Here is a 144,179-nt window from a genome sequence, read left to right as displayed (position 1 = left end):
ATGGAGTTTGGGCCTGTTTTCTTCAGGACAGCAACCTTCCGTGCTATGTTTTCCTCTCCAATGGGGTTGCTCCTTTGTAGAGGGGGACTTTGGTGTTGCACGCTTTGGTGGCACTCTTGGTACCTGTGGAGGACACTTCTACTTTAGAGATTGTGCATTTTCTTGAGGAGAGCCCAAGCTACTGTCCTTGTTGATGCCTTTCCCTCTTACACCCTCTTACATCATATTCCCAGGCCCTATGTGGCTGCCTTTCCTCTCTATATCAAATTTGCATTTTTTTGCTTCCCTCTTTTGGTGACCTCAAGGTCGGAGGTACAGTCAACAGAAGCTTTTGTGTTTTTTTTGCTACAGGAGGATTTTTTGGGTGCTGTCCAGCCTCTTAGGGTTGCGTTTTGGTGGGAGGAAAGACCCTATATCAACGTTTTCTGATTTGGATAGTTTTATCTTATGAGGGTTGGTTCTCTTGATTGGATCAATGATGACAACTTCAAATTTGGCTCCCGTACCACTCTCTTGTTATTTCTTTGATGAGGCAAACAAGTTGGATGGTGGTAACTTTCAGTCATGGAAGTTGCAGGTTACTTCTATTCTTAGGGAGTATGGTTTGATGGAGTTTCTCTCATACAAGAATCGGTGCTTGCCGGACCTTGCCTCTGCGCGGAGGATGTGGGTCAGTGGAGGAAGACTGACGAATAGATCTATGGCTTTCTCCTCCTGAATTGTCAGGATTTGGTTCTTCAACACTTCATCTATGCTCTTGATGATGCTTCTACTTTCTATGTGTGGCAGCTGCGTTGTGACTTGTACGGTGATGCCAGTGTGATCAGCAGATGCTTTCTGCTTCTGGGTGCTCTGTAGCCCGTGATCTTATGGATACTTCTTTTGGAGATGTTCCTATAGTGAAGGATAGTGGGCCAGTTTTGCTCATTGCATCTGAGGAGTTTGTTTCTCTTGTTGCCTTGCCTTCAGTTTTTGTGCATACTTCTCCCTGCCAGGATGATATCTCTTGTAATGTTTTTGAGAGATAGTGGGCTTTCTTTGCTCTCTCACAGCTTCTGAGGGGGATTTTTCTCCTATTGCTTTGCCTTCGATTCTTTCTTTATCAATATGTAGACCAAGCGAAGCCCTGAATTTGCGGAGCTTCTCTGTACCCAATGCTTTGGTGAAGATGTCAGTAACCTGATCCTGTGTGCTAACATAAACAAGGTCAAGGTCTCCTACCAAAACCTTCTCTCTGACAAAATGATAGTGGACCTCTATATGCTTCGTGCAAGCATGAAAAACTGGGTCCCTGGCCAACTGTATACTGCTAATGTTGTCACAGAAAATGACAACTTGTCTATCCATTGATAGACCCAAATCTGCAAGTAGCTTTCTCAACCAAGCTACCTCACATGTTGTCATAGCAGCACCTCTGTACTCGGCCTCTGTACTGGTTGGATAGAGCAACCGTAGCCTGCTTCTTGGTGCTCCAAGTCACAGTAGCACTCCCCAAAGAAAACATGAAGCCACTAGTAGATCTTCTATCTGAGATACTACCAACCCAATCAGCATCTGTGTACCCATGTACACATATCTCTGTCCAACCCAATCAGCATCTGTGTACCCATGTACACATATCTTTATCCAATCAGCATATGTGTACCCATGTACACATATCTTTGTCCCAGTTTCATAAAATAGTCCACAATGCAAAGTAGACCTCACATACCTCAGTATGCGTCTCAATGCATCCAAATGCGACTTCCGAGGAACCTGCATAAACTGACTCACCAACCCAACAGCATAGCTCAAATCTGGCCTGGTGATCGTCATGTAGATCAAGCTTCCTACTATACACCTATACATAGTAGGATCCTCCAGAATCTCTCCAGAATCTGTACTCAACTTGCCATTCTGATCCAATGGCACTAAGATAGGCTTACAGCCTATCATACCATACTTGGACAATATGTCCAAGCCATACTGTCTCTGCAGTAATCCAATACCATGTGGTGACCTAATCACCTCAATGCCCAAGAAATATCTGAGCTCCCCCAGATCCTTCATCTCAAACTTCTGTCTAAGCAAGATCTTTACATCAAAGATCTCTGCATCATGGTCCCCCGTAATGATCAGGTCATCTACATAGATGACAACAACCACAAGCAAATCCCCATGCAAGAATGCATTCTTTACATCTATCTGATGTAAAGACCATTGCTTTGACACAGCCACTGCTATAACAACTCTCACTGTTGCCATCTTGGCAACTGGGCTGAGAGTTTCCTCATAATCAATGCCATATGTCTGCGCATATCCTATGGCTACCAATCTAGCCTTATACCTGCTTATGCTTCCATCACTGTTATATTTTACTTTGTACACCCACTTGCATCCAATGGCTTTCTTGCCTTCAGGCAATTGCACTAAATCCCAAGTCTCATTTCCATATAGTGCATTCATCTCCTCATCCATAGCTTTCTCCCAACACACATTTCCAACAGCCTCATCAATGCATGTGGGCTCTACAACCTACACAACTTTTGCCATGTATGCATAGTGATGTGCCACATAACCATCATAGATAAACCTTTGCACAGGGTTCTTCACTCTCCCAGATCTTCATAGCTTTGCATTCATGGCTTCCATAGCCTTCTTTACACCAGGTGTTCTCATAGCCGGTATCCCAAGCTCCTCTCATCAAGGCTCATCTCTGAGCCACTAGACTCTCCATCAACATGAGAATGCCTTGCAGAAATGTCAGGCATACTAAGGGGCTCAACCACTTTCTCTTTGCCTTTATGTGATGTACTAATCACATTTGCAGGACTAGTATTATGATGCAGCTTGCCACTCCATGGTCTATTAACTGAACCACTAGATGAGGACTCTCCTAGTCCACTCAAAGACTGTGATTGCTAACTTGCATTCTGTGCAACCATATTTCCACTCACATCAGTCCCAATAGCTTCTTTTTTAGCAGCATACCAGCTGCTCATCTCATCAAAAACAACATCCCTGCTTACCCTCAACTCACGTGTAGCAGGGTTATAACACCTGTATCCCTTTTGCTCAAGGGAATCCCAATAAATAAACATTTTTCAGCTTTTGGATCCATCTTAGTTCTCAGCTCAGCTGGCACATGCACATATGCAATGCATCCAATAAACCTATCCTTTAGAGTTACATCATGTATGGCTGCAGTTGGAGTCCTATTCATGATGTAAAATGCTGTAGAAACAGTCTCAGCCCAATAGCTATGCGGCATATTCTTCTCTCCCATCAATGCTCGCGCAATCTCAGCAATGTGCCTGTTTTTCCGCTCAGCAACTCCATTTTGCTGCCTCCGAATACCATTCTTTTTCAAAAATTCAGAGAACTCATTGGAGAAGTACTCTCCCCCTCCATCTGACCTTAGGCACTTTACATATTTCCCTGTTTGCTTTTCAACCATAACTCTGAAATTCTGAAAATGAGTGAACACCTCACCCTTCTCCTTCATGAAGTATACCCACACTTTCCTTGTGTGTTCATCGATAAATGTCACATAATACCTGCAGCCTCCCATAGACATGGTCTTCGTAGGATCCCATACATCTGAATGCACAACATCTAGTGCATTTCTGCTCACATTTCTGTAATGTGGAAATACATGCTTTGTTTGCTTTCCAAATTGGCATGCTTCACATATTTTCTGCATACCTTCAACTTTAAACTTTGGCAGCCCTGTCACAATTCCTTTAGTCTACATAGACTTCATTCTCTGCACATTCACATGTCCAATTCTTTTATACCAAATGTCTGTGTCTGCAACAATTCCTGAACCATTTGCAAATATCGCAGCACTCACTTCAGGCATGTTTACATTCAATGATCTCCGATGCCTCTTCATGCTCACCTTCTATGTAGTCCCAATAACCCTTTCCCATCACGAAATTTGTCAACCTGAACCTCCAAGCATGGAAGTTGTTCTTATCAAGCTTTTCAGCAATAATCTGGTTTATGCCATCATTTGACATCTTGCCAGATACGCAAATTTACCAGAAATAGCACTTTGGTTTGTCCTGCACAAACTGCTGTATATTCTGCACTCAAATGTCACAACCAGTGACCTCAATGTGCATACATACACCCAATGGCAACTGTTGACCTCCTTGCAGCACACCCAATGTCTGCACAACCAATCTGTCTTCCTGCAGTTCTTAAAACAGAGTTCTATAGAGAATCGATGACTTACCCGCAGTGTTTGAAATTGCCTGCTTTCTGAAAAACGGAGGTCGTAACGCGCCCGAAACGCGTTTTTGGCACAAAAAATGTTGTCCAATAGAACTGTATAGTTGCTCTATAGCTTTACTCCCGCGAAGAAAGCTCCTCAATCAGAGATCGTTTTTGCCAGTGCCTCCCGTAGAACTCTCGACAAGGGTGTACTCACCAACACAAATAGGGAAGAGTAGATGAAGCTCTTACCCTCATACTGCTTCCTATGCTTCTCTTGCTTGCAGCTCAGCCCTTAGCATGAACCAGGCTCTGATACCATGAAAAGATGCAGGGGAGAAGAGAGCTTGAGCTCTTGCAAGCACACACACTCACGAAACCCTAAAAGAGAACACACAAGGTGAGAGGCTGAAAATCTTCTTCTTCTTCACACAACACTTAACACACATAGACAAAGATAAGAGTACACACAATGAAAAGGTACTCAACCAAATACATACTAGGGTTCTCTCTATAGTGTGAACCCAACTAAATGTGCTGGCACTATAACTATGCCAGCCTCTAGAATGGCTGTCACACACAGCCTGTCATCTCACTGGCCGCATATCACCCATGATCTCACCAAGCATGCCAGTGAGATGACAGGCTGTCACACACAACCTATCATCTCACTGGCCGCATATCACCCATGATCTCACCAACCATGCCAGTGGTGTGTGGGGCCTATCCCCCAAGCGGTCATCAGTGTGGGGCCTATCCCCCAGGCGGGTCATCAGTGTCCACCGCCTCACTAGATGAGCTCGATATCTCAACATAAAGGATATTGAAACTCTATAAATGTATTTACTACTTTGGAAGAGATCTTAAACAATATGCTTTTGAAATGGGAAATATGCTTGACTTGGCATGGTTTTAAAGGCTTGAATTTTTTAAGGCCACCTCCTAGTTTTTAAGGTCAAAGAACTCTTGCCTAGATTATTTGTCCTTAGAGTCTATAGCTATACAATGGAAGATAAAAAACTCCTTTACTTTAAGCTATTCCTTCCCTCTATACCAACAAAGGTGCTTGAGCTCCTCATACATTTGAATCACACCTAATTTCCCTAGGTTGTATCTCTAAGATAACTCTCCCACAACTGTGGCCACCACACCAACATTGAGTTTGTACTCATACTAATCACCCTAAGTTATCTAAAAAAACTCTCCCATAACCATGGCCACCACTCATACCAATCACCCCAGGTCGTCTCTATAAAAGAAATCTCCCATAACCATGCCCACCAACATTGGGAAACCTTTTGACTAGGTCTTGAGACATAATTCACTTTGGTGCTAGGAGGGAGACTCTCAACAAGAGAAGGTGTGGTGTTAGTATCGCCTTTTAGTTGGTGACTCAACTCATTGGACCTTAGTAGAGCCTTAGTAAATCGCTTCCTAGCCTAGGCATGTGCACAACCATTTAAATTTGTTTACTTCTACTCCAAATTTTTAAATTTGACTTTTATAGTTCCATATAAACACATCTTCCAAACTTGTATATGATTACTCGCGTTACTTAGTCAAAGATTCCCTGAAACATATCATAAAAATTACATTCATCAATCTATATAATAACTTTATTTATCCATTTTTTATATTTAAAGAAAAAGGCCATGAATGAAAAAGTGAAGTTAGGTAAGAATGAGATATTTTTTGACGAACTAAAGTTTGGACTTGAACCTCCTCATCTAATTGTACTTCATGTGATAGCATTGCCAGCAATGCACACCACAATGGAAGGTGATAGAGGTACGTCCATGTAGGCTATGTGCACGTACTACCTATATTGGAAATAGCTTTTACCTATTCGATAGAGGTATGTGCATGTGGACATGGATAAATGTGTTCATTATTTGTACCCAAAATGGAGTTTTTGAGCACAAGAATCGGAGTGCAAGTTGTTGTGAGCTAATTGTCAAGTATGAGTTGTGATGAGTTTCTATCACTAAATCCCATGCTCCTTCTTGAAATCATCAAATGCCTTTGATGCCTTTGATGTGTTAATGCATATCCTCAATTTGACCTTAACTTATTCACCTCTTCACACTTGTTTCTTCTTAAACCACCAATGTATGCAAGACATTCTCTAAAATTCCCAAATGCCTCTAATTTATCATTAAGAAAATATAACCAAATCTTTATATTAAAGTTAATGATCAAAGATAAGAAGTAGAAATAACCTTGGAGAGCCATTGTTTCCATTTTTCCAATATTAAATGTCAATGATGTGTAGAGGAGATGTTGAGTTCTTACTATTGGACTAAGGATTGTTTTTTGTTGCTTGCCCCATCATGCAAGCTTCACAGACTCGGGTATGTCAATAGTGGTGATAACCACCATCCTCTTTCTGTGAACTATGATTAGGTTTGAAGATCAACATTCTTAATGCGTTTATGCCAAAACCAACTTGCTCTCATAATGGCTTGGAATACAAGGATTTAAATCTCATACATATTATTTGTTGAGATATCGAGCTCGTCTAGTGAGGCGGTGGACACTGATGACCCGCCTGAGGGATAGGCCCCACACTTACACCACTGGCATGGTTGGTGAGATCTTGGGTGATATGCGGCCAGTGGGATGACAGGCTGTGTGACAGCCATTCTAGAGACTGGCATAGTTATAGCGCCAGATCATTTAGTCGGGTTCACACTATAGAGAACCCGTGTATGTATTTGGTTGAGTACCTTTCATATTATTGTGTACTCTTATTCTTGTATATGGTGTGTTGAGTGTTGAGTAGAGAAGAAGAAGATTTTCAGCCTCTCACCTTGTGTGTTCTCTATTAGGGTTTTGTGAGTGTGTGTGTGTGCTTGCAAGAGCTCAAGCTCTCTTCCCCCCTGCATCTTTTCATGGTATCAGAGCCTGGTTCGTGCTAAGGGCTGAGCTGCAAGCAAGAGAACCACAGGAAGCAGTACGAGGGTAAGAGCTTCAACTACTCTTCCCTATTTGTGTTGGTGACTACACCCTTGTCGGGAGCTCTACGGGAGGCACCAGCAACGATCTCTGATTGAGGAGCTTTCTTCGCGGGAGTAAAGCTATAGGGCAACTATGCTGTCCTATCGAACAGCATTTTCTGGGCCGAAAACGCGTTTCGGGCGCGTCTGGACCTCTATTTTTCAAAAAGCAGGCGATTTCGAGCACTGCGGGTAAGTCATCGATTCTCTACAGAACTCTGTTTTAAGAACTGCAGGAAGACAGATTGACTGTGCAGACACTGTGGGTGCTGCAAAGAGGTCTACAGTTGCCATTGGGTGTATGTATGCACATTGAAGTCACTGTTGGTGACATTTGAGAGTACTAGAGTACCGCTGTGCAGAAAATACAGCAGTTTGTGCAGAAAAACCAGAGTGCAGTTTCTGGTAAAATTGTGTGTTTCGCAAGATGTCTAATGATGGCATAACACAGATTGTGGCTGAGAAGCTGGATAAGAATAACTTCCATGCTTGGAGGTTCAGGTTGACGAATTTCCTGATGGGAAAAGGCTATTGGGACTACATAGAAGGTGAGCATGAAGAGGCACCGGAGATACCGGATATAAATCCGACTGCTGCAGATGTGAAAGAGTTTAAAGACTGGAACCAAGGAGCCAGGAAGGTTATGTATTGGCTATCCATTAGTATACAGGACACCATGATTGGGCACATTCAGGATGCCAAGTCCTCCAAGGAGGCGTGGGACACCTTGGTAAAGCTTTATGAAACAAATACCAAGGCACGTAAGATACAGTTGAAGAATGAACTTCATACTGTGGAGAAAAAGAGCATGTCTATGAATGACTATGCGTTGAAGATAAAGGGTATTGTGGAATCCCTTGCATCTATTGGTGTGTCAGTAGATGATGATGACAAGGTGGAAGTATGTCTACGTGGTCTCGGGCCACAATACAAGGCGTTCAAGACGTCTATTCAGACTCGGGAAAACATTCCCAACTTTACAGATTTGGTGTCTATGCTGATTATCGAAGAGAAGAACTTGGGTGAAGACCAACAGTCTTCACAAAGTAAAAACAGTTCAGAGCAACAGGCTTTCTACACGAGTTCAGGAAGAGGATGAGGTAGAGGAGGCCGTGGACGCGGTCAAGGAGGTGGCCGAATAGGTAATCAGAATTATGGTCAGCAGCAGCAGCAGCAACAACAACAACAGTCCCAGAATCAACAACAACAACAACACGCAGGTGGAAGAGGCAAATTTAGAGGTAGGGGGAGTCAAAGAGGCCGTGGAAATTGGCAAAGGCAATATAATGATGCACGTGAATGCTATTATTGTGGTAAGCCTGGACATGTGCAGGCAGAATGTTATAAGAAGCAGGCTGACATGCAAAATGGAAAAGTGCAGCAAAACAACTATGCAACCTCAAGCAGAAATAATGAGGATAATGAAAGGTTGTTTGTTATGCAGCATGTTGTGAATGCCATGTCTGAAAATGTTGATGCAGCACAAAAAGATAATGTATGGTATGTGGATTCAGGCGCTTCGAACCACATGACAAGTCATGGGGAGTGGTTCAAGGAGATGAAAAACCCAATATCCACAATAAAATATGTGGTATTTTTGTAAAAATTTCCATTAATGCTTATTTTAAACCATAAAAAATAGGAAAAAATAGCATTAAACTCACGAAATTTTCCCGCAATGTCGATTCATCCATTGAATTGTAGTAACACGCGTTCCAATTGCCATATCAATGATCCACATGCAAATCATCAACACAAATCAATAAAATAATATTTTTTATTAGTAAATATTAAAATTTACTTTTAAAAAAATCAACAACAATTAACTAGAGATTGTTCTAATACCATTGTTACAACCCTAAGATCTCTCTAGATAATTGTTATGCATAAACATGCATAAATCAGGCATAAACTCAACCACCTGACCACCCCTGAGCCCAAGGGATGCACACATGAATTATAAATGAAAAACATTATACCTCTACCTTGATGTCCCATACCATCAAGAGGTATAACTCCAATCCAATAGCATGTAGCTATAGTGTGAAATGGTAGGTGAGTAGATATGGACCTCTACAATCTGATTCATATGCTCTGTTAGTCCTAACCCATGCTCCACTAGAGCTTGTTCCCATGCTCCCATGCTCACAAGCCTAATGTGGGTTAGCCTCCTAGTATATGCACACATAATGTGCATATAACACTATTGGTAGCACTATTGGTAGACTCATTACTCGCTAAAGTGCCACTTTTAGCATCTTCATGAACTCTTTAACTATTTTCCGCTTCTTGTCATAATTTTCTTAAATTTAAAAGAGGATGTCAAGTCTTTACCTAAATTTCCTTTTTCCAAAAAAAGAAAAAATATCCACTATTGTGGTGAATGTTCATTCTCAAGTCATTCTTTAGGTTGAACTCCTAAAAAAGGTAAGAGGTGTGGTTTGTTGGATTTAAGGATGTCACCATTGTGATGAACATTCATCCTCAACTCCTCCTTTAAGTTAACCTCCTTAAAAGCACGAGGTGTGGATTATTAGATTTAGGGATGTCACCAAACTATCATGATTGGAAGCCAACACCCTAACATATGTTTTAGCCATGTCTTTGTTTCTACCAAATCTTTATTGGTGATAGGCATACCAATTTTGTTGGCATCTATCCCCAATATCTGTGACTCTTATCAATGACCGTTGTTGTTAAGAATTATTGAACACTCTCCTACTCTAAGTTTTTATGTTTGAAGTTAGTTCTCATATAGAAATTTTTGTTGGGTTAGTTATCTTGTATTGGTTCTACAAAGCATCACAAATTTCTAAAGCAAAGAAAAGGTATTTTGCCATGGTTAGCAAGGTGTTCTCATTAATGCCACTAATGATTGAGAGTGTATATAACACATACGCATGTCTACACTTTCAAGCCTCTAGAATAGTATGGTTTTACATGGCATCATTTGTTTGCATATCTTTTGCTACCAACTTTGTGTTTATCTCTGAAACTACTATCTGTAAAATAGGTCAAAATTTCACATGTTGTCGTGACGTGGGCGGTATCCCTGGGAAAGTGCGAGACTTCTGGCTGTGAGAGTAGCTTCCAATCCCTATTTCTTCAAAATGGCATGTGACATCTCAATTTCGGTTGACATGTACATGTGTATATTCACTTCAAAACATTCCCAAATTCAGCTTGATGATTGCACATGTCACGAACCAAGAGCTTGATTAACTCAAATCATAGATCACGTGTCCTTTTATCCAAGTGCCTCATACATAACACATGTAGGCATAACACAATCTTCAAAAAAAAAATTCCATATACATGTGACCATTCACATCACATATTTCATATATTGCCAGCATCACCATTTCAAGATGACTCTTGATCTCATGAAAACCTGCTTTCAGATTCCAACAACTCACAAATTCCAGAAAAACTCTCCAATTTCTAAGGCCATAAGTATTAAGGCTTTTACCAAGAGTTTTTATTTTTGAGGCTATTAAAGCCTTAAAACCCAAACCTTTACTAAAGAATTACGATTTTTTTTGAAATCGAATTCATATAAAAAAAAGCTTATCTTTATGTCACAAAAACCGAATTTCATGTCTTCTTCATGAGCTTCTATGTCGAAATTTCTCCTTGCATGAAATCGGGCAGCAGTTCGCTTCATTTTTGGAATTTTTTAGAAAGCGTATCATTCAATAAAGCTTCAATTACTCTTTAATTCAAACCCCTACAAGGCTTGAATAGAAACTATATTCCAAAAACAAGATATTCTGCAAAATCAAGCTCTGGTTTTTTTTTCCCTTCTCCCTTTTTCTCATACTTCTCTCTCATATCTGCGTTTTTCTGGTTCTTTCTGATTTTTTTTTCATGCAAGGGATTCGGGCCGAATTCCCTTTTGCAGCCAAAAACTCGGATTTCCCAAAATGAAAATACGCTGCGCCTCCTTTTTTTGCTTAAAATTCGGATATTCTCTTTTTAAAAAAAAGCCTTCGTATTTTTGCCACGCAAGCCACCACCTTCGAATCTTCGCGTTTGCAGCTGCTGCCTCTGCTAGGCGTCATGCGAATGACGCTTTTGCCTTTGTAAAAAGCATGTTCCACATAATCATTATCAAAGTGACGCATATCGTTTGGTAATCCTGGTGTGGCAACGTTGGAAGCTCCTGCTGTTGTAAAAGTTGATAAAGAGCCTTCCGACCATGTTCAGTGTAGTATCTTTTACACATGTGAGGGTCATGGTAAAATTCGCAGCCTTCATTAGCTCTCAATCCCATTAAGCTTCCCAATTCGGAGACAGAGAGAGCAAAAATCTGCTTCTTATTCCAATCATATTTCCGTGTTCCAATGGCAGGAGCAAATTTCAAAAACACACAACCCTGTTGCTTCAGTACGGTATCACCTATCTCCAAGATCACAAATGCTGGCCTGCTAGGTCTGTAAAGGTGAAAGGCAGTACAACAACACTTTCTGTACTACGTCAAATACTCTCTCAATGAAAAGCTCCACAACAAGCTGCAAATCCTCAATTACTCCTCTCATCTTCCTTTTAATCACCTCAATTTTTGGCCTTATTTCATAGCCTGAAGCAGTCGTTGCTGGAGACATTGGCAAATGTGTATATGCCCCCATCGGGGTATAAGACGAGAACGGCTCAGGAGCTCCATAAGATGCCACGATGGACAATTAGAGAGCTTATGATTAGAAAAGCACGAGAATCCGCTGCAGTTGTTGATGTTCTCAAAGCCTCTTTTTGTAGCTCTTCCTTTAAGCTCTTAATACTTAGAAGATCTGCCTCATACTGTGTAAGGACGAGCTCACAAGCCTTCAACTCTGCCTCAGCTGCCCTTAGTTCTTCTCCCATCAGCAATGTAAATGTTTCCTCTGGTGATGTAACCTTGGCATTCTCTGCATTGCTAGCATCTTTTAAAGCTTCTATCATCCTAGAAGAAACGTTCATAATGCCATTTTGCATGGATGCATCTTCAACCATATTATCTACTCCCTCTCTAGAAGTGATCAGTTTGCTGGTCCTTCAGTCTTTCTTATGCCTCCATCAAGATCAAAAACTGCAACTAATCCCTCTTTGTTGTTAGCCCCATAAGGAAGTGATGCTGCCTTTGGTTCATTGATAATTCGTGCTACCTCAAGGTTCACCATAAGCATAAAAACTCCATGATTCACACCACACTTATGTACAGAGGCTTCGAGACCTGGCTCAGTCTCAGCTCGTCTTATTGAACCTCATTTACAACATGAACATATGTACATAGGCATCATTAAATGACTCAAGTCATGGCACTTAATCCCATGCATCTAGATTTATATTTAATGGCCTCACATGCATGGTTTCACACCATAGATTTATATTTAATGGCCTCACATGCATGGTTTCACACCATAGACGTGCCATGGCACGACATCCGCCCCCTCTAAACCTGCACATCCTCTGGTATGTGCCAAATCATCATCAAGATCCACATATATCTAGATGTCGTCTTCATCTTCTACATTACCAGGAAGATCATCCTCTTCCTCTTCAACCATATCCATGCTATCACTATCAAGCCTCTCATCTTGAGTCTCCTGCGAATCAAAAGGATCACTGTCATGTCTTCTTTTAAACATCTTGATCCTTTTGCCTGCTTACAAGTTCTTTATCTCTGTCCCGTCAAGCTCACACAGGGTATACGTGGCATTTGCATGCACATGCTTGACAATGTAAGGGCCAAACCATCTTTTTGCAAACTTCCTTTGCATGGTGAACTGGTTGTCAAGGCTACTATCATACATTAGGATCCAATCACCTTCTTCAATGGGTTTTGGCCGGAGTCTGTGTCTTCTATCAAATCTTTCTTTATTTTTCAACCTTGCATCTTTCAAACGAGCTTTAGCGAGCTCTACATCTTCAGGCCTCCTCTCCAGCTGCCTTATTCGCAATGCAAGGAGGTCTTCCCTATTCAATTCTTCCACCCAGGGTAATACATTCCAAGTTGGAACTACTTCTTCAACTGGCATTACTGGCTTCTGACCATACATTAATTCTGCAGGCATGTATCCTGTCACTGAGCTATGAGTTGTACGGTCAGCCCACAAAGCATATGGTAGCAGCCTTGGCCACTCTCGCGTTCTTCCTCTGCATGTCTTAGCCAAAGCTTTAATGATTGGAGGATGTCCTCGCTCACTTTTACCATTGCCCTCAGGGTTGTAAGCACATGTTAGGGCCAATTTGATGCCAATTCTTGAGAAGAATTCCCTTGCTTCTTCAACATCTAACTCACCCCTGTCAGCTGTTATTTTCCCAACACAACCATATCGGCAAATCACATCTTCCAAGAGAAATTTGCATACTGTTTCCGTACTCTTTGTTCTAAGAGCACGCCCTTCCACCTGATTTGTCAAATCTTCTCTTGCAAGTGCTATGTACCGCATCTGCCAAATTCCCAAAGGCATTGTAACTAGATCCACTACCCATTTGTAGTGCATGGCAGGTGGGTAGGTTGGTTGCAAGCCATCACGATGTCGCACATTTGAGTACATTTGACATATCATGCATGTTTCCACATATTGGGAAACATCCTTGTACATTCCTTTCCACCAATATCTTTCCTTTATTTTGGTAAAGGTGGCCCACACACTTCGATGTCCAGCCCAGAGACTCTCATGGAATTCTTTCATGAGCTTCCTTTGAGTCTCTTTATCACATATGACTCTCTGTGGCATAGCATTCCTCTGCTTAGGATGCTTCCACAGGTACCCATCCTTTAGAAAATACCCATATGCTTTTCTGCGGATCCTCTTAAATTCTGAGTCAGACCAATTTTCCTGTCTTGTCAAAGTACTCAAGTATTGACCAATAAGCAACCAATCTCCTTCATACATTTCCTCAGTAAAAGACTCAAATGCATTTGATAAGCAAGTATGGTGCCCTTTTGCATATGCAGTAGTATAGAACTTTGTACCTACATCATTAATGTCACTAATCATCCCTTCTTCATCTTCATACCTGGCTCTTGATAGCATATCTGCAACTGGGTTATCTTTTCCTGCAATATGCTCAAAATCAAGATTTAGTGACTTGATATAGGCAATCCACCTAAGCATAGTGATATCTGGAGTGGTGCAGCTTGCAATCATCCCAAGGAGTGGCAAGCAATCAGTTTCCACAAGTACAGATGCCCCAATAAGATATTCTTTTTCACATTTTAGAGCAGTGACTATTTTCCATAACTCTCTCTTGATCTGCGGATAATTTTGCTGGCGAATGCTCAGTACCTTTGCTCCAAACTTGATTACATACCTGTGATCATCCTCATCATCTTGCCCTACTGCCCATCCTATCCCAGTAGGACTAGTATCAGCTGTTACAATCACAGGCCTGCCACACTCATAATCTACCTTCCTTAGGGTAGGTGATGATTGGAGCAGACATTTCAGCTTTCGCATAGCTTTAATATGTGTAGCATTCATAAAAATCTCTGATTTTTCCTCAAAAGTTGGTAGAGAGGATCTGCTACATGTGCATAATGTGGGATCCATATAACATAAAAGACACATGCACCAAGAAATCTCCTCACCTCTGTAACATTAATGCATATCTCTTTCATTCTTTGTATCACATCTATCTTGGCTGGACATGGTCTGCGCCCATTAGTACTACAAAGATGCCCCACGATTAGTACTTCACCAACCCCAAACACTGATTTCAATCTAGACAAAGTAAGATTCACCTCTTCAAGCCTGGATAGAATTTTATCACAATCCTTTATATGATTTGCCACAAACTTGCGGCACCCTTTTGAATCCAAATCCCCATCTTTATCTTTTTCATCACAGCCTTTTATGGGCACATCATCCAGAAAAGGCATAGTTATTTGTGGTATGAAGTCTCGTAAGACTTTATTCATTCCATTCATCATATGCGCCACTGAGTTGGTGGCTCCGTGTGGTAAGGTACACATCCTTACCAATCCCAAAGGAGTTTTCATTGTGGTCAAGTCCCTACTTTATATATCCAGCTGGAACTGATCATATCCCGAATACAGATCACCCATAGAGTATATAGCTTTCCCTGTAAATGCTTCTGCAAACTCGTACACAATCGGACCTGCTCCCACATTCCTGATTGTGACCTTGTTTACAAGTTGCATGTCTTGAATGAAGCGCAATGCTCCATTTTTCTTTGGCACGGTAAACCATCTGTTGGATTATGGAGCACATGATGGCTCCAAAATTCCCATCCTGATCTTTTCTTTTAGTAATTCCATCAGCTTTGGCAAGAGAGCCTTTGGTACTGGAATCGGCCACCGCCGCAGGTTCCACGGCACATGTGGAACAGTGAAGATCACCATTGGCGCTGTTACGCTTGGATCAACACAGCCTATCTCATACGGCTGAAAAGCAAAGGCCTTCCCATGTTTTACAAGCATCTCCTCAAAGCATTCCTTTTCAACTGGCAACAGAAAATCCTTTTCACCAATCTTCAGCTCTTTTAGGGTTTCCTGTGTAAACTTATGCCCAATTTTCTTTGGATCTCTGAGATTCGGTTGCATAGAGACTTCATCTATTTTCTCCTTGCTTCCTGGTGGCAAGGGCAAGGCAACTAGTTTCACCTTCTTTGCAACCGTTTTATACTTTGTATCAACACGAGCATCCATCTCACAATACATGTTTTTACATTCCATTCCTTCAAATTCCCAGATTATATCATACATCCCCACAGATGACACCTTTACCATCTCATTCCCACCCTGTAAGCATGCGCTTTCCATAGCAAAAAGCACACCCATAGTATCCACAAATGACACCTCATCAAGCACCCCTGAAATAAACTCATTCTTCTCCAAAAGACCACACTGCTCAAGATTTTTTTTGTTGATTTTGTACATGTCGACGCATGCCACGCTTCAAATCCTTGCTTTTTACAAAGACCAGTGACCCATAGCTAGAAAATCCCTAAAAATTTGCGAAAAAGTTATTTACATTGATTGAGTCTTGCGAGAACTCATTTTCCCTTGTACCATTGGAATCCCGCTTTACAATGGCACCTGGCCAAAATCCCTCATCTCCCTGTAGTTCATGAATTCTCTGTTTATCTTTGGGAGTGACTGTGCTCGAAGAGACTCACGGTTCCTTTCATGGTTAATGCAAACTGTCAAGAACTGAACAGCTTTCTTACCATCTTTACTCCTTATTCTTGCATATGCCGAGCCATCATCCAAAACTTTTGTTTCCATCCTCACAGCTGTAATGTAGGGTTGCCCAAGGATGAGGGGATACGATGACATCTCCTGGACAAAGAATTTCTGATCATCTTTCACATCCCCTATAGTTACCCTTACATTTGGAATAGAGCTCTCCAGATGAGTTATTAGCCGCTTTAATCATCCACCCATGATCTACATCCATTGGCCACTTACATTTGTTGTAGAGAATTTTAGCCAACCATAAGATTTATTTCAGACCCATGGTCGATTAGAACGACATACGGCTCTTCCAAGTTACTTATCTTGACAAGGGTTTCAGTGGTGGCGGCCTTTGCCCAATGGCTCCTGGAGTAATGACTCTTTGTAAGAACTTCTTTTTCATCATCCTCATCCACAAAGCGCACTTGTCGTGCCCCTTCAGCAGAGTGATTACATTCCACCACATTCTCTCTCTCTTTCTTTTGATGTACCTGTACTCCATGAGACTTGGAAGTGCTTGTCTCCCCCTGTGATGGAATAGATTCAATTATGGACTGCCTTTTCCTTCATATAATATCAATTATCTCATCATGGAATTCTTTCTTTGCAATCCCCAAGACTTCCCCTAGTGTAAATTCCACCCTACTATTTAGAATCCTCTCTTCAAGCACCTTTTTGAGGTCTGTTTGCGGCTTCAATATCAGATTGAAGCTTGTAGAGTGGACTTTTCCCTTTACCCTTCTCCTTCTCATGCTTCATTTTTGCTGGCACTTCTTCCATTGATACTTCTTGTGGAGGTTTGCCATGCGGCGGAGGCATATGTGTGATGACCCAGGATCCTTCTTTTCACTACCACGGGTGACCCTTTTTGATGGCCCTCCTTCCTCATTTTCCCTCTTACGCTTTTCCTCTACCTGTGCCTCATTATTCTCGCATTTTGCAATGTAGGCATGAACAGATAAAGAATCCACAGGCTCTTCCCAGCAGCCAATCTCAAGACGTATACAGTCACCTGCCTCATGCAAAGCTTATTTAGACACCTTCTTTGAAGCAATTAGCTCCATTGTTGATGGCCAAAAATCTTCATTCTCATAATCTTCATCATTCTCAGATTCCTGCTTCGATTGACCAACCTTTAATCCATAGGTTGCTGCCTCAACCATAGAGATGACATGTCCAGCTACCATGTCTTCAACCAGCTTTTTCATCCCTCCTTTTCCAAAGTTTGTGCTTAATGGAAGACTAGTCTCTGTAAGGTGGATTTTTCCATCTTTGAAAAACACAAGTTGATTTCTGAGGGCTTCCTTATAGCTAGCACAGTCTTTCTTTGCATGTTCTGGGTCATCACACCATATACATTTGAATGTAAACCCTTCTTTGCTTTGAGGCCTTTGCATAGAAGCCTGCCCTAATGGTAGCCCTTTTTCCTCAATTATGGACATCTTCAGTTTTAGGTCTCGCATGCCCTTAATAAGCTCATCCATCGGCCCTTCTCAGGGATAACTGTAGTTATAGTTGCCGACCTCATCACCATTTTATCCCTCCTTCGCTGCCGCTTTGCTAGCATGGTGACCGCATCCTCGACATCATTCCAATCATTCTTTAGCCCCTGCTCTGTATCCTTATCCTCAAGGAGAATTTTCAGTTTTTCTTGGAGATCTTTCCCAACTGCTTGTAAGAAGAGCTCTGTTTTTTCCCTCTCTAAGGTTGTGCGCTCAATCCTTGACAGCAGCTGGGCATAGCGCTTCTCAAACTCTCTTAGCAGCTCTGTTTTTTCCCTCTCTAAGGTTGTGCGCTCAATCCTTGACAGCTGGGCATAGCGCTTCTCAAACTCTCTTAGCAACTCTGTGGCAGAAATTCCAATTTTGGGTTTTGTAACCCACTCCAAGAAAGTTCGCTTGGTCACCCGCTCGGAATCCTCCATGAAATAATCATCCTTCAAAGCAAGCTTGAACTCCTCCCAATTTCTGCCACCATGTGCTGCCTGTAATCCTCTTATGCGCTCTCTTATTTCGGGAACACATACCAGCTCAAAGCTTCGAACCATATCCTCCTCAGTCACCCTATTTAGCTCCATTTCCTTTGTGTAATTGCACAGGTACTTTGTGATGTCTTTACCATCAAATTGATCCACCTTCTTCACGATTGACTGCAGTGCTTTAGTCCTGGAAATTTTCCCCCTTTCAGCAGCTTGCTGCTGTTGCATGTACATAGTAAACATCTGAAACATTTGCATAACCCCGGGGTCAAAATGAACCCCCTGTCCCTCAGGATTCTCAGCCATAGCTTGCACTGTGTATTTTACCTCTAACTCTCACCCCAGTAGTTTCACGTCGGGTTCACCGAAGCTGTCGTGACGTGGGCGGTATCGCTGGGAAAGTGCGAGACTTCTGCCTATGAGAGTAGCTTCCAATCCCTATTTCTTCAAAATGGCATGTGACATTTCAATTTTTTAGTTGACATGTACATGTACATATTCACTTCAAAACATTCCCAAATTCAGCTTGATGATTGCACACAAGTCACGAACCAAGAGCTTGATTAACTCAAATCATAGATCACCTGTCCTTTTATCCAAGTGCCTCATACATAACACATGTAGGCATAACACAATCTTCAAAAAAAAAATTCCATATACATGTGACCATTCACATCACATATTTCATATATTGCCAGCATCACCATTTCAAGATGACTCTTGATCTCATGAAAACCTGCTTTCAGATTCCAACAACTCACAAATTCTAGAAAAACTCTCCAATTTCTAAGGCCATAAACATTAAGGCTTTTACCAAGAGTTTTTATTTTTGAGGCTATTAAAGCCTTAAAACCCAAACCTTTACTAAAGAATTACGATTTTTTTTGAAATCGAATTCATATAAAAAAAAAGCTTATCTTTATGTCACAAAAACCGAATTTCATGTCTTCTTCATGAGCTTCTACGTCGAAATTTCTCCTTGCATGAAATCGGGCAGCAGTTCGCTTCCTTTTTGGAATTTTTTAGAAAGTGTATCATTCAATAAAGCTTCAATTACTCTTTAATTCGAACCCCTACAAGGCTTGAATAGAAACTATATTCCAAAAACAAGATATTCTGCAAAATCGAGCTCTGGTTTTTTTTTCCCTTCTCCCTTTTTCTCATACTTCTCTCTCATATCTGCGTTTTTCTGGTTCTTTCTGATTTTTTTTTCCCGCAAGGGATTCGGGCCGAATTCCCTTTTGCAGCCAAAAACTTGGATTTCCCAAAATGAAAATATGCTGCGCCTCCTTTTTTTTGGCTTAAAATTCAGATATTCTCTTTAAAAAAAAGCCTTCGTATTTTTGCCACGCAAGCCACCACCTTCGAATCTTCGCATTTGCAGTGCTGCCTCTGCTAGGCGTCATACGAATGACGCTTTTGCCTTTGTAAAAAGCATGTTCCACATAATCATTATCAAAGTGACGCATATCGTTTGGTAATCCTGGTGTGGCAATGTTGGAAGCTCCTGCTGTTGTAAAAGTTGATAAAGAGCCTTCCAGACCATGTTCAGTGCAGTATCTTTTACACATGTGAGGGTCATGGTAAAATTCGCAGCCTTCATTAGCCCTCAATCCCATTAAGCTTCCCAATTCAGAGACAGAGAGAGCAAAAATTTGCTTCTTATTCCAATCATATTTCCGTGTTCCAATGGCAGGAGCAAATTTCAAAAACACACAACCCTGTTGCTTCAGTACGGTATCACCTGTCTCCAAGATCACAAATGCTGGCCTGCTAGGTCTGTAAAGGTGAAAGGCAGTACAGCAACACTTTCTGTACTACGTCAAATACTCTCTCAATGAAAGGCTCCACAACAAGCTGCAAATCAATTACTCCTCGCCTCCTCTCATCTTCCTTTTAATCACCTCAATTTTTGGCCTTATTTCATAGCGTGAAGCAGTCGTTGCTGGAGACATTGGCAAATGTGTATATGCCCCCATCGGGGTATAAGATGAGAACGGCTCAGGAGCTCCATAAGATGCCACTATGGACAATTAGAGAGCTTATGATTAGAAAAGCACGAGAATCCGCTGCAGTTGTTGATGTTCTCAAAGCCTTTTTTTGTAGCTCTTCCTTTAAGCTCTTAATACTTAGAAGATCTGCCTCATACTGTGCAAGGACGAGCTCACAAGCCTTCAACTCTGCCTCAGCTGCCCTTAGTTCTTCTCCCATCAGCAATGTAAATGTTTCCTCTGGTGATGTAACCTTGGCATTCTCTGCATTGCTAGCATCTTTTAAAGCTTCTATCATCCCAGAAGAAACGTTCATAATGCCATTTTGCATGGATGCATCTTCAACCATATTATCTACTCCCTCTCTAGAAGTGATCAGTTGCTGGTCCTTCAGTCTTTCTTATGCCTCCATCAAGATCAAAAACTGCAACTAATCCCTCTTTGTTGTTAGCCCCATAAGGAAGTGATGCTGCCTTTGGTTCTTTGATAATTCGTGCTACCTCAAGGTTTACCATAAGCATAAAAACTCCATGATTCACACCACACTTATGTACAGAGGCTTCGAGACCTGGCTTAGTCTCAGCTCGTCTTATTGAACCTCATTTATAACATGAACATATGTACATAGGCATCATTAAATGACTCAAGTCATGGCACTTAATCCCATGCATCTAGATTTATATTTAATGGCCTCACATGCATGGTTTCACACCATAGACGTGCCATGGCACGACAACGTGAACATCCCTACTAGTTTCATTCATCCTTGCCTTTACTCATGAGTGTTAGGGACCCTCCTACCCCTTTTTAAAATCAAGGTTTAGACTCATCTTCAACATGTAGAGAGTGTAATTTATGCCCTCTACCTTAGTTTTCTCATGGATTTGTGGTGGGTTTGGTTTATTGGAAACCATTTCTCAAAAAAATTGTTTGTTAATAAAACGTGCAAAGAAGTTGTGTTTAGAACCCAATGTTGTTATACCATATGTAAGTAAATCTATAATAATGGTGTAAACACAAAACCCTCACAAAATGAAAGATCAGTTTTTTAACATAGGTTAAGCACCATAGAAGACAAAGAAAACAAGTGAAGAAGTGTATGTAAAAGCTAACATGATGGTTGTGATTAGAGAGATAAAATGATGGTTGTGTTTAGAGAGGGAGAGAGAGAGAGAGAGACGGGGAGCACGGGTGGCGGCAGTGAAATCAATAATCAACGAAATGACCTTACTTGAATATTTATTTATTCGTCGCCTATACACCACTTTACAAAAAAGAAAACCCTGGATTACTGCATTGTTCTCCTCAACCATATATCTGAATTAGGGCCTATGCCATCCTAGAGACAGAACTCAACACACCTCTTTTGTGGGCAGCAGGCCTACACATCAAAACTTGTGCAAGGTGAACTCTAAAAGGTTTTATCCCCCCCAAAAAAAGAATGGTTCTCCCTTCCCATATTGCACCACAAGAAGCTCCTAATAACTGTGCTCAGTGTCCAGCCCCTAATTCCTTTGTTAACTAACAGCTTAGAGCTAAGCATTCCGGTTGCAGGCTGTTGCCCGCGTTTATAGTTGGACTTGTACTCTGGGTATGATGCTGTTGCACATGATCTTGTAGCCAAGGGTCAGCCAGCTGCTGCAGGTCCCTGAGTCTCATCCGTCTGTAGGGGTTCCGCTGCAGCATTCCCTTGATAAGCTCCTTGGCTGGGGCTGAGATGGACGGCCAGGGCTCCCTCTTCAGATCCAGCCTCCCTCGCTTCACGGCCTCGAAGATGTCCGCGGTGGTATCCCCGTCGAAGGGCGGATAGCCGCACAGCAACATGTGGAGTAGCACGCCCAAGCTCCACACGTCCACCTTCTGGTCGTGGGTGCCGGTGAGCAGGATCTCGGGAGCGAGGTAGCATGGCGTGCCCTCCACGTCGTCGAAGACTCGACGGTGGGAGAAGTCAGCAGAGGCGCCGAAGTCCGCGAGCTTGAGGTGGGAGTAACTTCTTCCTCGATCAGCGAAGAGCACGTTCTCTAGCTTGAGGTCCCTGTGCATGACACCTTGGTCGTGGCAGAAGGACACCCCTCTCACGATGGCCGCGAAAGCCTCAGCTGCCTGGGACTCCGGCAGGCGCCCATTGCTGGTGTTGTCCCTGAGATGCTCGAGCAGGTCTCCTCCCTCGCACAGCTCCATCACCACGTGAACGCACTCCTCGTCCTCGAAGCTCTCCTCCAGCCCGAACCACGTTGGGATGACCCTTGAGCCTTTCCAGCGTCGCAACTTCCGTGCGCACATGGCGAAGGGCGCTCCCTGATTTGCGCACGGACTTGCAGGCGTACTGCTGGCCCGTGCGCTTGTGCGTGCACAGCCTCACAATGCCATCCACGCCCTCGCCCAACTGGCGGCCCAGCGCATAGGAGGAGCAGCTGCTGCTGCTGTTACTTTCCATGTACGTACCTAAACTGTGCAAGATGATGAGAGAGAGCGTATCAGAAAGTAGTACACGATTATAGAAGGCAAAGAAAGGTGAAGAATCGCAAAGGATAAGATGGCAGAGACACAGTCGAGGTACTTTATATGCAGACAGACAGCAGTCGGACTTTCGTCAAGCGGCCCGCATGGGCGACTCGGCGGCCGACAACATCCCTCCATGATGGGTGGACCTCGTCAACGTTCAAAAATTACACACGTTCTCCAAGGCCTTGTAAATTGTAACCAAACTAACAAACCTTCGACTCCAAACTCGAGAGAAGTGCTTGTAAATTGTAAACAAACTAATAAAGCTTCGACCCCAAACAAAAGTTCAAACACAAACTCTCGAGAAGTAGTAAGAGAGGGACCCCTCTCCGCCGTGAGGACTTTGTATTTCTCAAAACCACCCAAAAAGCCAAGTGGTTTTCCCCTAAATCTAACCCTCTTCCTCATCCATCACTACCCTGATGATGCAATTCTCTCATCTTCGAAGCCCCAAAACCACCTTTGTTTTACTCCTCTGCTTTGCTTCACCTCTCTTCCTGCGTTGGGCGCACAAAACTCATCCTTGATTACTTTTTCGTAGCTGCGCAATTTGGCCACCTAACGCTCTTTATTGAAGCTTTAGTATATAAACCTTTCAAGGCTTTAAAAACCTTAAAGCTTTTAAGCTTTTCTAAAGGCTTTCAAGCCCTTACAAATTCTCGTTGCCTTCAACCCTTCTCATAAATTTTTGAGAAATTCCAAATTGCTTTTAGCTTTCCAAAAATACTTCTTTTTGCCTAAAATTCCTTTTTTAGCCTAAAAATTACACAAAAATAACCATTAAAATTTTCCCATAGCTTTTACGACAAAGCGACCATGTTATCGACCACTTATGCATGCTCCCGGGATTAAATCAAGGTAACATTATTTATTATTTCTTTTCAAGCCTAACATATTTGAAAATTTTGTCGTCATAATATTTAGTACACAATCACAAAATGACTATTCCATCCCCTCACAATCCACATCAACCATTCGAACTTCTACAACTCATGGTAGAATGTATGCGACTCACTTATATATCCACACGCAACGCACACTTACTTGAGGCATTGTTACACATCTTTAACGACAAACCTAGAGACGAATGGTCAAAGATCTCAACGAACGATCATGATGCATGTTTTGTCGGGTGATCCCCATTAGCAACACTCAATATTTCCTCCCAATATTTAGTTTTGTCAACTCATGGAGCAACACGAAATCATATTTGGATAGAGAATCAAAGACGACATCGCCATAGCCCATGAACACTTTTTATCTCACTTACATTTCCTTCAATCACACTTTACCCCTGAAAAAGATATTTATCACGATGCATACACATGTCTTTCGAGGATTATAGAATCACACTTTTATTTTGTAGCACATCAACCACACATTGGAGATGACAACTCTTTTACTCCAATTTTCTATTCACATATCATTATAGCATCAAACTAATTCATAATACTTAGACATCCTTTTCTTGAATATATTTTTGAATTATTAACCTTTTTTGTTAAAATGTTAGACAATAATAACAAGCAAAGGTAATATTTATCGTAGATATTTAATCAAGTATATGATGGCCACCCCATCGAAGATTCTCGATGGCTACCAGACCATAGATTGCATCTTATGTTCATACTAGCTCATGATAATTATTTATGATTTTATGAGCAATTGAGAACAATTACTTGTTGTTACCCCCGAGGCATGTTATAGGGAGTTAATTCATGGAATATATATTCTCACATTTATCATTATTTATATATTGGAGTTAATCTATGAAATATGTATTCTCACGTTTTCCATTTTTATAAATTCTCTTGGGGATGTCGTTCTAAATCTACGATGATCGTAGTTTACTTGACGCATACGCAGGTGAATTTGTACGTGTGGGTGTATTGCTTACATTGTCTTGATATTATAAGTGTAACCACTATGTGGATGCCATTATTTTGCTTTGGGATATTTTATTTTGGATGCGCCTTTTTATATCATCTACCAGGATTAATGTGCTTGATCAAGCTATGTGCACTAGTACAATGTCTACCAGGATTAATGTGTTTAATTAGCTGTGTGCACTGGTATGATATAATCAAAATTAATGTGCTTAATAAGCTGTGTGCAGTGGGGATGACTAATATTATTTTGGATGAAGGTAATGATTGAGTGATTGATTATATGTTAATGGTGAAACATGTGTTGGACCACTATGAGATATTTTGGAAGACATGTGAACACCTTTTACAGTTTCATATTTTGTTATCAATATTTTTGTAAGGCTAAGGCCTCATACCTTTGTACATACAAAATAGTATTTTATGCCCAAGACTTTATATCATTGCTTGCTATATATTTTGTAGAGCTTGCATGCTCATAAACTCAAAAAAGCACTTGTGCTTCCAATAGGCCTAAAATTACATAAAAATAACCAACAAAAGTTCTAAAAATTTTCCATAGCTTTTGCGACAAATTGGCCATGTTATAGACCACTTATGCATGTTGGGTTAAATCAAGGTAACAATTTTTCATTATTTCTTTTTAAGCCTTACATATTTGTAACTTTATTTTTTCCAGAATATTTAGTACATAATCGCAATGACTCTTCCATCACCTCACAATCTATGACAACCATCCAAACTTCTACAACTCATGGCAAAATGTATGTGACTCACTTATATGTCCGCATGCAATGCACACTTATTCAAGGCATTGTTACACATCTTTAATGGCGAACTTGAAGACAAATGGTCAAAGATCTGGACGAACGATCATGAAGCATGTTTTGTCATAATCACCATTAGCAACACTCACATATTTCCTCCTAATATTCAATTTTGTCAAGTCATGGAGCAACACAGAATCATTCACGGATACAGAATCAAAGACGACACCACCATAGCCCATGAACTCTTTTTTTCTCACTTACATTTCCTTCAATCTCACTTACCCCCCCACCCCCTAAAGAGATATTTATCGCGATGCATACACATGTCTTTCGAAGATTATAGAATCACACTTTATTTTGTAGCACATCAACCACACATTTGAGATTACTCCAATTTTCTTTTTACATATCATTATAGCATCAAACTAATACTTATACATTCTTTTCTTGAATACATTTTTGAATTATTAACCCTTTTTTAGAACTTTAAACAACAATAATAAGCAAAGGTAATATTTACCATTAGATATTTAATCAAGTATAAAGGCCACCCATTGAAGATTCTTAATGGCTACCTGATCATGCCCTCGCCACCTATCCATCCTTGATTGCATCTGATGTTCATACTAGCCCATGATGATTAGTTATACTACTACAAGATGACTCATTTTCGACACTTGGTATTGACGGTTTATGCATCATCGATATGTGCATCGATATAAACATCCAAATGAGCGTCAAAATGTGCATCGAAATGAATGTTGGAATAAGCGTCAAAATAGGTATCAAAATTTAAATTTTTCTTAATTTTAATGTTAAAATTCTTAAAAAATTAATTGTGCAAAGAAAGAAAACATTGAAAAAAACCAAGTATTTCTTAGTAAATAAAATTGAGATAAAATGTTATAGCTCATCATCGACTCTCTCATCCTCAGCTAGATCCATGGCTCCAAATAAGTAAATGCTTCAATGGAGTTTAGACGAGCTGCTTCCAACGTATTTCTTCTAATCTCCTTCTTTGATATCCACCGTACCACTGCACTAATCTTGTATATTATCACTCTTATGTCTTCACCAAGGCAATCCTTAGCACAAACTGTAAGATTTTGTGCTAGTGTATCATGAGACTTCAAGCCACTAAGCTCTTCATCCTTTGTGAATGATCCCTTCAAGCAATGCATACAACCAGTGGGAGTACGAAACTCACTTATGCACTTCTTTACATGTTGCTGCTCTTCTTTACATGTTGCTGCTCTTCTTTAGTTAAGACCCAAGGTGCTCTAGGGAGAATCACCTTCCCATCAGGTCTGCTCCGTGCCCATAAGTGTTGCATGCGATCCACCTCTTGTAGATCATCCCTTTGTGCCTTGCTCTCTTTAGCACCTGTGATGGTTTTCCAAAGCATACCGACTATGCATAGGGTCAAGAAGATGATTAACTAAAAGATCAGTCCAATATGGGAGTAGATGCAAGATGGATAGCCGCTTCATTCTGGGGGTGAACAACTTGGATCCACTTCCCATTCCCTCATCCAATCACTTGGCTTTAGCACACGAGGAGGCCTCCCTAGAAATCTATCGCTCGCAACTCATGGTTGTCGGGGAGATACTTTTTTTGGCCCTCGTACAACCTTCTTCAATGCTGTTGATGAGTACCAAGCCTCTAATCTAGGCCCACATATAGGGCATGCATTATAACCAGATATTGAAAGCCCTGCCAAACATGCTAAATCATTATGATGAGATATGTAGAATCACATATGAATCACACATAACCTACTTCTCTCCGTAAAGAATGTCACAAAGAGCTCTCCCACAAAAGACATGTGGTGCTACCACAGTTCTACACATCCATAAATTGGTTAAATTGAAACATGGATATACCCTCCAATATGGACTCATGATGCATGTCCTCATGTCCATGTGACATAGCATCATCACTCCCAACATAGGAAGTAAAGCCATGCACGTTTGTATCTGGACCATCCGCCAAACCTTGGGAACCAACTATTACAAAGGGAGAGACATCCGAGAACTCCTCTTCCCTCTTGGTTCTCCCATGCACCCTCAACCTCCATCGTATTCATACCAACCATATGGTAAGCAAGGTCAACATCATTGTCTAACTTTGAGTCACTCTCATAAGTCTCGTCTAGTTCCTGTATAGCTAGTTGCAATATAGCTAGTAATATAGCTATCCTCTTGAAATAGCTAGAATATGATTTGTGTCTACCCCCCTCATAATAGTCATAGGCATCATCTGGGGTATCTCAAAAATCCACCAATTTCTCTCTAGCTTTCTCCAATTTCTTGGATGATGAGGCTCTCTTTAGGGATTTGATAATGCTAATAAATCCACCATGCAAAAAATACTCACACTTGTCACCCTTTTGACAAGGTTCACACAAATATGAGCACACTTTCGTTTTATGATCCCTCTCTAAGAAGATGTCACACCTCCTTTTCTTCTTCTTTCCCATCACACAAGACATTGAGATGCAAGGCTATCACATGCACCATGCTAACAAAAGACCAAGCATGCACATGACAAGGAGAGCTTGGTGCTATGCTAAGATCAATGCCATGCGCAGATATCCAAGAATTAAAATGAAGTAGCATGCTTATACACATCACTCCCATCTCTCCTCCCTTTAAAAAATTTAGCACTTGTCTATCTCCAACACATTAACCGAATCACCCTCTCTTTTTCATGTAAACTTTAGAAATTGAAGTATAAATTTGAAAGAACCTAGAGAGCTCGTGCCGCTGGATGATCTGCTTGGCAAAGATGTTCAAGGCACTCTACATCTAGCTAATCAAGTAGGAGATGCTGCTATAAATGATACTTCTACATTAGATAGTCCAAACCCCTTTCTCTATAGTCCTTCTAGCTATGGATGGATCCGGACAGCAAAATCATGCCACCACCACCTTTTATTTTTGTTTCTTTGCTTTTTTTTTTTGCTGCTGCGTGGCAATTTCTTGCTTCTACAAGCAGGCATGCTCCATAATCTTTAGGGAAATTATGCAGCATCTTCATCAACCATATAGTGCCAAGCCAAAACCATCGTGCTGGGAATCGATGAAGCACGATCGTCGTGTTGACATAGAATTGTCAACACGAAGGATACATATACACACGATCGTCGTGTTGACATAGAATTGTCAACATGAAGGATGCATATACCGCACATGATTGCTCAAAAATTTGTCAACGTGAAGGATGCATATACACACACAATTGCTCCGAAAATTGTCATAGCTTGTATTACATGAGATATAAAGATTACATTACTTACCTCATCGTGAGAAGATGAGAGGTAGCTTAGAGGTACACAGAGGTACCTGTGCTCTAAAAAGACACAATCAAAGGGTACATCTTCCTAAGGCTAAAACACCATACAAATGTGAATAGAATAAGATTAATGATGTCTTTAATAATATCTATGCTAATGTGCATGTGCATCCACTAACATTTGGGTATTCTACAACAACGACTTCCATTTTCCATGTTCAAGGCTTTTATCTTACTCCTGTGTTGGCTATCTACCGATGGCATTTCTAATGAGTGTTCTTTATAACTTCTTCTACATGTGGAGCACAGCAATGACTCTTACTAAGCCCCAAGAATTGGTGTTTTAAACTTCATTTATGGTGGTAGACTAGAGCGAGGTTATTCTAGAGGTGAAGCACAACAATGACTCTTATTAAGCCAATGATTGGTGTTTTAAACTTCCTTTATGGTAGACTGAGAGCGAGGTTATAACACTCACTAGGGGCATTGATATCATGCCACACTGGCAAATGACTCACGTTGGGAGCCATGTTTAGAGAATTTGTGGGAGGATGAGCTCATGAAAGAGGAATATCAAGGTGCTAAAGAAGAATATGAACCAGAAGAAGAGGAGGATGAGCTCGTAGAAGATAAGTCAGTGAGCATACCGAGGATGACTACTTGCAGTCAGAGCCACCTTTAATTTCCTCGAAAGAAACTAGGAATATCTTGTTTTTAGCCTTCTAATTTTTGGATTAGGTTCATAACTTCCTTTGCCACATCATCTAGTGGTTTCTGGCTTAGCCGGTCATGCGGCGGCGATGCTCATCTACTAGCATCTTCAAGTCCAGTTGGCCTTACGAGTGCATCATTACCTCAATAGTTATTGATCGTATCCCTCAAGTACCCAAAGTTTCATGGTAAAAAGGAGGATCCAGATACACATGTCACAAATTTTGAAAACATCTGGCTAGAAAATGGCATGTGTTAGCTACCCTTTAAGTTATATTTTTAGGCAAATTCACATTAATGAACCATGGGAGATGTTATAAGACATACGGTATACATGTGCAAGGAACTCATATTGTAATAGAATATAACTACAGTTCTATAGTAATACAAACTATTTCTAGAATTAAGCAACTATATCTCGGTTTTATAGTTCTACAGAGCTAGAATCAAACAACTATATCTTGATGTTCTTTTGTGTAATGAGCTTTATCTTTGTTTTATGTGCAAACCTTAGTATAAGTGTTGGCTGACCCCCAACACTTTTGGTGATCTTGTTGTTACTTTCATTCTTCATAGTGGGCAATAATGTGGCTGCCCTCCTTATGATACAATGTTTCTCTTTTCGGCTAATGGTAGTCATATCCCTGACACCCGCATCAATGCACCTTGATGAGGGAGGCACATGCCTCCATACATGTTTCCTGTCTCCACTTTGCAAATCCCCAAGGTCACGTGGGGTGTGATGATGTAAACAATCATTTTACCAATCTCACCACTCACTAATAACTATAAAGAAAAGGAAGAGGAGGAGATGAAAAGGGAGTTGGGGTTCTCTCTAGGAAGTATAAATGCTCACACTCACTATACCTAGAATTACAAGCCTTTTGTTCACACTATCTATTGAGCTATTTGACTACCTTTCACTACATAAGTCTTCAAGTCAGCCACACTCACTTCACACCATAATACTCCAACAACTCATTGTAAAAACATAAACAAGATGCGAGCCAACCATATTTTCATTCATCAATGAGATTCTACAATACATAAATTATCGTCCTCCTAGCTCGAAGAGGAGATTCTACAATACATAAACTATCATCCTCCTAGCTCAAAGAGCAGATTCTACAATACATAAACGATCATCCTCCTAGCTCAAAGAGGAGATATAAACCACACAATATGCTAGGCCTATCTCTAGGGGTGGAGTCATTTGATAATACACACGTTGTGCACTATATAGCTACAACCTCCTGGTAACACCTCCTTGTGCCAAAGGCTACCTTGATATTATCCACACCGTAATGATGTCGTCTCCATAATACACATGTTGTGCACTATATATCTACAACCTCTTATAGCACCTCCTTGCCAGAGGCTACCTTATCGACACCCGCAACAATGATGTCTATTTACAAGAAATATCCTCCAAGCTAGATTCCATTAAGGAAGCAGAGATAGTGATCAACAGAGATCTCTCCTCACCATGGGAAAGGGAGGGATCAATAGCCTAAGCCATGAGTATCCTAGCCCAAAGTGGCCATGTGTGTCATGAGTGGACTAGATATTGGTGGAATTGGCAATCAAAGAGCTAGGAGAGCATTGAAAATAACAACTGGTGATGTTGGAGAGCTTGGAGAGCAGTGGTGATGATGGCATCTGGTGAGAGGTCAAATAGCTCAGAGAGGAACAACGATGAGCTGCTCAGAGAGGACCAACGATGTGATGTTGGAGAGCTTGGAGATCACTAGTGATGATGGCATCCGGTGAGCTAAGAGAGGACCAACGATAACGATGGGGCCATGGAGGTGGGAGAGCCTAGAGAGCACTGAGAATGACGACGTTGTTAGTGAGGTTGGAGAGCTCAGAGAGCACCAAGATGGTTGGTGAGGTTAGAGAGCTCAGAGAGCACCGAGATGCTCAAGAGGTTAGAGAGCTGGGAGAGCACTAGGGATGACATTGGTTGGTCCGGTCAAAGATCTTTGGGGATTTGGAGCCCTTGCATTATTATTTGGGGATTGAGTTTATGCAACGCAATGATGGCATTGTTATGCTGCAGTCTAAATATATACAAAAGCTATTGAAGAGGTTTAATCTTGAAGACTGTAAACTTGTGTCTACACCTATGGAGATAGGTACTCGACTTAGTCTTCAAGATGCAGGAGACTCTTTTGATGCTAGTTTGTATCAGCAAGAGGTTTAATCTTGAAGACTGTAAACTTGTGTCTACACCTATGGAGATAGGTACTCGACTTAGTCTTCAAGATGCAGGAGACTCTTTTGATGCTAGTTTGTATCAGCAAGCTATTGGATCCCTTCTTTATGTATGCCACACGAGGCCAGATATACAGTATGCGGTCTCACATTTGAGAAAATTTATGCATAGCCCAGGTACGAAGCATTGGCAGGCTATCAAGCGGGTTTTTCGCTATTTGCAAGGCACTCAATATTTTGGATTGTTTTATCCAAAGGGGGGTGAGTCACAGCTGCATGCTTTTAGTGATTCAGATTGGGCTGGATGTTATGACACACAAGTGTCCACCACTAGTGGATTTTGCTTTTGCCTTGGTGATTCATGTATATCATGGCTCAGCAAAGAAGCAGCCTATAGTGGCCACTTCTAGCTGTGAAACTGAGTACATGGCAGCTTTTATAGCTACAGTTAAGTGTGTGTGGCTCAGACGTCTTATGGCTGATTTGGGTGTGTTCGTCTAGCACTACCATTTTCAATGATAGCCAGAGTGCATTAGCAGTTGCGAGGAACCCAGCGTTTCATGCTCGCACTAAGCACATTGAGGTGTATTACCACTATGTCAGGGAAAGACTCTCTGCAGGCAGAGATCAACTTGCTCTATGTGCCTACACATGACAACATGGTAGATTTATTCACGAAGGCTCTTCCTCGTGAAAAGTTTGAAGCTTTTCATAAAGCTTTGGACTTACAGCCTTTTCAGGATTGATCGGCCATACCCTATACATATTCACATCATAACTCCAGGGGAGATTTGTAGCATTATGTGGTAGTGATGTGTGTGAACACACTTAAAACCATTGGGATATTTTTTCCCTCACTAGGAGATTTTTTTCCCCGTGCATATGTACACCCTCTTATCTACTCATTTTGGGGTATGTACTTATTTTTTTTGTATTTGACACACATTTGTTCATATTCTAGTGAGTTTGTGTGCTCACAAGCTTCTCTATCTTGTGTGTGTGCATTGTTGAAACCCTAACCCTAATTCCAACAGAAAGCGCCCTGGAGCAGTTGGCCATGTTGGGCAGATCGATTAAAGCATCAAGCATGCATGCTTGTGATGAAAACATGAGGTCTTTGAAATAGGATTGGAAGATTGCATGGGCATGACAATGTGCCCCTGACTTTGATAGTTCTTTCCTATCCACAACATGGGCACCCAAAGGAGGGGGAGTGGGTTCTTGTGTGGAAGAGAAGGGAACTCAAGAAGGGTTGGTTCATGTGGATTATCTAAACTAAGGGATAGTGGGGGGAAAGAGGGCATAGGGAGAGGAAGTGAAAGAGGAGGGGCAAGGCTTAGATCATCCCAACGGAAGGTGTTGCTCGTTGATGTGCTCTCCACTCTCTCTTTCTCTCACGAGCTACCCTTTTCCTCTCCTCCCCTTGAACTTGGTGGACAGGGGGAAGTCCTATCATGTTTCCGACTCTTACAACTTTGAGAACCCATTCTCAAGGAAGCTAAGAGAAAAAAAATTATAAAGGCTCAATGATGGGATAGTACTAGAGATGTGTGTTTATATAGGAAAAACAGGTTATCTACTTCAAATCTCATTGGATTTCCTATATATGATTGATTGGATAATTAAGATAAACATAAAGATAAAAAGAAAACTATTATCCACTTAAAAATTAATATTTATAAATCTAAATATTTATCATTACTAAATATAAAAATATATCTTTTATTTTATAATTATATAACTGCATTTTCTTTCATAGTGTATTTTTTTCAAATTTTATTCAAAGGTTTTTCCTACACATAAAATATTTTCAAGAAATATTAAAATTTTTGAATTAAATAACATGAAATTTAAAAATAATATTATTTATCTAATCTTAAAAATATAATCCTTTAAAATTAGTGATTTTAATTTTTTTATATTAATAAGTTATATATTTTTCTTTAAAATTCTAGATTTTATTTCTCTTTTTTTGAAAAATATTAAAATTATACTAAATTATTTTTTTCAAAAATATGTTTTTGAAAAAAATGGAAAGGTGGGAAGGAGGTGCCACGTGTTACAGGTGTGCATGCCACGTGGCATTTTCTTGACATGTGGCACTATTATGGGGGCTGATGTGACAATTCCATGATGTGGCATGCCATGTTATCAAGTGCAAGGTGGCATGCAAAGGTGATAAGAAGATGTGGCATTAATGATGACTAGGATGATGAGGTGAAAAGTCAACTAGGTTGACCATGTTGACATGGAGGGTGTAGGTGGCAAGGTGCTTATGTGGATGGATCCTCTCAAAGCTGATGTTGATATAAAGTGGCATGCACATATAACATTTGTGCCTATCCCAGCCTCACACATGGCATGATATCTAGGCTTTGAAGATTACCAAGCCTAGATTTCCAAACCTAACTAGGATTGGTTTTAGACTTAAAAAGGTGAGAGTGGACACAATATGGAAACTTTCACTTGGGAGGATTGAAAATCGACCTTCCCATACTCAAATTGGGCCATTTTTTTATAAATAAATTCATGGTAACAAGTATATTGATCCCTAGAGTTTTTAGATCGAAAGATTCAATATTTGATTTTCTAGAATTAAATTACAATTGATTTAATGGGCCTCTAACAGTCATAACAAATTTTTTGAAGTAAATCTACAAAAATCCAATCGTTAGATTTTTTTTTTTCATGCCTAGGTGTCTTGAACCCATCTTACTATTTTTTTTTTCTAATTTCCTCTAGCTATTTTTAATTTATACCCCTCTTGTGACCCATTGACTTTTTCTTCTATTGGTGGATCTCGTACTTACTAGGATATGGGATCACTATTGCATAGACTTCTAATGACTTAAAGGGCTCTATAGCCACCATCTTAACTGGTGTATTGGCCCCTTCTGCTTATTAGGTAGGTTACACATAGCACGCCTAGCCCTTGCCCGTGCCTCATGGATAGTTTTGTCCCCATATTAATCATCAAGATAAACATCTTGGCCAGAATTTCTAGGGTTGCCAGCTACTACCTTTCTTGTCTTGAAGGGAGGACTCTCCCCCGTCCATCCTCATTTTCAACTGACATGCACTATAGAAGGGGATGAGTTTGTAACCAACCTTTTTTAGATTTCAATCTCCCATTAATGGGCACTTCGATCTTTGTGCCCCTCCTAATAATAACATAACTCCATTGGTATGCTCTATGAGTAGTTCCTTTGGTCCATTAACCTTTGAGGACTTCAATTACTTTTTGTACTTTTGTGCCCCTCCGAATAATAGCACAACTCCATTGGTATGATCTATCAATAGTTCCTTTGGTCCTCCAACCTTTGAGGACATGATTTACTTTTGTACTCCCATTAGTGCATTGATATCCCCCATGGTAATTGTAATTGCTACAATTGCTCAGACCTAGAGGCACATAATAGGGAGGCATTGTTGGGTTGCATATGCACATGACTGTGTAGTTGTAATTGCTATTGGGAAAGCTTGCAACAGCAGAGAAAAACGTGCCATCATCATTGCTGCACTGAGACCGCCTTGTAATCAGCTTGAAGTAGAGCTGTGTGGAGAAGATGGGTGTGCACGCCTAGACTGTTGAAGCAGAGAGAGAGATATTGTGAGCGGCAACTGCATCTGTTGAAGTCATGATCGTCAAGAAGAAGAGGGCACAGTCCCTTAAAAGCCTTGCTTTCTTCTTACTAGTGGGGGCAACTCATGCTTCGCAATCTTTGAGACTCCAAATTCAAATTCTACCCAAACCTCCTCGTCCCCTTCTCGAACCTCCAAATTCTTGCCACGTGGCAGCTTTGTGAAACTCTTCCTTAAGATAATATAGAGACATATGAAGTTGCTAGTTTGAATGGAATTAGGCTCTTGGCACAAGACCCCATATTAAGTAGGGCTCCCTTATTTTAAGAAATGATTTTTTCTTATAAAACCCGCATATAGTAGAGATTCGTAAACATAGATTTAATGGGTTCGATCCACTGCTGCCTACATTGCATGGTGCTACCTTGTACCTCGTGAACTTGTAGGTGTGTGTATGTTTGTAAAAAGGGTATGCGGGGACCCTCATGTACATAGATTTAATGGGTTCGATCCACTACTGGCTACATTGCATGGTGCTACCTTGTACCTCGTGAACCCATAGGTGTGTGTATGTTTGTAAAAAGGGTATGCAGGGACCCTCATGTAATAAAAATCGTTCAACTTTTTTATTTAAAAAAAAAGAGGGAAACATACATTTAAGAGTTGTCCTTATTTTGATTGGTTGAAAAATATACTTTTTTGAGCACTCAACCCAAGAACCATAAGAAGGTGACTTTAACTCCATGTTAACATTCATGGTGGATCAAAGCCTAATAAATCCATATAACGATAATGAAAAGAGTAAGATCATTGTAAACTTACTAAATAACAAAGAGAATCAAAGTCAAATCATTGACGAAGTACCAAGTGTAACCATTTATAGATCCAAAACATGATTTACACTCCATGATACACCTCATTTGACTATTACTCTCCATGTGAGAACTTTAACATCATCCATGACCTCACAGGTCTCTACACCTTTTCACCAAATTACATTGACCATGTACAAATAGCCTTTATCCCAAATGAACCATTCAACACACACAACTTAGCCAAGGAAGGCCTTTTCCACAATTACATTAAACATGTATAAATAGCCTTTGTCCCAAGTCAACTATTCAGCACAACACAACTAAACCAATGACCACATGGTTCATGCTCTTTTAAAGACACGACATGCTACATAAACACAAATGTTTTTATAGTGTTTACTCTTACCTTACTCAACCCTTTTGCTTTGCATGCACATCTTTGACACATCTCATAGTACTAGGTAGTGAGTCTTTCCTTCAATCTTCTCACATTATTGTATGGTTTGTCCAATCCCCAATTTCAATCCACTTTGCAAATAATCATAATATTTTTTTTACCAACAAATGGTGAAAGCAATAAAAAGAGATAGATATATAGATATATAGATAGCTAGATGGACACATACACAAACAGAGAGAGAGAGAGAGAGAGAGAGAGAGAGAGAGATCCTTATTATGTTGCAACAAAAGTTGTGATTTTTTTAATATAAAAGTAGATTTGGATATGTTTCATATATTTTGAAACTTTTGTATACGCTTTGGTGATTGGTTTCAAAATCTTTGCGAGCATTTTGTCTACACCTGGTTTTATGTATTTTGTGTTTTGTTGCATTTTATATAAACAAGACACAATTGTTCATTCTTTAAAATTTTAGTCTTTTAAAAACTAAAAGAGCATAGAATCAAGGATTTTTTAAAATGTTAGTCTTTAAAAACTAAAGAGCATAGAATCAAGGATTGGGTTAGTAATACACAATTGTTCATTTTCTAAAATGTTAAGTCTTTAAAATTAAAAGAGCATAGAATCAAGGATAGGGTTATTGATACATAAACGACAGCAATCATTATCTCTCACATAGGCAAGCCATTACCTTCAAGAAAAACTTTAGGTTTGAGAAGGACGAGAGAAGGTTTAAATGGAATTGTAAATTGAACAATTTCTTTTTGAAACTAAGTAGTCTTTGGAGCTTATGATTATGAATTGCTTTTCAATGTCAACATTTAGTCTATTCACTATTTAGACACACTACAACTTAGATGGAATTAGAATCTTGGTCTCAACATAGAGGTGAAAGCTCAAAACACAAAGCCCATGAGTAGAAGTTTTTAACCCCATTTAAAAAAAATGTAAGTTTTAAGAACAAACAAATTCAATTGTCAAATACAAAGTTTGTGCAATCTCTTATGTCAAACAAAATAGTATTTGGAACTTATGATTGTGACTTTTCCACAATATAGATGTTTAGTCTACTTTGAAAAACTATACTTTAGAATGGATTGGATTGTTGAGTTCAATGTAGCAAGCAAAAGATCATAAACTCATTGAGATGCTAAAATTGGGGCAAAGCCCATGGGTGCATGAGTTCTTAACCCCATAGAGGTCTCCAACAATTTAGATACGACTTTTCAACTCCTAAAAGTTTGGAATGTGCTTACTCTTATGTTATGCTCATTTATCATGCCCTTCCATTTAATTTTTTACATGTCTAATGAGCTCACCACACCACACCAAAACTTATATAAGGACAACGCAAGCAATTGTATCCACATATTATGTATTCACATGAGCAAGGATATCACTAGAGTTTGTGCTAATTCGGAGGCTCCACCCTTGTTCTAACCCACCACATCATCATGGCGCACACATGCAAAATATTATCCCCCTGAACACAATCTTGCCCATACATGGACTAGCTCCCTTTCCCATCATTTTTTAAGGCAATCGAAAACGATCGCCTCCCCCCCACACATAGCCAAAAAAATGAGTTTGCAGGGGCGCGAGTTCGAACCCTGTTGTACTACACCCCTAAGGTGTCTCCCAAAAAGACTTAGATCCTCGCCAAAAAAAAACCCACAAAATAATAATGAAGAGAACACCAAAAGGGTCACCACCCCAAATCCTCGCCCAAAAAAACCCAAGAATAAATAATAGGAACACCCACTCAACAAAATCCACGGAAAAAGCTTTGAAAGGATCACAGCCGTCGAAAGGCATTTCTGCCATGGTAGGGTAGTACGTGAAGGTGATCTTCAATTTCCCAACATATGCCTTTGTGGAGCCATGCAAAGAGCTCTCTCAATGTCAACAACAACAAGAAAAGAGAATCATGGCTTTCTCTTTGTTGGGGCGATCATGCAGAGCTTGATAAATTTTATCGGCAGTTGTCAGCAGAATCTGTTTACTCTCTTAAATTAATTAAACTCCTCTCTAAAGCTGTTTTCTCCAATGATTATATATACACAGTGATCTGAAAAGGGCCCTCTTTCGAGCTCTCGATTCGACACTCTTTTAAGTGGGGGGGTTTGGTGGCAAAGCGTTGCTTGCTTTTTATGAGACACAGACTCCTTTCCTTGCAATCCATACACACAGGGTTTTGGGTCTGTTTAATGCCACACACCTTGTGGGTTACCTTTGCATGATCTGCCCCAACTTGTTGAGGTCATAAACTCAAGATTTGTAACCAAACCCAAGCCCCCAACCCCCCTCAACCCACTGCCTCTTAGCTTGATTCAATTTGTGCAAGGTTTAGGCAGTCCTCAAGCAACCTTAGAATCTCCTTTCTTCTTCTTTGGATTATCTGAATTGTGCAAGGTCCTGAAGTGGTTGAGAATTGTTCATTTGAAGGACTTTAAAGCCCTAAACTTTGTTATTTTTTCTCAGATAATTATCCGCATGGAAGGTGCCCCAGTCTCAAATTTTAAGGTTGGGCTGAAGAAGCTTCGTGCAGCTTGATTTGTAAAAATATCAAGAGTGGGTTGGCTATATTGTCATGTTAGCCTGACAGTCATTGTATTGGGTGAGATTTTATTGTTGCCTCCATCATCATCGATTGAACACATGATGAAGACACTTAACATGTGCACTATGCTCTGCTTTAGCTGAAGAGCTTCCATGTGCTTTGCCATCCTATTCTAGATTTCTGCCAAGGCACAATGAGTATTCCCACGAAGACGTCGCTAACCCCTCTGACCATACCAGACGCTAATCCGGACAAAGAGTCAGTCCGTGAAGCCTCTTCTGGGGCATCCAAATCACTTCACCAGTGCGCCCCGTTGAAAGCAGATTGTCTCCCATCACCTGTGGATCCCGCAAGATGGAAAGGCGCATCTTCTCGTGCACGATTTGGGCTCGACATTGGTGGTACACTTTGCAAAGTAGTTTATTTTGAACCATTTGACAACTTTGACTCAGGTACACCCTTAAGCAGAGGTATTGACTCATCCACGTCAGACTTGTGCTCAAGAGTGATTGAAATTGATAAAGCACAGGGTAGGAAAGACATGCTTTTCAGTGAGCCAGAATGTGGACAAACCTTTCTAGAGAAGCCGTTTGGTTCAGAGGATTGTTGCCACCAAGCTGGACAAAATTTGCCGGACTTCCACGAGGTTAGTGAGGAGTTTGGAGAACAAACTTCTTGCATGACGTCATTTAATGGGTCATGGAATGGGGAAAGCAATGAGCAAGATTGTGCCAGTAACGGTAATGAAGAGAGAAGGTTTCTCAGTACCGGCCAGTGTAGTAAGCAACTTTCAGGAAGAGAGGAAGCTTACAACGGGAAGTTGGATGATAATGGAGATTATATTTCCAATGCCAAAAACTTCAATCAGGTTTGCAAGATATGGATTTCGAGCCATGATCCTGTTCTCCTGCCGGGTCGGGGCATGCTCTACTTCAAGTGTTTTGGTATGTCATTATAGTCATTCATAGATGGCTACTTTAAGCTTTTTATTTTTATCAGCTTCCTCAGACTTGGAACATAGTAATGTGATTGCCTGTCTCTGCGACTCTTGCAGAAACTTGGAGGATGGAGGAATTTTTATTTCTAACAAAAGAGCACTCTCTGGTCACGGGTAGAAGGGCCCTTGGAGCAATCGGGTATGAAGGCTATATTATTCATTTTATGCTTTTTTTTTTTCAAGTATTGTGTGTGTAGATACATTGAACCCCCTCCCCCCCCCCCCCCCCCCCCCGCGACCCCAGCCATGCGGCACCCTCCCCCCGCATGCGTGCACCATTTAGAATCTCAAGTTGCCATCAAGTATTGTGACTATGCAGGGGGGGTGCAAGAAAGTTTGGTCATCAATTTCTTGAGATCGCTGGTTTGCAGCTGAACCGTGCCGATGAGCTTAAAAGGTTGGTAGCTCTATGTAGTAGGAGAACATTTTGACATCCTAAGTGTGCAGTTTCTTCATTGCGTAGTTCTCAATACTGCAGTCTGATACCATTTTTCATATATTCATATAATTATGCTATTGGCTTATTGGAGTGTTTTTTTGGAAGCTTGGTACGAGGCATTGATTTTCTCATGAAACATGCTCAGCATGAAAGCTTCGAATATCCAAAAGGTCTCCAGTACAAGTTAATTTTGAGGTTTTCAAGAGACTGTGGATCCATTTCTGAGACTTTTTTTTTTTCTGAAAGTGGTTTTTCTAATTAAAAATTTAGCAGGTTCTTTCCAAGGAGGAGTGATTCAAAGACCTTTCAGATTGTCTGAAGACAGCAGTAATGATGGCGGTGAAAACCTTCCAAAGGTAGAGAGTTTACTTTCTGTTTATCAGCTTGATAAACACACACCTGCATCGGAACAGACTGGTAATACTATGCAAGAACTGGACAGATCAAATATGGGAGCGATAGTAGTGAAAGTGGTGGATGGCATGAAGGCAGGTCAGACATTGTACCCATATCTTGTTGTAAGTGAACATTGATATATATTGATAGCATGCAACTTGCTAACTTTTTTTGGTGATGCCCATGGTATGTGCATGTAATATGATATATTTAATTCAAGTGCAAAATTACTTTCACATTAGCCATACCTTATGAGTTGGAAGATAAACTTGTTTGTCAGAATCTAAATTCATCCTGTTAGTTGTATGTAAACTGTAGTTCCGTAATGCATATAAAATGTTCACAAAAAAGGGCATTTGGAAAATTTCCCCCAATTTTTTTGGTCATGGAGTTGACTGACCAGGCCCACCGGCAGTAAGGAGTGGGAAAGCTATAAATTTCCTTCCCAGGCTGTTAGAATTTTTCAAAGTACTCTTTAACACTTTGCAGGTACACAGTACAATTTATCCTAATTCTACTTGATTGATTCCATTGCATTATTCCCCAAATTCTCAAATCCAGAGGGCTTTCTGCTTTATTCACTTCCCATCCATGAACCAGCCTTGCACGACAGCTGATCCTCAAGACCCCCTTTTGGAATCCCCACTATTAGGGCTTCTATCATGTGCTTGACTGAGTCTCCCCTTGCCCAGTCGTTGCCATCTGGCCAATTTTCTTTCCAAGGTTAAACTCCTTTGGGCCTTCACCTATTAACACCTCAATTAATGCATTCCTCTTCACATTGACTAGATAAAACAGGATCCAGGGACACACATCGATCCAATCAGTGACAAATTCCAACAAAACCACTGGGACCACAACTTGATCACATCAGGGCAGCTGTGGGCACTGGTGGAACCTGAACAATTTATGGGCATTTTATGTATGTACATATATACATACATAAATACATACACGCGCGCGTGCACACACACACACACACACACACACACACACACTTTTTTATTGTAAAACGCGTTGAAATTGCATTTTATCATAAATGTACAAAAGGGTTTGACATCAAGAGGATGTCTGAACCCTAGAACTTAAAAACAGCAGTAAAAAAGTTCTATGCAAGATCAGGGCAGTGCTCAAGAAAAGAGCCTATGCCCTATCCATCAGAAACAGTAAAAGAAAAGCTGAACACAAGAAACATCCAAATCTTCCTCATGCACGGCATCATATAAGGACTGCCGCAATGAGGCTCCGAAGAACTCATAAGGGTGCTGAAGGGGTGAATTCAGATATGCATGATTTCGTTGTAGCCACAGGGTCCATAAGGCCCAGTATCTGATCCAATGGAAGAAAAGAGAATACTGTGACAAAGAAGCTGATAATGTGCCAAACATCCAGAAAAACTTGTAGAACCTGTGTGCAGGAAATCTGAGAGATAAAAAATAGGAGATCTTGTCCAGAAGGTCTCTGGAATATGAACAAGACCACAATAAATGCGGAACACTCTCAGTAGTATGATGACATCTTGGACAAAGAGGAGAGGCAATCCTTCTTTGAGCCAATTTCACTCCCACTGGAAAAATACCGACAATGCATCTCCAGAGAAAGAGTCTCTGTTTCAATGGCATTTTCAACTTCCATATCAATGTCAGTTTTGCTTTCCACCAAGCTAAAGACTTATCCAGATGCCAAAGAGAATTAGCATGGTGAGCAATCCATGGAGGAGGTAATATCAATCGATAAGCCTGTATAGAAGTCAATAGATGCAAAGGTTGAGAGGATAATCTTGAACTTGAAGACTGAAGATGCCAATCTTGAAGCCTGTCTCTTACATCCAATGTTGGAATCGGAATGAAAGGGTGTAAGAGATCTGCAATAGCTTTCCATATAGATCTATGATGCATCCCAAGATTGTATTGTTGGCATGCTGTCGGAAAAGAAAGAATTTGCCCTCTAGTATCCACTACGTCGTCAATGAACTGGATGCCCAATTTCATAAGATTGTAAGCTCTGATTGGTTGTTGTACAGCAAGGGGAGAGTAAAAAACAGCACTCCAATGTATGCTTTCCATTCGAAGCGAGGAAGCTATAGAAGCAGGATGGGGAGACCATTTGATGCGAGAGAGCACTTTCTTCCAATCCTGAATCAAGGAAGTAGAAAATGGACAACCAGGGATTTTACCTTGAAATTTGCCAAGTACTACTTCCGATGGATCAACCAACCAACGACCATAAGCATTTGTGCGCATCCGACCACACAAAATTGCCAACATGATAGACCAAGGCTGCTCTTGTTGAAAAAAGGTTTTGAGCATAGTGATCTTTCTTGCCAGCACATGAAATTTGATGTTTATAATATTTAAACCACCATGCATTTTTGGCGAGCAAAGCAGGTCCATTTTGAGCAACCTTAAAGCTTTTTTATGAAGCTTAGTTTTCCAAAAAATCTCCATGGCTTGAGACATAAAAGAAGAAAGATCTCGAGATGACCAATGTAAGAGAGGAAGGTAGAATTGGACATAAGCCAGAACAATGGACTGAACAATTCGAAGCCGTACATGTAATGGCCAAGTGGAGATCTTCCAATATTCTAATTTGTCCTTAATTTTGTTTAGCACCCAAGATATTTGTTGCTTATTTCTAATTTTCCAGCCAATGGGATAGCCCAAGTGTCTTACTATGCTTTCCGGATAAATAATCTGGCCGGGCCATAGGATAGCATGCCAGTCACAATGCTTGAGAGGTAAGAGTTTTGATTTCTGAAAATTAATTTTTAAACCAGCTGCCAACCCAAAATCTGAAAGAGTATCCATCAATAGACGAAGCTCCAAAGGACTGTTCTTTGGCATGAAGAATGAATCATCTGCATAAGCCTGTGCAATGAAAGGCCGTGAACCAGAAATCTGAAGCTCCTCTAATTGTCTAGTATCAACCAGATGATCCATGTAAAGAAGCAAAGGATGCGAAGCAATAGCATAGAACAGAGCACTGAGAGGGCATCACTGTCGAACTGATCGTTCTAGAGTCCAAGACTCAGACAAATGTTTCCCTATAAAGCATTGAGCAGTGGAATCTGAGTAAAGCCAATATATGACATTAACTAGCTTTGGCCCAAAACCAAGTTTAGACATGATTTGAGAAACATAATCCCACTGCACCGTATCAAATGCCTTTGCCACATCCACCTGCATGACCAAGACATCTTGAGCAGAGTATTTTGCATATTCCATTGCAATGAGAGTATTGGAGATATTATCATGTATATGCCTTCTTGGAACAAAACCATATTGCCTGGGATGAAGTCCATCATGAAGGATATCCTTTATCCGGTGTACCAACATTTTAGCAATAAGTTTATATATAACAGGCATCAAAGTGATAGGCCTCCAGTCATCCATTGTCTCACACAGAGGTTTTTTGGGCAGAAGTTTAACCAGACCATGCTTCCAAGCTGAGGGAAGATGTTGATGCTGCCAGGCTACATTAATGAGCTTCAAGATTGGACCCTTCAATTCAGCCCAGAAGGCTACAAAAAATTCAACCGTCAAACCATCCCAACCTGGGGATTTATGTTTACCCAAATGCTTGAGGGCTTCATCCAATTCAGTATCTGAAAAGGACATTTCCAGCATTGAAGCTTTTTGCAAAGAAACAATAGGAGAAACAAGCTCAATAAATCTGCTCCGAGCCAATGCAGCCTGAGATGTAGAAGAAGATGGTAGAGAAAAAAGAAGCCGAAAATGATCCAGACATTGTTTTTCTAGCTGCGATAAAGTCTGGGTCCAAAGACCATCCGGTTTCTTGACTCTCATGATAGATTGACTTTGTCTGTACGTGTGTAAGTTTCGAAAGAAAGATTTCGAGGAGCAGCCCTTATCTAGCATAGGTTTAACTCTAGCCCTTGTCTGCCATTTGGAAAGCTTGCGTTTATCATTAGCATCAATTATGGAAGAAGCACAAGACAATGAATTCTGTTCAGAAGCAGAAAGAGACCTTTGATGGCTAATCTGTACCAAGGACTGCTTGTATGATTTTGCCCACTGGATATGCTGTCTGGTTTCTGCCATGTACCATCTTCCATATTCCTTAATGACATTTTGAATACGATGTACAAAAGAGTTCCAAGCAAAATCCAGATCCTCCTGAGCATGAGATAACAATGTCTTACAAGCCAATCTGATCATTTGCTGGAATTTTTCATGAGAAAGATATAATTGATTAACCTGCAAATGTCTGACTAAAGAGAGCTGAATATCATCCAGAGGCATACCAAAAGAAAGGTTGAGCCAGAGTGGAGTATGATCAGATAGTTGTTGAGAATAATCAGTCCACATTTGACATGTATAATCATCATATTGCTGAGCATGAATAAGATACCATCTATCAAGCCTGGCCCAATATTCTGTAAAAGCATTATGATGATATGTGAATCCCAAAACCGAAGGGTGAGTTGCTGTCCATAAATTTGCAGTATGAAGAGATGAAGTCATATGTTCCCATCGCTGGATTTCAGAGGGAAGCATATGGGATTTATGTGTGGTATTGTCCTTCCAGTGAGGAGAATTATTAAAATCACCACAAAGTAGAGCATTTGAAGACCAAGGATATTGGTTTATGGAGTCCCACATTTGAGCTCTGGAAGCTGAAATTTGAGAGGCATACAAGGAGCCTATTTCAAAAATCTCTCCGTTGATCATGCATTTGATAATCATCCATCGGCCACAAAGATCATTATATGCTACACAGGGCTGCAGATCATGTCTGGCTAAAATGCACAGCCCAGAGAATTGTCCAGATCCTGCATAAAATATATCATAGCCTGAAAAGAACCCATGCTGGCCAGCAAAAGAATGCTGATTATGCTCTTGCAGACACACAACATCTGGATGAGTATTATTTATATAATGCCATAGGAGCCTCCATTTATGCTGATTGCAGAGGCCCTGTATATTATAAGAAAAACATTTAAGAGAAGTACGCATGAAAATATGTACAAGAGATGAGCAGTCCTCAAAGAGAAAGGGAGGCATCAAGCCTCTGCCATTGCCACAGGGTCTTGCTGACCCTCAGAATCCAATTCCTTGACTAAATCATCTTCTTCACAAAGTGGAATACCCTTCTTAACTGCATTGACCCATGCCTTTGAGATGGGGCTGTCCGAAGAGGTAGAAGGTTGACCAGGAGATGGAGCAGAAGCATCCCAATTGGGAGATTGGAGAGGTCTTTGTTTGAGAGGCACCGTCTTCTTTGCATTCTGCCAACCCTCGTGAGAAGATGAATTATTTTCCACTAGCTTGCTTTTTCCTTTATCCTTGTTTTGAGCTAAATTGGCTTGGTTCCCTGTATGAACTGAAGGCTTTGCTCCTTTAGCTTCAGCCTTTTCCACATAAGTCTTTTGACCTCCTTTATTAGATGGCGGAGGAATGGCAGCTGGAGGAGGCGGATGAAGGATTGAGGGACACTCAGAAGCTAGATGCCCGAACTTGTGACAAGAGAAACAAGCTCCAGCAAAAATGCCCCATTTCAAAGTGAAATATTTCTTTCCCAAATTAACACCCTCAATCTCAACTGCAATAGAAGAGGGGGTTGGTCTATCAGTATTTCATAAGATGCAAAAACGATTTTTGTTACCTGTGGGACGAGGGGGATAGATCACTTGTCCCAATGTCATCGCTAAGCCTGGAAGCTCTGTTCTCATGTAATATGGGAAATCAACGACTTCAACCCATACAGGGCAGTGATGTTTGATGAGATTCTGATAATCCTTATTAGGAGACCAAGGCATGATGTGCACCATTTGACGACCAAAAAATAAAGGGGACATTTCCAGCATCTTTTGTTTTGTCAATGCATCCAAGAGATGAACTTCATAAAATCCTCTGGAGGCAAAATAGACTCCTTCTACATAGCATCCACCTAGAAGAGAATTCACCCATTGTCCCACATCATTAGCCGAGGGTATTTTACCTGGAAAAAAGATGATGACTGCAGTTTGAGAGAGCTTCTTCAGAGGATGCACAAGAGAAGGCAACTTCATCTTTTAGGTGAGTTCCGTTTGCAGGTAGTATCCATTCTCTTCTACTTTGTTGAAAATCCTCATTCAACATATCAAACACATAGGAAGCATCTTCAGATGAAGGAGCTGTGGGGGGCAGAGTTTCCCTTAATTGTCTTTTAGGTTTAGGGGAAAGAGCTCTCTTGACATAAAACTTGCTTGATTCTGCCATCGAGATTATTCGATTCAGTAGAAAGACACAGATCAGAAAAAAGGGGACAGCTCTATGGAAAACTATCTTACACAGAAGGGAAAAAACAGTGACCTGTTGGAGGTGCGCACACACACACACACACACACAGACAGTCCTATACACGTACACAGGTCACAGAAGACAGGAAGAAGAGCAAATTGACGATGAGAAAACAGCACAACTGGGAACAAGAGAAGGGAGCGAAGAGAGCTGCAAGGCCGACACAGTCCAGGAAGGAGCCCGACACAGTCCAGGAACAGGCGCCTCACCACACGTGCTCACCCAGAGGGAGCGACCGGATCGTCTAGGGAGTAGGCGAGCAAGTCGAGGGAGCAGGCGAGCAGGTCTCCTCTCTCTCACACACACCAAGCGACACCACTCCACACACACACACTCATTATAGCACCACACACACACACACACATACACACATATATATGCATGTATGTATGTCTATGTATATATACATATACATATATATTATATATATGTACATATGTATCTGTATGTATTTATGTATTTATGTATGCATACATACATACATACATACATACATACATACATACATACATATATATATATATATATATATATATATATATATATATATATCTGTGCAATTGAGTGTCTCTACATTCTTTGTCAATGCATTCCAAAATGAACTTGTAAAACCAATTAGACATTCTATGTACACACACACACACACACACACACTTTTTTTTTTTTGGGTAAATCCATGAACAGTATATTATCAAAGAAATTTACATGAGAGTCTCCAAAACGGAGAGCCTCAACGGGAAATCAGAAGCAAAGAGAAACTATTTCCAGGCATGACTGATGAAGATCTCCTTGGTGGCAAGCATCATAAACAGATTGCCGTAAGGAGCTTCTAATATACTCATAAGATTGCAAAAACGGTTTTCCAAAATATCTCATGTTGTGATCCTGCCATATGGTCCAGAAAGCCCAATATCTGACCCAGTACAAAAGTAAAGAGTAATGGACCGTGGTTGTAGGGAGTATGCCAAAAAGCCAAAAGTGTTTCCCAGAAAAAGAGTTAGGGAAACGAAGGCGAAGTAACATGGAAATTTTGCGGATGAAGGCCTTAGTGTTGGAGCACGTCCAAAACAAATGAGGCACTGTTTCAGAAGGGGCCATGCATCGAAGACAAGAAGCAGATGCAATCCTTCGTTTAGCAAGAGTGACCCCCACAGATAAGGAACCTGTAAGACAACGACATAGGAAAAGCTTTTGCTTGAGAGGCAATTTACTCCTCCATAAATTGCGAAGATTCTTTCGCCACCAAGCAAGTGATTTTGTCATATGCCAAAGAGAATTAGCATGTGAATGAATCCATGGTGATGGCTGGAGGAAAGAGTATGTCGTCCTAACCGTTAGGTCAGAAAGAATAACAGGACGAGAATTTGAGCCCACCGGGTGTAACTGCCAATCCTGTAATGTGTCCGTGTTAGATAAAGGAGGGATGGGAAGAAAAGGCTGCAACAAGTCAGTAATTTTCCCCCAAATGAACCTGTGATGCATGGCTAGTGGATAGGAAGCCATAGCCTGAGGGAAGGAAAGCATTTGACCAGTAGCATCAACAACATCATTTATGCACCTAATCCCCAATTTGTTGAGATTGTATGCCCGAATCGGCTCTTGCAGGGCCAATGGAGAATCAAAAACAGCACTCCAGTAAATGCTTTCCTGCCGAAGGGAATTGGCATGAGACAAAAGGAAGGGTGCCCAATGAGCATGCGAAAGGACCGGTTTCCAATCGCAAATAAGTGAAGTGGCAAAAGGGCAGCGCGGGATAGAACCTACAAATCTGCCCAAAATGACCTCCCAGTGATCAGTGATCCATGCACCATGTGCAGAAGTGCGTAAGGCCGTGCACATGGTTGCAAGCATATGAGTCTATGGCTGCGTCTGATCAAAAAAGGTGAGTAGGAGAGGAATTTTCCTTGCCAAGACATGATGCGCAATATTCAGCACATTCAATCCGCCCTGCATCCTCGGGGAACAAACTTTTGCCATCCGCATAAGTCTTAAAGCTTTAGCAGAAGACTTTGTTTTCCATAACAGCTCCATAGCCTGAGACATGAAAGTAGAAGTGTCCTGAGAGGTCCAATGTATCAAAGGCAAATAGTATTGAACATAGGCCATGATAATCAACTGGACAATCCGGAGCCTAACATGGAGTGGCCAGGTGGAGAGCTTCCAGTAGTGGAGCTTGGCATGAAGTTTGTCAAAAATCCACTTTAACTATTGTTTCCTAGTGATGTACCAGCCAATAGGGTAACCAAGATGGCGGACCACATCATAGGGCTGCATAATGTGTCCGGGCCATAAAAGAACATGCCAATCATATAGATGCAGAGGTATGAGGCTGGATTTGTCAAAATTGACATGCAGGCCAGCAGCCATGCCATATATAGAGAGAGTGTCCATAAGAGTCTTCAACTGCTGTGGAGAATTATGCTGCATAAAGGAGTCATCTGCATATGCCTGAGCCATAAAGGGAGGGGCTCCAGGAATCTGAAGACCAATGAGAAGGTCCTGCGCGGTAAGATGATCCAAGTATCTGAGAAGTGGGTGAGTGGCAATGGCATATAAGAGGGCACTGAGTGGACACCCTTGTCTGACCGAACGACCCAAGGACCAAGATTGAGAAAGATGATTGCCAAGGACGCATTGGGCTTTAGAGTCAGCATACAAGCAGTAGATGACATTAGCCATTTTTGGCCCGAATCCCATCTGAGCCATTGTCTGTGAGATAAAATCCCAGTTGACCGTATCAAAAGCTTTAGCAAAGTCCACTTGCATAATAAAAACATCCTGGTCAGAATATTTTGCATATTCAATAGCCATGAGAGCATTGCCAATATTATCATGGATCTGCCGCCTAGGAACAAAGCCATATTGCAAGGGATGCAGACCCTCATAAAGCACTTGGTGAAGACGGTGCACCAGCATTTTAGCAAAGAGTTTGTAAACAACAGGCATCAATGTGATGGGCCTCCAATCCATGAGATGCTCACACAAATTCTGCTTGGGGATGAGTTTAACTATGCCATGCTTCCATGATTGGGGGAGTACTCCTGTATGCCAAGCCTCATTAATCATTTGCAGGATAACACCTTTAAGGTCTTCCCAAAAGTGTAAGAAAAATTCCACCGTGAGGCCATCATACCTTGGTGCCTTACCAATGCTGAGATGGGACAAGGCATCATCAAGCTCCACATCAGTGAAAGGCATATCAAGTTTGAGAGCTTCCTGTGGGTTGAGAATGGGAAGAACATGCTGTAAAAGAGTATCCCGAGCTTGTAATTCTTGCAAAGAAGTGGTAGCAGGGGGTGCAAACAGTTTTTGAAAATAAGAAAAGCATTCATGTTGGAGCTCTGAGAAAGACCGAGTCCATTCACCATCCAGTTTACGGACTCTGAGGCAAGAGGTCTTCCTCCTGGAAGCATGTAATCCTTGAAAGAAGGATTTTGAAGAGCAGCCTTTATCCATGAATTGAGTCATCCTTGCCCGAACCTGCCACTTGGCCAATTTCCGTCGGTCATTAGCTTGCAAGAGAGCTGTTGACTGAGAGAGAGTGTCCATTTGTTGAGAGGAGAGGGGCTGCAATTGGGAATGTGCAGTCAAGGACGGAACTACTGCTTTGGCATGCTGAACTTTAGCTCTCCAGTCAGGCATGAAATTACTCCCATATTCATGAATAGCATGCTGAAGCCTGTCCACAAGGCGTTGCCATGCAAAATTCCAGTCATAATGGGCATGGGCTGCAAGAGGAATTATGGCATATCGGATTAATTGTTGAAATTGTGCATGCTGCAGGTATCCTTTATTGATATGTTTCATCCGAATGGAATGTAAAGGCATGTCATCCCAGGGCTGACCAAACTGAATATTCAGCCATTAAGGAGCATGGTCAGAGAGACCAAGAGAGTGATCAACCTCAATATGAAGAGTGAAATCTGTATATTGTTGAGCATGCAGTAAATACCATCTATCCAAGCGAGCCCAGTAGTTAGTAAAGGCATTATGATGATAGGTGTAGCCCACTATTCCAGTGTGCATGGCTGTCCATAAATCTTGTGCATGTGTCGTGGTAAGTAACTCCTCCCATGATCGCTTTTCAGAAGGGATCATATGAGATCTATGAGTAGTGTTGTTTGATGGCATGGGAGAGTTATTAAAGTCTCCGCCAAGAAGAGCACAAGATCGCCATGGGTAAGAAGCAATAGCATGCCACATGGAAGCTCTGGAAGCAGAAGTTTGCGAGGCATAAACAGAGGTAAATTCCCAAATATCACCATTGACATCACATTGAATCACCATCCATCTGCCATCACAATCATTGAAGGTAAGCTGGGGCTGCAGTTCATGTCTGACCAATATGCAAAGACTTGAGAAATGCTTAGTACCTGCATAGTGGATATCATAGCTCCCAAAATAGCCAGCCTGGCCAGCCATAGAATGTTGGTTATGTTCTTGCAAACAGAGAATGTCCGGCTGCCTGGTTAAAACATAATTCCACACTAGCCTCCACTTAGAAGGATTGCAGAGGCCTTGTACATTAAGAGTGACACAATGGAGTTTGTCAAGCATGAGGATATATACAAAGGAGGAGACCAAGAATATACAACCAAAGAGTGCTTAAGCATCAGCCATCATGGGCTGCAGCCCTTCCTTCCCTGGGTCAAAGGATAGCCCTTCCTCAGACTCACAAATAGGAATGTGTTTTTTGAGAACTCCAACCCAATTGAGAAGAACCGGGGGAGTGGCTGAGGTAGAGGCTTGGCCTGGAGTAGGAGTAGATGCATCCTAGTGGCGAGATTGAAGGGGTCTTTGCCTCAACACCCTCTTGGGTTGTAAAAACCCATCATTATCAGGGGCCTTCTCTTTCTCTTTACCTTTGTCCTTGCCTTTAGCTGTGGGTAGCATTTGCGAAGCCACTTTCCCAACTTTGGAGGCATTTTTATCCAAATTCTTGGACCCAATAGTCTCTTGCTTATGAGTGGGCTGAACCAGGGGAGAAGGTATAGCAGTGGCTGGAGGGGGATGCAAGACAGTAGGGCATTCAGAGGCCAGATGCCCGTACTTATGGCATGAAAAACAAGCACCTGCAAAAATTCCCCATTTCAATTCAAAGTACTTTTGGCCCATTGGCAAACCTTCAACCTCGACTGCAATGGAGGGGAGGGTAGGGGTATCTGTGTCCCACAAAATACAGAATCTATTACGATTCCCAGTAGGGCGAGGGGGGCAGATAACTTGGCCCAGTGCAGCGGCCAATCCTGGCAGTTCTTCTCGCATATAGTCTAGGAAATTAACCACCTCCACCCAGACAGGACAATGATGTCGTATGAGACTTTGATAGTCCTTATTGGGGGACCATGGCATAGCATGTATCATTTTCCTGCCATAAAATAAAGGAGAAAATTCAAGCACACGCTGCTTCTGCAAGGCATCGGTGAGGTGAACTTCATAAAACCCACGGGAGGCAAAGTACACCCCCTCCACAAAAGAGCCACCAAGGATAGACTGAATCCATTGCGCAACATCATTGGTAGATGGTATCTTTCCTGGAAAGAAGATAATGACCGCAGTTTGTGCGAGCTTCTTAAGCGGTTGTACCAGAGATGGTAGCTGCAATTTATAAGTAACCTGAGGAACAGGCTTGCTCCAATCCTGGCGAGATTGATGGAAGTCTTTCAGAGTATCAAAAACATATTGAGCCTCTGCATCCATACTTGCATCTGAAATCAAATCAGCACATCGTCTTTTGACCTCCTGAGTGCGCTCCTTGCGCACATAAGTGGTTAACAAGGTTGCATCTGAAGCCATGATGAGGGAGAAGAGAACAAGAAAAGGAAGGCAAGGGGTATAAAACAGGAAATAACACTGGCAACACACACACAGATCAACGGGCAAAGGACTAGCAGGGGATGAACAAGGAAAGGGCAAAATATTTATGAGCAGTCGGCAGGGAGCAAAAAGACAACAAACGGGCAGGGAGGGGCGAGCTACAGGCGGACAAGCAGCAGGCTGTGGAGCAGAAAAAAACAGCAGCAAGAAGGGGGCAGGCGACCAGCGATGGGGAAAAAAAGGAAAGAGCTAAAGGAGGGGACACGCAGGGCAGGCGGAGAGCACTGGGGAAGACAGAAGCGGGCAGCCAGAAGGGCACAGGCAGGGCGCACAGGCAGGGCGCGGGCAGCAGCAGCTCCAACTCTCGCACCGACACCACACACACCACACACACCGACACACACACACACACACACACACACACACACACATACATACATACATACATTGTTACATGCATTGAGGTTGACCACGGTAACACGCAATAAAGCCTTCTTTAAACCTTTACTTTGGTGAGATCTTTAGCATCCATTCATTGAGTAGAGAGAGAGAGAGAGAGAGAGAGAGAGAGAGAGAGAAGAGAATGAAGATGACACAGTATTGGGTCCCAAATACCCACTGACGGGCTCCCCTGCGACGAGCAGGAACATTTGCTTATATCGCTTCTTTGGAGAACTTATGTACAATGCTTAAGAACAAGAGCTATGACTGCCCAATGCAAGGACAATGAAGACCGTGTGTCGACTGAGAATCCACCAATCCAAGGGCACTATAGGAGACTCTTTTGGGGAACTTATGCAAGTCCAAGATTGATGGCTGAATGCTGAAGAGGAGCTTTAGGGTTTACCTGGAGAGGATGAAGACTGAATTCTGCTCTGATGCTTGATGATTTTGGCTGAGAAGTAAGCACATGCTTTTATACGGCACTAGGCTGCTGATCGGCCAGTATAAACCCTGTCGGCCTGTTTTATATGGACATTAAATACTAATAATAGCATTTAATGCTTGCACAAGTTTGTGTTGCTGCACCATATATTGCTGTAGGCCAGTGCTGATGCCCATAACTGCTGTAGGCCTGTCCTTCATACCCACTAGGGGCTGCTGACTATGCTTCACAGCCTGGGTGGGCTGTTGTATGGGCCGCCCAAGAGGTGCCCATGAGGCATGGGCTGCCCATGGCATAATGTAGGGCTGCAAGTGTAATACACCCCTCAATATGTAAGCTCGTATTGGGCACGGTATTGTGGTTTAGCAACACTTAAGACACTTAAGATCTTTATGACAGCTCAAGACAGACAAAACTGAAAAAAGAAATGCTTAGTAACACCACACTGGGGCCGGAATCCTGGGCCGACCCCCACCTCAATATCTAGTATATTATTGGAGTATTTTATTGGTACAATGTTCCACGGGCTTTTAAGCCACATTTGCCATAATGAAATATGAAAACATAATCATCAACCAGAGTTTGTCGGAGATGGTTTTTGTAGTCGTAGCTGCCTTCCAACAGACCTCGTCAGTTCTTGGAGTGATGCAAGCCTTTCCCTGGTGTTCCGGGTCCACACATTGGTCTGGTGTGCCCGTACTAGCACAACCTACAGTTCCCTTTGATGAAGAACATGCGTAGTAGTGCTGTACAACCGCACCAGAAAGGTCTTCCCAGGCAATAAATGATGCTTTGGCCTCTCTAACAGCTCTTGTCCAGCCCTACAGCAAGTCAACCAGCATCATAGCCAAGTAAATGTCCACGTGTGATACGAAAACTGTACAGTCGGTATAGAAGATGCCTTGTGTGAATATATGCTCGTGTGTGTGTGTGTGTGTGGAGTGCGTGTGTGAGAGCATATCTTGATACAGAGTGCGTGTGTGTGTGGAGTGTGTGTGTGAGAGCATATCTTGATACAGAGTTCTACACCCACTATTGGGCATTGATGACGTTACTGGGGATGTCATAGTATCTAGTCCATACTATGCATAATGGAGTTGATAGTTATATGGATTTGTGGGTTGACTACTATGTGTATATAACATGCACGTTCCTAAAAGGTGAATTTGGGCATGTTCTTGGATTCATCTAGCCTTCTAGGTATATATATAGAAGATGCCTTGGTTGCTGTATGACTGTATGAGCAGTTGCAAACTGCCGTGGCTGCTGTATGACTGTATGAACAGCTCCAAACTGCCGACCAGCAGCCTGTAGAGGACATCCAGCAGGAGGTGATGCACGTGTAGTAAATGGTAATCAGCCGATGAGTAGCTTGTAGAAAAAACGATCAGCCGACCAGCAGCCTGTGTAGAGAATCAATCAGCAGTACATGTAGCACCAGTAGTAGAGATGCAGCAGTATCTAGTGTAGCAAAGGCAATCAACAGCACACATAGAGGTCGACCTGTGTATGGAGAGCTGGCTAAAACCCATCGCTTCTTTTCAGTTGCCTCCCTCCCCTTTCGAAAATTCCCTCGTGCATCCCTTCGTTGAGTATTTCCACAACCTCCCAACATGTGGATGGTCACCACGTATAGGTGAAATGCCCTCTCCACATGCCTTGGTGGTGTGGGTGCCCACCGGGTTGGCCCCCGGGCACATTTTATTAAATGCCCACTCAGTTACTCCAAATGTGAACCTGCAAACGTTATAACATTACAAAGAAATTTTAATAAAAATAACAAAGGTATTGAGCATACTTACCTCTTGTTCACAGGCCACAAAACATGTTAGAATACAAGGCACTCGCACAGTTCACAGGTAGGCGTCCCAGGCACGTGAACTCGACATTCATAGTAGGCAAACACACGTATACAGGTCACGTGAAAACAATGTCATGCATGCGAACATGTATGCATGTGCACTTGATTTTTGGATAAATCTCCCGGTCGTGGATGTAACGGTGCAGGCATCCAAAGGTACCGATCCTAGATTGAATACACTTGCAAACAAATGAGAAATCTCACTGAAGGTAAGATAGCCCCACTCAACACAACACTGGGGCCAGAACGGGTCGACCTGTCAGTATTTGGGCATTCTTTGCGCTTAAGGCTTATGAACGAGTTCCATAAGATGGACTGGCATGGTTGAGGACTTGTTGTCAACACCAAGAGCCAATAGTAGTAGGTTGGGGATATTGATCCGCGTCCATATCTAGAATATGGTACCATGGGTTACTAGCTAAATGAAATGGATAACTGTTCCATGGTGCATTCTTGCATTGCATCTATGCGTGTAAGGTTTTGAACCTGTTTTCGCATAAACTGTTTTGTTGCATGCGTGAATTGTGCATGTAATTCATGAGTTGGAGACGCCCTCTCATGAACCGTGCAAGTGAAACTGTCTTTTGTCATCGCTTGTGGGATGTAGATAGGTGGTAAGTATACTACTTTACTCTATGTTGCTCGTTTTATGAATAAATGGTAAATTTTTCTGCATTGCAGTTCCACACTTCATTAAAGTTCGGGTGAACAATTCATAAAGAGGTTGGACCAGTTTCCACTCCCGATCGGCCAAGCACATATTCAGGCGTCCTTTTCTGCATGTTATGAGCTTTGGGCGGCCTTGCACATGTCAAGAGGAGGGATAGTTTGGATGGGTGGCCCAATAGGCAACCTCCACTCATCCTCTACATCTTGGAAAAGCTTATCTTTCCTCTCTCTCCTCTCTCTAGAAGTAGGTGCCAACCATATGGAGGCTTCTCTTTTCTTTTTTGGACACACACTTATGGGAAAGCTGATTTTCTTCTTTTTCATGATTTCCATAGCCATGAAAGCTTGAGAAATTTTATCTTCTACTTATATAGTTTCCATAGGATCACCAATTTGCAAAATTCCTCTTCTATTCATGAATATGGGGCCTCCTAAGTATTCTATCGTCCCCAAATTTTCGGTAAACCCTAATTTACAGAAAACCTAATTCTGTCAAAAATCCTAATTTTGTGGCAACCATAGTACATCTATAGCCCTCTGGTTTGAGCATCTTTTGCACCCAAAAGCCTCAATTTTGGAGTCCAAATACCTGTTGAAAACCCTAATTTATAGAAATCCTAATTTCAGGCGGGAGTAGAAATGGACCCCTGGAAGCGTGGACATCAATCATACGATGATTGTACTCAAAGGCAAGAAGCAGAATTGCAATAAGAGCTCATTTAAGCTCTCTTTCACTTACTCAAGATCGGAATACTAGTCATTATGGTCCTATGTCTCGGTCTTGGCACACACAATGTTTGTGTATGGATGCCAATGGAGCATGGTTGCATTTGATTAGCTATGAGGGATCGAGGAGTGAGACTGTGAAATCAAATGGAAGCTATGGAACCATGTTTGCAATGTTGTTTTCATTTGCATGAATGCCTATGGACAGTTTGGCATGTGAATGCCAAACTGTGAATGCCCGTGAAGCTTGTAATAGGAACCTTGATAATAAAATCTATTACAAGGGGGGTTGCCCGTGAAGCTTGTAATAGGAACCTTGATAATAAAATCTATTACAAGGGGGGTTGGCCCTTTCCGGCCCTAATACAGTGTGCAAGCGATTTCAATTTTCAGCTTTTTTAAGCTTCATTTTGTGGTGCCATTTTCAACTTGTTTAATTGTGTTGATTGCTACTTGTAAGGCAAGATTGTGCTCAATCCTGAACAGGGGAGTCTCACGACCGTCCCTTAGGAAAAGCTTTATTCCACAAAGTATTTCTTTGGTACAAGTACGAGAGTGCCATGCACAAGATTTCCAACACATGCATGAAAACAATGACAAACAACAAGTGTTAGCTTATCCAAGCCACACTGCAAGGAAAAGCAACACTGATAAACTGTCCTTTGCTGGAGTGCCTTCAAGAAAAAGAAATCTTCTCTTCCTTTCTCTTGTGTAGCCTTTAACAACCCAAATCCCTTTCCCTTCTTGGAAAGTCCTCTATGGATATCCTGACCACTGTGCTTAACTTTAGAATCTCTCTGAATAAAGTTCGCCTTCAACTTGAATCTTGGACTAGCTTCTGGAGCAAGTCGGCTTGGCTTGAATGGCTGACCTAGTTGTATAGGCTCTAAGAACTGTTCAGCACAGAATTTGCTTGCAATTAATGTTTTGTCTAGATGGGGCCATATAGCTTCCAACCCTTATGTAGCCCATATATGTTGGAAAACATATCATCTCCAGATGGTCTATGTCACAAATAGGGGAGAACGCTTGGAACAACAATAATAGACCAGACCAACACTTCAAATACTAGAGATAGAGCATGATAACATAGCGGAAGAACCATAAATAATACAATAAGACCGCATTGAGCCGGAACTGCTGGTCCCCCATAGGAACTTCTTTATTCAGAGAGAAGCTTTTACAAGATACCAAGGTGCGGGTGCATACAGCACCGGATTTTCCACAAAGCATCAGCACAAATCTCTTGCCTAGATATCTATCCAAAACCAAGAGAAAACACTGCACCGAAGGCCATCCAAAAATTGTCTCAAAACAATCCCAAAAATCAGACCATAAACTGTCCATAAAACAGCCCGGTACGGAGCCCAATACAGCCCCGAGTTCCGTGCCAAATCAGCCCCAAAACAGAGCCATAAACCAGCCCTAGAAGATCTCGCAAAACTGTCCCAGATTCCTCCAAAACAGCCCCTGATTTTCACACATGTGAACCTGTACGGCTGCTGCACCAATATACAGCTGCTGTGCCAACTGTACAGCCAGCGTAGAGGCTACTGTGCCAACTGTACAGCCAGCGTAGAGAGAGAAGGAGAGTGCTGTATGGCTGTACGGCCAGTTTGCTGCGGAGAGAGAAGGTGATGTACGGCTGCTGACTAGCGTAGAAAGAGAGGGAGACTGCACAAGGCTGAAGGTGGATGCGCATACTCAAAAGAGGAGAGAATCTCCAAGAGGGATGCGCACGGCGAAAAGAGAAGCCCCCAACTCCTTTTAATGAAGTTGACTAGCTGAAACCAGCCTTTGGTAGAAACTAAAGTGCGGTAGGCTAGCAGTCACCCAAACACAGTTGTAATCCAGCAAATAAGACAGATAAACGGGAGCTAGAGTGCTCCTACACAAAAAGAACAGCACACCTGTTGGCCCCAAAGCTTGGCGCCCCTTTCGGTATTTCTTTATTCAAATTCAATGGAAGAGTTTAGCTGAATACATCATGGCCATTCATGGCTTATACATATGCATGTCCAACCTACCAGTCCTCTGGACCTCTTAGCATAGAGGTTTTACACAGCCCTGTGCCCCAAAACACCACACTGTTATTCACCTCTAATCAGCCAAGGAAATGCATCCACGAGGCCTTGATTATGCATCCAATTGGCCCATGCACATAGCCAAAATCACAGCCATACCTCAGCTCGTAGACTCTTCCAAATCAGTCCAAAAACTTGCCTTGTTTCCACCCTCCGAACTGCCAAACCCTTCCTCTCACAAAGGGCCAGAGGAGCACCTCCGAAACAGTCTCGAACTAGTGGAAAGAGGGACACGGTTGTGCACGTTCTGCATTCCCACTTGCTCGCAAAGAGAGAGAGAGAGAGAAACCTGCAGACCTTGTGTCACTTTCCCCCAAAGAAAGAGAACAGAGAAAAACAGAGATTGGTCGTCCCCACGTGTGCACCTCTACTTCTCGTATTGCCTGCTTCCTTCAAAGAGAAAAAGAGGGCGAGAGAAAACTCTGTTAAGTCCTGCATCTTCTGCCTTGCAATCGCCTTCTAGCTGCAGCCTGATTTCCCCCAAGAGTAAGCCTTCTCCAAAAAGGCCACCACTCTCTAAAAAGAGATTTATTTGTTTTAAAGGTTTTTAACCCTTTTTTCCCGCTTGTGATTTTAATAAAACCTTAGTCCCCTCCACACATGGGGTTGTTTTAATAAAACCCTTGTCCCTAGGATCACCTTGACCCTAAGTATGAACATTCAACATATGTCTTGCATACCGACCACCATGCCCACACATACGCTTGACAAATTCACAGGGTCGTGACATACCTCCCTGTTGAAAAATGGCAAGCGTCCTCGATTGCATTGTGGTGATACAACAAGACATCCAAAGCGGAACCACACTGATAACGAAGGCTGCCCAATACGGTAAGATAACAGCCATGTGAAAAGTACAATATGGCAAGATCAGCGTCCCAATCTCTCTGAGCCATGCACCGATCTTTTCCAATACCTGAAAAGGTCCATAGTAGCGTATGCTCAACTTAGGGAATAAGCGCTCTTTACCCTTCATCTTCTTGAGCCTAGCTTTCTCAAATCGCAAAAAACCCTAGTCACCCAATGCAAATTGTAATTGCTACTGCTCATATGACACCCCATCGAGATTGGTTCGAGGACTTCACTTTAAGATCAAGCGAGATCACTCTGGGTGATTCTTCTTCTGTGCCAGTGCATGGACATGGCACTATCCCCATCTTCCGTTCTGACGAGGACAAGAGGTACTTCTCTGACGTTCTGTATATTCCAGATTTGGCTTTTAACCTTTTGTCAGTGAGTGCTCTTACAGCTCAGGGTGCGGAGGTTATCTTTTCTCGTTATGAGATTACCATTCATGATAAGGCGACTGGTAGCATCTTGGCTCAGGGAGTCCAAGATAGTGGTCTCTACAAGTTGACCGCTGTGCTTTCTTTTGGTGCTTCTTTTGCTCTTTGGCATGCTCGGTTTGGCCATTTGAGCTATCAGCTTCTGCAAAGCGAGCTTCTAAGGATGGGTTGGTTGAGGGACTACCGACCATCAAGGCTCCGTGTACTGCTTGTTCCTCTTGTTTACAGGGGAAGCAACACCGAGCCGCCTTTCCGAAGGAGGCGACACAGATCTTCGACATCACTTGCTCTCATTCGTGCGGACTTATGTGGTCCTATGAGTATCGCGTCTTTGAGTAAGGCATTGTACATGCTCGTGATGGTGGATGATTTTTCCAGATATACTTGGGTTTTCTTTCTCAAGACCAAGGATGAGACTTTTCAACACTTCTATGATTGGAGAGCTAAGGTGGCAAAAGAGACCGGTCACTCGATCAAGGCTCGCAGGACCGACGGAGGGGGTGAGTTCACATCCCACGAGTTTAAGCAATATTGCAAGACATATGGCATTCGGAGACAGCTTACTACATCATATACTCCATCACAGAATGGAGTTGCCGAGAGGAAGAATAGGATCATTATGGAGATGGCCTGTGCTATGCATGAGCATTCTTCATTACCTCGACGTTTCTGGGATGAGGCGGTGTCTACTGCTGTCTACATTCAGAACAGGTCCCCTGCTGCTGCTCTTCCCGATAAAACTCCATATGAGGCTTTCCATGGTGAGAATCCCTCCGTTGTTCATTTCCGGATATTTGGGTGTACGGCGTATGTTCATGTGTCTAAGGAGCATCGCTCCAAGTTGGACTCGAAGTCTCAGCGCATGACTTTTCTCGGATACAGCACTGTGTCCAAGGCATATCGTCTTTATGATCCTCAGGCCGGCAAAGTTGTTGTGAGCCGTGATGTGGTGTTCGATGAGACTCCTAGATCTTCAGGGGGGGTGGTGAGCTTCTTCTTCCTCCACCTCCGTCTCTGCCTCCTTCTCCTACTCCTCCTCCCGCTGCTTCTGTTACACCTCCAGGTGTGGATTCTTAGTCAGATGATGATGACCCTGCTCCTCCTCCGACAAGTTCGAGCAGATCTGTACCTGGTTGGTATTATCAGACAGTTCGTGATTTTGGGTTACGTGAGCTTCCTTGTGCTTCTCCGCTTGGTTCTCTTTGGCGTTCTTCCAGAGTTACAGGGAAACAAATTCATGAGGGCAACATGTTTGTTAATTATGCTCTTATGTCTACTATCATTAATGGTCCTTCTGATCCCACTTCTGTAGACGAGGCTCTTTCACATGAGCCTTGGCGTTGTGCTATGCAGGTAGAGTTGGATGCTATCGAACGGAATGGCACTTGGATTTTGGTGCCTCTACCATTGTAGCGTAATGTGATTGGTGTGTGTTGGATCTTCAAATCAAAGTTCTGAGTTGATGGCAGCTTGGACAAGCACAAGGCGAGGTTGGTTGCCAAGGGTTATGCTCAGCGCCCTGGAGTCGACTTCGATGAGACCTTCGCTCCGACGGCCCGAATGACTACCATTCGCACCGTTCTTGCACTTGCAGGACATCATAGATGGCCTGTTTTCCAGATGGATGTCAAGTTGGCTTTCGTGAATGGAGAGCTTACACAAGAGGTTTCTATTGATTAGCCGCCAGGATTTGTTGTTCCGAGCAAACAGGATCATGTGTACCAGCTGAAGAAGGCTTTATATGGTCTGAAGCAGGTTCCGCGGGCTTGATACTAGCGGATTGATGAGTTCTTTCAGAAGCTTGGCCTGCGCCGTTCTCACGCAGATTCGAACCTTTATATCCTCCTTGAGAGGGGGTTGATTGTTATCATTGTGGTCTATGTTGATGACCTTATCTTTATAGGTTCTTATTCTGTGCGGATCCGTTCTGTTATGGATGCTTTGGAGATAGAGTTTGAGATGACGGATCTTGGCCTCTTGCATTATTTTCTTGGCTTTGAGATTTGGCAGACCTTGAAGGGCATTTTCTTCTCTCAGCAGAAGTACACTCGGGAGATTCTCGACAGATTTTAGATGACTGGGTGCAAACCAGTATCTTCTCCTATAGATATTGGTGAGAAGCTTTCTTCACTTGATGCTTCTCCAGGGACTGATCAGGGACAGTATCGAGTTCTCGTCGGTTGTTTGGTATGGTTGCCCTACTCCCGATTGGACATATGCTTCACAGTCAGTTTATTGAGTTCCTTCTCATCGAAACCCGGTCAGCAGCATTGGCGGTATGCTCTCAGAGTTCTTCGGTACTTGCGTGGCACTTTGGATTTTGGCATCTTTTATGGCCAAGGACGCACTCTTGTTGGATGGTTTGACTGAGACTGGGCTGGAGATCCAGATACACGGCGTTCGACCACTGGTTGTGTTTTTTCACTTGGGTCTGGAGCCATTTCTTGGAGCAGTAAAAAGCAGCCTACTTTTGCGCTTTCCTCTATCGAGGCGGAGTACTATGCAGTTTGTTATGTTGCATGTGAGGCGATATGGTTGCAGAGATTATTGGAGGAGCTCGGCTCATCATTAATGATATGTGAACACACCGACTTATAAATATTATAAGTCAATTTTATGAATAAAATCCCATGCTGCTCATGCTGTATGGCCATCTTTCAGTCCAAACCATGCCAGTAAAATGCTCTAGCTTTCTTTTGTGGAAAATCCTCGTTCACACCTTGGTTCCACTCAGTGTGTGAAACACTGGTCAAGACTTGTGAAGGGACCAAATGGTGATAGTCTACATGTACCCTAGCACGCTTGTACTGGTCATTTCTATGAGGCCTTGCATTGGCATATCTAGCAAACATCATTTAGGAATTTTCTATTTATGAGCCTTTTTGGCATATTTTTGCCTCATGACTGCTATCGGCCTGCTACAGCTGGCCATTGGCTCATATGGGAGATATATAAGGGTTCACACCCTTCTCATCATTTGCATATTTATTGGAGGTCATTGGCTGCTACAACAACAGTCTCTTATGCTTGTAAGCACCTACTTCCCTCATGCTCATTTTCAACAATAATGAACTGTCACAGCCTTCTACAGTTTGTGCTTTTCACAACCTGTGTTTGCTCTTTCTTTTATGGTATCAGAGCCAAACGATGATCTACAGGCAGGAAATCGCTGTGTTTTTTTGATTGGAGCAGAGGCTTTCTCAACTTTGTTGCGTTTTCTGCATCTGTACCTTGGGACTGCTGTATTTTTGCTGTTGGAGGCTGAAGCTCTCTTCTAGGTGCTGAGCATAGGGTTCCTTAGAGATTTGCTCTCTCTATATCTCTTTTCCCACCCCCTCTCCCTTTCTTCTCTCTCCTCTTGCTGTGCACAGCTTGAGAGGAGGTTATTTGCTGTTTTTTACAGCCCTGTTGATTCAGAGAAGGTTTCTTGTCAGAGGACATGGCTTGAGGAGATTTCTCTACTGTTGCTCCTTCTCTAGTTGATACCCCAGCACCTTCATTGCCTAGATCCCCTGCTCCTGCTCCCTAGGTGGTTCCTCTTTCCAATCTTTCTTCTCTGAGTTTCTCTCATCCAGGTCTTGCTCCTACCCCTACCCATATACCATCCTACAATCCTCCCCAAGTTAGTGACTCCATGAAGCTTACAACAACCCACCGCTTCGGGTGTGTCACTGACCTCTTCTAGAGAAGTCATCTTTGTAATCACTAGGAGGGAATCCTATGAAGAAGTGGATAAATCTGTGACTGCTATGCATGATACTTTGGCAGATCCCTCCTCTAAAACTTTGTCCTTGCCCTTGTCTTTGGTGTTGTCCTTGTCAGATGCTTTGGAAGCATCCTGGGCTTTAGACTTGGCTTTGGGTGCTCGAGAGCTATCTCGACGAGCAAAGCAGTGAGCCTCAGTATGACCTGTCTTGCCCACAGTAATCACATTCATTGCTTTTGTCCTTGGACTCCTTGAAATCTTGTTTACCCTTGCCGTTGCCTTTGTTGTTTTTTTTTTCCAACTGGCCTTTGGCCCAAGATCCTCCCATAGTTACCAAATTTCACCATCCGCAGACAGTCTCCCGTAGGCGCTTATTTATCCACCCGTAGGCGATGCCGCCGAGGAAGCACCAAGGGGCGTTTTGAACCCAGGACCTCTTGGTCCTAGGCAAACACCTTCACCACTTGAGCTATCACCTCATTGGCGATGTTGCCTTTGTTTTTGTTGTTGTTGTTGGAGTTCCCTTTTCCACCTTGGCCTTTGCCCTTGTCAGAGGCAACAAAAGCAGACACTGACTTGCCTTTTCCACGAAGCATGCACTTGTCGTGGAGATAACTCACGACTTCCTAGAAAAGGGGAAGAGGATCACGGAAGTAAATATGATTCTTAAAAGAATCAAAGGAGGCAAGCAATTTACCACGAAGTTTATGGATAGGATTGTTGATTGTTGCAGCTTGATACGGGTGAACTCTCCAATCTTCTCAAATCTTCACTGTCAAAACTCTCCCATACCTCCTTTGGATCTCCGTCCACATCTGATGAGAATTACTCCAAGTAGAGATAAATTGTGCCTGTATAGGCAGAGTCATGCAATGGATGATGATAAGACAGGCCCGAGCATCCAATATGCTTCTCAAAGCCGGGTCCACCAAGTGAGGTGTGGAGATGGACATCCACACACGTGCTGAGAGAGAGTGTGAGAGAGAGAAAAGAAAGAAAGAAAGAAAGCTGTATTAACGTCTACTAGAGGCCGAACTCGACCTATGAGACAAATCAATGTACAACTGTCAATGTCCTCTGGATGTCCAGAAAAAAAGGACAAAATAAACATGAAATAAACTATGAAAGTACTGAGCTAGTGGGGGGGTGTGATGGATGGAGCACTACTGCTAAAGGCTCAGTATGCAACCTATATGCGTAGGGTATACAAGAATGCAATGGAGATCTGTCTAGCTCCAACCAGTACCATAATGGGGGTGTAATATGCGATACATAGGCGATGGCGAGGCAAAAATCCCTTGGAGCATGATCTCTGGGTGTGAGTGTAAGCGTGCTAGCCGCTCCTAGATATGGTGCTGATGTCGAGCCCGTATCTTTGTAATCTCCCTCTGATGTAGTCTGGGAGTCTGATAGCCTGGTGGTCTCAGTCTCCGTCTGGCTCGGAGGTCCGCAGTGCGCTGAAGTGTAACCCCCTCCTGTGTCAGGGTAGGCACTGAGAGAGAGTGTGTGAGAGGGGCTGCCTTGAGAAGGTTTAAGCCTTAAGGAAGGGAGAGAGAGTGTTTGAGAGAGGGAGAGACTCGAGAGAGATCGTGTGTGAGTCTTGAGAGCTTAGAGGGGCCCTTATAGACCCCTGTCTAGAGACTCAAACAGACGAAAACGGGAAAATCCCAAATGGTCAGAAACGAGCAAAATCCCAAATGGTCAGAAACGAGCAGAATCCAGAAACGATTAAAAAAAAAATCAACTATGCCCAGACGCCTCGAACGAAGCCTCGAACGCCTGTGAAGACTCATATGCCTCGAACACCTCCAACAATTAGAGGCGCGCCTCGTAAACAACTACGGCTTCAGCCCACATGACCAATCAAGCCCATATCCTGGAGGACTACCAGACTCTCTCTTCTTCAGTTTGCATTGGCGACAACTCCTCGCTTCCTGTCACCGGTGTTGGTAATGTCTCTTTGGGTCCTCTGCCACCTTACATGATGTTTTATATGTACCACGGATTTCCAAAAGTCTGTTTTCAGTGTATAAAGCTTCTTAGCACAGGGACTTGGTGTGTACTTCGATGTGAGGTCATTGAAGTGATTGACAGGAAGACTCTCTCGGTTGTTGCCAATGGAATGCATGATGGGGGTCTCTACAAGATCACCAACTTTTCTTCCCAAATCCCTCACACTGACTCACATATTCATAAGCTTTTCTCCCTCTCTGTGGCATTCACGCTTTGGTCATGTACCCATTGCTGCCTTACAGAAGTTCCAGTCTCAGCAGGTTGTCAGCGGACTACCTCAGCTCAGGTCTCTTTCACACATTTGCTCATCGTGCCTGATGGGCAAGCATCATCGAGATGCATTTCCAGAGAAGGCCACTCATCGAGCAACTCGAACACTTGAGCTTATACATGCAAACTTGGTGGACCCATGGAGGTTGAGTCTCTTGGAGGCGCTCGATATTTTCTACTTCTTGTTCATGATTTCACTTGCAAAGTTTGGGTATGTTTTTTGGCTCGCAAGTCAGATGCTTTTGCCAGTTTCAAGACTTAGATCGCCATGGTGGAAAATCAGTCTGGGGATACAATTTCATTTCTCCGGACTGATAATGGTGGTACAGTTTGTACCGTTTGATGACTTCCTTGCGTCGAAGGGCATTCATTGATAGACCACAGTTCCTTACACTCCTCAACAGAATGGAGTTGTGGAACGGAAGAACCGGATTGTAAAAGAAATGGCTTGTGCTTTGTTGCATCACACAGGTCTCCCTGCTACTTTTTGGGATGACATTGTGGCTACCTCATTTTATCTCACTAACTGCTCTCTCACAAAAGTGATTGAGGAGATGACTGTGGAGGAGGCTTTTACAGGACACAAGCCTTCCGTATCTCACCTACGTGTTAACGGTTGTGTTACTTATGTACATGTCCCAGATTAGAAGAGGACCACTCTCGCACCGAAGTCAAAGAGGATGATCTTCACGGGCTATAGTCTAAGATCCAAAGGGTACTGCTTCTGGGATCCGGAGGTTGATGACATCATCATTTCTCGTGATGCTCGGTTTGATGAGAGCTTGTTTGACATCAACTCGTTTCCACCTGCGGATTTTTTTGGATGATCCATTTTCGATAGATGTTAGTGATCTTATACCTCTTCCACTTCCAGTTCTCCTCCTCCTCCTACAACTCCGGTGCCAGCTGCTACTTTACAGCCACCAATTCCTGTTGCACCAGCGTCTACAGCTCCCAGTCCCTCTACGAGTACTGCTTTGACTCTGGGATTTCTCCCACCGGTGCTTACTTCATCACCTCTCCCAGCAACATCGGATGAGTCCTCTACTACAACTGGATCTTCTTCTTCTTCACGCTTTGAGAGGGAGGTTGGCCTACCTCGGTGGGTTCAGCAACTCGTTAGTGATTCTGGTCTCATTGATGCACAGCTCCATAACTAGATCTCTACCACCATCCCTAGACCTCGCTGTTCATCTCGGGCTTCCACATCTCGTCACATAGTGAATTATGCTCTCATGAGTTCTCTCCAGGAAATCGATGAGCCTGAGAGTCCAGAGGAGGCTCTTTCACAGCCACAATGGCGGCAAGCCATGGAAGCAGAAATGTCCTTTGTTGAGAGGAATCACACTTGGTCTTTGGTGCCACGGCCTTTATATTGGTGTGAAATAGATTTTCAAATTCAAGTTTCATGCAGATGGTACTTTGGACAAGTACAAAGCTTGCCTTGTTGCTCGAGGATATGCTCAGAAGGTCGGTGAAGACTTTGATGAGACATTTGCTCCTACAGCCAGGTATACCACCATCAGGATTGTCTTGGCTCTAGCTGCACACTTCAGATGGCTTGTGTTCCAGATGGATGTCAAATCTGCTTTTCTAAATGGAGATTTAGAGGGGGAAGTTTATGTTGAGAAGCCTCCTGGTTTTGTGATTCAGGGACAGGACACACATGTGTATCTTCTGAAGAAGGCTCTCTGTGGTCTCAAACAGGCACCCCGTGCCTGGTATCAGAAGATTGTGTAATATGCGGAAGCTTCGGAGAAGAATCGCTAACTTCAATACTAGCACTCTTTTCGCGACGGAAATTAACGCACAAACTGAAAGGAGATGTGCAGAAAATAGAGAGAGAGAGGGAGAGATGGAGAGGACACAGTATTGGGTCCCAATTACCCTCTGTAGGGCCCCCACCACGGATGGTGTATTTGCTTTATTAGAATGATGTGAATCTGAAAGAAAATACAGGAATCTTGGACCTTTTCTTGGCTGGGAATTCCCTGCCCTTGACCTGAAATCCTTCACCCCTTTGCTTAGCACCCTCTTGGCTTTGTCTAGCCTCTTATGCTTGAGCTCTTGGTGGAGAATGAGATGAATGAATGGGATTGTGGGCTCTCCCTTTTATACTACCCAATCATGAGCAGTCGGCCAGTACTACAGCAGTCGGCCAGCTTTAAATGCTCCCACGACCAGAAATTCAGCATAAAATGCTGAATTAATTCACATTTAATGCTACGTTTTTTTTCCTAACAGCCTGAAAGTGATGGGTTTGATTCTAAAAGGCTGAACAAGGCTTTTGCAATCATTCCTAGGGCTGGGCAGCCTGTATGAGCTGCCCCATACTTGCCCTACAGCCATGCAAAGGCTGTAAACTCTTGGAATCTGCCTTTTGCTTGTCCTAGGGCTGTCCTACAGCCCCTTCATGGCTGGTGGGTTCAGCCTGGGCCTTCCTGGCCCTCATGGGGGTGGTTTCACACCATTCCCATGCCCACACTAAGATCTGGGGTAGCCCTATGGGCTGGCCCCTTGTCCTAAACACTAACTACTCAGTGATTTGCCTGAAACTTTGTGAGGAACTATCGTAGTCTTCGGCCTGAGCCATGCTTGAAACGGTGTAGAAGGATCTGTTCTGGAACCATAACTTCTGCTTCATCAACAATGTCGGGTTCCGTTTCGTCTTTGACCTCTGAAGGGTGTGGATCTGCGTATGGCTTTAACCAACTGACATGAAATACATCGTGCATAGTCCAACTCGGAGGTAGCTTTGACTGCATAGACACCTCATTAATCTTTTTCCTGATGGGAAAAGGTCCGAAGCTCCTGAAAGACAACTTTGGGCATCGCTTGCCCACCTACTTCAATCTTTGCTTCATAATCCGAAGATAAACCCAATCCCCTTATGAAAACTTCATATCCCTTCGGTCTTTATTGGCCTGTCGAGTGTAGGCCTCTTGCGCTTTAGCCAATCTATCTTTTACTGACTCTAAAATCTCCTGGTAAGACTCCGTCACTCTGTTCGCCTCCGGTACTGAAGACGAAGTCCTGGTTAACGACTGGAAAGGTCTTCCAAACACTGCCTCATATGGAGTCCTGCCAATAGCTGAAGGAAAAGAGTCATTCAAAACAGCTTGAACTAAAGGCAAATACGATTCCCACTTACCTTGCTTATCGTGGACATAACACTTCAGCACATCAAAGGCCAACTGGTTGTATATCTCTGTCTGGCCGTCTGTCTGTGGGTGGAATGCACTGGAAAAATTCAACTTAGTACCAAAATTATCAAACAATGCCCTCCAAAAATGACTGGTAAACTTGGCATCTCGGTCTGACACTATGGTTCTAGGAATCCCGCCAATCGGGTACCAATGCCAAATGAACAACTGGGCAACATCCTCGGCGGTCACATTGGCCCTGCAAGGAATAAGCATAACAAATTTGCTAAACCTATCAACAATAGTTAAGCACTGCGTATTACGCTTACTCAGACTGGGAGGTAGATTTGTGACAAAGTCCATCGGAATGTCCTGGGATACCAACAAGGTCAAGTCTAGTGGTCTGAATCGTAGACACTTGTCCCTTCCTGCTCAAAGCGTCGGCCATTGGATTGGCCTTTCCTGGGAAGGTACTCAATCATACCACCGAACTGCTGGAATATCTGACTCCAGCGGTGTTGTCGATCACTCCACTGTGCACTTGGCATTGTCTGAATCCAGCGTAATGCCTGATGGTCAGTGCGAACGTCGAAGTCACGGCCATACAAGAAATGTTTCCAATGTTTCAAGGCCTGTATCACTGCTAGGAGTTCACGATCATAAACTGAGTAGTTCTTCTCGGCGGGCAGTAACTTACGAGACATGTAAGCTACTGGATGACCATTCTGTTTTGCAATACACCTCCAATAGCGATGTTACTCGCATTGGTGATCACCTGAAATGGTTCGTCCCACGAGGCAAGTGCTAAACAAGGTGCTTCTGACAAAAGCCACCTTGAGGTTCTGGAATGCCTCCAACGCTCGTGGAGTCATTCGAATCTTTTGCCTTCTTGTCTTCACTCCCTTTAGCAGATCGGTGAGATCTACCGAGAGGTCAAAAAACTTGTCGATGTGAGTGGAGTATGCCTGGCATATACCCACAAAAGATCTAATGTCATAGGCTGTCTGAGGTACTTTCCAGTTGACAATCTCGGCCACTTTAGCCGGATCAAGTCGAATGGCTTCAGCACTAATTATATATCCCAAGTAATCCACCTGGAACAGATAAAATTCCGACTTCTTTTCATTGACGTAGAGCTCGTTGCTTTCCAACAACTTAAGGACTTTCTCCACATCAACGTCATGCTGCTCAACCGTAGCTAGAAATACCAGTATGTCGTCCAAAAATATGAACACACTTTTCAATCAAATCCCGGAAAACACGCATCATCATGCGGTTAAATGTAGCTGGGGCGTTTGTCAAGCCAAATGGCATAACCACAAATTCATAGTGGGCCCGTTCCATACGGAAGGCTGTCTTGGGGATGTCCCCCTCCACAATCCACACCTGGTGGTACCCACTCTTTAAATCGAGTTTCGAGAACACTTTGCTCCATTCAACCTCTCGAGAATATAGTCAATTCGAGGCGTTGGGAATATGCTCTTGATAGTCAGCACGTTGCACGATAATCGACACACTAACGGGAAGACCCATCTTTCTTCTTGACAAATAAGATCGGTGCTGCAAATGGCAACACGCTGGGGCGGATGAAGCCAGATTGCAACAATTCTTGGAGTTGGCGGTGTCAGGCAAAATTCTGTAAAGGTGTTTTGAGTCCGTGTACATATGGGATGCATGGTGTGCAATAAAACTTTGCCCTGAATGCCCTGGCAAGTGTACAGACTGAATGGCTTTGGAGTGAGTTAGTGCATGTATTATTCTTTGGAGCAGCTGCTGGAGATTTGAAGTTCTTATTATATGAGCTTTCTATTGTCAAGAGGGTGTTTTGGATGTGTGCAAGTAAGAGGTGGAAGAGCATGAGGATGTCAATGGTAGGGTTTGGATGAACTCATGGTAGAAATGGATGTACATATGCTGGTTATGTGGAAAGAGCCCAATTTAGACTGTAAATATTGAAATCTACAAGGGACGCCAGCAAAATATAAATTGCTCTTGTGCTTGAGTTTGGAGGGTCTTTCAGGTTTGGTATTGCAGAAGGTTTGGGAAGACGTAACTTTGAGCATTGGTGTGAAAGCATAAATGGTGGCCATTCTTTAGGCAAAATAGAAAAAAAATAATAATAATATGGATGTGGCTAAAAAAGCAAGGCTACGTGGAGGTTTTGTTGGGCCGCCAGCTCAACGTCTAGAAGCTGGCGAGGAGAGAAAGAGGAAGTCAACGCTGGTGTGAAAAAACGGGAGCGGCCTTGTGAAAGAAGAGGAGCCTGGCTGGTGAGACTCTGGAGATCTCAGTGTGGAAAGAGGAAAAAGAGAGAAGGTTAGCCGCCTCGAAGCACGAGAGGAAGCTGGTGATACTGCAGGAGCTGAGCAGAGAAAGAGATGTGGTAGCTGCCTTGTTTCGAGGCCTCTAGTGTGAGACCAAGAGAAAGTTTTGGGCAGTGTGTGTAAGTTGTTTGCTGCTGTGAGTGTGTGATAAAAGGAGAGTGCGAAGAAGAGTGGGTTGAAGCTTGTCAATTGATAAATTTATGTGTGATGGATGATCCCTTGTAAATGGACAATAGGGTTTGTGTTGATGATATGTGAGTGGCTTAGCCTTGCTGACAGATAAAAGGCTTTGATAATGAGATATGTGAGCTGTTGAAATTGTCTTTTCTTTGGTATCTCTGTGTGGTATTTAGAGAAATTTCTATTTCCAGCATTGTGCTGGTGGTGCCCCTTATGTTTGTTGTGTCTTCCAAGGCTGCTGGGTAGGTAGCTATAGAGGCATTTCTTCTTTTCCTAGCCTCCCGACAGTTTTTTGGTGCCCCCACTGAGGATAGCTCTGCTATTTTCTTCAGTTTACCAGGGTGTATGCCCTAGGAGTTGAGAGTTTCAGGGAAGGTGTTTTTCTTGGGTTTTGAGGTGAAGTTTGGGGATTAAAATGATGTCTTATCCAGAGTTTTATGGTGGTCCTAATGAGGATGTGACAGATTTCCTGGAAAGGATGGAGGTTGCATGCATAAGCAACCACATCAATGAGTCGGTACAGGTGTTGCGGCTACTGAGCATTTGCTTGAAAGGGGATGCAAGGACCTGGTACAGAGCTTATGAGGAGTCATTGAGGTTGTTGTTCCACGTATTGATATGACTGAGAATGGATTAAAGACAGCACTTAGCAACAGGTTGGTAATGAAGATAAAAAAGTGCATGAAGTGGGTGCTGAGGGAGAAGATACCTTGGGGTCGTATGAAGTGATCGAGGAATTACTGCAGCCAAAGATAGAAGTGAAGAAGAAGCAGGAGCTGATTGAAGGAATGCTGAGTTCGGATCTCTCGAGTGGAGAAAAGGTTAGATATGTTAATATGCTGTCTCATTTTCCAGAATTGTTCATCACCTCTTATAGGGAGATTCGAGGATTTAAAGGGCCAGATTTGAGGATTGAATTGAAAGAAGGTGTAAAAACAGTTAGGCAGAAGCTTCGCAGGATGGGACGAGAAAAAATGCAGGCCCTGAGAGAGGAAGTTGATAAGCTGTTGAGTGCAGGTTTCATTACACAAGTGGACACAGCTGAGTGGGTAAGTCCTACAGTGGTGAGTCCAAAGAAGGATGGCAGGTGGCGTATATGTGTGGATTTCAAGCCTTTGAATGCTGCTACAAAGAAGAATTCTTACCCCCTACCTTTTTTGGATGAGATCTTAGATACTGTAGCTGTGGGTTTTCAGGTTATTTCCAGTTAAAGATTGCAGAAGAAGATCAGCGCAAGACGACTTTCATTACACCTTGGGGATGTTTCTGCTACAAAGTCCTTCCTTTTGGATTGATGAATGGGCCAGCCTGCTATCAGAAAAGGGCAAATTGGGTATTATCTCCTTTTTTGAACAAGTTTGTCAAGGATTTTATTGATGATTTTTGTATATACAGCTCCAGGCAAGAGCATTGTGATAGGCTGGCTACAGTTTTTCAGCGTTATGATGGATGTGGTTAAATCCAAAAAAGTGTTTTTTGGCTCAACCGAGGGTGAAGCTCTTGGGCCATGTTGTTTCAGAGAATGGCATTGATCCAGATCCTGATAAAGTCAAGTCTCTTCTTCTTCTTCCTACACCAAAGAATACAAGGCAACTGGCTACTTTTGTGCAAAAGGTGAAGTATATGGCTCGATTCATCTCTCTATCTTCACAGTTGTTATATCCTTTGTAGCAAGCAGCAAAGCATGATCCTTTGCATTGGATGGAGGAGTGTGAGGTAGTTTTCCAAAAAGTGAAAGGGGTGTTGGGTGCTATTCCTACAATGCAGGCGCCTAATTGGGAACAGGTATTTTATGTCAACCCTTCAGTGGGTGAAGATGCAATTGGAGCTATGTTGTTACAAAAGGGAAAAGAATCACATTATATGCAACCAGTCTACTGTGCTAGCAGAGCAAAACTTGCTAGAGAAAGGTTGTTATCAGAGGTGGAACTTGTTATGGTTAGTGTGATGTATGCATGTAGGCGGTTCCGCCATTACTTGTTGCCTCGTCCCTTTGTGTTTTTGACGAGCTACACTTTTTTGCCTCAGTTGATAAATGGTACAAATTTATCTAAGGCTATGATGAAGTGGGTGGTTGAGTTGCAGGAGTTTACTTTCTCATTCTTGGTGGAAGAGAGTACCAGGGCTACCTTAGCTGATCTATTAACATATAAGGAGAGTCCTCTTCTTATAAAGGAGGAAACCATCAAGAAGCCAGTTGAGGATGCGGCTGAATTAGTGAATGCACACTTATTATATTTTGATGGTTCTTACAGGAAAAGCCATGATGCAGCCTCAGGAGGTTTGGTGCTTTATGATCCACAGGGTTGCCTTGTTTTTAAGAAGGGTGTTAAAGTGGATGCACATAGCAACAATGAAGCAGAGTATCTGACTTTGGAAGTTGGATTGCAAATATGTTTGAAGCATGGTGTACACAGGATTCGCATTCGAGGAGATGCATTGCTTGTGGTAAAACAGGTATTGGGAGTTTGGAAGTCAAAGAATATGTTACTCAAAGAAATGTGTTTCGAGATTAAAGGTTTGTTGAAGGAATTTGAAGCTTGTAGTCTTAAGCATGTGGATCGAGGCCATAATGAGGAGGCTCATGAAGCAGTCCAGGGCATGATTGGTGAAGTTTTTGTTCTCAAAGCTCATGCACCATTTTATTGTGGCAGGGAGAATTTACAGGATGTTGAGGAGTTTTTGTTAACAGGGATGATTCCTAATGGTATTGAAAGATCAAAAAAATATGGTTTCATCAGGAAAGCTGTAAGGTATGTGATGGTTGGTGATGCTTTGTATTTGAAGGGAATTGACTTGATAATGCGATGGGTACCTTGGAAGGAAGAAATCTACAAAATTCTTAAGGAAAACCATGAAGGAGCATGCGGTGGACATTTTGCCTCAAAGATTACCTTGCATAAGGTATTGCAAGAAGGTTATGTATGGCCAAGTGTACATAAGGATGTTAATCATTGGTGCAGGTCATGCAAACAATGCCAAGCTCACAGTAGGCGGATATTAAGGCCTGAAATAAGGAAGACAATTCTTGCTTATGATGTTTTTGAAAAATGAGGAATTGATGCTGTGGCCTATTACTAGCCGAGGGAAGTGCTACATCTTGACTGCAGTTGATTACCTTTCTAGATGGGCGGAAGCAAAGGCAGTGAAACAAATTACTGCTAAGGAAGTAGCAAAGTTTGTATATCAGGATATTTGTTGTAAATTTGGTGTGCCATTGGAATTGCTTTCTGATCAGGGTCCAGGTTTCAGAGCAGAGCTTATGGACTATTTGTGTACAAAGATGAAGATCAGTCTCGCAGTTTTACCACACCTTACTATCCACAGTGTAATGGCCTGAATGAGCGTTTCAATGGTGAATTGATCAAGATTTTATCTAAGGTGACAGAGCAACAAGGCAAGAATTGGGATCTGGAGTTACCTGCTGCTTTGTGGGCATACAGGACAGCAATTAAGACTGGTACGGGTTTCACTCCATTTCATCTTGTTTATGGGAAGGAAGCCTTATTGCCTATTGAGGTGGAGATACCAGCTGTTAAAATGTTGGAAAAGCTTTTGGAAGAACCTAAAGATGCCCTTAAAGAGCGGCTCTTATATTTACAAGAAGCACAGCTAAACAGGGATAATGCTTTGAAGCATTATGAAGATATGCAGGCAAGGACGTTGGAGAAGTTCAACAAGAAAATTAAAAGCAAAGGAATTATGAAGGATGACTTGGTATTACGTTATAATAGCAGGCTGGATAATTCCTTTCATAAGAAGTTCCAAATTAAGTGGGAAGGACCTTTTTTAGTGATGCAAGGATTTGCAAATGGTACCTATCAATTGGCAGATTTAGATGGGACTTTACATGCTTCCAGGGTAAATGGATACATGCTGAAGAAGTATTATGCACGTTTGTGATAAAATATAGAAGCAAGAGCTAGGAACTGAAAACTAGAAGTGAAATAAAACAAGACAGAAAGACAAAGAGTTACCTTGAGATGAGTGTAGACAAGACATAAGCTAGATACTTTCATTGATGTGACACCCACAATATATAGGTGAGAAGTACAAGATAGAGTAGACTGACTTATGGGACAATTATAGAGGTGCCACATGGCACACACTTAAGACTAGACAAATGTAGACTAGAGAAATAGTACACCTAGTGTGCACTTATTTTCAACACCCTCCTTAAGTGGACACTAGGAGGAGGACAGAAAGACAAGACTAGAAGACAGACATAAAGACCTATAGACTGAGAGACAAGACAGAAGACATGACAGACAAAGATCCTGAGACACCCCTCCTCAAGTGATATCCTCATATGGGTCCACAAGGGTAGGGACAAGATGGATCTAAAACAAGACACAGTCAGATTGATAGACAAATAGACAGACAGACAAGACTAGATAGACAGAAGACTGACTGTAGACCTGACTGTAGTCAAACAGATGGACCTTGAAGACATCCCCTCCTCAAGGGCAATCTCTGCCTCTTGGGTAGGGACAAGAGAGAGGTCAAAAAGCATAATGAGTAAGACACTAGAACCCCTTGACCTACATCATCGGTGGTCAAAGTGGTAGACAAGAAAGGTGAAGTAATCAGAACGCCCACTCCTCATCATGTGAGGAATGAACAGCAAGATCTGCTGATGGAGATGCTGCAGCAACATGGGCTGAGGTAGATGCAGGGGCTGATGTAGAGGTTTTAGAGTAGCAGTCCTTCTCCCGGTGATTATCACGGCCACAAATGGTGCATGGATGAGCCTTGAAGCAGTCCTTCTCCATATGATTAGTTTTTCCACAATGGGTGCAAGGCTTTCTTACCTTAGAACCTCCTTTCTTTGCTAAAAATGCAGTGTCAGTTACCTTTTGTTGTTTTGTTCTTTCCTCTTCTTGGAGAGCATTGATGATACCTTCAAGAGTAGGATTATTGTGATACTTGAAGGTAGTGACAAGAGTAGCATAGGTGTCAGGTAAGCTTTTGAGAAGCACAGCAATAGCAATATCTTCGGAGATGGGGGACTTCACTGAGGTAAGCTGAACCATAAGACTGCGAAAATAATTGACATGAGAGGCTATAGTAGCTCCCTCCTGCATATATAGATCAAAGAATGAGATTATAAGTGCAATCTTAGAGTTTTTAGAGCGGGGTCCAAAAAGGGTATCCAAAGTGATCCATGCTCGAGAAGCAGACTGTATGTCAGAGATGTGATGAATGTAATCATCTCCAAGACCGAGCAAGATGATAGCATAGGCTTTGTCATTCTTGGCAGTGGGAGCATAAGTGATAACTTGCTCAATGTCGGAATCTTCGGGAGCAGCATGGTGAACAACGTCCCAAAGACTTTCTTTCATAAGATGGCACTTGATTTTGATTTGCCAAGTATGAAAGTTGGACCCATTGAATTTGTCGATAGACATGAGAGAATGAGTAGAAGAGGCCATGTGGGAAGGTCTTACCTCTTGCTAAAATGCAAGGGCAGTGTCTATTCCCTTACAAGATTGCAGAAATGAAAGAAAAGATCCAAATTGTTTTTAGAAGCCGGCTCTCTCACCACTTGTCAAGGCTATAGCATGTGACAGCCCATCGAAGCATGAGGAACTAGCAGTTTGCAGATATGAGGATAAGAAAAGGACTGAACAGCAGGCTGGGGGTTGGGCAAAGTATGTCAGGCAAAATTCTGTAAAGGTGTTTTGAGTCCGTGTACATATGGGATGCATGGTGTGCAATAAAACTTTGCCCTGAATGCCCTGGCAAGTGTACAGACTGAATGGCTTTGGAGTGAGTTAGTGCATGTATTATTCTTTGGAGCAGCTGCTGCTGGAGATTTGAAGTTCTTATTATATGAGCTTTCTATTGTCAAGAGGATGTTTTGGATGTGTGCAAGTAAGAGGTGGAAGAGCATGAGGATGTCAATGGTAGGGTTTGGATGAACTCATGGTAGAAATGGATGTACATATGCTGGTTATGTGGAAAGAGCCCAATTTAGACTGTAAATATTGAAATCTACAAGGGACGCCAGCAAAATATAAATTGCTCTTGTGCTTGAGTTTGGAGGGTCTTTCAGGTTTGGTATTGCAGAAGGTTTGGGAAGACGTAGCTTTGAGCATTGGTGTGAAAGCATAAATGGTGGCCATTCTTTAGGCAAAATAGAAAAAAAATAATAATAATATGGATGTGGCTAAAAAAGCAAGGCTACGTGGAGGTTTTGTTGGGCCGCCAGCTCAACGTCTAGAAGCTGGCGAGGAGAGAAAGAGGAAGTCGACGCTGGTGTGAAAAAACGGGAGCGGCCTTGTGAAAGAAGAGGAGCCTGGTTGGTGAGACTCTGGAGATCTCAGTGTGGAAAGAGGAAAAAGAGAGAAGGTTGGCCGCCTCGAAGCACGAGAGGGAGCTGGTGATACTGCGGAAGCTGAGGCGCAGCGAGTACCTGGTGAGGCGCAGGCCTTGTGAGAGGGTAGCCTACGGAGCTGGAGGTCGCCTGGCCAAGAGCTGCAGAGAGCTTCGATGCTGGTGTGAGTAACGAAAGGGAAGAGCCGGGAGATGCGACCAAGAGAGAAGGTGGCCTATACAAATTCGCTGGTGGTTTTAAAGGCGCTGGGGAGCGTGGAGTGGAGCTGTCAAGGGTACGAGGGCAGGCTTTAGTGGTACTGCTGACAGCAGCTGGGGTCAAGGGCGCAGGAGAGCGCTGAAGTGGCTCGAGGAGAGGTGGTGAACGAGAAGTAGCCGCCTTGTATGTGGACAGGCTGACGATTGGTGAGGCGCCAGAAGCCTGGCTGGGGGACTTCTCGGGCACTTACAGGTTGGCTACGCAAGTAGGCAAAGGGCGTAGCTCTAGTGGTCGGGTTCATGTGGGTGAGCTGTAGGTCAAAGGTGTATTGGCCGCCTCGTTGACGGAAGGCAACTGGCGGGTAAGTTGCAGGCGCTAGGGAGCCATCTCAAAGAGTTGCCGTGTGGGCAAAGTGTGGAGAGTGAAGAGAATAAGGGTGGTCGCCTTGTGCAAAAAGACACTTAGGTGAAGGCAGTTAGTGGTGCAGATGAGATTGGCAGCTGTAGAGAAGCTGGACAACACCGAAACTGGGAGCAGGCGGTGACTGGGAGCAAAGAAAGAGATGTGGTAGCTGCCTTGTTTCGAGGCCTCTGGTGTGAGACCAAGAGAAAGTTTTGGGCAGTGTGTGTAAGTTGTTTGCTGTGAGTGTGTGATAAATAGGGTTTGTGTTGATGATATGTGAGTGGCTTAGCCTTGCTGACAGATAAAAGGCTTTGATAATGAGATATGTGAGCTGTTGAAACTGTCTTTTCTTTGGTATCTCTGTGTGGTATTTAGAGAAATTTCTGTTTCCAGCATTGTGCTGGTGGTGCCCCTTATGTTTGTTGTGTCTTCCAAGGCTGCTGGGTAGGTAGCTGTAGAGGCATTTCTTCTTTTCCCAGCCTCCCAACAGCGGTCCAACTCCGATTCCATTGCCTTGGAAAGGCGATACGAAAACTTGCTCGAGGGTTCCGAGCCTGGGAGGAGGTCTATCTTGTGGTCCTCTGGTCTGGACGGGGGAAGCTGGGGAGGGAGGCTGTCCCGCATAAAAATCTTTTGGAACTTTTCATGGAGAACCGAGTACTTCTCGGAAGCACTGGCCAGCGTCTGGGCTGTCTGGATGTAAATCATCGCACACTGTGCGCCTTTCCTGACTGCTCGCTTAGCCTGTAAGTGGCTTATGAGCGGAAAGTTTGGAATTCCCGGCTCACACTTAATGGTCACTGGGGCATTGACACATTCCGATCTGGAACGTGTGCTTGTCCCACTTGACATCAGGAAGAAACTTGTGAAACCACTGAATACCCAAAATTATGTCTGCCCCTCCTACAAGAGGGGGAACCATAAAATCACGCACAAACTCTATGCCCTGAATCACTAACTTAGCACCTAGAGCTTCATACTTGACGCTCGTTGTCATGCCTGTGCTAAAACCCTCAACATGTTTGTTCATCGAAGTCTGATCGAAACGGGCACGCCTAGCGGCCTGTTCCGTGACCACATTCTTCGTGCTGCCGCTGTCAAACAAGACAACTCCTCTTTGGCCACCTATGTAGCCAAAGGACTTGAGCAATTCGCTGCGCTCATACTTCTGGTCATGGGCGCCCTTCTGCTTATCTTCGAGCTCCCGGCTAATAATTGCTCCAACTGAAGCACCGGGGCTTGAAGAACTAGGGGTAGCCGCTGGGGTCTGTGTGGGAGCTGAGCTCACCACGGAAGCTGTGGAGGAGGCGGCGGCGACGGGCTTTGGAGGCTTCTTAGGACAATCCCAAGAAGTATGTCCTTTTGTATGACAAAAGAAACATCTACCCTCCTTGTACTGAGAAAGTTCCTCAGCACTTACTTGCCACCTGTCTTGCCTGCCTCCGCTTTCTGGTCTGGAGTAAGCTTAGACGCATTGTTCGAGTTCTTGGAGCCAGAGGCTCCTGGGCTCTGTCTTGGGGAAGACCCCGTTTGGTTCTGGCTTTTTCCCCCTGAGGCGGTAGCCCTGGGAGAAGCCAGCTGGGAAGTCTTGGGCTTGCCACCATTATGTTTCATTTCTGCACTTTGCGCAAGCGAGAGTGCGTCCTCAAAGGTGGCTGGCCTAAACATATGCACCTCCCATTGGATTTGCGTGTCCAGGCCATAGAAAAACTGCCCTTTCTTGTCCGTATCAAATAAGCCTAATTGCAGACATAAAGTCGAAATTCTATTGGCAAACTGAAGGACTGGTTGCGCGTTCTGACGCGCTCCCCTGAACTCGTCTTCGAGTTGCTCAAGGTAGTGGGGCGGTAGAAACCGCTGCTCAAGGTCGCGGACAAACTCGTCCCTTACATAAGCTGCCATACCTGCTCTGGTGTGGGTGGAAGTCTCAAAAGCAGAGGACTGTTACTACTTCTTCCACCGAGGTTGAGTACAAATGCTACCTTCTCTCCTCCATTGAGGCACTTTGGATTCATTAATTTTTGGAGCATTTGTGATGTGCCAACACTTCCCCGGTTACCATCTTCTCGGATTCTCAAAGTGCTAGCTGAGAATCCTGTGATACGGGGACGATCCAAACATATTGAGGTGCATTATCATTTTGTGCGCGATTGGATCGATCTTGGACTTCTTTGGCTGGCCTACTGCTCTACCAAGGATAATGTGGCTTCTCTCTTCACCAAACCGCTTTCGAGAGCTACTTTGGAGGTGTTACTTCAGCGTGTTGGTATTGGACCGCCCCTCTGGCACTGAAGAGGAGGTGTTGGAAAATATATCATCTCTAGATGGTCGATGGTCTGTGTGTACCCTAGCATACTTGTACTAGTCATTTCTATGAGGCCCTGCATTGGCATATCTAGTAGACATCATTTAGGATTTTTCTACCGTTTTTATAAGTCTTTTTAGGCTATTTATGGTTTATTTTTACCTCACGACTGTTGTCGGCCTGCTACAACTAGCTGACTGGCTCATATGGGAGATATATAAGGGTTCACATCCTTCTCATCATTTCCCATCTCATTCTTGCATATTTGTTGGAGGTCATTGGCTGTTGCAACAGTCTCTTATGCTTGTAAGCACCCACAGGCTTCCCTCATGCTCATTTTCAGCAATAATCAACTGTCCACAGCCTTTTACAGTTTGTGCTTTTGCCTACAACCTGTGTTTGCTCTTTCTTTCAAGATATACTACTGTACAGGTGGTCCAGCAAGGTGAAACAATTGGAAAAGAGTAGTAGAGTAGATACCTTGGAATCAGTTAGAGAAGGGCAGTACAACAACTGAGTGCAGCCGTACAATAGTCGGTTGTGATCAGTAATACAACAGATATTGCAATTAGGGAAAGAGCTGTACAGTAGATGATTGAGGATCAACCATACAGTAGGCGGATGAGAAGAGCCGTACAACAGGATGTTCGCAGAAGAGTATTGCATAGCAGTTACCTTCACTTGGGAAGATTCGTACCCATAGCCTCTATTTGAGCACATCGACTTGCCTTAAGGGTCTAGGTGGGTCAATTTTTGGAAAGCCCACGTAAATGGAAGGTTTCATTTTTAGTGGAGGCGGCTGGCAACTGTTAGCAGTCATCTCCTGACTATACCATATAGGGAGTGAGGGCCTTTGCTGTGGGTGTTCCCGCCCGTGTTAGGTTTCGCTCCATTTTTCCCATTTTCCTAGTTTTTTTTTTTCCGAGAAAAGATCCTTTCATTAGTTATGTAAAAAACGCCCGTAGGGCTACAAAAGAGATCTCTCCTGCTCCTAACAGAGAGAAGAGCAGTGAATACATCATGGCAGCCCGGGAGACTCTCCCTGCCATTTTCCTAGTTTTGCACCACGTGGGGAGCTATCTTCTTCTGCTGTTGGTTGTAGTTCTGCTGGCCGACTAGGAGTTACCCATTTTTTGCTGGCCGACTGGATTTGATCCAATTGTGGGGCTGTCCGCCTATTTTGTTGTGGCCGACCAGCAGCCTAGGGTGGTATATATACCACCCTTGCCCCCCACACCATTCTTGTACCGGATCTCTTGTGTATATTGCAACTACTCCCCATGGGAGACCAACCACAATTGGAAAAGAAATGCACAAACTTACATCACTTAACCTCGATAATAATGAACAACATAAGCATCCACAAATCTGAAAATGACAATGCACAACTTGACACCACCATTGGGGCCAGAAAGGGCCGACTCCCTACCCCCCCCCCCCCCCCCCTCAATACAATATGTATTTCTTGGAGTATTTGATAATTACAAGTTTGATGGGCTTGAGAGCCAGTTTGTCCAAAACATGGAGTGAATACAAATACCAAAATAGTGTAACGATGAAGAACTCCGTTGATGAAGACCAATCTCGGGCAATCCTCACCTTTCCCGGGTTAAGCACTTGCACGAAACTGGTGTTCCAAGACCGTGCACGAACAGGCACTTCCATACTAACGCCTGGCAAAGTGCTCAACCACGGTGATAGGATGGCCGGTTCTCCTAGAGAGAGACTCCCAGCTTCAATCCTGGTCTTTTGTCCTGACCTCTAGCGCCTTTGCTCTTGTTTTCTCAAGAGATCCACTAGGAGGAAGAGAGAAAAAGAACATTTGCAAGAAAACTCTGCAAAACAGAGTGGAGAGAATTTACATGCAGAGAAATCTTGCTAAACAAGAGAAGAAAAACATGGTGTTGCTGTATGAGTTGATTGCCATTCCACATGGAGTTGTAAGGTACAGCCTGCAGGCTGGTACAGATCAGATACAAGCTGTTTGGGGTCATGTACGGGATGTACAAGGCTGGTACGGCTGTGTAGTACAGGTTCGAACTGATATGGGGCAGGAACGTGCTGTACAGAGCAATAATCAGATTGCACAGGGCAGGTACAGGCTGTGCAAAACAGGTACACGATGTACGGAGCAGATACTAGCAGCGTATAAGGCCGGTACTGCTGTATCAGTCCGGAGAGGGGAGGAGACAACGAAGCCCTCTTTCAGTCTGCCGGGAGAGAGAGAGAGAGAATGTTTGGTGCTTCCGTTTCAGTCCACCGGGTGAGATGAGAAAGAGTTGCCGGGTGCTTCAATATGTTGGGTTAGAGAGGAGAGAGATTCGCTTCGATGCCAGAAGAGAGAGAGAAAGTTGTCGAAGGTTCTTTTCTCCATGCCTTTCTCTACGTGGCCCCCGTCCAATATATTTACGTGTGTGATCTTCATGGCGAGTACACGATTTTCTTCAAATGAATTTTGGGGGCACCCACACTTATTATTGCCCATGGCTAATAGTTGAATGAATGTGAACACATAGCCTTATAAATACAAGGGTTATCATAATTTAAAAATTATAACCTTAGAAAATGGGTTAAAAAGAATACTTACCACCTGTACACATGCCACACCAACGTGTCAACGGACAGGCACATCCACGGTACACTAGAGGCGTCCTAGTCCAGTGTAGTGGCAAGGAGTCACACGAAAACAAGTCACACGAAAACAAATCTAGCATACAAAGATGGATGCACATGCACATGTAATGGACTAAATCTCCCTTTCATGAAACTTGTACAAGACATTCTGGTCGGGCACAAATCTGGTGTGACAGAATGTGAAAACCTTGGCCTTCCTATGGAGTGACAATCCCATAGGCAAGACGCGATACAAACACGGGTCCTTCCATGGAGTGATAGTCCCATGGACAAGATACCGGCTTGGCCATACATAGGTGGCACGATACAGGCTCCCATCCATACGACACGATCCTGGTCACACACGGGTGTCACAAGATTGGCTCCCGTCCATGTGACACAAGGTAACTGGCCCTTTCACATGAGACACCGAATCTGGCCGCTCTATGGAGTGATAGTCCCATAGAAGTGGCATCAGAAATGGAGATAGACCAAATGGGCAACCAAGTGGTGACATTCCCTCCGGCTTCTAAACAGTTGATCTCAATTGAAAAGCCCTAAGATATGCCTACAAAAGTTGCGGGTAATGAACAAAGTAGTCCTTATCTACCCACTTTGCATCAATGGTAAATAATTCTTGCTTCACAAGGTATCGCTTGAAAAGTTTTCCAGCTAGTAGTCTTCTCTCCTTGTGAAACACAATCTGCTCTGGCTTGAGGATCTCCTCAAGCTCATTAACCTTTGGCGGATCTTCTATGACAGGCTCCTCAAGATCTGGCTCTACATACTTCCGCAAAAGACTCACATGAAAGGCATTGTGAATCCTCCAATGACTGGGTAAAGCAAGTCTGTAAGCCACCTCATTGATCTTCTCAATCACCTTGAAGGGTCCATAATACGGAGTAGAAAGCTTAGGGTATGATCCCCCCCGTCCTAGCCTCTTCCGAAGCCTAGCTTTTTCAAATTTCAGCAATACCCAATCACCTTCCTTGACTTGCATGTTCCTTCTATGCTTGTCGGCAGCCCTCTTATGCTTGTTTTGAGACCGTGCAATGGCTATCCGCACCTGAGCAAAGGTAACATCCAAATCACGCGTGCAAACCCAGTGAATGGTAAAGCGCGTAGCCTGCTGCCCCCTGCGCCTCCCCCATCGCTGTCGCCGCCAGCCTTCCCAGCCCCCCGCCTGTCCCCGCAGCCCCTCCCCTCCCCAGCTTTCTTCCCGCTTGCCCCCCTCAGCCCCCCGCCTGCGCCGCCAGCCTTCTCAGCCCCCCGCCTCCCTCTTCTGCGCCGCCCTCGTCTTCCCCCCCCCTTCGCCTTCCTTGCGCAGCTCCCCCTCGCCCTCCTGCCTCCGCCTCCCCCCCCGGTTTTTTGTTTTCCGCCTCCTTCCTTTCTTCCCCTCCTCGCCTGCCCCCCGTCCCTGCTTCTCCCCTTCTCCCCGCCTCAGCCCCCCGTTCCCCTTTTTTCGGCGATTTCCGCGTAGTGGAGAGGTTTTTTCTTGGTTTCGTCTCTTCGATTCAGCCTATACCTGGTCTTTTCCCTTAGGAGGACTCCATGGCAGCCTCTCCGTCAGCCCCGACCGATACAGGTCTTCGATTAGACTTCTCAGATGCAGAGCAGCAGCTTCTCGCGTCCTCCGTTTCTTCCTTGGAGGCCTCTTCCTTGGTTTGCAAGGTGGTGGGTAGCCGCCCAATGCGGAGAGAGCTACGCGACCTACTGCAGGGTAGCCTCATTGGCGAGACTGCAAGAATCGTCAGCGTGGATTTTTTAGGCCGCGGCTACTACCAGGTGGAGTTCGAGTCCCCTCCAGCAGCTCAGAGGGTGCTGGCTCGGAGCCCCATTGCCCTACGCTCCTCTCGGGCGTTCTTTGCACGGTGGACCCACGGTTTCGACCCATCGTCTGATCCACTGGCAGGCGCGACTGGATTCCCCATCACCGTCTGCTTTCCAGGTCTCCGAAGGGAGTACTTGCCCCTCTTGCCGTCCATAGGCAGGGCTTTCAGGCAAGTGGTGGAGGTGCCACAGACCGCGGCCTCAGTGGTTGCTCGGGCAGCAGGACTCCCGGCCATTCGTGTTGTGGTTCCGTCACCAGAGTCCCTCCCGAAGACGATCCTCCTCCCTTGTCTTTCTGGAGGACATCTGATACAGCGCGTGGAGTATTCGGGCCTCCCCGGCCAGTGTTTCATATGTCGGGAGATGGGCCATCTCGCACGCACATGCCCCCGCAAGGGGGTTCATCCTTCACGCTATGCGGCCTCTGGACCCACTGCAGGAGACCCGAGAGGTGGCCAGCCACCTCCGAGACCGGACATCCCTGGCTCGCCACAGCAGGCACCACCATCGGACGAGCAGGCTCCAGCGGAGAACGCCGCGCAGACCCAGGAGACTGGCGGCTGGTAGGAGGTTCGCCGGCGGAAACGCCCGGCCCGCAGGGACCGTCGCAGACGCCAGCAGGCAGCACAGGCTGGCGGACAGGCTGGTGGACAGGCGACTCCGGCTGGCGTACAGGCACCTACCCGCAGTTATGCTCCAGTCAGGGATAGGCGGCCTGCAGGTCCCACCCCGATGGACGAGGATTCAGACTCAGTGCCCGTTGTTGAGGCCGATGGTGGAGCCTCTCACGTGGAGACACCACTCCCGCCACCCCCCCGGGGGGCCCCGCCCCCTCCTTGGAGCAGTTTCCTGAGGATCCCCGGCCGCTCTCTGCGACCCCCGGTTCCCCTCCCCCCCACCCGGAGAGCACTCTTTCCTCCCCCCCCTCTCCCCCCCCCGCCCCCCCCCCCGCCCCCCCCCTCCCTCCTCCCCCTGCGGCCCCCCCTGACTCCTATCCTCTGGCAGATGCCTTTACATCCTCCACTCGCTCTCCCCCCTCCTCGCCGCGAGCCCCCATCCCCCCTTCGGCCTCTCCAGGATATTTCGCCAGACCACCCGCTGCCCCGGGGCAGCGCAGCGGGGTAGGCCAGAGTTCAGTCCAGCGGCTTTTTCACCGCCTCTCCGGGCCGGTGGAGATGGCGATCCTAGCTTCGCCCGCCACAGAGTTCTCTCCAGCCTCCCCGGGGGGGCCCCCACGAGTGATGGGGTTACCAGTGGATTACAGTTTTTTCAGGTGCCTCCAGCTGGATGCTGGCCCATTCGAGACACTGGTCGCGCCCTTGCGAGTTTGCGTGGTGTGCCATCCCTCTCGTTCTCCTTCAGTGGTGAGCAGCATGGTGGCCTTCTCCTTTCCTCTCAGCGTTGCCCCAGACACAGCATGGGACTGCAACTCTGTAGAGGAAGTTCTTCGTGACCAGATACTGGAGTTTTCTCACCACTTCAGTGACTTGGGGCTCACGGACTTATTTTGCAGACCCGACTACACTCAGCCCGCATGAGCCTGTTTGGTATAGGAGATTGGCGGGTGGATCCGGTCCACACATCAGTTGAGGCGGTGCTATTGATTCTCCTCCATGCCGCCCCGAGGGTGCAGCCTACCTTTCGAAATTTATATGCAGAGGAGTGGTCTCACGCCTATGCTCTGGACAGGGCGAAGGCGGAGTGGAGCTGGACACAGACTCAGGTCACCCTCTTTCTGGAGAGACTCCGCATCCGGACAGACAGTGACTACTCTCCTTCCAAGCCGGCGCCCAAGACTCACAGAGCGGAGGGCAGATCATCCGGACCGGCTGAGAGGGGTGAGCCAGTGGTGGCTGCTTCACTTGCCACAGCTCATCCATGAGGATCCTCTCATGGAACATCCAGGGTCTCGGTGGACGTCGCTGCTACATTGGTCGGGGCAGACTTCGCCAGGAGATCCAGAGGGCTCTCGTTGGAGGACCCATAGATATCCTCTTCATCCAGGAGCACCACCTTTCTGCCGGGCGTACCCGCACCTGCGGGAAGATCTTGCCAGGCAGGAGTCACACTTTTTGGTCCCCGGCATATGGCCCCCAGGGGAATCAGGGCGGAGTTTGCATTTCAGTCAGCGAGCAGCTTCTTTCCGAGGTTGTGGACTCTGGCACCCTGGTTCAGGGTCGCACGCAGTGGATCATCCTTCGGGTTGGGGAAGATCGCATTGGCTTCCTCAACTTCTACGCCCCTAACGGGGCATCCGGGAGAGCTGAGTTCTGGAGCACCATTAGGCAGTCCCTCCCCTTGGCAGACCACTGGTGCCTAGGAGGGGATTGCAACATGCTGGAGGATGCAGAGGACAGGCTGGGGGGCAGCCAGGAGACCATTCATGGGCCAGAGCTCGCTGCTTGGGAGGAGCTTGTGCTACAGGTGAGAGGCCAGGATCCGTGGACTCTCCCGGAGTTTGGCAGGTTGCAGGGGAGTCTCTCTTTCTCGCGCTCGGATAGACGGGCCACAGGAGTCAACCTCTCTCGCATCGATAGGTTCTACATTGATGAGTGGGCTTGTGATAGAGGTGGCACCGTGGGCATACTTGCAAGCTCCTCGCTTTCAGACCACTTCCCAGTGCTTCTCCAGATTGAGGACCCTACGAGAGGAGAGCGGGGCCAGAGCGTCCGGATTCCAGATTGCCTCATAGAGGAGCCTGAGATCGCGATCAGAGTTGAGCAGGTCTGGCAGGAGCTGCAGTTCAGGAGAGGCTCGGCAGCCAGTGATCTTGCCAGTGGCTTGCAGGAGATCAGTCGGATGCTCAGACTGGCTGCCTTGGACCGTCTGGAGGCCTTCAGAGAGCAGGAGAGGAGCTTACGGAGGAGTCTAGCGTCCCTTCAGAGACTCCAGGAGAGAGATCCTCTGAGCCCCTGGATCTCAGAGCAGATGGAGACAGCCCGCACTGAGATCAGATCCATCGAGGAGAGGCGGGTGGAGTTTCGATTCCATGCTCGGGCTTCTTTTTGGACTCAGGCTGGAGACAGAGTGACTCGGGATTTCTTTGAGGCGAATGGGCCTCGATTCAGACGAGAGGGTCTCAGGCGGCTTCGCCAGGCTGATGGCCAGGTTGTGGTGGATCCCCCCAGGGTTCGGGCGATAGCCACAGATTTTTACAGGGATCTTCTCTCTGCTGAGCCAGCAGACGACAGGGTGAGAGAGGCTAGGGAGGCGGTCTGGAGCTTCACGAGACCGGTTGTGCCGGTCCATTTGCAGCACTCCCTTCTCTCCCCTTTCTCGGATACGGAACTGGAGGAGGCTCTGCAGGCATTACCTCGGGGCAAATGCCGAGGAGAGGACGGTCTCTCAGTGGCTTTCTTCCAGAGATACTGGGGCCTCCTTCATAGGGGCTTCAGATTGGCACTCCAGGAGATTATGGAGACGGGAGTCATGCCGGACAGCATGGCAGAGGGGTTGATCCACTTGATCCCCAAAGAGGGAGGAGACAGATTGGAGATTAGACAGTGGAGACCGATCACCCTGCTAGGCACGGCCTACAAGGTCCTAGCTAAGGCGATCAGCAGAGGCGGCTGCAGCCTCACCTTCCGGACATCATCCACACCACGCAGACAGGCTTCATCCAGGATAGGAGCATTCTGGATAACATTTTCTCTTTCTGGGAGGCTACGGCTTTGGCTAGATTTCGACAGGAGGATCTGGCGGTGCTCCTTCTCGACTTTGAGAAGGCATATGATTGGGTGGACTGGGCCTTTCTGGAAGGCACTATGGAGAGGATGGGCTTCCCCCCTCAGTGGATTCGTGGGGTCTCTGCACTCTACACTTCGGCTCATAGCCAGGTGCTGATACAGGGCGTGTGCGGAGAGAGGTTCCAGCTCTCGCGCTCGGTGCGGCAGGGGTGCCCATTGGCGCCCTTTCTTTTTCTTTTTGTGGCGGAGGCCATGAGCACCTTCTTGACGGCACAGGATACAGGTTTGAGGGGCCTCCAGCTTCCCATCCGCACCTCGGAGGAGCTCCTAGACTCGGAGTTTGCGGACGACACTGCTGTCTATCTTCAGGGAGGTGAGGAGAACCTCCGCCGCTTCGCCTCAGCCATGGACAGGTTTTGCAGAGCTTCGGGCGCTTTGATCAACTGGCACAAGTCGTGTGGGCTGTGGGTCAGTGCTATGCCCCCCCCGACTTGGAGGCCAGTTGATGGTTTTCAGTGGCTGCCGCCCGGCACTACAGTGCGTTATTTGGGTTGCTATGTGGGCATTGATATATCTCCGGAGCAGCAGATAGCCCCCCTTCTTCTGAGTATTCGGAAGAAGCTTCTGTATTGGAGTACCGCTCGTTTATCTTTGGCTGGCCGAGTAGTTGTGGCCAACCAGGTTCTGCTCGCTACCATGTGGTACATCACTTCTTGCTGGGCCTTCTCTCGGGCGTGCATTGGCCAGGTGCAGAGGCTCATCAGGAACTTTCTTTGGTCCGGAGGCGACGGGCGACCCGCCAGGGCCAAGGTGGCATGGGCTGTGATCACTCAGCCGAGGGAGAGAGGCGGCCTGGGCATTGTAGATCCTATTTGCCAAAGTCGTGCTTTGCTTGGCAAGTTGGTAGTTGTGGTCTCCTGCCAGGCGCTGAGCCGTGGAAGGAGTTTCTTGTTTCCAGGATGCTCAGCCGCACTCCTTCTCTTAGCGGCCCCTGGACCCCCAGCATCAGGTGGATCTTTACGGAGCAGCGATCCAGAGGAGTGGGCCTTGGCTTCGAGGAGCGTTTTGCAACCAGCCTTCTGAGGGCCTGGGCGCATCTGAGGCCGTCCCTTTTCCAGACTCCCCCGGGCACCGATGAGGAACGCTTGCGGCAGCCATTGATATGGAACCCCTTGATTCGACTTCCCAGTGGCCATATGGTTGGCTCGCGGTCTCACGTGTCGTGGGGCCCGTTGAGCTCCGGCCCGGCCCAGTCCCTAGACGACTGGATATGTTTTCAGCAGTTGCCTCCAGAGGTTCAGGAGAGGAGGCTCAGTGGGATGAGGGGCAGAGAGTTGATGAGACAGGACATTGAGGCGGCCATCCCCCGGGAGTGGCGGACCCCAGTACAGGACCCTCCACCTCCACAGTGGATGGGTGTCTTTTCTCGGCATGAGATCCTTCTAGCGGTCTGCGGCACAGCGGAGAGCGTCTCCCCACTCACTTTCGAGGTGGGAGAGGGTGGCCAGCTCCATAGGACACGACTGGATTTGGATGGGCTCCAGGGTTGTATTCTTCAGAGGGTACGGGTGGTCGGCTTTCATCAGAGGCAGTGGTATGTAGACCCCTCACCGGCCTCGATAGGGGAGGACTGCTCTTGGAGATTATGGGCATGGGACAGCAGGCCTCTTATTCGCCTCCAGTGGGATCCAGGTGAGTGGTTTTGGCGAGATCCCTACTCGGCCCCTACCAGCCCTGCCATCCCCTTCTTTCAGTACACAGCGAGGCTGGGGCGGCGGATTCAGAGACACAGGATAGCGAGCACCCCGGCAGCGGCCGAGCATTGGCGGCGACAGGGGCTCTCTCCTGCCTTTCTTAGGGACTTCTGGCAGCGCCTTTGGGCCAGTTTCCAGCCCCGGAAGGTGACGCTTTTTCTCTGGCTCACAGCGCATAGAGGATTGGCTGTGGGGGCTTGGCTAGCTTTTGGCAGACACCCAGCGTCCTGCCCTCGGTGCGGCCATGCACAGGAGTCACAGCGGCACTGCTTATGGGATTGCCCAACCACAGGCACAGTAGGTCTGGCAGCGCACTCTCAGGATGGTTTTTGCAGGCTCACCAGGTGAGATGTTGGTGACGTGGGGTGCGGTGGCTTGGGCCACGGACAGCGGCCCTGCACTTGGATATGAGGACGTCCCTGGCAGTGTGACCATCCAGGTCTCTGACAGGGCGATGGCGGTGGTTCCGACACCAGACTTCTCTTCGGCAGCCTCTCAGGAGGGGGTCGGGCAGAGATGGGAGATGATCAGCAGCATGACGGCTTGGCACATATGGAGAGCCCGATGCAGGGAGGCCATTGACCACCAGGCGACCCCACCGGCGGAGGTCATACAGGCCCTCTGGGTGGACATCATTCACACCTTGAGAGGACACTGGGGGAAACTCCAGGGCGACTCGGATCGCATGAGAGGGCGCCGCAAGGCTTTCCTCCGCACTTGGCAGCCTGGTCCTTTCCTCACCGCCGCGAGGGACGAGGATGTCACTTGGCACTATAGACCGCCAGTTTGGCTTTTCTCACCTCCATCATGTATTACTAGGTAGCCCCCCCCCCAGAGAGCGGCCAGCCACGGGGGGGAGCTCAGGTGTTCATTGTGTTTTTTATCCCTCCTTGCGAGGTGAGCTTTGTAGCCATATGGCGTTTTCTCATTAACTAATAGAAGGATCGTTGTGCCAAAAAAAAAAAAAAAAAAACATCCAAATCACGCACATACTCGTCAGCTGCAAAAATTTCATCCTTTGTGCGAAGGATGGGTGGCAAGATCACTCTGCCATAAATAAATCTCAAACGGGGCCTTTCCTGTGGAGGTATGCACCGTGTTATTGTAGGCAAACTCTACAAATGGAAGATACTTCTCCCGTACACTCTTTTGATCTACCACATAACACTTTAACAAGCTGAATTTGCAGCCTCACTCTGACCATCCGTTTGCGGGTGATAGACAGATGAGGACTCCAGCTTAGTGTCCATGTTGTCAAATAGAGCCCTCCAAAAGAGGCTCATAGTCTTGGGATCTCTATCCCTAATGATGGACTTTGGCACACCATGATGCTTAAAATATCTGAGTAAGAAAAAGCTTAATGGTTTTCTTGACTGACAAGAAGTGAGCTTGCTTGCTAAACTTGTCCACAATGGTCCAAATAGCATCATTCCCTTGCGGGGCTCTAGGTAAGTCCATAATGAAGTCCATAGTAATGCTTTCCTATGGCTGCGAGGGAATAGGCGAAGGCTGAAGCAAACCTGGAAGCTTTTGCCTATCAAGTTTCAATACATGCGCGTACATAAGCCTCAATGTCTTTACGCATGCTTGGCCAAAAGACGTCTCTCTCTATCATGCGTGTCATAGGTAGAATACCTCTATGACTAGCATAAGGTGGAGCGTGACATTCCTCCATAACCTTTGGACGCATATCCTTCACCACACATAAGCAGTTATCCTTCATGAGATAACCCTCTTTGATCACATAAGAGGCATGTGTATGACCAACCATCAAATCAGCCCAAATATGGCAAAAATCAACATCCATATAGTACAAATCACGCATGGCAGTCAAGTCGCCATGTGAGGCCGCGGAAACAGCAGCCACATATGGTCTCTTGGACAAGGCATCTACCCCACTACATTCTTCTTTCCCGGAGTGTGTATAATCTGAAAATGAAACTTGGAAAGGAAATTCGCCATTCTCATATGTTTCTCCGAGAGCTTTGTTTGAGATAGAAAGTACCTCAAACTTTGGTGATTGGTTTGGACTATAAACTCAGCCCCAAGAAGATAATGTTTCCATATTTTAAAGGCATGAATAACACCCAAGAGCTCTTTTTCATAAATGTCCATATGGGTCTCTGCAACATGCAATCTACGGCTTTCATAGGCCACTGCATAACCCTCTTGATTTAGGACAGTCCCTATGCAATTCCCACCAGCATCAGATTCCACCGTGAATGGCTTTTGTAAGTCCGGAATGATCAATACAGGCCCACATGTGATAGCATCTTTGAGTTGGTAGAAAGCATCCTGCTCATCTTGGGTCCATTTGAAAGTGACTTTCTTCTTTTTAAGCTCATGTAATGACAAGGCAATCTTAGCAAATATGAGTATAATCCAAGAAAACTACGGACCTCATGCACAGTATGTAACTCTGGCGAATTCCGAATGGTTTCGACCTTAGCAGGATCCATTCTCACACCCTCCTTGGATACAATGTGTCCCAAATATTGTGTCTCTGAGAAAGAGAACTCACTCTTCTTGGCATTTATGAAGAGTTTATGCTTTTGCAACTCTTCAAACAATGTGGCCGAATGAATCCTATGCTCTTGCTCATTCTTGGAGAAAATCAAGATGTCATCAAAGAATACACATGTGAATTTACGATGGACATGGTTAAATGTTGCCGGGGCATTGGCAAGGCCAAAAGGCATCACCAAAAGCTCCAAGATCTGTCCTAAATGCGGTCTTACGGACATCTTGGGGCACCACACGAATCTAGTGATAACCACTCTTCAAATCAATGTGGCTAAAACAAGCCGAACCATCAAGTTTATCCAAGATGTCATGTATGCACGGAATCGGAGACCGATTCTTGATGGTGAGCTTGTTTAGAGCTCGGTAATCCACGCACATGCGGAATGATCCGTCTTTCTTTTGCACAAGAAACACAGGAGAGCAAAAAGGTGAGGAGCTGGGCTGGACCAAACTGTAAATGAAAGGGGCAACTGAACACGGAAAATCTAATCAATCATGAAATCTGAAAATACACATAAGCATGCCAGATAAAACAAGATGACAAATCTGCACAGCACACCACACTAGGTGCCAGAAGATGGGCTGATCCCCCCCCCCCCCCCCTTCATGGTTAGATTACCAAAAAGGAGTCTGCTTCCAATACAACTTTGCGGGTGGCCAGGGTTCACCACTGGCTGCACCTGTTACAATATGAAAACAAGAAAACATCACATGAACTGAATTTGCTGACAATTCTCAACACAAGTGAGTATTCCCGGCATCAAGCACATGCAGGACAACTATGGACAGCCCATAGCACTCCCACATCAGCCCGAGACAACTCAACATCATCATCTTCTTCTTGTCTGGCTCATAGAGCAAGTCGACCAGCCCTCAAAGGCTGTTTTCAGTAGTCAACCAGCCCTCAGTAGCCACAGAAGAAAGCGACCAGTAGTTGTACACAAGCCTGCTAACCTCCGGTCGGAAGGAAAACTGTCTAGAAGCCCACGACTAGCTCTTCCTCTCTGTTTTTAACCTCTGTCCAGCCTCTGTTCAAGCTGTAAACCAGCTGGCTGGTAGTGGAGAACATGCAGAAGGAGTCGTCCAGCTTCTCCCATGCATCTGATGAACTTCAGTCGCGATGGATGGTTGTAGAAACTTGCCAACAGGTTGAAAACCAGCCAACCAGCCCTCATGCACCCTGAAAAGCATGCGCCCCCCTCCAATCTGGAGCTTTTTCAATAATAGAGGCTTCCCCGCTGAAAATAGCCCACACATGTGCTTTTTTGGTCCAGAAAGGAGGCGCCTACATGAAGGAGGTCCAAATAATGTCCGTTGCCTAGTTTTTGGCTGCCACGTGTATTAAATAAGTGCTCAATGTGTACTCACTTATAAGTTGTCCGGTCACTTATAAGCGAGTGTGAACCTACACCAATAATTATTAACATGTGAACTCATAAAGCTATAAATTGAGTTTTTGGGAATACTTACCACCTGCAAAACACATGTAGACCACCTGTCAGTTCCAAACAGGTGTGCACATTCACGTCCATAGGGTGCCCAAGCGTCCCTGGTCCCATGGACAACACAGGCAAAAATCTCAGGCATTGTCCAGGTGAAACCGACCTTTGGTAGAAACCAAAGTGCGGTAGACTAGCAGTCACCGAATCCAATTGTAGTCCAGCCAATAAACAAATAAATAGGAGCTAGAGTGCTCCAACACAAGAAAGAGGTTTTAAATGATTACAACATGGCCATTCATGGCTCGTATGTTTGCAAGTCCAATCTGCCAATCCTCTGGACCTCTTAGCATAGAGGTTTCACACAGCTTTGTGTCCCAAGAACACCACACTGTTACCTCCTCTAATCTGCTAAGTCAGTACATCCATGAGGCCTTGAATATGCATCTGACTGAACCATGCACATAGCCACAAACTCAGCCATGAAAACAGTCCACAAAACTCTTCCAAATCAGTCCACAATCTTGTCCTGTTTCCACCCTTTGAATTGCCGAACCCTTCCTCTCACAAAGGGCTAGAGAGAACCACTTCGGAACAGTCACGAGCCAATGAAAAGAGAGACTCCATAAGACACCTCCTGCAGTCCCACTTGCTCACAAAGAGAGAGAGAAACTTACAGTCTTTATGTCGCTTTTCACAAGAGAGAAAAGACGCGAGGAAAAGCCCCGTACTGTCCTGCCCTCTTGTCTTACAGCTGGAGAGAGAACCTGTGAGGGAACCTGCTGTCCAGCCTTGTGTTCCCCTCTTACAGTCCACGCTTCTCAGCTGATGGTCAGCTTCTTGCCAAAAGCAAAGGAGAGAAAAGAGGAAGATCCTGTAGGCACTTGTATACTCAGCCACACAGCAGCCAACCAATCCTAAGCCAAAGAGAGAGAGAGAAGTAGGCATGTGTCTCTGCCCTGTAGTGCAGCACAACAGCCGACTTTAATCTCCTAAAAGCATGCGTAAATGAGTACTAGGCTGCCCCTGTAGCCTCAATCGCCTCAGTCGTACAACCCACCTGCAGCCCTTCCAAAAAGCCAGCTATATCCAGCAACGCAGACCCTTGTAGTTGTGTTTTCCAGGCCTGAAAGCAGCGCTGCCCGCCTTCAGTCCTTCCAAAATCAAGAGATAGAGAGAGAGAGGCATGTACTCCAAAAGTAGAGTAGCCCCCCCCATAAATAGCCTAGGGGCCACTTAAAGTTTTAAAACCTTCCCAAAGGTTATAAAACCTTTTAAGTTTTAATTCTTTTGTCCCCTTCACACTTGGGGTTGTCCACACATGTTTCCTTTTTGTCCCTATCGCGATAACGAGATAGTATTTGCTTTACTACTTTAGAGAGAATGACTGTGGACTGTAGATAAGCCAAATGCAAGATCTCGGAGAATCGAAAGCCTGGCTGAACTGTACACGGCTGTAGAAACACCTCAATGAATTGATCTCGAGCCTATGCACTCTTCCCAAGGGCATGAGGAAGGGCTGCACACCTAAGGCTGAGAAAGGACTGCAGCGGTGGACTGTCCTAAGCTATGTAACTATGCTGTAAATGCTTCTGAATGATATGTTACCTTCACCAGATGACTGTTGCATGTATGGATGATGAACAAAAGGCAGAATACTGTTGTAGAACTGATGCTGGACTGAAACGCAGATTGTAGGGCTGAAACGCACTGCTGTATGGCTGTAGATCTGCAAACGCAGGACTGGAGGGGACTGAACAGCTGCTGAACTGTTGTGTAAGATTGTTGAGTGAAGCAAACTCTTGTTCTCAAAGGCTGGAGAAGCAAACGCAGAAGCTTCAAGAGGGATGGATTAGTCTAGGCTGAAGGCGGGAATGCTCCTAGTGCTGAGGAGGAAGGTGCCTAGCTCACTGAAGACTGAATGCTGAACTAAGCCCTATGCAAGCCTATTTATACTAACTAGGGGCTGGTCAAGTTGGTTGGTCATTTATTTAATAAAGTTTATATTTATAAATGACATTAAATGCTAAATAAATACCATAAAATATGGAAAAAAGAAGAAAATTGAGCCTATCTTGAGTCAATACATCCACATTCACATTACTTTGTTCAATGTTATCACGAACAAAAACCAAGTACGCGGAAAGACTCTTTTTCATTGCCTTATTAATCTGGATGTGTGATACAACTAGGATGGAATCCCCCTCTTTGCCAACATCAATGACATGCATGCAGCCTTTACATAAAAATGATCTTGTTTGTTTTGTACTCTTTGCAGGGCCGATGATGCCATGGCTTACCAAGCAGTATATCACATCCATTCAAAGGAGCAATCAAGAACTGCTCATGATCTAGATAACCCTGTATATGTATGCGCAAGTTCCCAATAAGAGCAGTAACCTGCACCTCTCTGCCAACAAAGGTGGCCTTTGTCTCAATCTAGGGTCCCATGTCTCCAATCTCTATGCCCAAGGCGGCTGCCATTTGTGTAGAGATGAAGTTATCTGTTACACCCTCTCTTTGCCATCATGGTCAGTGCTACCTTGCACATCGGGAACGGCATGCCCATCAACCTTAGGTTGCTTGTCCTCTTGCTTTTGCTTGCGGGTTGGGCATTGCCTAAACATGTGCTCTTTGCTACCACATGAAAAGCATTTCCCCTCTTTCTCATATTGCTCCCTTTGCTTGGGAGTCAAGCCAAACTTGTTCTTCTTTGTCCCATTGTCTTTAGATGAGGTATTGTCAGCTTTACCTCCCTTTTGGGCTTCCCAAAAGTTCTTTTTAGGTGGCTGTTCACCTTTTTGCAGGTTTGGGACAACCCTCTCTTTGCCCTTGGAACCCGCATTATCTTGCTTAATTTTAAGCACTAATTGTTCCGTAGCAAGAGCAGATGCTATGAGCTGCTGAAGGGTGTGTTTAGGATGCAATTCAATGCCCGAACGGTAGGCTGCTTGCAACCCGGAGTGAAACTTCCTTTTCTTCTCATCTTTGGAAAGATGCATAAAGGGAGTAACCTCAAGCAAGACCTTCCAAAACTTGTTCACATATTGTTGCACACTCTCATTGTCTTTCTGCTCAAGTCTATCCCACTTCTGTGTGAGAGTTTGCTCTGCATTTGGAGGCAAAAACTGGGCATAAAACCTGTCCTTGAACTCTTTCCAAGTGCAAATGGGATCTTTGGTGGTCTTTTCGGTGATCCACCAATCTGTGGCTGTCCCCTTCAAGAACATGCTTGCATGGCGGACTTTAGATTTCTCGGTGAAGTCCTCATCACTGAAAGCAATGTCAAGTTGTGCCACAAATGCTAGCACCTTAGATGCATCATATTCCCCATGAAAGGCATCAAACTTGACAGACTTATCACCCCGGCCTAAAGGAGGGGACTGATCAGGAATGTAATATAATGAGTGGGCGTATGTGTGCCAAATATGTGGGTCAATGATGGGTGTAGGTGCGTGGCGTTCCTGTATCTGGCACCAAGCCTCCTCAGAATTACCGCTCAAAAATAGTAAGGGACTGCTCATGAATCATCCATGATAGCATGCCAATATTGCTGTACTTCATGTGAACGTTTTTAAAAACGAGTAAGGGACTGGTTTAATCTCTGCGCTTGTTGTCAGGCCGAGGTTTGTTGGCCCGTAGCTGCTTCTCGTAAAAGACGGGCACGTGTAGTGCAGCACTCGTCATCATAGGATAAGTTAATATCATATGGATCACTTATGATCTTTGGATCCATCTAAAAATCTTGTGTCCTACTATGGCAATATAAGGGACATTCAACCACACATTTGTTAGACATATCATATGGATCACTTATGATCTTTGGATCCATCTAAAAATCTTGTATCCTACTATGGCAATATAAGGGACATTCAACCACACATTTGTTAAGACATTTCATGCATGAAATAATGAACATTTAATAATCTAATCAATGTCCAAGCTAGAGGGTAGCTCAAGGGGCCAACTTAAGGGGCTAGCTATTTATACTTAAACCATGTTTGCATAATATCTATGGTTAACCACAGTAAATAAACGTGAGTAAACGATTACTTGAAATTGTGAATAACATCATTACATTTTAAAAAACAATATCATTACTAAGTAGTAAATATCAAGCTTGTTACACGACTTGTAACAATGAGACTTTGCTTGTATGTGTATCAATTGGCTTCATGCTGCTGTGCATAACTAGGAGCTCTTCATGATGATAGGTGAATATTGGTTCTGGTGTAAGCATCTTGCTGGTAGAATCACCTGAGCAGTTCAAGCGAGTGGGTGGTACAAGTCTAGGTGGAAGGTATCTTCATGCAGCATGCCATGGATTATTCAAGTGTTTACAGTGTCTCTTTTATTTCAAGCTTGGAATTTGTTGACATGGGACTGATCTAAGAGTTTCACCAGGCTTTTTGACAAAAGTGGTTGTGACAATTCTCTTTTATTTGACCTTTACTGCAGTACATTCTTTGGGCTGGCATCTATTTTAACAGGCTGCATGAGGTTAGTGCACTCATGTAATATCTGATGCTGCTTTATTTTAAGGTTCTGAATAGTGTTGATGGAGATAAATTAAAGAATAAAAGAAAATCCCCTAAAAATGAGTAAATGAAGAGGGATCTTTTAGCTGGTATCAGAGGAAATTTGGTAATGTGGATCAACCGAGAATCCAAAAATGTCAAAAATTTTATAAAGTAATAGTAAAAGGTTGTAATTGTGTGATAAAATTCATAGAAATTGTTATTCAGACTGAAATTCATAATTTAGTAATTGGGTCTTCAGATGAAAGTACCGCAATTGCATGGAATCCCTGACTTGCTTGAGGCCTAGATATAATGGTATTTATCTTATAATTCCAAGGACCGTGACTACTCGAATATACCGAGGGTATAACTGTAGCTCTTTACTGTCAGTATATATACGAGTAAATCAAGACCTTGAAATTATGGACCTTATTATTACGTTCTCCAACACGAATGAACGTGCTCAAAAAGCAATAACATGTATCTATCCAGCTTGCAGTTGTTAACATTTTTAGAAATCAAAGCACTCTTTTCCTTTTGTGCCACATATTTTAGAGCTGTATAACAAGTGCTAGCACTTGCTATAGAAGGTTTATGCTGCATTTTTCATTTAGAATAATTTTAGGGCATCGTCTCTCATACATAAACTTCAGATTCAGGAGCAATTGGAGTATATCTGGCAGGCTTCAGTGGCGTGATAAAGCCAGGTCCCAGAAAAGCGCTCCATATATTACTGCTGGTCGAATTGAGGAGTTTTACCACGAACTTGGCTTGAAAGTGCTCCTGGAAGCATTGGCTCTCTAACGTAGCAAAAGAACTATACCCTATGCAAAGGTGACCCTACACAGCTCTCTTCATGGTAAACCGTGGCCCAGAAAGAACCATGTGTAAGAATCAACCACTTTCAGGGTCTCCCCTTTGTATGTTCCACTCTTGGAAGTATGAAAAATCATAACCTTGGAAATTGGCATTAGCAAGGTTGAGCCTCTGCTGTTTCTGGTTGTAAAAAGGGGCAAGAGCCCATTAAATGCTTATTAATGTCCGGGGAGGGTCACGATGACCAATGAGACCAAAGTGTTACAGAATGTTTACAATCTATAAAAAATGGAGGATCCCTTTAGCATCTCTAGAGCTATTATAACATAAAGATTAGGTGAAGTTGTGAATGTTACATGGCTATACTTGGGTGAATTTTCTCTCTTTGCTCCGCTTGGAGAGTTGTTTGTTTGCTCTTTGTCACGCAATGGGGTCAAAAACATGCTTGAGAATCTTGGGGGTTCCTCTTTGTGTCTAAGGAAAGTGTTGTCTATGATTTCCCCTTTGGGTTCCTTGCAGTCTCTAAGGAACATGTTGTCTATGATTTCCCCTTTGGGCTCCTTGCAGTCTCCAATTGGTGGATGTGGTCGTGAAGATCTTGGGTTTGTGGGCTTTGGTTTAGGGGCGTTAAAGGAAGCTAGTTGTTTGGAGGTTGTGATGAGGAGAGCAGTGAGGGTCTCTTGAGTCGTGCTCTTGTTGAGTGCCCCATGTCTCCTTGGCACATGGCTCTCTAACATAGTGCTGGCCAAAGTTCATGAAGAATGGTGTGGTGTGATTTCCAAAAGATGGGATGCAATATGCAATACAAAAAAGGCAGTGTGTGGAGCACAGAAGGACATGTAAGAGAATTCTCCCTAAGCTATTTTTGTGGAGAATCAAGTGTGGCCTAATCTACCCATTTCAAGGTTCAATCCACAAGGGGAATGCTTTCTTGTGCAATATCATATAGATGGGTTGCATAATTCTCCCATATGAGAGGTATGTGATGGGTGTAAGTGGTCTCTTTTCCTCAAGGATACACCACACATCCAAGCTGTTTGGACTCGAGAAAGGACGGTATCATTCCTCTTGGCACATAGCCAAGAATGCTCTCTTCTTCCTATAGGTAAGGTGGTGGAAGGATCTCTGCATTTGGTGTGCAAAGATCCTGCCACAAGCCCATTTCTGTAAGAGGTGAAGCCACGTGGCTTTGCACTCATCATAATTCCATCCGTTCCGAGGCTGTGAGCCAGATCTGTGTGCTGATTGACTACCTTCTACTTGCATTTTCTGAACTGAATCATCATCACCATGGCTGCGTTTTTTATGCTGCCGCTGCCATCATCACCAACATCATGGCTGCGTTTTGATGCTGTTGCCGCCATCATCACCAACATCATGGCTGTGTTTTGATGCTTCCCTGCCTGCTCTGCTGTGATCCAGCATCTGTGCCATGTATTTCATCTCTACCAGCCATTGTCCAGTGGAGCCTCTGTCCACAATTTCCACATGTGCACAGTTTGTACCTGCAGCCTGCCATCACCACCGTAAACCATCGCTGTCCATCTCCGTCAAGCATCCAATGTCTCCGTCGTCACACACATCAGTTCATCTGTGCCACATCAGTGCCCAGGCATTTGCAGAAATTTGGGGATTCTACATATTGAAAAATTGAAGTTTTTCAACTTGCAAATTTGGGGCTTTTCTCAAATATGGAGAAATCCATCCAATTGGAGATCTAGCAACCGCAAATTCTTGGGGCTTTTGTAAAATTAAGCCTCCTGCATCAATGAAAATTTTCGGTTTTTCCTTGACAGTGCAAGTATAGGTCCTCAGCCGTGGCCCCTGAGCCTAAAACAATAACCCAAGTGTCCATCACTTGGCAACGATGTTGGAAGAAGATCTTCATCAACATTGCACCAGCGTGGGAGTTTTTCAAGTTTCCAAAATCATTTTCTAGTTTTTTTGTATGATGTCCCCTAAAATTTGAATATTTTTTGGTTTCTTTTTGTAATGCTCCATCATTCCCTCTTTACCTTGCTTAGCAAGGGGGGTTTGCTTTGGTATGCTGATGTAGGCTGTTTTTGTTTCCCGAGGCAAGATCTCACCTCTGAGTCTTTCACCAAGACCATGCTTGTTAAGCCTCTAAGCCATGCTTGTTGAGCCTCTGAGCCTTTTGAGCCATGCTTGCTGGCCTCTGAGCCATGCTTACTAGTGTGTGCGATGTTTATGCCGATGTAACTGCATCGATGACTGAAGGGCTAATCTCAAGAAAGAAAGATGTTAACGGCTACCAAAGATTTGAAGGGTTTGGGAGCCTAAAAAGATGGTACATGTCATCCATGAGTAAAATGGATGTCAAGACAACATGAAAACCGAAAAAACTAGCTGCTGATGTGTTTGAGTTCATAATGTGTTGTCCTCCTCATGGTCCATGTATGTTGCCTTGATGTCCACTACCTATGGGAGTGCCTCTCTGTTTTGGGGGGGAGAAAGAAAGAAAGAAAGAAAGTTATATTAACGTCCACGGGAGGCCGAATCCGACCTATGGGACAGATCAGGTACATCCATTTACATTCCACTTTGGGTATCAATGCCAAAGAGGCATAAAACTGAAAAAAAATAACTCAAAATGAACTCTTAAGAGAGAGAGAGAGAGAGAGAGATTAACGGAGAGAGCCCTTTGCTAGGGTCGAAAGAATCCGGGTTTGGGTGGACTCAACTCATATGCGGTGATGTTGTACAGATCTCAATGAAAAAAAATGTCAGGATTGACATTGCGGAATCATACACACACGTAGAGAGAGAGAGAGAGAGAGAGAGAGAGAGAGAGAGAGAGAGAGAGAAATGAAATGATATATTAACGTCTTCAGAAGGCCAAAATGACCTATGAGACCAAAAAGGTTACAACAATTGGTGGATCTGATACAATGTCTGTGTAAGGAAAGCTAAAAACAACTAAACAACTAACTGAAACTGAAACAACTATGAGGAAAAGTACGGTACTAGGAGCTCCTAATGGATAACATCTGGGAGGAAAACTCCAGCAACAAAGGTAAGCATCATACACATCACTATCCAAAGATGTCTCTCATCGGTCGATGGCGGATATCCTCAATGTCCTCCATGGTGAGTACTCTGACTGGACATCTCCCATGCCGTGCTAGTATGGTCCTGATCCTCTGTTGTAGTCTCCGCCGGTGTCGAGATGGGCCTCTCATCTTGGGGCGCCTGGACCGCCCCAGCTCTATAGCCCGATCAATCAGTGTACCTCTGGTGTGGCTGTACTCTGGGGCTAGCTGCAATGCCTGCTGGCCTGACTACTCAATCTCTGGTCGAAAGAAGTCTGTAATCTGCCTCTGTAGGTGTCTCTCCCTCTCTGATCCCCTCCCTCTCAGGAGACCCTCTCTATGTCTATGCAGCTCCAGCAAGTACAATCCGAGGCATCTCTGATCCTGGTATCTTATGACTCTAGAAAGTGGTCCGAAGCCCTCTCTAAACAGGCAGTGAAAACGGCCTCGTATCTCATAATATACTGGACAGTGACATATGTAATGTAACTCTGTCTCTGGCTCCATCTGGCACAGCTGACAAATCCTGGCCTCAGCTAGTACTCCTCTGAATCTACCAGTCTCAATCTCTAGCTGGTGTGAGGATGTGCGCATCTGACCAATAGCACACCGTACCCCATGAGAAAGATGAGTATCCATGTAGCTGGGTCTAATCACAAACCCATCCTCCGTGAGCTGGAGAAGATGATCTCTATAGAAAGCCATCTTCGTACCAAGCTCGTGTGTTGGCTGTATCCATGTCCTCCTAGTGTCCAGCTGAGTCAAGTCTTGCCTGATAAGTCTGGTAATCTCTGCCCGTGTGAGAGAGAGGGAGGGTGCATCCAGGGAGTACTGAAATGGAGGTAGCCTATCCATACTAAAGCCATGCAGTTGGAACCAAGCTGTCATCTGTGCATACCAACATGATCCGTCTCCCTGTGATGCCAACTGTTGTGAAGACTCCAGGGCTAAGCGAGCATATCTGTCTCTAGGGAGAGCCCAAGTGCTATGTATAAAGGAGACTGATCGAGTGAGTGCCTCTACTACCAATGGGGGGGCAGCCATCTCTGCACGAATAATATCATGTGGTACGGAGGCCTTAGCCCTAATCATCCGGGAAATCATAGAAACCAAGGACCACTCCATACGTCTCCATCCATCAGTGCTACCAGCTCGGCTATGGTGATCCACTGAGGGTCCCCATATCTCCACTCCATACAGCATGGCTGAAGTGACCAAAGTGTCAAAGAGCCAGAGCTTTGTTCGAGGTTCCTGAAACTGAACCTGCGAACACATCCTCTCTAGTCTCCCCAATGCTGCATAAGCTCCGGTCAATCTGGTCTCCGCTGCTCTCCTCAAGGAAAATAGTGGGCCACTAAAAACCACACCAAGGTAAGTATATGCATCTGTATACTCCACTGTCTCCTGACCATATGTAAAGGTGGGTATTGACCTCCTAACCCACTGTGCTGTGGTGTTAAATACCATCACCTTGGTTTTACCAAGGTTAACAGACAATCCACTGTCCTCTGCAAACGTGTGCAATGCATCCAAATGACGCTGCATCCCCTCTGGAGAATCTGAGATCAGCACAATATCATCAGCAGACAATAACAGCGGAATCCATGTCCCTGCTAGCTGTGCTCCTCTGTCACCCTCCCGCTCTACATAGTCCGAAACCTCATCAACATACATCCCAAATAAGGTGGGAGAAAGGGGGCAGCCCTATTTCACCCAAATAGTGGAGTGAACCACCTCAGATATACCCTGAGTAGTACGTACCTGCCCCACAACTGTCCTGTATAAAGCCATGATTCCCCAAATCAGCTCTGTGGGCACTCCCATCTCCTGTAGTCTGCGCATCAGTCTGGCTCTCGGTACTGTGTCAAAAGCTTTGCGGAAATCCACAAAGCAACAATAAATCCTCCTGCCATATAATCTACCCTCCTCAATAATAGCTCTGAGTGTCAAGATATGGTCAAGAGTGGAGAAACCTCTCCTGAACCCTGCCTGCCCTGATGCACGTATGCCCTCTCTCTCTGCCCATCTACTCAACTCCTGCTCAAGAATAGATGCATATAATCTAGCCAATGTGTGACCAATCACGATGGTACGATAATTCCCAGGAAGCATGGGATCCCCTGACTTGAAGATAGGCACAATCGTGGACATATTCCAAGTCTCAGGAAAACCCTCACACATGGCTCGGTTAAACATCATAGCAATAAGCTCTGCAAGCATATCTCTGGCATGAATAAAGTGCTCTGCTACCAAACCATCATGATCATATGCTCTCCCAATCCTCATCCTGTCAATAGCTTTCCTTACCATCTCAGCAGTAAAGAAAGCACATGTCTCTGGGCATGGCTCTGATGGGTCTGGCAGGGGCGGCTATCTTGGTGCTGTGTCCAGGGATGCTGCATACTCACCCCAAATCTCTGTGGAGGTAATGGCTGGTGATGGTGAATGCTCATGGAATAGTCTCCATGCCTCGCCTGAGTCCTGACTCATAAATAACTGGTACAAATCCCTCTCTAACTGAGCAAGATAAGCCCTCTTCTTCCGTCGCACTAGGTGCCGGAAGGTAATCCGTGACTGTCTGTGAGTGGTAACACCCATGAGCACCTCTCTCTGTAATCTGATTCTCATCTCTCTGCACTCCTCATCATACCAACTGTTCTGGGGCATGTTCCCAGATCGTCTCCGTGTAGGCTGACTATGGGGATATGCCTCTGATGCTGTAGCATGAAGCGTCTCTATCAATATCTGAGAGAGAGAGAGAGAGAGAGAGAGAGAGAGAGAGAGAGAGAGAGAGAAATGAAATGAAATGAAATGTTATATTTACGTCTTCAAAAGGCCATAATGACCTATGAGACCAAAAAGTTACATCATGAAATGAAATGTTATATTAAGGTCTTCAAAAGGCCATAATGACCTATGAGACCAAAAAGTTCACAGGACGGTTATATACATAGCTTTATGTTACTTTTCTCCATCAGGATCCTCCTATGTCGTTACAGAGGACATGCCACAGGAGGAGGAGACAGAGCCTCGCCATACACTTGTCTGTCAGAGGAGATTATGCATTATTCTACACTAGGGGAAGTATTTCTTACGGGCGACTTCAATGCCTACACACAGAGCAGACAGTGTGAGGTGTATGACTATGATGACATGGAGATCTTCCACCCTGTGGATCCAGAGGAGATAGGGGCTAGTCGGGCATCAGAGGACACTGGACCAGACAGAGGACATTATAGAGTTGGGAGCCAGGCATCGTCTCGTTATTTATAACGGGATGCTACAGTGGCCGGGATCAGGAGGGCTGACATGCTTCCCACATGAGGCATGGTGGTAGACTACATTATGGGGTCTTTGGAGGCATCACAGCTTGTCACCTCATTCTCCATTCCACCTCGTCCTATTGGGGCAGATCATACATACTTGGCATTTTCACTAGCCGGATCACCAGTATCACCAGCCCCCCACATACCGACGCCACACACTACTATCTACTTCACACATGACATGGCAGACATATACACTGGCAGAGTAGAGGATGGGCTTCTACTCATGGATCCCCTGGCACCTATGGATACCATTACAGCCCAGCTGGCATCACTCCTACACACGGCTGCATTACAGAGCTTCCCACATCGTGTACACTCAAGAGAGCCTGCGAGACCTGGGACTATGCCCCAGAACAGATGGTATGATGACGAGTGCAGAGCCCTATACTCACGGCTCCGCATATAGAGAGCCTTGGGAGACATCACAGAGCAGGAGTCGAGGAGAGAGATGAGGAGACTTACTCGCCGCAAAAGGTGGGCCTTCGCAGAGATACAGGAGCTAGAGATCTTTCATTTCTTCATGAGTAGAGATAGCCCTGTCTCATGGCGGCACTTCAGAGAGTCCCGGACACCGACACCTATTGCAGACCCACAGACATGGCACACATATGCAGAGGGCCTATACCCCGCCCCACAGCAGCCACCTATACCTCAGCCACATGAGCCTCGACCTACCACAGCTAGCTTCTTTACCCACTCGATGGTACAGGAAGCTATCCGCCGCCTACAGCATGGACGGGCCGCCGACCATATGGGCCTGCAGGGTGAGCATCTCATATATGCAGTAGATTCTTTAGCTCCTTTTCTTGCACACCTGTTTAACAGGGCACTAGCAGAGGGTTTGCCTGCGGCGGAGTGGACGATGCACACCATTGTGCCGATTCACAAATCAGGGGATATGCTCGATCCGAGCAACTACAGGACGGTTATGGTTGGCCATGTGCTGGCCAAACTCTATGGTGCAGTGCTGGAGTAAGAGCTTAGCTTATATGCTGAGTGAGCAGGTTTACGCTCATCAGGGCAGGCAAGCTTCAGGAGAGCTTTCTCTACCACTGACCATGTATTCACTTTGAGATGTATGATTGATGAGGCCAGAGTGAGGAAGAGAAAGCTCTATTGCTACTTTGTGGATTTCCGCAAGGCATTTGACACAGTACCACGAGAGAGGCTATTTCAGCGCCTGCAGTCTCTTGACATACCAGCAGATATGACATGGGGCATCTATGCATTATATGAGCAGGTTTTTGGGCGAGTCAGATGTCCAGGAGGTATGTCCGAGATTATTGCTAGCACCATTGGTGTGAAGCAAGGATGCCCACTTTCCCCCACGCTATTTGGGTTATACATTGATGAGGTGGCTGACTTCATTACACTGGGAGGCGGAGATGGAGCTGATTTAGCAGGTACCTTAGTACATATTATGCTCTATGCTGATGATATTGTATTAGTGTCTGAGTCTCCAGGTGGTCTACAGCAGCATCTACATGCACTCGATGATTTCTGCACACAGAGGGGTCTTACTGTGAACCTTGGGAAAACCAAGGTTATGGTCTTTCATACATCGAGACAGGGCAGGAGTCAGCTGACATTCACTCTCGCAGGACGCCAGGTGGAGGTGGTGACATCATACGTGTACCTAGGGGTTACCTTCTCTGCAGCAGCCACACGCTTCACCATGGGTTCAGCAGCCAGAGCTAGATTGACACGGGGATATGCAGCATTGGCTATGCTAGAGAGACAGTGCCACCAGGCGCATTTTCAGGAGCCTCGGACGAAGGGGTGGCTATTTGACACATTAGTCACACCGGCATTGATGTATGGAGCAGCGGTATGGGCGCCAGGCCTTGCTACCCATTGGTGGACACAGATAGAGAGACCACAGGCCCTCATGATGGCACGCATGATACGCAGCAAACCGTCAGTACCCGAGCAGAGTTTGCTGCGCCTCCTATGATGGTAGAGGCCATATTTCAGACTATATGCCTGCTAGACAGATTCAGAGAGATGCCACAGGACAGATTGTCATACAGAGCTTTTGAGGCATCTAGACAGCTGGCTGAGGCAGGAGACAGAGGATCATGGTATGCACAGGTCACACATTGGTTCTCACAGCATGGCCTAGACATGGATCATCTACCACCATTCGAGTATGACAGGGATGCACCACATATCCGTCTCTCATAGTGAGAGGAACAGAGTATTGAGACAGGATCTATGGCAGCTCTATACACGAGAGACATGGATATTGCCTACACAGCCTCTTCCACCGAAGATGCTATACTACAGAGATCACTTCATGAGTATCACTGATGATGGATTTATAGAGAGGCCTAGATACATGGAGGGCTTTTTACCACACGGCTCCCGAGTGGCTATTGGTCAGCTTAGAGTTTCATCACACCGATTGGAGATTGAGACTGGCAGAGCAGCACGGATCTCCCGAGAGGAGAGGGTATGCAGATTCTATACTACAGAGATCACTTCATGAGTATCACTGATGATGGATTTATAGAGAGGCCTAGATACATGGAGGGCTTTTTACCACACGGCTCCCGAGTGGCTATTGGTCAGCTTAGAGTTTCATCACACCGATTGGAGATTGAGACTGGCAGAGCAGCACGGATCTCCCGAGAGGAGAGGGTATGCAGATTGTGCAGAGAGGAGGTGGAGAGTGAGGAGCATTATGTATGCAGATGCAGAGCTTATACAGCCATTTGAGAAAGATATTCCATTTTATTCAGAGAGCCACATTCCCTACGCCAGATCTTTGAGGCAGCAGATCAGCGCATACTGGGGAGATTCATTCTAGACATACAGCGCCACAGAGAGACATTATTACAGGCTCAGACAGCTCTAGAGGGGGGGCGACATACACAGATTACTACATTTTTTCAGAGATCTATCCCCCTCCCAGCCCCTACACGGCACGGAATTACTCTCCAGAGAGCAGAGACACTTAGAGCCCGCAGGAGACAGAGGACACCTGGCTTTCGGACACCACGCCTATACCAGAGAGCGATGACAGAGATCAAAGCTCAGTTTCACACAGAGGGTGCGGAGCGACTGGCTCGCTTCAGAGCACACCCAGGCATGTTCTTCAGGGAGCTGTGGACACCCCCTTCACTGATGTATACCATTTTATACCCCCAGTATGGTACAGGATGGAGCTAGCTAGGTTGCATATCATGATTGTATACTCTATGCATATAGCTTTGCATTCTCCTAGTAGTAGAGCTCCATCCCCTTCACCACTCATTGTACTTATTGCACATCTAGATTCAGCTTTTTAGTTCAGTACTTTTTCATTTTATTGGGATGACAGAGGATACTCCATACAGGTACTCCGATTTGTCCCATAGGCCGAGTTCGGTCTTTTGGAAGACGTTAATAAAATCTTTCTTTCTTTCTCTCTGAGAGAGAGAGAAAGAAAGAAAGAAAGAAAGAAAGATTTTATTAACGTCTTCCAAAAGACCGAACTCGGCCTATGAGACAAATCGGAGTACCTGTATGGGGTATCCTCTGTCATCCCAACAAAATGAAAAAGTACTGAATAAAAAAGCTGAATCTGGGTGTGCAGGGGATGGAGCTCTATTACTAGGAGAATGCAAAGCTATATGCATGGAGTATACAATCATGATATGCAACCTAGCTAGCTCCATCCTGTACCATACTGGGGGTATAAAATGGTATACATCAGTGAAGGGGGTGTCCACAGCTCCCTGAAGAACATGCCTGGGTGTGCTCTGAAGCGAGCCAGTCGCTCCGCACCCTCTGTGTGAAACTGAGCTTTGATCTCTGTCATCGCTCTCTGGTATAGGCGTGGTGTCCGAAAGCCAGGTGTCCTCTGTCTCCTGCGGGCTCTAAGTGTCTCTGCTCTCTGGAGAGTAATTCCGTGCCGTGTAGGGGCTGGGAGGGGGATAGATCTCTGAAAAAATGTAGTAATCTGTGTATGTCGCCCCCCCTCTAGAGCTGTCTGAGCCTGTAATAATGTCTCTCTGTGGCGCTGTATGTCTAGAATGAATCTCCCCAGTATGCGCTGATCTGCTGCCTCAAAGATCTGGCGTAGGGAATGTGGCTCTCTGAATAAAATGGAATATCTTTCTCAAATGGCTGTATAAGCTCTGCATCTGCATACATAATGCTCCTCACTCTCCACCTCCTCTCTGCACAATCTGCATACCCTCTCCTCTCGGGAGATCCGTGCTGCTCTGCCAGTCTCAATCTCCAATCGGTGTGATGAAACTCTGAGCTGACCAATAGCCACTCGGGAGCCGTGTGGTAAAAAGCCCTCCATGTATCTAGGCCTCTCTATAAATCCATCATCAGTGATACTCATGAAGTGATCTCTGTAGTATAGCATCTTCGGTGGAAGAGGCTGTGTAGGCGATATCCATGTCTCTCGTGTATAGAGCTGCCATAGATCCTGTCTCAATACTCTGTTCCTCTCACTATGAGAGAGACGGATATGTGGTGCATCCCTGTCATACTGGAATGGTGGTAGATGATCCATGTCTAGGCCATGCTGTGAGAACCAATGTGTGACCTGTGCATACCATGATCCTCTGTCTCCTGCCTCAGCCAACTGTCTAGATGCCTGAAAAGCTCTGTATGATAATCTGTCCTGTGGCATCTCTCTGAATCTGTCTAGCAGGCATATAGTCTGAAATATGGCCTCTACCATCATAGGAGGCGCAGCAAACTCTGCTCGGATAATGTCATGAGGTACTGACGGTTTGCTGCGTATCATGCGTGCCATCATGAGGGCCTGTGGTCTCTCTATCTGTGTCCACCAATGAGTAGCAAGGCCTGGCGCCCATACTGCTGCTCCATACATCAATGCCGGTGTGACTAATGTGTCAAATAGCCACCCCTTCGTCCGGGGCTCCTGAAAATGCGCCTGGTGGCACTGTCTCTCTAGCATAGCCAATGCTGCATATCCCCGTGTCAATCTAGCTCTGGCTGCTGAACCCATGGTAAAGCGTGTGGCTGCTGCAGAGAAGGTAACCCCTAGGTACACGTATGATGTCACCACCTCCACCTGGCATCCTGCGAGAGTGAATGTCAGCTGACTCCTGCCCTGTCTCGATGTATGAAAGACCATAACCTTGGTTTTCCCAAGGTTCACAGTAAGACCCCTCTGCGTGCAGAAATCATGGAGTGCATGTAGATGCTACTGTAGACCACCTGGGGACTCAGACACTAATACAATATCATCAGCATATAGCATAATATGTACTGAGGTACCTGCTAAATCCACTCCATCTCCGCCTCCCCGTGTAATGAAGTCAGCCACCTCATCAATGTATAACCCAAATAGCGTGGGGGAAAGTGGGCATCCTTGCTTCACACCAATGGTGCTAGCAATAGTCTCGGACATACCTCCTGGACATCTGACTCGCCCAAAAACCTGCTCATATAATGCATAGATGCCCCATGTCATGTCTGCTGGTATGCCAAGAGACTGCAGGCGCTGAAAGAGCCTCTCTCGTGGTACTGTGTCAAATGCCTTGCGGAAATCCACAAAGCAGCAATAGAGCTTTCTCTTCCTCACTCTGGCCTGATCAATCATACATCTCAAAGTGAATACATGGTCAGTGGTAGAGAAAGCTCTCCTGAAGCCTGCCTGCCCTGATGAGCGTAAGCCTGCTCGCTCAGCATATAAGCTAAGCTCCTGCTCCAGCACTGCACCATAGAGTTTGGCTAGCACGTGGCCAACCATAACCGTCCTGTAGTTGCTCGGATCGAGCATATCCCCTGTTTTGTGAATCGGCACAATGGTGTGCATCGTCCACTCCGCAGGCAAACCCTCTGCTAGTGCCCTGTTAAACAGGTGTGCAAGAAAAGGAGCTAAAGAATCTACTGCATATATGAGATGCTCACCCTGCAGGCCCATATGGTCGGCGGCCCGTCCATGCTGTAGGCGGCGGATAGCTTCCTGTACCATCGAGTGGGTAAAGAAGCTAGCTGTGGTAGGTCGAGGCTCCTGTGGCTGAGGTATAGGTGGCTGTTGTGGGGCATGGTATAGACCCTCTGCATATGTGTGCCATGTCTGTGGGTCTGCAATAGGCGTCGGGGTCCGGGGCTCTCTGAAGTGTCGCCATGAGACAGGGCTATCTCTACTCATGAAGAAATGAAAGATCTCTAGCTCCTGTATCTCTGCGAAGGCCCGCCTTTTGCGGCGAGTAAGTCTCCTCATCTCTCTCCTCGACTCCTGCTCTGTGATGGCTCCCAAGGCTCTCTGTATGCGGAGTCGTGAGTATAGGGCTCTGCACTCGTCATCATACCATCTGTTCTGGGGCATAGTCCCAGGTCTCGCAGGCTCTCCTGAGTGTACACGATGTGGGAAGCTCTGTAATGCAGCCGTGTGTAGGAGAGATGCGAGCTGGGCTGTAATGGTATCCATAGATGCCAGGGGATCCATGAGTAGGAGTCCATCCTCTACTCTGCCAGTGTATATGTCTGCCATGTCATGTGTGAAGTAGATGGTAGTGTGTGGCGTCGGTATGTGGGGGGCTGGTGATACTGGTGATCCGGCTAGTGAAAATGCCAAGTATGTATGATCTGCTCCAATAGGACGAGGTGGAATGGAGAATGAGGTGACAAGCTGTGATGCCTCCAAAGACCCCATAATGTAGTCTACCACCGTGCCTCCGGTCCGTGTATGACCCCCATGTGGGAAGCATGTCAGCCCTCCTGACCCCGGCCACTGTAGCATCCCGTTATAAATAACGAGACGATGCCTGGCTCCCAACTCTAGTAAGTGGTCCCCATAATGCCCTCTGTCTGGTCCAGTGTCCTCTGATGCCCGACTAGCCCCTATCTCCTCTGGATCCACAGGGTGGAGGATCTCCATGTCATCATAGTCATACACCTCACACTGTCTGCTCTGTGTGTGGGCATTGAAGTCGCCCGTAAGAAATACTTCCCCTAGTGTAGAATAATGCATAATCTCCTCTGACAGACAAGTGTATGGCGAGGCTCCTATCTCCTCCTCCTGTGGCATGTCCTCTGTAATGACGTAGGAGGATCCTGATGGAGAAAAGTAACATAGAGCTATGTATATAACCCTGTCCTGTGAGAGCTGTAAGCTGATCCACATGTATCTGGCCTCTGGATCCTGTGCTACCACTCTCAGTCTCCCCTGTAGCTCCCGTCTGAATAGGACTGCTACTCCCCCCGACCCTCTCGAGGTACCCTGGCGTGTGGTCCTCCTGTATGCTGACTCCCACTGGAATCCCTCTACTCGAGGTAGCCCTCTCTCTGGGCTCTGATGTGTCTCTGTCATAAGTATGATGTCTCTCCCCACCATAACATGCTCCAGTCGTCCAGGCTGCACCCATAGTGAACCATTACAGTTCCATACTGCTATGTGTATCTCTGTCAGTGGCCTGGTCTGTGTCCCATAGGCCCCAAACCGCTAATCCATGGGCCGGCCATCAATGATGACCCAACCATCTCGATAGAAGGCCTTCTTGCCTTCTCTCCTCGCGTGTAAGACTCGTGGCATGCAAGTTCTCCTATGCTCAAGCTGCATCCTCGTGAGATCATCATCCAAGAAAATAGGAGCTCCCTCTAAACCCCGTAGTATGACCCTCTTCCTCATGAAGGTGACCCTCTCCGTCTCTCCTGCAAACTGTAGGATGAGGGCTCGCTTGCGTGTTGAGTCTTTCCCGGCTCTCCATGCTTTGGTGAAGGGGAGAGGGTGCTCTTCCTTGTAACCGAGCTTCATGCATAGAAGCTGTCCATCTTTCTCGGGAGTGGAGTCGGGTGTCTCAGCTATACCTGTGACTCGAATGTTGAGGCGGCGGGCATGCCTCGTCTTCTCCTCCTCAATCGTCTCTATTCACCTGCAACCTGCTTGCCCAAGTCTCTGCGATCTGCTCGTCTGTTCAATGTACAACTTTCTTGTCTCCTCATTTAAGACTTGCGACCTGCTCTCTGCATCTTCCGTCTTGTTTCTCACGACCTGTTCGTTTGCTTCCTGTGCTTTGTGTCTGCTTCTTGTATCCCGTTGATTTCTCCCTTGTGTTTCTCCTCCCTGTACATCACCTTCTCACTGTGTGTGTGTGTGTGCGCGCGCGCGAGAGAGATTAATGTAGGCCAAGCATTTCCTCATGCTAAATGATCAGAGAAAATTGCAAAAATGGTTGATACGTTCGCGACATCGAGCTATCATAGATAAGGGTTGCTCTTCCAAAGATTTTTTCAAAAATCTACATGCTTCAAGACAAAAGGAATGCATCAGAAGGGTGAAAAAATCTGATGGTCAATGGACTCATTCTTTGTCGGAGCTCTCATATATTGCTAGTCAGCATTTTGCAGCTCTTTTTGCTAAACGGCCAACTACTTCATCTGACATACTTAATGCTCGTTATGCTTTATTGCATCATGTTCGGCCCATTATTTCTTCACAGGATGCTTTGGAATTAGAATCTCCGTTCACTGATATTGAACTTAAAGATGCTTTATGTTCAATGGGTCGATGGAAATCTCCCGGATGGGATGGATTGACAGTGGAATTTTTCCATGCTTTTTGGCCTCAGCTGGAACAATCATTGCTGTATATGATCAATGAAGCTTGGGCAAATGATGTACTACCATCTTCTTGGAAAGAAGGATTGGTTAAGCTTTTCCCTAAACGGGATCTTTGTGAAGCTTTTTCTCATTGGAGGCCCATTACTCTTATGCCTGTCATCTATAAGCTTCTGACTAAGATGTTGGCAAATCGTATTAAAGGATTTTTACATGATGGTTTGCATCCTGCGCAATATGGTTTTGTGCCTCGGAGGCAAATCAATGATAATTTGGCCAATGCTTATATTGCCATTGAATATGCCAAATACACTAAGCAGGATGTACTCATTTTGCAGGTTGATATCGAGAAAGCTTTTGATTCTGTGCATTGGGACTATATACGTATGACTATGAGTTATCTTGGTTTCGGTGCGAAGTGGCAAAATATTGTGTATTGGCTCTATAATGACAGTGATGCTTCTTTGATTTTGAGCTCTTCTCTATCGGATTCTTGGAAATTGGGACGTTCAGTTCGCCAAGGTTGTCCGCTTAGTTCCTTGTTGTTTACTATTGCCACACATCCTTTTCTTTGCTACTTGGATTTTTTGCAAGCTACTGATGAATTGCATGGCTTACAGCTTCCTGCTGGGCATACTTTCCTGGCTCAGGCTTATGCTGATGATTCTTTTTTTATGCCCAAGAATACGCAACAAGATCTTCAGAGATTAATGGAGGCTTTGGAACTTTTTGGTCTGGCTGGCTGGTTTGAAAGTGAATTTCCATAAGTCTACCTTGCTTGGGCTTAACGTACAGCAATGGCATCATGAATTGTGGCCCGGTGGAATACCTCCTGGTGGACATATCGTTCGTCATTTGGGTTACCCTTTGGGTTGGCAGCTGTCATCTTCACAAATGATTCAATGGGTTATGCTAAAATCGAATCGCAAAATTGATTATTGGCAGCTTTCCACTTGGCCTCTTCATGTACGTCTCAGGATAGTGCAGGCTATTGTAATGGCTTACATACAGTTCTTTCTTCCATTGATTATGTGGAGGAAAGCTGATATAGATCGGTTTATGTCTCTGGCAATGGCAATTGTGTGGAAAACTCAACATCGTAAAAAGGGTCTTCGTCTTTTGTCAATGCCAAAGATGTGTTCTCCAAAGATACATGGTGGCTTGAACATATTGAATATTCATTTTCATGTGCTTGCTCGTAAATCCACTTTGTTGTTGGAATTTGTACATCAGCGCCAGCCATGGGCTATTATGTTGGGTCATATGTGTATGTCTATGTCTTCACCTGCTTTTGGAAAGTGGACTATTACGTATCGGGATGCAATCTTCAGCCATTTTGATGGAAAAATTGTCGGCTGCCCTCTTTCATCTAAGTTAATTTTTGCCTGGAAACAAGTTACGCAATATCTTTTTTGGAATCCCAGGCTTAATGCGCAATCTTCTTCTCTTCGCCTTGAGCGTATTCATTGGTCAAAGGCTTTTGATGTACCCTTGGCTCTACGAGAGCCTAGGAAGGCATATTTCCTTTCAAAGAAAGGAGTTTATCTTATTGATGATGTTTTGGATGCTGGTGGCCATGTGCTTTCTTTTGTGGTTGCCGCCAGAAAATTTGGTCTGGGGATGCATTATAGATCAATCTGGCAGCTTATTCGAGAGCTTCTTGCTCCTTTTGAACCAATTGCAGATTTGGATCGTTCTGATCGTTTGGTTGATTGGAGCCTTAGAAGAGAACAACCTGCACGAGGCCCTTTATCAATGGCTAAACTTTCGGTTCATTCGATATATCATCTCTTGTTGCCTGCCTCTTGGGTTCAAGAACATGCGAATCAGATTTGGCATCTTCATAAAAGTCAGGGTTGGTGGAAACAGCGGCTTCATTCTCTTTGGAAATGCAGTCTTCCTTTGAAAAGTAGACTTTTTTTATGGAGATGCTTGATTGGAGTCTTGCCAGTCGGCCTTTTCTTGGCTAGGCGACTTTTGGCACCTTCAACTTGTCATAGTTGTGGTGCTTCTCAAGAGACAGTCTTTCATCTTTTGTGGAGTTGTCCTCTGACCAAGACTTTATTGGATCGGATTGCTGCACGTTTGAGAGCCCGCTTCCGACAGGCACCCTTTGGGAAATACTTTTGGATCTTCGGTCTTCTCCCTTCACCCCTTAGATCCTATAAAGTCTTCTTTGATTGGGTTCGCTACTGGGCTTTATGGACTACTTGGCAGTCTCACAACAGGATAATTTTTGCTGGGCCTTATTTGGATGCTTACTCATTCTTCCGTTCCTCTCTTTAGCAATCTTTATATGACTGTCTCTCTCTTCATGAGATTGACTCAGCTCTGTATGCTCTTTTTACAGATTGTTTTTAGATGTTTAACTATGTTCACACTGAACATAGTGAACACTCTAGTAGTCTCTCTTGTATATGGTCTTTTTGGTGGATTTTCCTCGTTTTGAGGTTTCCCACCTGTAATTAATGACATGAAGCTTTACAAAAAAAAAAAAAGTGTGTGTGCGAGAGAGAGAAACAGAGAGAGAGAGAGTGGAGAGAGAGGGTGGAGAGAGAGCAACGCCTTAAGGCCCCTCGTCGCAGACCTTGCGTGCTTTCTGAAGTCTTTGCAGACTACTGAATTAGGGTTTGCAGGTGCTGAATTAGGGTTTTCAGGTGCTGAATTAGGGTTTGAGAGAACGGGTTTTCTTTGCTTTTGTACATGGATTTGGATGAACCGTGTTGCTGCTGTTGGTGGCATGGCTGCCAATAGCCTTAACATGGATCTTATTGAGGAGATGATCGAGAAGGATGTGGGTTATGCTTCAGATGCCTCGGAGCAACAAAAACATCAAAGGCTTGATGTTGATGCAAGCTACACTCCGGTGAATGTTGGAGAGAATGTAGAGGAAAGTTCTCAGGTACCTTCTCCGGAGTTTACACGTTTGCTGCTTCTGCAGATCACTGGTGAGCTTCTGCAAGAATATGTGAAGGCAAATAGCGTGCGAATGGCTGCAGTAGATAATGGTGGTGTGGCTGATGTATGCATGGAGACTCCTTTGTTGCTACAACAGCTAGCAGATTTTCATGTTTGTGCTGCTATCTTCTTCTTTACTGGGTGTATTCCGTTGTTGCCTCATCTTAGAGAATGGTTGGGCCGCTTGGTGTCGCCTAAGGCACTTGAGGAGATTTATGATGGTCCGAGACGCTTTTATGAAATACTTTTTCACACTTCGGAAGCCCCTAGGGCAGTCTTGGAGCAGGTGCCACTCTTTTTGGATGGGCAGTTGGTTCATGTGGTTCTGTGGAAGCCTATGGCAGAGTACCAAGTGTCATAGAAGCCAAGAAAGCTAATGCTATGGTGGACATGACTTTTGAGTCTATGGCTCGAGAAGTGGACAAGAAGCCAAGGGAATTGGCACTCTCTTATCTTATCCGAAAGGGTGACCTTAAAGAAGGAGAGGATGGACAGCTTATGTTCAAGAATCCACCCCATTTGAAGCATGGAGACCCAACCTCTCAAAGGTTGAGATCATATTTGCATAAAGAAGAAGTATCGGTCACTTCTCGCCATGCATCCACTCCTCATGGCACAGAAGGAAACCAATTCATGCATGCTGAAGGCCATATGGATTCCAAGTATGTACATCATTGGGACAGTGGTCGGCATGCAATCCAAAAGACCTTTCCTATTGAGTTGTCTCGTGGCAAGACAAGGTATCTTTCAGCGAGGTCACATGCAGTGGGGCCACAAGAACCAAAGACCAATGTCACTTTGCTTAGTGAAACACCTAAGATTGCCCATGAAGCTCATGCAGAGAGAGCTGCCCCGTTAGACAAAGGAAAGAGAAAGAGGCAAGAAATTGAGCCTCATGCTAAAAAGCTCGAGGAGTTCAAGGCAGGGGACAAGTCAATGAAGTTTGATGCCTATCATGGGGAATTTGATGCCTTTAAGGTGCTTGATTTTGTGGCTCAGTTTGATATTGCATTTAGTGAAGAGAACTTCACTGAGAAGTCCAAAATCCGTCATGCAAGCATGTTTTTGAAGGGGACAGCCGCCCATTGGTGGATCACTGAAAAGACCACCAAAGACTCCATTTGCACTTGGAAGGAGTTCAAGGACAGATTTTATGTCCAATTTTTGCCTCCAAATGCAAAGCATACACTTACCCAAAAGTGGGATAGACTTGACCAAAAGGATAATGAGAGTGTGCAGTAGCATGTGAACAAATTTTGGAAAGTTTTGCTCGAGGTTACTCCTTTCATGCAACTTTCCGAAGACGAGAAGAAAAGAAAGTTTTGTTCCAGTTTGCAACCAGCCTATCGTTCGGGCACCGAATTGCATCCGAAACACACTTTACAGCAGCTTATAGCATCTGCTCTTGCTACGGAGCAATTGGTGCTCAAAATCAAGCAAGATCAAGGTGGTTCCAAGGGCAAAGAGAAGGTTGTCCCAAATCTGCAAAAAGGTGGACAACCACCTAAAAAGAGCTTTCCGGAAGCCCAGAAGGGAGGTAAAGCTGAAAATACCTCATCCAAGGATAATGGGCCAAAGAAGAACAAATTTGGCTTGACTCCCGAGCAAAGGGAGCAATATGCAAAGAAGGGGAAATGCTTTTCTTGTGGAAGTAAAGAGCATATGTTTAGGCAATGCCCCAACCGCAAACAAAAGCATGAGGACAAGGAACCCAAGGTAAATGTGCATGCCGTTCCCGATGTGCAGGGAAACACGAAGCATGATGGTAAATAGAGGATGGTATGGAAAGCATGGGGCCAAATCAAAGATCAGCCCGCTTTATTTATGTTTGATGATTGTGCAACAGATAACTTCATCTCTACCCAGATGGTAGCCGCCTTGGGCATTGAGGTTGAGGACATGAAGCCTCAAATTGAAGCAGAGGCTGCCTTTGTTGGTAAAGAGATGCAGGTTACCCCACTTATTGGGAAGTTGCGCATACATGTTCAGGGTTATCTTGATCGTGAGCATTTCTTGGTTGCACCTCTTAATGGATGTGATGTATTGCTTGGCAAGCCATGGCATCATAGGCTTGAGCTCACAAAGAGTACAAAAGAAATAGAATTTTCTTTATGCATAAAGGTCGCATGCATGTTATTGATGCTGGCAAGGAAGGGGATGCTATTCCAGTTGTATCTCACATCTAGATTAATAAAGCAATGAAAAACAGTCTTTCAGCGTATTTGGTTTTTGTTCGTGATAACATTGAACCAAGTCATGAAAATGTGGATGTTTTGACTTAGGATAGGCTGAATTTTCTTCATGCATACAAAGATTGTTTTGTTGATGCATTGCCAGGTGAACTACCTCCTCAAAGGCCCGAGGATCATCACATAGATCTTGTGCCAGGTAGTTCTCCACCTAACAAACCCGCATATCATGTGAGTGCCGCACAACAATAAGAGATTATGAAGCAGGTTAATGAGCTTTTGGAGAAAGGTTTGGTTCAGCCAAGCTCCTCACCTTTTTGTTCTCCCGTGCTGCTTGTACAAAAGAAAGATGGGTCATTCCGCATGTATGTGGATTATAGAGCTCTAAATAAGCTCACCATCAAGAACAGATTTCCAATCCCGCGCATTGATTACATTTTGGATAAGATTGATGGCTCGGCTTGTTTCAGCTGGATTGATTTGAAGAGTGGTTATCACCAGATATGAGTGGTGCCAGAGAATGTCCACAAAACTGCATTCAGGACAGCTTTTGGATTGTATGATTTTTGGTGATGCCTTTTGGTCTCACCAATGTCCCAACCACATTCAATCGTATGATGGATAGGATATTCCGACCCCATCGAAAATTCACAGGTGTATTCTTTGATGACATCTTGGTTTTCTCCAAGAATGAGCAAGAGCATAGGACTCATTTAGCTACAGTGTTTGAAGAGTTACGGAAGCATAAACTCTTCATTAATGCTAAGAAAAGTGAGTTCTTTCTTTCAGAGATACACTATTTGGGCCACATTGTATCCAAGAATGGATCCTGCCAAGATTGAAACCATTCGAAATTGACCAGAGTTGTAAAATGTAAATGAGATACGTAGCTTTCTGGGGTTATGTTCATATTACAGGCGCTTTATAAGGCATTTTGCTATGATTGCCACGGCTTTTAAATGGACCTCAAAGGAGCAAGATGCCTTTTTGCAACTCAAGAAAGCTATCATATGTGGACCCGTCTTGATTGTTCCCGACTTGCAAAAGCCATTCACGGTGGAATGTGATGCATGTGGGAATTGTATAGGGGCTGTCCTAAATCAAGGAGGTCATGCAGTTGCATATGAGAGCCGTCGATTGCATGATGCCGAGCTTCATATGGACATCTATGAAAAAGAGCTCTTGGCTGTAATTCATGCCTTAAAGATATGGAAGCATTATCTTCTTGGGACTGAATTTGTAGTCAAGACAAATCATCAAAGTTTGAGATATTTTCTATCTCAAACAAAGCTCTTGGAGAGGAAGAAGATTAATACAGAGCAAATGGTGAGGATATTTTTGTGGAGAATATGGATGAGGCTTACAAGAAGGTAAAGGTGGCTCTTCAAAGGACTCAAGAGAAACAGAGGAAAGGAGCAAACCTTCACCGTCGATCGTTGGTTTTTGATTTGGGTGATTGGGTGCTTTTGAGATTTGAGAAGGCCAGACTCAGGAAAATGAAGAGTAAACAGAGTTTATATCCTAAATTGAGTATGTGGTACTATGGGCCTTTTTAGGTGATCGAGAAGATGAGTGATGTTTCTTATCGTCTTCAGTTACCGGATCATTGGAGGATTCATAATGCATTCCATGTGAGTCTTCTTAGACCTTTCAGAGGTGAGGTGCCTACAGATCAGGTTGATGAGATACAACCAGAGGTAGAAGAACTTGATGAGATTCTTCAACCGGAACAGATTCTGGCACATAAAGAAAGAAAAGTCAGAGGAAAAGTTTCACGTCGATATCTGGTGAAGTTTGTGAACTATTCACCTATGGATTCGAAGTGGATGAAGGAGGGTGACTTGGCAGATTCACCGAGGATACTACAACTTTACCTTGAGGCTTTTGGTTTGAAGCCTACCTTAGAAAGTGCTTCAACAGGTTCAGCTATGGATTCTGGAGTACTACCTGTTACTCAAGAGGGGGGTGTCTCCGCTCCCTTGTCACAGAGGTCACTTGGATTAGATCTGGAAGTCGCTTGGTGTTCTTATCAGCACACCCGAGATATTGAACTGACAGTATATCTGCCTATGGGATTTCTATGATATATGTGTACTAGTCACATGGTTTGATTCATGGATATACGAATCTTTTGAGAGAATGGGGACGCCTATTCTAGACTTTCGTTTGATATGCATCAGTGTTTACTCATGTTCATGATGTACTGTTGATCATGGGTCCTATGGGATGGCCATGAGCAGAGCAGGTAAAGCATCTAGGGGGACATGACTATTCACGAGGTAGATGCTCTTGATTTATGTTTTTCAGATGTTCTGTTTCAGTTGGCAGGACATGGCTTTCTTGTTGCTCTCTTAGGTTCTGTTTCAATTGGCAGATCCTTTGAATGAACAATTGAGGACGATTGCTTTGTTTTAAGAGGGGGGTATGTTACAGGACTGAGTATTTTACCTCTTTTTCTTAAGCATTGTAATTATGTTTTAAGCATGTTTAACATTCACTAATCATGTTTTGATCTGTATATGCATATGTAAGTTTGTACACATGTGTGAGGATACAGATACATGTTTAGTGTGTGTGTGAGTACATGTTTGTGCATGCTCATATGTATATACATGTGCATGTATGTTTTTGGTCTTTCTCTTACCTTGTTTCAGGAAGTAGCGGCTGAGGCACCTTGTGGGACAGCCCAGTCAGCAGTTGCACATGGCACATGTACAGGTGCAGGTGACGTGGCATCTGACTCACAGTACGGCTGGCTGACGTGGCTGCTGGCGCTGACACGTGGTTGACTGTTGGTGCTGCACAGGAGCTGATGTGGCAGGCGCTGAAGTGGTACTGCACTCAAGCAAGAGTGAGGAGCACCGTACAGCATGCGCAAAAGAAAAGCGTTGGCGGCTGGCTGCCATGTAAGCGGACAGGCGCACAAGCAAAAGAGAGAAGCAAACGCAAGTGAGAGGCAACGGGCTGCAAGAAAAAGCGAAGGAAAGAAATAGCGCCGGGCAGCCCCAAAATCGCACAGCATGGGATTTTTCGGAAAAAAAAAACCTAGCAATTTTTTTTTATTAAAAAAAAGAAGAGAGAGCTATGCGATAGTTTTTGGAAAAAAACTTTGTAATAGTTTTTTTTTCTAAGGGGAAAAGCATAGCTTTTCTCCCAAACTTGTATAAATAGGGGGCCAAGGCACTTGATTCACCACAACACAAATTGGGTGAAAGCTTCAAGGAGATCTCCTCTACGTGGAGCAAGGGGATTTCTTCTCGGGAATTGTACAAGGGCTACACCGACCTCGTTTGATAAATAAATACCTGCGGGGGCGCCACGCTTTGGGGCCAATTGGTATTTTGTGCGAAAGCACTCTAGCTCCACTTATTCTTATTCTTCCAAATTTATTATTATTCCAGTTCGTAAAGAGATTGAAGTGTGATTAAGTGTGTTCACCCCCCATCAAGTTTTCTGAGGGCCGGTTTCAGTCCCCTTCAAGAACATGCTTGCATGACGGATCTTGGACTTCTCAGTGAAGTCCTCTTCACTAAATGCAATATCAAACTGAGCCACAAAAGCAAGCACCTTAGAGGCATCAAACTCCCTATTATAGGTATCAAACTTCATTGACTTGTCCCCTGCCTTGAACTCCTTGAGCTTTTTGGCTCTCAGTGAAGTCCTCTTCACTAAATGCAATATCAAACTGAGCCACAAAAGCAAGCACCTTAGAGGCATCAAACTCCCTATGATAGGTATCAAACTTCACTGACTTGTCCCCTGCCTTGAACTCCTTGAGCTTTTTGGCATGAGGCTCAAGTTCTTGCCGCTTTCTCTTGCCCTTGTCCAACGGGGCAGCTCTCTCTGCATGAGCTTCATGGGCTATCTTAGGTGTTTCACTAAGCAAAGTGACATGGATCTTTGGTTCTTGTGGCCCCACTGCATGTGACCTCGCTGAAAGATGCCTTGTCTCGCCACGAGACAACTCAATAGGCAAGGTATTTTGGCTTGGATGCCGACCACTGTCCCCATGATGTACATACTTGGAATCCATATGGCCTTCAGCATGCATGAATCTGTTTCCTCCTGCGCCATGAGGAGTGGATGCATGGCAAGAAGTGACCGATACTTCTTCTTTATGCAAAAATGATCTCAACCTTTGAGAGGCTGGGTCTCCATGCTTCAAACGGGGTGGATTCTTGAACATAAGCTGTCCATCCTCTCCCTCTTTTAGGTCACCCTTTCGGATAAGATAAGAAAGTGCCAACTCCCTTGGCTTCTTGCCCACTTCTCAAGCCATAGACTCAAAAGTCATATCCACCATAGCATCAGCTTTCTTGGCTTCTATCACACTTTGTACATGGGGGTCCTCATGCAAGAATTTCAGCTCTTGCTCCTTTGCCTTCAGGAGCCTCTTCCTGTGATCCAACTCAGCCCTCAATGCATTGGGCTCTTCCTAATGCATGGGTTCTTTACCATGTGATGGCTGTCCCATGAATGCACTGTCATAGACTGTCTCAAGAGGCTTATGCCTTCCATGCAATGCATTGGAATCCCGTGAAGCACTTGATTGGCCCCTCGAATTCGGCACTTCCAATGGGTGGCCCTGGCTGAATCAAGTGTTCGTACTTGCTTCCGATCTCAAAACTCCGTGTCTCCTCTTGAGAAAGAGAGACGACCGGGCTTTGATAGGCAAAAGTGTGACCGCTCCCTACAAGAGGCCTACAGATCGGAAGACAATATACAGATATTTAGAACACTTAATTTAACTGATATTAAACAATGGAAACAACATCAGCAACACAAATATTGGAAATATTGAAAATACACATACCAGCACTGGGGCCGGAAACGGCCAGTCCCCCCCCTCAATACATTTTGTATTTCTTGGAGTATTTATATGTACAAGTGTCACAGGCCGGATAGGCCAGATTTCTCCACCAAGGAGTGAATACAACCAAACAAACTGGTTCAAGTCGATGAAGATGTGTTGGTTGAAGTAGCCTCAAATCACAGGCTCATTCCCACCTTCACTGGGTGCACACCTGCCTTTCACTGGTCTTCCGGGACTGTGCACAAACAGGCTTGCTCGTACTAACGGAGGCAAAGTGGTACACCACGGAGGGAACATTTCTCGGTTCTCCCAGATAAGCTTTGCACTCGGTTTTTCCCCTGGTTTTTTGCTAACCTGCACTGGCCCTCTGAACCTGAGGGCGTGTTAGCACGCACACATAGGGGAAAACAAACCAACAAGAAAATTTCCAAGGAATGGAAATGAAAAAGAAATTCCTTGTTCCATGAGCTAAGCGGCTCGCTGAAGCTCACGCTCCCCCCTTGCTCGCACTGACTGCACGCCTTCCCCCCATTCCCGCCATCGCGTCTGCCCCCCCCCCCTCTGCCTGCCCTCGCATTTGCCCCCCTCCCCCACCTGGCTGTCCTGCGCGCCCCAGCGCTGTAGCGCGCGCCGTCCCCTGCTCCTGCTCCTCTCCTTCGCGCCCTCCCGTTCTTCTTCAGCGCCCTGCCCCCCCTTTCGCCGTCGTCGCCTTATCTTCCCCCCAGCCCCCTTTTTCGCGCTGCTTCCGTCTCCCCCTAGGGGCTTTTTTTGTCTTCGCCGCCTTTTCCCCCCCCTTTTTTTTTCTGATTTTTCCGTCCCCTGGGGTTTTCTTTTTGCCTTCCGCCTTCCCCCTCCGTCCTTTGTGTGCAGCTCGGTTCTTGCAGGACTCTCCGCATTCGCTCCGCCTTCGACATAGCTTCAGACACTGATGGAGGCTCCTCCCGCCCCACCTCAAAGGGACTCTCCCGCAGCCCCCTCGCCCGCCCCTGAGGATACCCCCATCAGGCTTTCTCTTTCGCCAGAAGAGGAAGCGAGCCTCGCCGTAGAGGTGGAACGCCTCCAGGCACATTCCACCATCTACCGTATAGTCGGCACTCGCCCCAGCAGAGGGGAGATCCGGGATCTTCTCCAGGCCCGCCTTCTTGCAGATGTGGGCAAGATCCTGGACGTTCAGCTACTGGGTCGTGGACACTACCGGTTCCCGTGAGGAACAGCTTTGCTCCCCTCCAAGAGGAGACTCCTGCGCCGACTAAGGACCAGGAGATGCCAGCACCCCCTCCTTCACCCCCCCCCCACCCCAGTCCCCCCCTACCGCCTCGCTTCCACCTTCGCCTCCTCCCGTCCCCACTCCGGTTTCGGCAGCGGCTCCTTCTCCACCCCCCTTGCCCCCCCCTCCTCCCCCCCCCACCCGCCTCAGCTCCCCGGGAGGCCCTGGCAGTCCCGTGGCATTCACCTGCAGTCCGGAGGGCTCTGAGCACCGACCTTGCTCAGCACCGCAGAGGAGACTTACCATGCCGATTCGGGCTTCACGGGTATCATCTATCCGCAGTCGGCTGAGTCGCCTCGGCACTAGACAACGCTCGGAGGCTGTTGATTACTCCTCCACACGGCTTTTTGGAGCAGAGGGGCCCCATGAGCCAGCACCCATCAGAGTTCATGTAGTGATACCTCCGGCCCGCGGGGAGGAGGCACTTGATTCAGCGGTGGCCTTCTCGTTCCCTCTCTGTGGCCCATGCGACCGGGAGTGGACTTTGGAGCTCGCTCTTAGCACTTTGAAGACTCAGGCAGTTGAGTTTTCTCACCATGTGAGCGATCTGGAGGTGTTAGATGTGATAGGCGGACTATGGGAGTTGGCTCATTTTTTCTTGGATCCCGGCAGTGTGGATGCCTCAGGGATTCGTCATTTGGTCGTTCGCATAGTGGCAGACTTAGCACGCGACTCAGGATATGTATGCATACACGAGGCTGCTCTGTCTGAGCGGGAGGCAGTCGCCATGGGACATAGCCATTGGCGCCTGATCCGTGATTCTTGCAGTACACCGGGTGGGCAGATTTGTAGCCGCTCGGATGGGGACTATTCTCCATCCAAGCCGCTTGCGAAGGCCCGCCGTATGGCTGAGACAGCATCCACCTCAGCAGGTCATCCATGAGGATCATTTCATGGAATGTACAGGGCCTTGGCGGAGCACATTATATACGCTATCGTGGTTGCTTGAGGCAGGAGCTTCAGAGATGCTTGGTTGGTGGCAGTATTGATATTTTGATGATGCAGGAGCACCACTTGGGTGAGAGCAGGATCCGGAGATATGGTTCGGTGATGCCTGGTAGATGGGACACCTTTTGGTTTGCAGGGTTTGGCCCTTTGGGTGGACAGGGAGGAGTATGCATGGTCATTGCAGATGTATGGCGGCAGGCCATTGTGGATCGAGGGATCATTGTGCCTGGGAGAGCACAGTATGTCATTCTGAGGATGCATGATGAGCTCTTGGGCGTGCTCAACGTCTATGCGTCCAACCATGCTAGTGCCAGAGCAGAGTTCTGGACCCAGGTTACGGATGCATTGCCAGAGGCCGCACATTGGTGTGTCGGGGGAGACTTCAACATGCTTGAGGACCCGGCCGATAGGGTGGGAGGCAGTCATGTTACAGTGCATGGCACGGAGCTTGCAGCTTGGGAGCGATTTTTCATGTCACTGAGGATCACTGATGCATGGCAGCATGGGGCCTTCTCCCGCTCTCAGGACAGTCTTACTTTCTCTCGGTCGGACTGCCGACAGGGAGGGACTAATCTATCACGGATTGATCGCTTTTATGTGGGCGATTGGTTAGAGGAGCGAGGGGGCTCCGTTGGCATTCTCGCTGGCACCACATTTTCAGACCATGCGCCAGTTATTTTGACACTTGAGGAGAGGACACGGGAGCCCAGCTTGCAGTTGAGGATCCCAGAGAGGGTACTTACAGATCCTAGTCTCGCTGAGGATATTGAGAGGATCTGGCATGATAGTCAGTGCTCTGACCAAGATGCAGTAGGCCAGTGTGCCCAGGGACTTATCGAGCTTAGCTCTTTTCTGCACGCTGCAGCTTTGACACGGCTGGGAGAGACTCGCGAGCGGGAGCATCGGCTGAGACGCAGCCTTGCTTCGCTTCAGCGCCTTCAGGAGCAGCAGCCTGCATGTGAGTGGGTGGCGTCCCAGCTGAGCCAGGCACACCAGGGGGTTAGAGAGGCAGAGGAGCAGAGACATGAGTTTTACTATCGTCGCCAGCCTCTCAGTGGACGCAGCTTGGTGATAGAGTGACAGGGGAGTTTTTTGAGATTACTGGACCCCGCCATGCTCGAGCAGGGGTCCGTCAGCTTGGGAGGCCGGACAGATCGGCAGCTACTGAGCCCAGGGAGATCAGAGCCATTGCCACTGGGTTCTATAGAGACCTGCTTTCAGCGGAGCCGGCCACTGAGGCTCGGGATGCTTGCAGACAAACTGTGTGGGCCCATGTGCAGAGGAGGGTCACAAATCGTATGCGTACAGTTCTAGGTGAGCCTCTTTCAGAGGTTGAGCTTGCTGAGGCCTTGAGGGTCCTGCCGCGCCATAGTTGCCCAGGGGAGGACGGATTGACGCCTGCCTTTTTTATGCGCTATTGGGACCTTTTGGGGCCAAACCTCCGCAGGGGCTTTCAGTATGTTTTGGACACTGGGGTGATGCCACAGAGCTTTTCAGAGGGCTTGATCTTTCTTATCCCCAAGAGGGAGGGAGTATCAGATGATATTCGGCATTGGAGACGGCTCGAGCTAGATTTCTTGGTGAGGACTTGGTCGTGATGCTTCTCGATTTTGAGAAAGCATACGATAGAGTCGATTGGGGTTTCTTAGAGGGCACTATGCTTCGCCTAGGCTTTGAGCCAGGTTGGATTAGAGGGGTGGTGGCTCTGTATTCCACAGCTCGTAGCCAGGTGTTGATTGGAGGACAGGGGGGCGGAGTTTTGAGCTAACCAGATCAGTCCGTCAGGGGTGTCCTCTCGCCCCGTTTCTTTTTCTCTTCTTTGCTGAGGCTATGAGCATGTATTTGACGGCAGAGGAGGTTGGTTTGAGAGGACTCCAGCTCCCAGTCCGGGGGGAGGACCTGCTCGATGCTGAGTTTGGTGACGACACAAGCTTATTTTTGCATGGCCAGGAGGCCAATCTTCTTCGGGCAGAGCAGTCGATCCAGGTTTTTAGTGCAACTTCGGGAGCATTGATCAATTGGCGCAAGACAGTGGCCTTTTGGATCAGTAGCGCTCCCACTCCGGCATGGAGCCCAGACCCCCGGTTTTAGATGGATTCCTCCTGGCACAGCAGTGCGATATTTGGGATGCCAGATTGGGCTAGATTTGTCACCTGAGCAGCATATTGCCCCGCTTCTTCTGAGCATTCGGAAGAAGCTTTTGTATTGGAGTACAGCTCGGCTATCCTTGGCTGGGAGGGTGGTGGTGGCAAATCAGGTGCTTTTAGCGACCATGTGGTACATTACGTCTTGCTAGATCTTCTTGAGCTCTTGCATCAGCCAGGTACAGAGGCTGATCAGGAACTTTCTTTGGTTTGGGCGGGACGGTCAGCCAGCCCGGGCAAAGGTTGCTTGGGCAGTTATCACACTTTCGCTGGCCCAGGGAGGCTTGGGCATTATAGATCCAGTCGATCAGAGTAGAGCCTTATTGGGGAAGCTTATTGTTCGGGGGTTGCTTCCAGGCGCTGAGCCTTGGAAAGAGCTTCTTTTGCAGCGGCTGCAGGCTCGGGCTCCCCCAGCAGGGGGCACTTGGGCACCAGAGATTCGATGGATCTTCATAGAGATGAGGAGGACAGGCCTCAGTAGAGGATGGGAGGACAGATTTGCCTTGAGCATCCTGCGAGCTTGGGAGCTGCTGAGACCGGGGCTATCTCAGAGACCTCCTTCTTGTGTTGAGGAGCAGGCCAGACAGCCGCTCATCTGGAGCCCAGCGGTTCGCACAGAGCAGGGTCATATGCTGGGTTCTCAGCCTCGTCTAGCCTGGGGACCTTTGGCGGCAGGCCCAGCACGTAGCTTTGGAGACTGATAGGCCTTCTACAGTCTCCCAGAGGAGATCCAGGTGGAGAGGCTGAGTTACTTCAGAGGGGGGTTGACTATGAGGGATGACATTCAGGAGGCACTCACAGAGGAGTGGTTCACGCCTCTCGAGCTAGTGGCCCCACGGTGGATGGGAGCCTTTACACAGTTGGAGATCCTGATTGCTGTCAAAGCTTGTACTCAGGATGGCAGATGCCTCTACTATGAGATTCAGGATGAGGGCAGACTTGAGAGAGTGGAGGTGGAGTCGCCTTTGGTTGCAGAGTGCACCTTTCAGAGGATACGGGTAGTGGCCGCCGCTTCTCGGAAGTGGCATATTGACCCAGACCCTGCAGATGTGCTCCCGGATTGGCGCATATGGGCATATGCAGCGCGCCCCGTGGGACCCTGGTGAGTACGAGTGGCATGATCCTTATGCATCCCTTGAGGCCACAGAGATCACCTTTTTCCAGTATACTGTTCGGTTGGGGCGGCATATTTTGACAGCGAGGAGGATGGTCTCTCCAGCTGCAGCGGGGCACTGGCGGCTACAAGGACTCTCATAGGAGTTCCTGGAGGATTTTTGGGCCCAGCTCTGGGCTAGTCGACAGGCCCGGAGGATCTCGACTTTCCAGTGGGCTAGTCGCCCCCACAGGGGCTCAGCAGTTGGCACCTGGCTTGTCTACAGCGGTCTTCCGGCGGCCTGCGTCCGATGCGGCCACCCTATGGAGACACAGAGACATTGCCTATGGGACTTCCCTCAGGCGCAGCAGATTTGGCTGCAGATGCTGCGTATTCTCCCCCCCCCCTCTCTCCAGAGGGTATGTATACGTGGGGTGCCGCTGCTTGGTCGACTTCGTCAGGGATCCACCTATCCACACCCAAAATAATAATATGACCAGCCCTTCATGTGAAAACACTGACTTTCAAATATAATAAGTCACTTTAATGATAAAATCTCATGGTGCTCATGCGGTATGGCCATCTTTCAGGCCAAACCATGCCAGTAAAGTGCTCTAGCTTTCTTCTGTGGAAAATCCCCGTTCACACCTTGGTTGCGCTAAGCGTCTAAAACACTAATCAAGACTGGTGGAGAGACCAAATGGTGACATCAACCGTCTTATAAAGGAGTTGTCCGCAATTGTAGAATCCTGATACCACTAAAATATCCTTCAAGAATAGCAAATCCACTGTCTATCCATAATATTTCATAATCCATGCATTAAAGCCATAAATCTAGATCCACGATCCATAAATCCTGATACAAGCACAAGAGCCAACTGTATCAAGAAACAAACTGTATCCATATCATGGGTCAACAACTTTGATAATAGCCAAACACAGGAACATGAGCCAACTGTGTCCCAAATATCCATAAATCCATAACCAGACACAGGCACAAGAGCCAACTGTGTCTCAAAATATCCATAAATTCATAAGTAGCTGTAGTACCTGCAAAAATAAAGAAGCAGCATACATAGCCACAAAACATCTTGCCATGCCATTGGACTGCAGAAGGGCACCATCCCTATGATCCATACGCATGCCCAAGCCAAACATGCTTCACATGTCCATATGGTCCATCAGGGCAACGACCCATGAGTGCAATATATCATAAGATAACAATAAATCATAGGCATAGAGATCCTGGTTCTCCATAAATATATCCTGGTTCAGAGATAGTTTTATAGGCATTTCGGTCGCCAAAAGAAATCCATAGAGATATCTAATAAATCCTCGATCCATAAGATATCCAATAAATCCACTGTAATCCACAATATACTCATATTCCAGAATCAGCCAGTCCATGATACTGATGAACAATTCATAGTTCTGTAACCGCATATGCGGAATATTCTAGCGTCCCATACCACCAGAATACTCCCCATATGAGATCCTTATGTAGGCGACAATTCTAGCATCCCATACTGCTAGAAGCCTCCAGTACACAAGACCAAAACCATAAACCATTCATCAAAACCATAGAGAAGCCTTTTCCAAAATCCACTGCATCCCAAATAAAGGGAGCCAGAAACATACTCCATCCAATCAAAAGGAGCCAAAGATAACCATATAGATGTGCCAAACCATCATATATGTATAAATCCTCGAACGGAGATATACTGGAAATATAATCCATAGTCCTCAGATATATTCGTATGAAAAACCATATAAACTAAGCTTTTCAACCATAATGTTTACTTGAAATAATTCAAGGCAAACAAACAACACACAATTCTCCTTGTACAAGCATACAAGGGTTAAGTGTCCAAAAACACTTCCAACAAATTTCAAAAAGCAGCAACTTTGTAAAACTAAAAGTATACTTAGCTTTTCTTTGCCAGGTTCATCATGCAGCCAAAAGAAATATCTTGTCAGCATACGCATAAGATATCTTGAGAGATGGCTCCATATAGCTTGCCCGTAAGCTTGATTTATAATCCACAATAATCCATATGGAAGAAGTGCTGAACACGGGCACATAAAACCAACTCCATATTCCAAGGATAAAATATGTGAATCCATAAATCCTTAGACCAAGCTGTCTACTGCTCATGCCCATGACTGCTCCCATAAGCTCAATAACCAAACTGTTCGTCAATGTAGTCCCCACTTCTGATCTTTTCTCTTTCCCATTGTTGGAAGGAAGCCTCTTGCTTCCGAGAAAGCCTTTGCTCTGATACCACTGTCACAAATAGCGGGAACCCGGTACGACAATAATAATAGACCAACACTTCTAATACCAAACACAACCATAAACAATACAATAACAATAACACCGCACTGAGCCGGAATGGCCAATCCCATGTAGGAACTTCTTTATAGATAGAGAAGCTTTTACAAGATACCAAGGTGCGGGTGCACACAACACCGGATTTTCCACAAAGCCTCAGCACAAATCTTGCACACGTAAACTATCTCGTGCCAAGATACAAACGCAGCACCAAAGTCCATTTGATAAACTGTCTCAAAACAGTCCCATAATCAGCTCATAAACTGTCCATAAAACAGGCCGGTAAGAAGCCCCAAAACAGCCCCAAATTTCGTGCCAAATCAGCCCCAAAACAGAGCCATAAAATCAACACTAGAAGAGCTCTCAAATCAGCCCAAAATAGTCCCGAAACAGTCCCAAAAGAGCCCAAAAAAGATTGGACCAGCCATGTCAACAAGCTCCGGGAGAAAGCGACCAGCCATGTGGCTGCCCTGGAAGAAGTTGACCAGCCACTATGGGAGGCCTAGAAGAAGTCGACCAGCCTAGTAGAAGTCATGGAGCAAGTCGGCGAGGTGAAACAGTCAGTCCCAGGTACATGGCAAAAAGAGAGAGCTGGACTTTGCCTAAAATATCAACTTTATGCTTTCCTTGGCTTGTACTCCAAGTTTTGGCCAAAAAATATCAACTTTTATGCTTTTCCTGGCTTGGTGCCCAAGTTTCATCTAGGCGCCTTCTTTTGTCCACCTGTCCACGCCCAAAATAATAATATGACTAGCCCTTCATGTGAAAACACTGACTTACAAATATAATAAGTCACTTTAATGATAAAATCTCATGGTGCTCATGTTGTATGGCCATCTTTCAGGCCAAACCATGCCAGTAAAGTGCTCATGCTTTCGTCTGTGGAAAATCCTTGTTCACACCTTGGTTCCGCCCAGCGTCTAAAACGCTAATCAAGACTGGTGGAGAGACCAAATGGTGACAGTCCCCTTCTAACTTCTTCTACCGAGACTGAGGTCGACTTCAGGAGTTGAATCCTTTGAGCCAAAGACTTCTTTGCTGCGGGAACTGAATGGCAAATTTTGCTAAAACTGCTTGGAAATACATGAGTCACCCCTGACCTATTTGTGGAATCCTTTCACCCACCGTCTCCATCGTTCTTAAATCTCTGAACCTCCTAAGGTGATGTTGGAGCAAACTTTTGTCTTCTTCTGTGGAAGAGAACCCCCTGTTGCCAGTTGAAGCCCAAAACTCCATTTACTCCTTTGATGATGGATGTCATTCTTCCCCAGAGAACTCATGGGTAAAACGTGTATGCGTTGCAGATGGAAAATGCTAGACTGACTGCTAGGATGACTACTATGCTGATGGAAGCCCTATGCAACCCTATATGCTGTGCAAGAATGCAGATGGATGAGTTATTGATGCATGCCGAAGGGGAAAACCGTAAGGATGGCTTGCAAGATCATGAGAACTAGGTTTAACTCAACGGAAGCGACTAACATGTTGACTTACTGAATGACCTTATGGAATAAAAATGATCCAAGGTTGGTTACCTTGTAACGCTCTGATACCAATGTGACATGTAGGGGATAGATCTCTGCTGAATATCATCCTCAAAATGAGAGAGATATGCTGAATGCTAATGATGATGTCTCCAATGTTGAGGTCCACCCTTGGATGCCGGCTTTCCTCTATGTAGGAGGTAGGAAATGAATTGAATGCTGATTATGCTGAATCTACTGCTGATCTGCTGACTCCCAATGCTCCCAAGGAAGGAAAACGCTGAGAAGAGAAGATATGATGCTGACTGTATGCTGAACTGTATCCTCTTGTCTCCTAGGAAGGAAAACGCTGAGAAGATCCAGATATCTAATGCTGAAATGATGCGCTTCTATTTATATGGTGAGCTGCTGTGCTGGTTGGGTACTTGACCCCTCACGACTGCAACAAATGCCTAAAACAGGCTGTTGGCTGCCATAAACTTCTGTCGGCTGGTCACAACAGCCCCGACCTTATACAATGAATGCTCTAAATGCTGCTATATACCTTGTAATTGCTATTGGTGCTGTACAAGCCCCAAACACGTGCTTATGCTGTGATTAATGCCTCGATTAATACTTGGATTAATGCTTAAATGTCCTACTTAATGCTTATTGATTCTAAGATATGCCATGTCACTGGTACACTTGATGGGTGTGCACGTGACAAGTGGGACTTGCGGACCCCCGGTCTTGGTGTTAAAGTCCCCGAGCAGGACTTCCCCCAGCTGTGAGAACTCCATAATATCCCCATATAATGGTAAGTACGGTGACTGGCCATGCCGTGCGGCGTAAGGGGAGTGGCGCAGTGCAAAATAACACACAACAATGTGGATGACAGTCACCGCTAAGCTGTAGCCGCACCCAAAGATACTGTGCATCCTTGTCCTTCCGGACGACGCCGAGAATCTATCAGAGATGGGATCTAAAAAGGACAGCTACCCCTCCTGAGCCACGTACTCATCCTGATGTGCGGGTCTTGCCTCTGAAAGCTGACTCCCACTCATACCCGGCCATGTATGGCAAGCCCCTCTGAGGGCTCTGATGAGTCTCTGTATAGATAATGACATCCTTGCCTGTGAGAATCTTGCTCAAATCTCTTGGATTCGACCATAGGGTGCCATTGCAGTTCCATACTGCTAATCTCAAGTGTTTGGTCTCATAGACCCCATGTCTCTATTTGGGATGGCGCTTAGTGATAATGACCCTACCATCTTTGTAGATAGCCCACTTGTCCGCTCTACGGGCCTCATGAACTATCACCATTGCCTCACGCCGGTGTGCCACCTGTGTTGGGGTGAAATCATCCCCATGTACACCTGTTTGCCCTTGAGGGCAGCTCGTCCGTCTAAGAAAGCGTGTCTGCTGGTGGCATCAGGGAATCTGATGATTAGGGGCCACTCTCGTGTCATATCCTTGCCTGCCTTCATGTATCTGCAAGGGGGGGGGGGGGGGGGGGGGGGGGGATACCGTCCACTCCTATCATTTGGCAAAGCGTCATGGCTTCGGCCTTGGGGGAAGCCCCCACCGGTAGCCTCCGCACTCACACATGGAGGGCCCTATCCTTCCTACGTTTCTCCTCCTCCAGAGTCTCATGTATGATGATCTGTGGGGGTTTGTGCTTCACCACCTCCACCCAATCTTTCTTGGTGGTCTGCAGTTCTTCCAGCAACTTATCACTCGCAGCCTTCAGCTGCTCCAAGTCCGTTCCAAGTCCCTCCTGACTATTCAGTTCCCCTTCCTCCACTGTATGGTCCTTGACAATAGCCTTTAGGTCTTTCATTTCTGCCCGGAGTTCCCCTATCACTGGGGCAGCCTCTGGCCTTTCCTGTTGTTGCATCTGGGTCTCTTTCAACATCTCCTCCTCCTGGCAGTTCACCTTTGCTGCCAATTCTTCATCTTGTTATTCTTGCCCTGTATCTCCTTGCGGAGGCCTTCCAACTGTTTTTCATGTTGGTTTAGGACCCTGTCCAGCACCTTCTCCAGCTCCTGTAGGTTCATCCTGGCTATTTCCCCTAGTTGCTGCCTTGGGGGTCTGAGCAGGGTGGGTGTGATAACGGAGGCGGAGGGCATGTCCGCAGCGCGGACAGCAAAGATGGTGGACAGTAGCGCAGCTGGGCACACGCAGCACATATGGCAAACAGCAGCGAGGCAGAGGGCGAACACCTAGCACTTGTTGCCCATCGCTAAGTGCGCCCCTTGCTGCCACTTGTGCCTGCCCATTGCGCTGCTGTTGGTGTCGCACGTACCCAGCTACACTACGCCAGCAGTGCGAAGCACGAGCAGGGCAAGGTGCACAGGTTCACGCCAGAAGAAATTTTTATTAATGTCTTCAAAAGACCACTAGGGTCTATGAGATGAAAAAGGTGTTACAGAGTATCCAAGCGTTACACTGATCCTGGTAAAACAGAAAAATAAAACACTGGAAGGACTACTAGCTACAAATACAAGTAGCATCCTCAAGAGTACAATAGCATGATGACCTAAGGTCCAAGGAACATCAAGCTAGGGTGGGTTCTCATCCTCCTCCTCAGGAACTGTGTAAAGGGCATCAATGTCCACATGTCCTGTGTGGGCATCTCTATATCGCCGGAGCATCTCCTGGACTTGGAGGCTGACGGGCGGAGTGCCCATGCGGCCCAGTAGGTCTTGGGCGCCTAGCTGGCTGCATCAAGGGGGGAGAGAGAGAGATGATGATGATGATGATGATATTTTATCGTCCACAGGAGGCCGAGAGAGAGAGAGAGAGAGAGAGAGAGAGAGAGAGAGAGAGAGAGTTCCTACTAGTTTCTTTTAATCTCATGCATTTTATAAGTACTTCTCTGATTTGTAGCTTCAAGGAGGCTATAGACCTTGCAGCAGAAGGTGATTCTACAGAGATCGACATGCTTGTAGGTGATATCTATGGTAAGTGATTAATTCCTATTATATTTTTTATTTAAGCTACACGGTATGTAAGTGGTTCCTTTTCAGCTATAAGATTGTTGCAAATGATTAGGGGGTGATTATTCTGAAATGGATCTTGCTGCAACAACGGTTGCAAGTTCCTTTGGCAAGGTAACTTCATAATATCCATTTTGATGATTGTTTCATGCTTTTTAAAAGCGTGCTAGAGTACATTGTTACGATGCATGGAGGATCTTATTGCTTCTTCTTTTTTGAGTTGAGGTGTAGCTTGTGCAACCAGCAAGAAGGGCTGCAGCCTTGAAAACCCCCCAGCACCTAGCCAAAGCAGCTTTGCTTATGATCACCAATAATATTGGGTCCCTTGCTAAGCTGCATGCACAGGCTACGGGTGTAGAGCATGTCCTATTCACTGGCAGTTTTATGCATGGCAACAAGGTAACTTACACTACATCATTTGTTTTCTTTGCTTTGTGTTATTTGGAACAAGTGGAATCACTTATTCACTTAATTTGTAAGCCTGGATATATTCCAATCTTGAGAAGGAAGGAGTGTGCACGCGCGCGCGCACGTAGGCGCATGTTTGCTTTGATGATGTATTTTCATGCACTGTCAAGTGCTTCAAGCGAAACTAGCATCCCCATTAATGAGGGTAGTAAAACCACCATAGCTTTTGTTCCTGTCGGTGGATGTATCAGCTTCAAAAATTCTGGAGGTCTTGAGGCTTTTATTGTGTGCATCATGTGAACTAAATGCTCCTTTGAGCAATGATAACTTTTGCGTTTGGTTTTGCATTTTGAGGTGTATCAGTTGGCAATGCGGCTATTGGCTGTATCCATGGAGTTCTGGTCAAAAGGGCAAATCAAGGTGTGATCTTTTTGCAAAGTCTTAATGATTTGTTATGTCCATCTTCTCTCAACATAAACTGATTATATGCTACATCTAGTAGGGATCTTCGCACTACAAGTAACCTTCTTGTTTTGGGTAGGCTATTTTCTTGCGACATGAGGGCCATGCAGGAGCCATGGGAGCATTGCTAAGTGCCTTGGATCCCGCGAATCCAACGGATGCCTTGTTAGCTTGATGAAAAGGATTCTTAATAGAGTTGCTTGCATGCTAGCTCATGCAGATGGAACCACAGATTAAAATAATACAAGGCTCCCACGAGATCCCAAAGGCCCTGATTATACACCTTTCTCAAATTGTGATGCTGTGTACTGCGGAAGGTTCGAGACAAGTTTCTTCTGCAGTTTGGAATCAGAAGATGGATAAACAGCGGGAAGAGCTTATTATGGGACTAATAAAGCAATTCCAAAGACCAATCAGTTTGTATGAGCAGTGTACATGTCATAAATTTTTCAATTAGACACCATGTATTCTCCTGCTATTATGATGCTAAATCCCCTCATACAAATCACAGTATGAGATATCCAGGAGAACTCTATGCATTCAAATCTTGATGTTTTTGCTGTAATAATGGGAGCCTTTGCCCTTTTTACATCTTTTTCTTTAAATCCTGTGCATGCTTATAAATGTCTCCATTGCCTGTGTGAACCCATGTGTGCACCGTCGCACACATTCAGACACTTTTATACATAAAAAGAAACCAAGAATTGAATCTCTCCATTGCACAGAAATCTCTCTCCATTGTGCATGTATGCATGGCATGTGTGCGCGTGCAAGAGGATGAGTGGGTGTCCCTCGATGAAGGTTGGGCATGAGGCCATGGATGTGTGTTTTTTAAAGCTATTTTCTCCCCTCTAACCGTATGGTGTATTGAATGTAGCTATCTTTTCATTGGGAGGGTTGATAATTACTCCAAAAGTAGTTCTGACCACAAGAAAGGAACAAAAAATAGTGTTGCTTCTTACAAGCCTCGTCTTTTTGGCCTAAGAATCATTTAATAAAGGCCCTTTTGGTCTCATTCATATGGAATTCATGCAATAAAAAAACAAAAGAAGTAGACTACTCAAAGATGGTTTGGGGTGAGGTGTATGCTAAGTGTGTGTCTTAAGTTCACTCCGAGTGCCACTTATGCCCACTTTAGAATCTTATTTCTCAATACTATAAGTAGCGAACAACACCACTAATGTGCTTGCTTGGTCTATGTTGTAAGCATAATGCACTGTGGGAGGTTTGTCTGATTGCATAGTAATAGTAGTTTTAAATAATAGTTGTGAGCTGGGAGCTATGGAAAAGTAGAGTTGAAGGTAGAGGAACAATAGCCTAGTGGTAGAACGTTGAAGTGGATGTGAGTGAATTGCACACGTTCGCACACACGCCACATGCACGTGTGCACGCACACACACCTCCCCCCTTCTCACACCATAAGGTTATGTGTGATATGGAACGAACCACTCAATAATTTATAAATAGTGGAGTTGATGGTAATATGCTAGGTGAAGGTCGAATGTAATTTAGCAATGGTCAAGACAAAGGCTCAAAAGAACATTGACAACTTGGTCAAGACAAGAACCTTAAAAAAAGCATTGACAATTGTGAAATTCTCTTATCTACGAACTTTAATATCTCGATACATCTATAGATTCTTGTTGTGTGTCATTGCCATATCATGTCATTTTATCATGTGTTATATGGCCATGTATCTTATACATCATGTGTAATACATATCAATCAAAAGCGTAATGGTTTTTCTACTAGTCTTACACCATATATCATGTCTAATATATATCAATCAAGACAATATTGTGTTTTGCTACTACACAAGTGCATGTGAGGTGATGATTATAAAATCTAGAAAAGGACATTTGTGCCATTCGTCATGCAAAATATATCAAATTTTATGTTCAAGGGTCATGTGTCATCACGTATAATGTGTCATATGCTATGTATCAAGTATCATGTGTCATCATGTATAGTGTGTTATATGCCATGTATCGAGTATCATGTTCCCATGCCATTTGTTGTGTGTGACATACTTAATGTTTAATTTTGTATGCCATGTATTATAATAAGTATTATTTGCCATAGCTCATGTGTCATGTTGCATTAAAATCTAAGAATGATTTTCTTTCTATGGGTTGTTGCTCATTATGATTAATAAATTTTGAAAATTAACACTTTCTTATCGGGTCATCTTCTTAAGTTGTGTGCCATAAATCAAGCAACATTTCATGTGGTTTTTTGTGTGTTAAAATATGTATAAATTGAAAAAATGTTGAAGTAATCAAAGTAATACCTACATCTTTACACACCTTTTTTTGTTGCTTAAAATAACACAATTTATCACAGTGAAAATGGATCAAAGCATGTTGAAGGTCTACGCTACTTCACAAATATATTTATTAGAACGATGCCTCTTGAGTTCTTAACACTAATCTTGTAAAGAAAAAGCCACTTTTGTGCATGGCATCTGTCCATTTATTGTTGTGGGATAGCAAATAGTTGACATTCTTCACATGTTTTAACAAACTCTATGGCATCCCCGAGCAACATAGGCCACCATAGTCTGCTTGAAGAACCTTACGAGCCGTAGTCTCTCCAAAAAAATGTTCTCCGACTACCCCTAAATTTGCTTCATCCAATATCGTGAGTGATGAACTCATCTCCCCTCGCGCATCTCCTTAGGACATTCTTACCAGTTCTCCCACGATTAATTGATAAGGTGCAGCAAGCTTAACAAGCCGCTGCATTTTATCTTTGTTCAAGGGTCGTTATTTTGCAGAAAACCATAAGCTAGATAATTGGATATTTCCTCGCTCCATTCGGGCACCATGTCTAGTCTGAACAAATAAGCATCAGGGAGGTCATCATCAACATCCGTTGTCGGTTCCCTATTTGGAGTTCTCTCGATATATGATCGGCCAACACATGTTGTGTCCCCTTTCTCACCATAACCGTGAAGTCAAATTCCAATAGTAATAACAACCAACGTGTGATTCTTCCCGTGATGCAAGGCTTGTTCACCAAGTATAATAAGGCCTGATTGTCCACAAAGAACACAAATTTGTTGGCCAATAGGTAATGTCGATACTTCTCGTGAGACTACATAAACCATGGCCAACCCTTCTCGCTCTGTGGTAGTATAATTTACCTCTGCATCATTCAATTGGTGAGACTAGCGAAGCAAACTGGGTAGTTCAATTTGAACTCACCAAGCTATGCCAAATAGCAAAGTTCGATGCATTGATATGCACATGAAATATAAGGTCAGCCACCAGTGCTTGCTGCAATCTATCATATGCTTCCTGGCATTCTTAAGTCCATTCAATGACAATGAGTAGCTTATATAATGGCTTGGAAATTTCAGCATAGAATATTATAAAGCGACGGTAATACCCAACATGGCCCATAAATCTTTGCACACCTTTGTAATTAGTGGGTGGTGGTAGTTCCAAGATCAACCTGATCTTGCTGTCATCTGTGGATATACTATTCTTAGAGACAATGTGTCCCAATATCACATCGTGTTTAACCCAGAATTGGCATTTTAAAGGATTTAAGGATATATGATACAATCGACATCACTCAAACACCTTCCTTAAGCAAGCCAGATGATGGTATGTCCATCAAGAGTGTGCACATAAATCATCAATGAATACTTCCAACCACTTCTGCAACAAGTAGTCTTTGAAGCACATTAATCGTTGGAATGTTGTTAGGGCATTGGTGAGACATAAAGGCATGACTTTGCAAGTAAACGTACCCGACATTATATTGTAGGCTATCTTATGCTGGTCTTCAAGTGCTATAGACACCTGATTGTAGCCTTAAAAAACCGTCCAAGAAGCTATAAGCTTCTTCACACCAGCTACTTTCTCCAAAACGTCTTTTGTATATGGCAAGGGGTAATGGTCCTTCCTATTAGCCGTGTTGACCTTTTTAAGATTGACACATACCCTAAGTTTCCAGTTCTTCTTTGGCACTATTTACGATTGGTGACAGCGAATCCGTATGTTCTATCTCATAGATGAAATCCACAGCTGAGTTTATCGATTTTCTCCTTTACATTCGCCACATATTTAGGATTCATCTAGTATGTCTTTTGCCTAGTTGGTCTTGATCCGTCCATGATTAGGACTCAAAGGAAGTAGAGTTAGATCTCTGAAGGAGCGAGGTAGAACGATAGCTAACGATAGTTGAGCTTAAGGAAACAAGAGCTCGATACTCAAAGGGCAAGAGCTGGGGAGCAAAAGGAAACGAGAAGTTTAAACCTACTCCAATCATGAGGTAAGGAACCAGAATTGGTTATGGGAAGAAATGAGGGAGAAATTCCAAACTTGGAACCCATAAATGAGGAATCCAGAGCTCCAAAAAGGATATTGAGCAGATAATCAATCATCCTACGTTCCTACCAGACATGGAACTTCAGATTCTGCAAAGGCGTACGGATGCGACTAATGATGAGCCACTCCAAGGTACAACGGCAGGACCATCCCATGGACCAAAAATACCTAGAAGAGCCAATACAAGAAGGGGATGAGGTCTAGGAAGGGGGGGAGCAATTCGTCAAAGGCCAAGGATGGATCCAACCATTGACCTTAACGCAGCCACAAGGACAAACCTACTAAATATGACAGCAGAGATGGGCTGAGGAATGGTTAGAGAACTAGGCACTACTCTAGAATCTCGACCCTCCCAAATGAAGCCACATATCATTTCCAAACTCGTCCAGAAATTTTCTGGTGATGGATACCCTATCCAACATGTAGAGATTTTTGAATCCACATATGAAACCTGCGGGCCTGTCAGTGATGTGACAATGATTCATGCTTTCTCACTGACCTTGGAAGAAAAAGCGCATCAGTGGTTCCAAACCCTCAAGCCCGAGGATAAGGTTAACTTCACAAGACTCAAGAATGTTTTGTACCTAGCTTTGCCCGAAGTGGTGACAGATGGAGCCGTGTGGCATAGTTACATAATATCAAACAAAAGGAAGTCGAGTCGATGAGAGACTATGTGTCTCGTCTTAAGCACTTAAATTCAAGGTGCAAATTACGAGAGAGGTTAATTGACGATCAGTTATTGCCTTGCTTCCGGAGAGGGATTAGAGACCACAAAATGCATGATTAACTGGTACTAGCCCGACCCGTTACTCTTGATGCATGTTGCAAACTGGCAATCGAATATGAAGATAATATGCTAGAATTGTCGCAACTGAAAGATGTCAAAACATCTTCAACAACTACGACTTCGCGTGTCTCGAGTCACCAAGAAATTGGAGCTCAGAGCAAGCAAGTTCGAAACATGACGGTGGATGAGCTCACTAATGCCATATTAGAGAAAATTAATATAAAGGAGGGAAGAGAAACATCTAGGCATGGGCATAATCATCTTTACCCCCGCAGGGAATTGGTGTGGTGCTCTATGTGTAGATTGAATCACACTACCACACCGAATGTCCACAATTAAGGGCATGGCCATTACTCTATTGTGCACACTGTGTAAAATTAGGAAATCATGACACTTCAATGTGTAGATATCCAAGATTCCAAAATGTTGCACAGCTACCAGCACTAAGAGCTCCATTGGCTTTAC

The 144,179-nt window shown here is 44.9% G+C and overlaps 1 protein-coding gene and 1 pseudogene across 4 annotated transcripts; one reads left to right on the top strand and one right to left on the bottom strand.

Moving 5' to 3' along the window:
• Window positions 1–21,864: 21,864 nt before the first annotated feature.
• Window positions 21,865–22,386, bottom strand: LOC147633230 (calcium-dependent protein kinase 24 pseudogene; annotated as a pseudogene).
• Window positions 22,387–38,394: 16,008 nt separating this feature from the next.
• On the top strand, window positions 38,395–139,195 carry LOC147633229 (uncharacterized). 4 transcript variants are annotated; one of them, XM_086806244.1, is made up of 12 exons: window positions 38,395–40,024; window positions 40,135–40,216; window positions 40,397–40,474; window positions 40,622–40,686; window positions 40,790–41,034; window positions 99,481–99,566; window positions 99,725–99,766; window positions 137,611–137,684; window positions 137,776–137,834; window positions 137,952–138,119; window positions 138,492–138,548; window positions 138,670–139,195. In XM_086806244.1, the coding sequence occupies exons 1-12, from the start codon at window positions 39,274–39,276 to the stop codon at window positions 138,763–138,765; spliced, it is 1,803 nt and encodes a 600-aa protein (XP_086662370.1). In that variant the 5' UTR covers window positions 38,395–39,273; the 3' UTR covers window positions 138,766–139,195. The 4 variants fall into 4 exon arrangements, with proteins under 4 accessions (XP_086662370.1, XP_086662369.1, XP_086662372.1 ...); XM_086806243.1 differs by having other exon boundaries at window positions 38,411–40,024; window positions 40,787–41,034; XM_086806246.1 differs by lacking the exons at window positions 99,481–99,566; window positions 99,725–99,766 and having other exon boundaries at window positions 38,411–40,024; window positions 40,790–40,872; window positions 40,959–41,008.
• Window positions 139,196–144,179: the final 4,984 nt, after the last annotated feature.

This window comes from Cibotium barometz, chromosome 12, assembly GCF_041138505.1.
Source record: "Cibotium barometz isolate CiBa-2024 chromosome 12, ASM4113850v1, whole genome shotgun sequence".
Lineage (NCBI taxonomy): Eukaryota > Viridiplantae > Streptophyta > Polypodiopsida > Cyatheales > Cibotiaceae > Cibotium > Cibotium barometz.
The sequence above is the reverse complement of the archived record's forward strand: the minus strand, read 5'-3'. Positions and strand labels throughout refer to the sequence as shown.

What these genes read in the sequence shown, in the direction of transcription:
- LOC147633229 (XM_086806243.1), top strand. Translation starts at nt 39,274, where the DNA reads ATGAGTATTCCCACGAAGACGTCGCTAACCCCTCTGACCATACCAGAC. An exon ending in CATTGTACCCATATCTTGTT is followed by an intron (nt 41,035 to 99,480) that starts GTAAGTGAACAT and finishes TCATGATGATAG; the next exon opens with GTGAATATTGGTTCTGGTGT. An exon ending in GGTCAAAAGGGCAAATCAAG is followed by an intron (nt 138,549 to 138,669) that starts GTGTGATCTTTT and finishes TGTTTTGGGTAG; the next exon opens with GCTATTTTCTTGCGACATGA.